The sequence below is a fragment of the Budorcas taxicolor genome, chromosome 11 (genome assembly GCF_023091745.1).
Source record: "Budorcas taxicolor isolate Tak-1 chromosome 11, Takin1.1, whole genome shotgun sequence".
NCBI lineage: Eukaryota > Metazoa > Chordata > Mammalia > Artiodactyla > Bovidae > Budorcas > Budorcas taxicolor.
In genome coordinates this window covers 70970947-71072861 of record NC_068920.1, presented here as the reverse complement: position 1 = coordinate 71072861, position 101915 = coordinate 70970947, and the positions used below count along the sequence as shown (strand labels likewise).

General features: G+C 48.7%; 5 protein-coding genes across 9 annotated transcripts; 3 read left to right on the top strand and 2 right to left on the bottom strand.

The window, feature by feature from the left end:
- The first annotated feature begins 26262 nt into the window (after positions 1–26262).
- Positions 26263–32281, top strand: NOTO (notochord homeobox). The gene is made up of 3 exons (XM_052649760.1): positions 26263–26680; positions 29894–30108; positions 32123–32281. Exons 1-3 carry the CDS (start codon positions 26263–26265, stop codon positions 32279–32281), a joined length of 792 nt encoding a protein of 263 aa, XP_052505720.1.
- A 2114-nt stretch (positions 32282–34395) lies between these two features.
- Positions 34396–46340, top strand: SMYD5 (SMYD family member 5). 4 transcript variants are annotated; one of them, XM_052648447.1, is made up of 13 exons: positions 34396–34496; positions 38400–38508; positions 39249–39388; positions 39837–39958; positions 40348–40417; positions 41014–41118; positions 41879–41941; positions 42135–42205; positions 42526–42632; positions 43015–43071; positions 43858–43952; positions 44609–44679; positions 44780–46340. In XM_052648447.1, exons 1-13 carry the CDS (start codon positions 34401–34403, stop codon positions 44925–44927), a joined length of 1254 nt encoding a protein of 417 aa, XP_052504407.1. In that variant the 5' UTR covers positions 34396–34400; the 3' UTR covers positions 44928–46340. The 4 variants fall into 4 exon arrangements, with proteins under 4 accessions (XP_052504407.1, XP_052504409.1, XP_052504408.1 ...); XM_052648449.1 differs by lacking the exon at positions 41014–41118; XM_052648448.1 differs by lacking the exon at positions 41879–41941.
- A 262-nt stretch (positions 46341–46602) lies between these two features.
- Positions 46603–50778, bottom strand: PRADC1 (protease associated domain containing 1). Its single transcript, XM_052648854.1, has 5 exons — positions 50625–50778; positions 48498–48598; positions 47819–47928; positions 47382–47549; positions 46603–47156 (listed from the first exon to the last, which is right to left on the bottom strand). Exons 1-5 carry the CDS (start codon positions 50689–50691, stop codon positions 47036–47038), a joined length of 567 nt encoding a protein of 188 aa, XP_052504814.1. The 5' UTR covers positions 50692–50778; the 3' UTR covers positions 46603–47035.
- Positions 50779–51766: 988 nt separating this feature from the next.
- CCT7 (chaperonin containing TCP1 subunit 7) lies at positions 51767–67848 on the top strand. Of its 2 annotated transcripts, none has more exons than XM_052647696.1 (12): positions 51767–51882; positions 57462–57615; positions 58247–58353; positions 59743–59868; positions 60628–60680; positions 61033–61204; positions 63269–63433; positions 64171–64359; positions 65086–65183; positions 65741–65873; positions 66369–66575; positions 67485–67848. In XM_052647696.1, exons 1-12 carry the CDS (start codon positions 51877–51879, stop codon positions 67704–67706), a joined length of 1632 nt encoding a protein of 543 aa, XP_052503656.1. In that variant the 5' UTR covers positions 51767–51876; the 3' UTR covers positions 67707–67848. The 2 variants fall into 2 exon arrangements, with proteins under 2 accessions (XP_052503656.1, XP_052503657.1); XM_052647697.1 differs by lacking the exon at positions 51767–51882 and adding an exon at positions 54613–54718.
- A 5372-nt stretch (positions 67849–73220) lies between these two features.
- Positions 73221–82271, bottom strand: FBXO41 (F-box protein 41). The gene is made up of 12 exons (XM_052649500.1): positions 81412–82271; positions 79789–80014; positions 79233–79306; positions 78616–78974; positions 77676–77917; positions 77324–77439; positions 77049–77201; positions 76776–76871; positions 75111–75229; positions 74797–74955; positions 73405–73520; positions 73221–73280 (listed from the first exon to the last, which is right to left on the bottom strand). The coding sequence occupies exons 1-12, from the start codon at positions 82269–82271 to the stop codon at positions 73221–73223; spliced, it is 2580 nt and encodes an 859-aa protein (XP_052505460.1).
- Positions 82272–101915: the final 19644 nt, after the last annotated feature.

Sequence of the window (101915 nt, the reverse complement as noted above, 5' to 3'; positions counted from 1 at the left end):
AGTCCGAATACTCTAAACCCGTGAAAATTAATGAACTATAGCTACATATAGAAAGTGAAGAGGAACTAAAAAGCCTCTTGATGAAAGTGAAAGAAGAGAGTGAAAAAGCTGGCTTAAAGCTCAACATTCAGAAAACGAAGATCATGGCATCTGGTCCCATCACTTTATGGGAAATAGATGGAGAAACAGTGGAAACAGTGGCAGACTTTATTTTTGGGGGCTCCAAAATCACTGCAGATAGTGATTGCAGCCATGAAATTAAAAGACGCTTACTCCTTGGAAGGAAAGTTATGACCAACCTAGATAGCATATTCAAAAGCAGAGACATTACTTTGCCGACTAAGGTCTGTCTAGTCAAGGCTATGGTTTTTTCTGTGGTCATGCATGGATGTGAGAGTTGGACTGTGAAGAAGGCTGAGCGCCGAAGAATTGATGCTTTTGAACTGTGGTGTTGGAGAAGACTCTTGAGAGTCCCTTGGACTGCAAGGAGATCCAACCAGTCCATTCTGAAGGAGATCAGCCTTAGGATTTCTTTGGAAGGAATGATCCTAAAGCTGAAACTCCAGTACTTTGGCCACCTCATGCGAAGAGTTGACTCATTGGAAAAGCCTTTGATGCTGGGAGGGATTGGAGGCAGGAGGAGAAGGGGACGACAGAGGATGAGATGGCTGGATGGCATCACGGACTCGATGGATGCGAGTCCGAGTGAACTCTGGGAGTTGGTGATGGACAGGGAGGCCTGGCGTGCTGCGATTCATGGGGTCGCAAAGAGTCGGACACGACTGAGTGACTGAACTGAACTGAACATATAGAAAACTCACATAGTGCTGAGTGAAAGAGGCAAGCTGAAAAATGACAAGTACAATGTGATACCACCTATATAAAGTTTAGAAGCATGCAAAACATTTCATGCTGTATCCTGCTTAAGGATAAATAACTATGGAAGAATTGTAAGAGCATGAATGGAAATGACAGCACCAGGTTAGAATAGTAATTGACATCAGTGAATGGAACTGGTGAGAAGTATAAGTATATATGTGTCCCTGTCCATGATACACTTTTTTTTAAAGATTTATTTATTTATTCATTTTATTTGTTGACCGTGGGGGGGTCTTTGTTGCTGCATGCGGGCTTTCTCTAGTTGCAGCCAGCAGAGGCTACTCTTCATGCTGGAGCCCAGGCTTCCCATTGCAGCGGCTTCTCTTGTTGCGGAGCACAGGCTGTAGGCTCACAGGCTTCAGTAGTTGCAGCCTGTGGCCTGCAGGCTCTAGGGTGTGGACTCAGTAGTCGGTTGCTCCACGGCATGTGGGATCTTCCTGAACCAGGAATCAAACTGGTGTCCCTTGCATTACAAGGCGGATTCTTAGCCAGTGGACCACCAGGGAAGCACTATAATGCACTTTTACTTAAAAAACAAAACAAGACAGAACTGAAGTAAACATAGCCAAAGTTGACAACGTTGGATGGTGAGTTCTTGGGTATGTATCATATCTTTATCTATTTCAAACACAGTGTTTGAAATACTTTATTATAATAAAAAAAAAAAAAACAGAAGATAACAGTTGCTCACCTAATAATAGACCCTTTGATAACCTCCTTCTTTCAGCAGCCCTGCATCCTCACTTGACCAGTTCTCCTCCATCTTTACTCTTATCCAGCCATGTTTTTCTTGCTGCTGCTAAGTCGCTTCAGTCGTGTCCGACTCTGTGCGACCCCATAGATGGCAGCCCACCAGGCTCCCCCGTCCCTAGGATTCTCCAGGCAAGAACACTGGAGTGGGTGGCCAGTTCCCTCTCCAATTCATGAAAGTGAAAAGTGAAAGTGAAGTCACTCAGTCATGTCTGACTCTTGGCGACCCCATGGACTGCAGCCCACCAGGCCCCTCCGTCCGTGGGATTTTCCAGGCAAGAGGACTGGAGTGGGGTGCCATCGCCTTCTCTGGTTTTTCTTATCAAACTAGAACCCAAATGCAGATGACTCCCAAATCTAGCTCAGACACCGTCTCTTACCCAACTTCTTGTCAGAGGTCTCCACAGTGATGTTTCTCAGACCCTAACCCTCAATATGGCTAGAAGTACCCCCAAAAGGACATGTTGAAAGAAGAGAGATACTCAGATATCTTGTGGAAACTTTTGAATGCTGATGATAAATAAAAAGATCTTGCAAGCTTTTTAACAGCAGAAGGGTTTTCTGCAAATAAAAGCCAACCTGACAGCAGGCTTTTCATCTGCACGTGAGATGCTAGGAAACAGCTGTCAGGAGTGAGGGGACTCCTGTCCACAGGGCACCGAAGAGAGAACTTTAAAACAGTTTTGAGTAAAAAGGAACAAGGGAAAAAAATTTACCATTTATGTAAATTAAGAACACATATACAAAACAGCCCTGCATATTTTTCATGGATCCATAAATAGTCAATGCAGATAACAAATATATGAGAGAAAATTTATTAGGGGAGCAGGAGAACTGGCAAGAGGATGAGGACAAAGAGGGAAAGCCAGGCGGAAAGAAGAGCAGTCTGGTGTGGACCTCTGATGGCGGTGGCCAAGAAGAGGCAGGAAACATTACCTCAATCCTCTGCTCCTGAGATCCAAAATGTGAAAACATCATTGAAAAAGAAAGTGAAGTTGCTCAGTCGTGTCCAACTCTGTGGGACCCCATGGACTGTAGTCTACCAGGCTCCTCGGTCCACGGACTTTTCCAGGCAAGAGTACTGGAGCGGGTTGCCCTTTCCTTCTCCAGGGGATCTTCCCAACCCAGGGATCGAACCCAGGTCTCCCACATGTCAGGTAGACGCTTTACCGTCTGAGCCACCAGGAATTCAGGCAATGGATTAAACAATGAGGGGTGTGGGGGTGTGTGTGCGCACGCTCAGCTGTATCTGACTCTTTGTGACCTCCTGGACTGTAGCCCGCCAGGCTCCTCTGTCCATGAGATTTTCCAGGCAAGAGTACTGGAGTGGGTTGCCATGCCTTCCTCCAACTCCCCTACATTCACAACGTGTGTGTGCGTGAGCCTCTGCTCCACCCTCGGAACTGTATCTGTATTCCTTGTGTTAGATTTTACTAAATCCAAACAAACTGGATGGACTGTATTTGGTGAAGCTAAACCATCAGTTACACTCATTCATCCATGGATTTATTCATGTAGCAAATATTTGTGGGCTGACCATTCTGTACCAGGCTCAGTTCTAGGCACCAAGGGAAAAATCAGTAAGCAAAGCAAATTTGAAAAATCTCTGCTCTTTAGGGGGCTTACATTATTGTTGAGAGACATAACAAAAATAAATAAATAAGGAAAATATATATTTATTAGGAAGTAATAAGCACTTATGGGTCCCCAGATGGGGCAGTGGTAAAGTGCCAGTGCAGGAGGTGCGAGAGAAGGGTTGATCCCTGGACCAGGAAGAGCCCCTGGAGTAGGAAGTGGCAGCCCACTCCAGTACTCTTGCCTGGAAAAGTCCATGAACAGAGGAGCCTGGTGGGCTTTGCATGGGGTTGCAAAGAGTCAGACACAAATGAGTGTCTGAGCAAACACACACACATAAGCACTATGGAGAAAAATTAAGCACTACAGGGAAATAAGGACCGTAGGACAAGGCCAAGAAAGTCAGGCCAGAGAAGGCCTCATTAAGAAGGTAACTTTGCAGCAAGGACCAAAAGAAGGTGAGGGATTGAGCCATGCGCACAGCTGCAGGACAAACAGGAGGAGGGAATAGCAAGTGCAAAGGCCCTGAGGTAGGAGTGTATTTGGTCAAGGGAAGGCCAGAAGGCCAGTGTGTCTGGAGCAGAGTGAGAAGGGGGACAGTAGTGGATGAGGCTAGAGAAATAAGAGGAGTGGAGGACCTTGTCAGTCCCCACCTGGGGTGACTCGGGGAGTCCATGGAGTTGACAGATTCTTTACTGCTAAGCTACCTGGGCTCTGCAAATTATGCAGCTGTCTGGCTTGCGATCAGATAGTGGCTGGGACTGGACCATTCAGGATAGCTTCATTCACAAATCTAGCATCTTGACTGGGAGGCTGGGACTCTCTCATTCTCTCTGCATGATTCGCTTGGGCTTCCTCACGTAGAAGCTGGATCCCAAGAGCGGGCACCCAAATGGCAAAGGGAAAACTTCAGAGTCCTGCCTCAGAGGTTACACAGTGTCACTTTCTTCATATTCTACTGACGAAAGCAAAGTCACAGGGCTAACCCAGATCCAGGAAGAGGGGATGAGGAAACGGCAAGGCCTCTGAGCAACAGAGCACGTGGGGAAGAAGCCTTCTTTGAACACATACCCTCCCATTCCATGTTTGCGGCCTCTAGGCCCACAGGGTGTGCCTGCAGCTTTTGCTGCTGCCTTCTCCCTACCTCTGCCACACCTCCCAGCCGAAGCCAGTTGAATTGGTTTGTCTCAAGTAGGGTAGGGGGTCTATTTCGTCCACTTAAACTTCGAGAATGACTAGAGGACTGGCCTTGGCCACAGAGGCTGTGAACTATGTCGATCGCTTAACCAAGTAAGGTGGTGAGGAAAGGGCAGGCCGAGCAAACAGGTGCAGTAAGCTGGAGACATGGCTCCACCCCCTTCCCCTGACAATAGGAATGAGGAGTGCAAAGCATGTATAAAGCCTTGTCATTCAGGGAATAGTCCCCAGACTAGCCCCACCATGTAGGAGTGCGTTGGAAGTGAAGAATCTAAGCACCCAGCCCAGACCCACTCTGAGGTGGATCTGCAGTTTAACTAGACTCCTGGGTGATGTGTACGCACACTAAGGTTTGAGAAGCTGGTTGACTAGAACAGAGTTTCTCACCTTGGCCCCGCAGTGGACTCACTCGGGAAAGTTTTACAAGTCTCAGTGCCCTGGGCGCACCCCAGGCCAACCAGATCAGCATCTCAGGGTGGGAGCCTGGCCTTAGAATACTTCGTTCCTCACTAGGCCCTTCCCCTGCTGAGTGAGGAAGCCAGGCTCCACACCCTTCCTGGCTTAGGACTCCTCACTGAGCGAGCCCCGCATGGCTCCCCTCGGGAGAGCTGGGAGCCGGGGCAGAGTTTCCAGGGGCGTCCAACCCTCCCTCTGCTCATCAGGAGCTTATAGACACTAGTTTTCCCAGAGCACTCTCTGGACCCTGGGGGAAGTGCTCCCACATCTCACGCCCACCCCTGCGTTTGAAGTCAGGACCCCAAGGGGCAGCTCTCCATGCAAGTGTGAACAGCAAACAAGTCAGTCTGAACACAAATAAGGCTACTTCCTAACAGGAATCTCAGTTCAGTGCTGAACAAACAGGCAGCCAGAGCGCCCGCCACCCCGACCCCTAGACCTCCAGCTGGTGGCAAGGCCCAGCCTCTGCTCCTGGCCTGGACATGAGGTTTCCCAGGACTCCAGTGCTCCTTTCCACCCAGTTCTCTCCCCAGTCCTGGACTCAGCCTCCCCGGCCTTAGTAGGCGATGGCAAAGGCTTGCTGTCAACCCCAGAAGCCCACTTGTGGAAGAGCCTTAAAACAGCTACAAGGGCACAAGGGAAGGTCTGGGCAGGTATGAGGGCCTGAGACAAGTCTGCCCTCTTTTCCCTGCCAAACACCCTTCACGTCTGCCTGTGACTCACACGCACACCACCACCACCAAAATGATGACCTCTGTTTCCCTTTCTTCTGAGCACAGAAACTGCTTTCTAGGTCTTTCTTTCATCTTCTCCCCCTCCAACTCCACCTGCTTACAAGACACTTGGAGAGGTCACACACATGATAACCCAACTCCTCTTGGGTTTTTCCATTTCATCAACACCCCTGAGTTTCTGGACCCTCGGACCAGGTTTGAACATGATGATGCAGAGACCGGCTCAGCCTGACTGGCAGTGACTTTTTTTTAAAAGACCCAATCCCTCTGTTCGCCCCTTCTAGTGGTGTTGAGTTCAGTCAGTTATGAGCAGTTGAAACAAGCTGGTCTTTTAAAGGCTTTACTCTGTCTCTCACACACACTCTTCTACTATAACATCATCCTGCAGTCACCCCCAAAGGGAAAAAAATACTCCTTCCCTTTGGAAGGGGCTTCCCTGGTGGCTCAGAGGTTAAAGCATCTGCCTGCAATGTGGGAGACCTGGGTTCGATCCCTGGGTCAGGAAGATCCCCTGGAGAAGGAAAAGGCAACCCACTCCAGTATTCTTGCCTAGAGAATCCCATGGACGGAGCTGCAGTCCATGGGGTCGCAAAGAGTTGGACACGACTGAACGAGTTCACTTTCCCTTTTGAAGGACTATGAAGCAGAGAGGAGAAATTAATTAATTCAATTAAATTCAATTTCAGGACTTCCCTCGTGGTCCAGACGTTAAGAATCTGCCTCCCAGTGCAGGGGACACAGGTTAGATCCCTGGTCTGGGAAGATTCCACATACTGTGGGGCATCTAAGCCCATGCGCCACAATTACTGAGTCCGCGCTCTGCAGCTACTGAAGCTCACAAGCCTAGAGCCTGCACTCCACGTCGGGAGAAACCACCGCAGTGAAGACTAGCCCCTGCTCATCACAGCTAGAGAAAGCCTGCACACAGCAACAAAGATCTAGCACGGCCATAAATAAAGTTAAAAAAAAATTAATTACAGCCATTCAAGTTGACACTTCATTGTGGAATTTAGAGTCAGATGGACCTGTGTTTGAATTCTTATAGTTCACTAACTAAAACAAATCTTAGCTCTTCAAGATCCAGTTTCCCCATCTGTAAAATGTAAATGACAGAAAAACCATAGAGATGAATAAGATACACACCTTACACAGGGCCTGCGGTATACATAGGGGTTTGGTAGAGGACCATCCCTCTTCCTTATTCCTTTCTTTAGAAGCTGGAGGGATAAAGGAGAAATAGAATTCAGTTCAGCAAATATGTGGTAGGCGTGGCTGGTGGGTAAAATGACAAAGAAGCTGCTGACCGGGTCTGGGTTGTCATGAGGGCATGGTGTACAGTGAGCTGGAAACTGAATCCTGGACCAAGTTTTGCCTTTTGCGCAAATCTCTCCCCAGTTAGCTGGCTGGACTCAGTGTCCTTCTTTTCAGTACAACAGAGGGCTTTGACTAGCTGGTTGTGAAGATCTCCACAGCTCAGTTGAGGTACTTTAGACCTCAGTTCTAAAGTACTCTCAGTGGGTAGAAAATACACCAGTTCCCTGAATGAGGGCTGTTTGCCCTGGTACTCACACTTCCCCTCTGCTCACTGTTTCTTCCCTCTGCCTTCGCCCATCCCTAAACCTGAGGAGTCCACATGGGTCCATACTAGCTAGCCCTTCTCTCTTCTCTCAAAGCACTTTCTTTCTGCATAATCTCCCCATCTTCTTGCCTTGGCAGGCTTTCCTCTCTTTGGAAGCATCCGCAGAAGAAAGCCTCCTCTGAGGAGACTTCCCAGATCTTTGAAGCTGTAACTAATCTCTGTCCTTCGTACTCACCTGGAACCTGCACTTTCAGTTTGCCAGTTGCATTACTTGGCTTGACAGTTGTATCACTTAGTGGTGGCTCTCCCCTACCATGAGACTGTGAGTTCCCAGTGGGAACAAACGGTAGTCCTCATTTCTTTGTAGCCCTCATAAACCCAGCACATAAAATAGGTCTCAAGCAAATAGATGTTTGTTGACTTCAGTCTAATTAAAGAGCGTAGAATTTCAGAGAAAGTCTTCAAAGCAGCATGCATAAGAAAAAGCTAGGAGACAGTAGGTAACTGCAAAGTGTGTTAGCAATGTGCGCCTCCTCTGTGTCGCTGTGCGTTCCTGGGAGAGAGGAACAAACAACTTGTTTGCTCTTGGCCTGTCAGGTGCAAAGGGGTGCAGGGGGGGCAGAGGAGCGGGGAAGCAGGTGGGGGGGGGAGCTGAGGCAGCTGGGCAGGAGGTGTGGGGCTTCCCCCGAGGTAGCCCTCAGGCTCTCTCCTCCTGCAGGCTGGGCTGGACTTGAGCCCTGATATGTGTGGGCCCTGCATCTCCGCTGCAATGACCTTCATATTCCCCAGTTAGCTCCTTTCTTCTGAGTGAAAAAGTCTCCCTTTGAAAAGATGAAAGAGAAGAAGAGATGGAGAAAGAATCTGCCATAGAGAAGGTGGGGAAAGAGAAAAGGGACAAAGATTTTCAAGGGTGCTGGAGGAAAGGGCAGCTAAGGGGCCTCCCAACATACCTGTTCCAACTTCCTCAGTCCCCAGTGGCCCTGGGGTCCTGACTAAGGCTCAGAATATTGGTGTGTACTGCGAGGCTTCTCCCCTCAATCCCGAGGAAGAAGCTAGTTCTCTACTGCGGTGGAGTGTTCTGCTGCTGCTGCTGCTAGCCACTCCAGTCGTGCTCAACTCTTTGCAACCCTATGGGCTGTAGCCCGCCAGGCTCCTCTGTCCATGGGATGCTCAGGCAAGAATACTGGAGTGGGTTGCCATGCCCTCCTCCAGGGGGATCTTCCCAATCCAGGTATTCAACCTGCCTCGCTTACATCTCCTACATCAGCAGACAGGTTCTTTGCCAAATAATGGACACTAGCATAACATTTGGTTAAATTTGAACAAACTCTGTACTTTAGTTAATAATATTGTATCACATGTTCATTTGCTATTTCTTTTACAGCGTAGTATTTCTTTATATTCTCAGAATTGGATTAGAAGTTTCAAGCTTCATTCCAAAAAGCTTTTTAAATCATTAAGATAAAATTTCTAGATTTTAGCAATAATACTAGTTGCCAAAATGCATGCAATTATATTAAATTTTTGAGTGAATATAAATTAGAAATCTAGCATTTTATTCATACTAAGTCAAACAAGTGGAATCAAAATGTTATACATTTTTAAGCTGGGCAAAAATTAGTGTTTTCTAAAGTATATATTATGTTATAATATATAATTATATATTAAACATGTTTTCTAAAATATATATATTATATTATACAGGAGGCAGTGATCAAGACCGTCCCCAAGAAAAAGAAATGTAAAAAGGCAAAATGGTTATCTAAGGAGGATTTATAAATAGCTGAGAAAATAAGAGACGCTAAAGGCAAGGAGAAAAGGAAAGATATACCCATTTGAACGCAGAGTTCCAAAAAATAGCAAGGAGAGATAAGAAAGCCTTCCTCAGTGACCAGAGCAAAAAAATAGAGGAAAACAATAGAATGGGAAAGACTAGAGATCTCTTCAAGAAAGTCAGAGATACCAAGGGAACATTTTATGCAAAGATGGGCACAATAAAGGACAGAAATGGTCTGGACCTAACAGAAGCAGAAGATAGTAAGGAAAGGCAGCAAGAATACACAGAACTATACAAAAAAGATCTTCATGACCCAGATAACCATGATGGTGTGATCACTCACCTAGAGCCAGACATCCTGGAGTGCAAAGTCAAGTGGGCCTTAGGAAGCATCACTATGAACAAAGTTAGTGGAGGTGATCGAATTCCAGCTGAGCTATTTCAAGTCCTAAAAGATGATGTTGTTAAAGTGCTGCACTCAGTATGCCAGCAAATTTGGAAAACTCAGCAGTGGCAACAGGACTGGAAAAGGTCAGTTTTCATTCCAATCCCAAAGAAAAGCAATGCCAAAGAATGTTCAAACTCCTGCACAATTCCAATCATCTCACATGCTAGCAAAGTAATGCCCCAAATTCTCCAAGTGAGTTTTCAATAATACGTGAACCAAGGACTTCCAGATGTTCAAGTTGGATTTAGCAAAGGCAGAGGAACCAGAGATCAAGTTGCCAACATCCGTCAGATCATCAAAAAAGCAAGAGTTCCAGAAAAACATCTACTTCTTTATTGACTACACCAAAGCCTTTGACTGTGTGGATCACAACAAATTATGGAAAATTCTTCAAGAGATGGGAATACCAGACTACCTTACCTGCCTCCTGAAAAATCTGTATGCAGGTCAAGAAGCAACAGTTAGAACCAGACATGGAACAACGGACTGGCTCCAAATTAGGAAAGGAGTACATCAAGGTTGTATATTGTCACCCTGTATATTTAACTTATATGCAGAGTACATCATGAGAAATGCTGGGCTGGATGAAGCACAAGCTAGAATCAAGATTGGCAGGAAAAATATCAATAACCTCAGATATGCAGATGACACCACCCTTATGACAGAAAGTGAAGAAGAACTAAAGAGCCTCTTGATGAAAGTGAAAGAAGAGAGTGAAAAAAATTGGCTTAAAGCTCAACATTCAGAAAACGAAGATCATGGCATCTGGTCCCATCACTTCATGGCAAATAGATGGGGAAACAGTGGAAACAGTGGCAGACTTTATTTTGGGGGGCTCCAAAATCACTGCAGATGGTGATTGCAGCCATGAAGTTAAAAGACACTTACTCCCTGGAAGGAAAGTTATGACCAACCTAGACAGCATATTAAAAAGCAGAGACATTACTTTGCCAACAAAGGTCCACCTAGTCAAGGCTATGGTTTTTCCAGTAATCACGTACAGATGTGAGAATTGGACTATAAAGAAAGCTGAGCACCGAAGAACTGATACTTTTGAACTGTGGTGTTGGAGAAGACTCTTGAGAGTACCTTGGACTGCAAAGAGGTCCAACCAGTCCATCATAAAGGAGATCAGTCCTGAGTGTTCATTGGAAGGACTGATGTTGAACCTGAAACCCCAATATTTTGGCCACCTAATGAGAAGAGCTAACTCATTTGAAAAGACCCTGATGCTGGGAAAGATTGAAGGCAGGAGGAGAAGGGGACAACAGAGGATGAGATGGTTGGATGGCATCACTGACTCAATGGACATGAGTTTGAGTAAAGTCCATGAGTTGATGATGGACAGGGAGTCCTGGCGTGCTGCAGTCTATGGGGTCGCAAAGAGTCGGACATGACTGAGCGACTGAACTGAACTGAACTGAAAACTCAACATTCAAAAAGCTAAGATCATGGCATCCAGTCTCATCACTTCATGCCAAATAGATGGGGAAACATTGGAAACAGTGACAGGCCTTATTTTCTTGGGCTCCAAAATCAACTTCAGATGGTTCCTGCAGCCATGAAATTAAAAGATGCTTGCTCCTTGGAAGAAAAGCTATGACAAACCTAGACAGCATATTAAAAAGCAGAGATGTTACTTTGCTGACAAAGGTCTGTCTAGTCAAAACCATGGTTTTTCCAATAGTCATGTATGGATATGAGAGTTGGGCCTTAAAGAAAGCTGAGCACCAGAGAATTGATACTTTTGACCTGTGATGTTGGAGAAGACTCTTGAGAGTCCCTTGGATTGCAAGGAGATCCAACCGGTCAATCCCAAAGGAAATCAGTCCTGACTATTCTTTGGAAGGACTGATGCTGAAGCTAAAGCTCCAATACTTCGGCCACCTGATGCGAAAAACTGACTCCTTGGTAAAGACCTTGATGCTGGGAAAGATTGAAAGCAAGAGGAGAAGGGGATGACAGAGGATGAGATGGTTGGATGGCATTATGGACTTGATGGACATGAGTTTGAATAAGCTCCAGGAGTTGGTGCTGGACAGGGAAGCCTGGTGTGCTGCAATCCATGGAGTCACAAAGAGTTGGACATGACTGAGCCACTGAACTGAACTGATATTATACACACTATTTATATATATATGTATATGAAAGTTTTTCTGCTATGCTTGATAAAGGCTTGAGAAAGAACAACAACAAAAAGGAGATGGAGAAATTGGAAAACATAAACTAAGTGAAATAGGAGCATTGAATATAAAATAGGAAAAGTGAAACAAACTAGATAAAAGTAGATCATCTTATAGTCCAGTTATTTTTAAACACGGCTGCTCATCAAAAACACATCTGCAGCTTTGGAGAAAGAAAGCAACATCTGAACGTTTGTATGTTTCAAAAAATTCTGAGAAAATTCTGATATCTATCTGAATTTTTAAAAGTGATTATTGGTTCTTCTCTTAAATGGTAGTTTTAGTGATATAGAATTCAATTATTTTCTATTGACCAATCAAGATAGAATGGTATCAAGTGAATAATAGTTACATAATCACAATAGTAGAAGACATTTATCAGTTTTCACAATCAATAGCCAGAGAAAAGATGAAAGATAATTACAATTGCAAGCTATAATGGAAACATGATTAGCCTAACAATATCAAATAATAACATACAATCTGGGGGGTTAAGTAGAGTGATGTGGTAAGTGGAAGTGCGTACATGTACATGTTTTCATCCAACTAGCCAGTTTATGTCTTACGGTTGGTGCATTTAATCCATTTACCTTTACAGTAATTATCAATATGTATGATCCTATTATCATTTTAATTGTTTTGGGTTTATTTTGTGTAGGTCTTTTCCTTCTCTTGTGTTTCCTGCCTGGAGAAGTTCCTTTAGCATTTGTTGTAAAGCTGGTTTGGTGGTGCTGAATTCTCTTAACTTTTGCTTGTCTGGAAAGCTTTTGATTTCTCTGTCAAATCTGAATGAGAGTCTTGCTGGGTAGAGTATTCTCAATTAAGTTCTTCCCTTTCATCACTTTAAACATATGCCATTTCCTTCTGGCTTGTAGAGTTTCTGTTGAGAAATGAACTGATAACCTTATAGGAGTTCCCTTGTATATTGTCATTTTTCCCTTGTTGTTTTTAATATTTTATCTTTGTCTTTAATTTTCATCAGTTTGATTACTATGTGTCTTGGTGTGTTCCTCCTTGGGTTTATCCTGCCTGGGACTCTGTACTTCCTGGACATGATTGACTATATCTTTCCCATGTTAGGGAAGTTTTCAGCTATTACCTCTTCAAATATTTTCTCAGGTCCTTTCTCTCTCTCTTCTCCTTCTGGGACCCCTACAATGCAAATGTTGGTGCATTTAATGTTGTCCTAGAGGTTTCTTAGGCTGTCTTCTTTTCGTTTCACTCTTTTTTTCTATTCTGCTCTGCGACAGTGATTTCCACCATTCTGTCCTCCAGGTCACTTATCTGTTCTTCTGCCTCAGTTATTCTGCTATCGATTCCTTCTAGTGCATTCTTCGTCTCTGCTTGTTTGTTCTTTAGTTCTGTAGGTCTTTGGTAAACATTCCTTGCATCTTCTCAATCTTTGCCTCCATTCTTTTTCTGAGACCCTGAATTATCTTCACTATCATTATTCTCAATCATTTTTCTGGAAGGTTGCCTATCTCCACCTCATTTAGTTGTTTTTCTGGGGTTTTATCTTGTCCGTTCATCTGGGACATAACTTTGTGCTTTTTCATGCTGATTAACTCTCTGTAATGTGGTTTTTGTTTTAGTCACTACAGGACTATGGTTTTTTTTTTTGCTTCTTCTGTCTATCCTGTGATGGAGGAGGCTAAGAGGCTTGCATAAGCCTCATAAGCCTCTTCTGTTAAAATTAGGAAGTTGATTGTGAAGGAGTAGGACCATAAAATTTAGGATGGAGACATGTATTGACAGATTCCAGTGAACCTGGGGACCTTGAGTGCCTAAGTTCTGTTGAACCTCTTTTTTCAGTGGCAATGACCCTTCCACCCCAGTAAGGAATCTTTCTTGTCTGTGGGGCCTGTAATGGCCTTCTCTGAAATAGTGGTCTTGATTTTTCTCAGGATCTACCTCCACTGCTCATAGGCTCAAGTCCAGACAGACTTTAAAGGGTGAAATACAAAGCATGATCCATGAGAAGGTGTGATAAACACCAAAATAATTGCATGACTTTGTCAATTTACATCAACAGAAACCTAGGGAAATGTATAGAGCTTGAGCGTTTCCAACCATTTGTTCAGTTGGTTGATTGAAATCTGGAAGTTAGAAGGTCAAAACTTCTTTGGTATACAGTAGAAGAAAATATTCAAAGGTTAAGGAAGATTGGAATGCTACAGTAGATTTATCGTATAAGACTTATTTACCTACCACCTAAAAACGTGCTCCAGAAAGTCCAGAAAACACTCCTTTCATCAAATCTGTGAAAAACACATTCACAGGAGAGCTCTGATATCTTTGAAGAGGTCTATGGTGGCTATTCTCTGTTGACCAAAAATGATGGAGGAATTTACAACATTCATCTGGTTCCCCAAATTCAGTGGAGATGATGGAATCTCACATTAGCAGGGACCAAGTAATGGTACTTTATTTCCAAAGACAAAGTAGGTATAGTCACTATAATGGACTCATGAAAAAATGTGGCCCTGGTGGGAGGGATGGAGGTCATGCATGGGCTTAGTAATGGATTCTCATTCACCAACACCAGTCTGGCTACAGCCACTGCTGGGTGCCCAACCTGCCGAGAGTAGAAGCCAACACTGAGTTCCCAGTTTGGAAATCAATCGGCCACCTGGTGGCAGGTTGTTTACATAGGAAGGAACAGGGCTTTGTTCTCACTGGAATATTCAGTAACTGATATGGATTTTCCCTTTCCTGCCCACAATGCTTCTGCCAAAACCACCATCTATGAGCATAAAGGATGCCTTACCCATATGGCATTCCACATAACATTACTTCTGGCCGAAGAATTTCTTTTATAGCAAATGAAGAGCAGCAATGGGCTCAGGCTCATGGAATCCACTAGTCTTGTCCTGTTCCCCATCAGTCTAAAGTAACTTGGCCTGAGTACAGTAGAATAGTTTTTTGAAGACTCAGTTATGGTGCCAGTTGGATGGCAACACCTTGAGGGCTTGGGCAATGCCCTTCAGGATGCAGGGTATGCTCTAAATGAGCAACTGACATATTGTGTTCTTTCTCCCAAAGCAAGGATTCATGGGTCAGGAAGCTGAACATAGAGATGAGATAACACACAGAACTTCTCTAGCAGAATTATTGCTTTCTGTCTCTGAAACTTTGGTCTCTGCTATTTAGAGTATTAGTTCCCCAAAGAGAAATATTTTCTCAGGAGACATAGAAGTGGTTCCATTGAACTGTAAATTGAGACTGGCCCTGGCTACTTCCGGCTTCTCTTGCCAGTGAATCAACAGGCAAAGAAGGTTATTGTATTGCCTGGGGTGGTTGTTCCTGACAATCAAGGGTGGGGGATGGGGAGTATCTTAAAATCCATAGCAAAACTTAAAACCCATAGCAAAACTACTACAAACTAATACAAGAAGGAGTGCTATTGGCACATACCAGCAACAAAGGTCACCCCATCAGGCAGGGAACACGAAATGGGGAGTGGAAGAGTATTTATAATTACCAGCTAAAACAAGACAACCTGTTGCAGGAATAAGGACAAAATTTTTCTTATTTCAATGTAAATACTTTTGTCTTTTAACCAAAATTTTCCTTCCCTTCCAATTCCTCTACTGTATAAATAAATTTTTAACATTAATTGTTACAGGATGTAATGGGTAGTGTGACTTAGCTAGAAGTGAACATCACCAAACTACGAAAACTATGAACCTGTCACTGCAGATGGTGATTGCAGCCATGAAATTAAAAGACGCTTACTCCTTGGAAGAAAAGTTATGACCAACCTAGATAGCATATTCAAAAGCAGAGACATTACTTTGCTGACTAAGGTCCACCTAGTCAAGGCTATGGTTTTTCCTGTGGTCATGTATGGATGTGAGAGTTGGACTGTGAAGAAGGCTGAGCGCCAAAGAATTGATGCTTTTGAACTGTGGTGTTGGAGAAGACTCTTGAGAGTCCCTTGGACTGCAAGGAGATCCAACCAATCCATTCTGGAGAAGATCAACCCTGGGATTTCTTTGGAAGAAATGATGCTAAAGCTGAAACTCCAGTACTTTGGCCACCTCATGCAAAGAGTTGACTCATTGGAAAAGACTCTGATGCTGGGAGGGATTGGGGGCAGGAGGAAAGGGGGATGACCGAGGATGAGATTGCTGGATGGCATCACGGACTTGATGGACGTGAGTCTGAGTGAACTCCGGGAGCTGGTGATGGACAGGGAGGCCTGGTGTGCTGCAATTTATGGGGTTGCAAAGAGTCGGACACAACTGAGCGACTGAACTGAACTGTAGACTTTATATCCTCTTTTGGCAGGGGAGAGTTAGAAATGAACCTTTTCCACATGGATACCCAATTGATATGACATATTTTCACTGTATAGAAATCGGTATATCATGTTAAGCAGAAACACAGTTTTGCTGTCATTTGCTTTCAACCTTTGAGTGAAGTGAAGTCACTCAGTCGTGTCCGACTCTTTGCGACCCCATGGACTGTAGCCTATCAGGCTCATCCGTCCATGGGATTTTCCAGGCAAGAGTGCTGGAGTGGATTGCCATTTCCTTCTCCAGGGGATCTTCCCGACCCAGGAATTGAACTCAGGTCTCCTGCATTGCAGGCAGATGCTTTACCATCTGAGCCACCAGGGAAGCTATTTGAAAGTTAAGTCTGGTGAAAACAAGTATTTATGGATGCCAAGTTGACAAAGGGTGGACAATGATGGCTTTGTACTTTGTCACCTTAGCTAAGCTGGAATCATACTTTCAAGAATTTCCTTTCCTCTATGGTTCTGAGGTAGGATTGGCCACAGGAGAAATTTCCATGAAAGGTAGAAGTGAAGTAGCTAAGTTTATACTTGGAAGGTCACTGTATGGTCAGGTGTTATTGCAGCTCAAGCATAGAGCTGTGGACCTGTTGGTTCACTTTACTGGTGTAAGGCAGGAGCTGAGTCTGCAGCTTTTAGGTCTCATTGGATCTCCTTCTTCAGCTTCTTCAACTCCTGGGCTAGGTACAATTTTAGCTCTGAGATGAAAGACACCAGATTCAGCTATCGATCTCTTACATCACGGAAGTTGGAGGCTTCAAGATAGTGAAAGAAGTTTCAGTTTCTTCTTGTGAGTTTCAGCTCTTCCTCGAAGGTTCCAGTGATTCTGTTCCTCTCCACTTCATGTCCACTTTCATTCCTCACTGCCTACCCTACCTACTTGAAGTCTCAGTACTAGATGCAGAAGCAATATCTGTCCATGAACTGTTTAACTAGTTCCCATAGTTATATAACGGAGAAGGCGATGGCACCCCACTCCAGTACTCTTGCCTGAAAAATCCCATGGACGGAGGAGCTGGTAGGCTGCAGTCCATGGGGTCTCCACATCACCCCTAGTGGATTAGATTTTCTAATCAAATCCTGTTGGCTCTGTGGGTTGTAAATATCCTCTCTCATTTTGTGATTTGTCTTTTTATCTTTGTTTATGGTGTCTTTTATTGTACAGAGTTCTACGTTTGAATGTTTTAAACATTTATTGTGTTTCTTGTATTTAAGGAATTACTTCTTATCCTGAGGTCATAAAACTATGCCTTTTTGAAAAAAAGAAATCTCCTTTTTTCTTTTTCTATATTTATAACAAAGGTCCATATCATCAAAGCTATGGTTTTTCCAGTAGTCATGTATGGATGTGAGAGTTGGACTATAAAGAAGACTGAGCACTGAAGAACAGATGCTTTTGAACTGTGGTGTTGGAGAAGACTCTTGAGAGTCCCTTGGACTGCAAGGAGATCAAACCAGTCAATCCTAAAAGAAATCAATCCTGAATATTCATTGGAAGGACTGATGTTGAAGCTGAAGCTCCAATACTCTGGCCACCTGATGCGAAAAACTGACTCATTAGAAAAGACCTTGATGCTGGGAAAGATTTAAAGCATGGGGAGAAGGGAACAACAGAGGATGAGATGGTTGGATGGCATCACCAACTCAACAGACATGAGTTTGAGCAAGCTCCAGGAGATGTTGTAGGGCAAGGAAACCTAGTATGCTGCCATCCATGGGGTTGCAAGGAGTAAGACATGACTGAGCGACTGAACAACAACAAAAATGATAAATAGACACTACAACATTGGATATACATGTCTTATTCTTGACTTTAATTAGGGCTGCTTCTGAAGTTTCATTTTTAAATATAATTCTTGCTGTAGGTTTTTAATGACCATCCTTTACCTTCAGTTCAGTAAAGTGTATAATTTTTAAATGAATGAGTGTTGAATTTTATAAATTTTTTTCCTGTGTCTATTAAGATCATTATATTTTTCTTCAATCTAGTTTTGTAGACTACTACTTTGATATCTACCTTTTCACTCTGAAGTTTACTAAAAATGTTATTTTTTAAATGATTGTAGAATGTTATTAAATATTCTTCTGCATCTATTTAAAGTATCACATTTTTTTCTTTATTTTGTAAATATGGTGTATACCTTAATAGATTTTATGATGTTTTCTTACACTCCCAGGACAAACCCTACTTAATCATGATTATTATTATATAAACTGCCAAATTTGATTTGCTAACATTTTATTTAACGATTCAGCACCTTAGGATCATAAGAATAATTGGTTTAAAATTTTTTGTCTCACAGTATATTATTTTCTGGTTTGGACATCAAGGTTATGCTAGCCTCAAAAGTGATTTGGGTAGCTTGCCCTTTTTTCAACTGTGAAACAGTATAAAACCAGGATTTCTTAAACTGTTGGGACTGGATTTGGGAGGTTGAAGGAAAAATGATTTGTAAAATTTTGATTACCAATTGAACAGTTAGTGGCATATTGTTTTCTATTTTTTCTAAAGTCAATTTTAAAAATTTACATATTTCTGGAAGATGTTCTGTTTTATATAATGTTTCAAATGTATTGACAATTCATGATAATCCCTAACAAAAAGATGATCTCTATTTCTAGCTTTGTTCTGCCATCATTTCCAATAATTCTTATTTTGTCTTTTCTCTTTTTACTCTTGATCAATTTTGATAGTGTTTTGTTTATTCTATTTTCTTTTTCAAAGAAGCATTTTGGATTTTATTGGTTTTCTCAACTGTACCATTGTTTTATATGCTGCTGCTGCTAAGTCCGACTCTGTGCAACCCCATAGACAGCAGCCCACAAGGCTCCCCAGTCCCTGGGATTCTCCAGGCAAGAACACTGGAGTGGGTTGCCATTTCCTTCTCCAATGCATGAAAGTGAAAAGTGAAAGTGAAGTAACTCAGTCGTGTCCGACTCTTAGTGACCCCATGGACTGCAGCCCACCAGGCTCCTCTGTCCGTGGGATTTTCCAGGCAAGAGTACTGGAGTGGGGTGCCATTGCCTTCTCTATCTGCCCACTATATGTTCTATGAATTGGCATTTAGATCTAAAGACTTAATCAAATTCATTTTTGACGTTTTTTTGACAAGAAAACTTCATACATAAAGTTGCATACCTTCACCAGTAGGCACATAACTTCTAGTTGTTTTTCTGATTGTGATGTTAGAGGCCACTGATGATTCTTGCCATTATGATTAATGCTAATTTCTGTCCCACCACTTTAGTTGTCTAAAAAAATTTTTTTTCTTGTAAATTCTTCAGACAGATTCTGGGAACAATATTTTCTCTCTTTCTCTTTTTAGCTCTTCACAAAAACATCTTAAGAAGTTAGGAAAGCTATCCTGGCCTTTTCTCCTGTTCTGGAATAAACACTCATCTCACTTAAACATAGGCCAAGAGTTCTGTCTTTTATGTTGCAATGTGACTGCTTCTCTATCTGGACTTTTTTCTGCTATCTTTTTTTGTATTTTCTGTTTAGCATTCTTTTTAAAATTTTTGTTTGACACCTTTCCTACCTTCTAGAGAACTGATAAAATTTTCCATATACATCCTGCCTCCCTTTTAAAAACCCTTTACTGGTTTGGAAGATATGCATTGCATTTCTATTCTTTTAGTCTTTACCCTTCAGTAGTTAATATACATTCTTAACTATTATTTTTGTCTACTAATATGTAAAATTAGCCAATATCTTATATTTTTCTCCTGAACAGGACAATGACATTAAGAGGCCCATTGCATAATGTGTTCAATCTTATTTTGCTATGTGAAGCTTTAGCTTTTTTAATTAAAAAAGATTCTTTTTAACAATAAACAGTTGCTAATTAATCATCTTCTATATTTTTCTTATAACTGTACCTCTTGGGTTTTTTTCCTTGCTAAACTACTCTTTAAATAGGTTTCTCAAGGAATGGCCTTTGGGTTGCAAACTTTCTTGGCCTTTGTGTGTCTGAAAATATTTTCATTTTTACCTCTCTCTTGAATGATAGTTTCAATGGATATAAATTTTATGTACACAGTTAATGTCTCTCAGTACTTTAAAGAGACTACCTCATTGGTTTTTCCCCCATTTCTTAAAAAATTGTGATATAAAATGTGCAAAGAATTACCATCTTAGCCAATTGTAAGTGTGCATTTAGTAGTATTAAGCACCTTTACATTGTTCTATAACCATCACAACCATCCATCCCCATAATTCTTTTCATCTTGTATACTGAAACTCTATACCCACTAAATAATAATTTCCTGTAGTCCCCTCCACCTAGTCCCTAGCAACCACCATTATATTTTCTGCCTTTATGATTTTGACTACTCTACCTTATGTAAGTGGAATCATACAGTATCTGTTTTATTGTGATAGGCTTACTACTTAGCACGAGGTCCTCAAGTTTCATCCATATTGCCGAATTTTCTTTCACTGAAGAGATATAGCCAAAATGGTGGAGTAGGAAGACCTGAGCTCACCTCCTGTCACCAGCACACGAAATTTACAACTACTTACAGAGCAACTATCTATGAGGACAACCTGAAGGCCAGCAGAAAAGATTTTTCTACAATAAAGATATAAAACCTGGAGAAGGAAATGGCAGCCCACTCCAGTACTCTTGCCTGGAGAATCCCATGGACAGAGGAGCCTGGCAGGCTACAGTCCGTGGGGTCGCAAGAGTCGGACACAACTTAGCGACTAAACCACCACTATCAAAGATCTAAAGAAGGACCCGCAAGACAGGTAGGAGGGGCAGAGACCTGGTATGGTCAAGACCCCCATCCCTGGATAGGAAATGCCAAAACAGGAGGCTAATCACAACAGTAGAGGTTCTTCCCAAGAAGTGAGGGGGCCCAACATTGAGGCCCCCAGGCTGGGGGTTCTGTACCAGAAGATGAGCCCCAGAACATCTGGCTTTGAAGCTTTGCATATGGGAGAGCCAGCAACAGTAGAAAACAGAGACACTGTTCTTAGAGGGCACACCAAAATATTATATAGTCTGAGATCCAACACAATGGCAATAATTTGCATGAGCATGGGTCAGACCTACTTTCTGATCCTGGGAAAACCTCCCAGAGAAGCAGGAAGCAACTGGTAGTCCCTTCTGCTGCTGCTGCTAAGTCGCTTCAGTCGTGTCCGACTCTGTGAGACCCTGGAGACGGCAACCACCAGGCTCCCCCGTCCCTGTGGTCCCTTAGGGGCAGCCATTTGGAGGAGATCGTTCTACCAGGACACTGGTGTTGCAAAGTACAATTTTGGAATCCCCCTCTAGTTTATAATGCTAGCAGCAGGTCAGAACCAGTTCCAAGACCCCCCAGGGCTGAGCAGCCATACATGCAAGGACCCAGCCCTACCTGAAAAAGGGCTCAGCACCAGCCTTCCCAGCCCCCACAGCCAGGCACCCCAGGACCTGGTTCCACCTACCAGTGGCCAGCAACCACTGCCCAAGGCAGGACCTGGCAGCCAATTGGTCTGCGGGCCAACCCCGCTTACAAGCATGCCCATGGTAGTCAGCCTCACCACAACAGAAAGGCCCATGAAGCCTGCTTAGGAGGCACCCTGACAGAGGGGAGTGTATTACTGAGCCCCACAGGATGTCACCTGCATAAGATCACTTCTCCAAGATCAGGAAATGTAACCAACCTACCTAACACATAGAAATAAACATGGAGAAGTAGGAAAATGAGGAGATAGAAGAATATGTTGCAAACAAAGAAGCCACACAAAACTCCAGAAGAAAAACTAAGTGAAGTCTACTTATCTCCAGATAAGCAATCTACCCAATAAAGAGTCCAAGGTACTGATCATAAAAGATGCTCAACAAACTGAGGAAAAGAGTAGATGAACCATGGGAAGTTTAATAAGGCATCAGAAATTTACAAAGAAGGATGAAAGAGATTTGAAGATAATTACTGAAGTGAAATTGTTACAGGTCATCAAGTTAAGAATTTTGAGTTGGGGGGAATAATTCTGGATTATCTGGATGGACCCAGTGTAATCACAAGGGTCCTTATAAGAAGAAAGCGAGGGCTTCCCTAGTAAAGAATCCACCCGCCAATGCAGGAGTCACAGGTTCCACGCTTGGTCCAGGAAGATCCTACATGCTGCCCCAAGTCCACATGCCACAGCTAAAGAGCCTGTGCTCTAGAGCCCACAAGCCGCAGCTACTGACGGCCACGTGCCCTGGAGCCCATGATCTGCAATGAGAGACGCCACCGCAGCTCGAGGGTAACCCCTGCTCCCCGCAACTAGAGACAAGCCCGCACAGCAATGAAGACCCACACAGCCACAAAAAACAGAACGAAAGCAAGAATGTCAGAAAAAGGGAGGGAGATTTAAAGAGGTTAGGCTCCTGCATTTGAAGGAGAAAGAGGCTAGCTAAGAACAAAGACATACTAGCAGCCTCTAGAAGCTTGAGAAAAGCAAGAGAACAGATTAAATAAGGAATGACTAGCAAGGAAACAGATTCTTCCCTTGGAGATTCCAGAGGCGAGACAACCCTGTCAACATCTTGAATTAGTCCTAAGAGATCCAGTTTTTACTTCTGACAACTAGAACTATAATATAATAAATCTGTGCTGCTTTATACCAAAAAAAAAAGAAGAAGGAATCGACAGTAGATTAGATGATACAGAGAAACACTGAATTAGAAAACAGAGTAATGGAAATCACCCAAATTGAACAGAAAAAAAATTTTAATGAGGACAGTTTAAGAGACTTCTGGAACAATATCAAACATGCTAATATTCACATTCCAGAGGCCCAGAAGGAAAAGAGAGAGAAGAGGGGAGGCACAAAGAACTTACTCAAAGAATTAATAAGTGAAAACTTCCCTAACCTGGGAAAAGAAGCACATGCAGGTTCAAAAATCACAGAGTCCCAAATAAGATGAACCCAAAGAAGTCCACACCAAGACATGCTGCAATTAAAATGGCAAAAATGAAGGATATTCTATTATATTTAGACATAAATATAATTAGCTATAAATATAAAGATATTTAAAAGCAGCAAGAGAAAAGCATTAGTTACATACACTTATGACTCACACAAAAAGAAAGAAATTCAAATATAACACTAAAGATAGTCATCAAATCAAAAAGGATGAGAGCAAAAGAAAAAGGAACAAAGAAGAACTACAAAACAACCAGAAAACAATTAAAATGGCAATAAGGGCATATCTATCAATAATCACAAAAGAATATCTTCATGGCTTCAGATAGGCAAAAAGGTTTCTCTTGAAGGACACAAAAGCAGATTGTGAAGCTTTATTACAATTAGTTATCTTGTTCATTAAAAGAAAATATTAAAAGAACGAGAAGGCAGGCCACAGAGTGGAAGAAGATATTAATATTTGCATCTATATATACTGTAATAAAAGGCTTAATCCCAAATATCTATCTCTATCCATAACTACTCTTACAAATTAATAAGGAAAAGATAGTAGCCCAGTGGAAAAATAAGGAAACCACTGGAACAGGGGCTTCACACAAAAGGGGATATCCAAATGGCTAATATCCAAAAGCTCAACCTAAAGAGTTTTCAGGGAAATAAACATAAATTAAAATACATTTTTCTGACCACACCAGAAGCCAACATGAAGACAGGCACTATCTTCATTCCGCTGGCTTTCATCGACATGGGGCTAGAGGTGACCTGGGCTCGGAAGTCTCCTGTCAAAGGACGACAGAGACCTGATTCTGCCCAGAGGCGCCCAAAGGTACTCCGGGAGCTTGTGCTGAAATGTGCTCAGGAGATGATTCCTGTCCCAGGGGAATGAAATGCTGCAGCAATGGGTGTGGTCATTCCTGCACAACTCCTGCCTTCCAAAAGGGTGGCTCTGGTGGCCACGGGAAAGTTGGACAGAAGGTTTATTGAGCATGCCTGGAGACCAGCCCCAGAAGATTTCTCACAAATCCATGAATTTGATGCTTGTCATAACTACAAGACTTTCACATCCATTCCCGACTCGTTTCTATACCTGGAATTGTAGCCCTGGAAGATGAAGATCTAAAATGATGGGATGACTGCTTTCTAAAGCACCTGTGTGGAAACTAAACTAAATTTGTAGCATTAAAAAAAAAAAAATTGGTCATATAGCTAGGGGATTTGAACCTAGGCAGTCTGTTAACCTTTCTTGCTCTATTTACTCATACGTAAACTAGGGATATTAATGTCTATATACTCATGAACATACAGTTTGAAGAGAAATAAGTCAAACAATAGAAAACAGATAACAATGTACTGAAATACAGTGAATTATGTTTGGAAAACCCAGATCTAGAGACACAGTGACCATACTTTTTATCTAAAAATCAGCACAGACTTAACAAAGTTTTCATACATCTTCTATTTTACAAGTTTTTTCTTGTTCTTTGTCAACTCCCCCTGATTCCAGGGTGCATGCTGTTATTGTAAATAGCTTCTCTCCTCCCCACAATAGCTACCATATAGCTAAAAACTCAATCTCATTCAACTCTTGTAAGAATCTCATTAGGTAAGTATTATTTTCTCACTTAAGAGATCATTCCCATTTTATATGAAAATGAGGCTTAGAGTGAATAGACCACTTATCTGAAGTTACAGTTCAGTGACAAAGTCGGGATTTGAGGCCAGGTTTGTCCAACTCCAAAATCCACATTTTCCATCATCTTGCTTCATGGTTCCCCAACCACCTAAGTTGCTATCATTGTAGGCCCCCAAAAAACAGTGTCTGTATCCCTCCTCATAAGGCCTGCTTTTGGTACTTTAGCACTGCAGTCTGGGTGGTCCTGGGGGTAGGGTCAACACAGACCCTACCTCGTGGAGGAAAAGCTCCTCAAAAAGAAACACATTGAGGGGGACTTCCCTGATGGTCCAGTGGCCAAGACTGGAGCTCGAATGCCGGAAACAGGAGTTCCATCCCTTGTCGGGGAACTAGACCCAGTGCAGCCAATTTTTTTTTTTAAAGAAAGAACCATGTTGACAAATGAAATAGTATATGTAAGATTTGAAAGTTATGGCGTCCAGAACTTTCCAACTCCCAGTGGATCTGACCTCACCGGAAGAGAGAGTCCTTCCCACCCAGGCCCTTCCCTGGCGCTCTCATTGCTACCCTCATTTCTGACCCTGCATTCTCTGCCACAGCACAGGAGACCTAGACCTGGGGTCAGATGGGACACCTGTTCTTCGTTTTTCCCACAATCTCATGTTGCAGACTGCCTGGGGTGGGGGCGGGCTGGGGGTGTTGTTCAGAAGGCAGAGCCAGTATTTGCTGAAGCGGGAAGTGGGGAGGGACAGGAACCCAGCAAGATTTCCTCCAGCCCTTACTTAGCAGAGCAGATAGGGCATATTGGTGTTCCAAAGAGCTAACACCTATGGACAATGCCACTGAACCACGCCTCGACCTGCTAGAGTGGTTTCGATGTTAGGCATTGATTTGAGGAGGCAGAATACGATGGGAGCCTGGAAGGCAGGAATTCCTCCCAGTGCCACAATCACTGCATAGTGCTCACTGGCCAATTCTAAATGATTTACGTGCATTAACTCTTGTGTGACTACACAGCAACTCCATGAGGTACCTACTATTAGTATCCATTTTACAGAGGAAGGCTTTGAAACAGTCTTACCCGAGGACATTGGTAAACACCAATTATCCAACTGTAAAAGGGAGATGCATATGCCTGCCTTACACCTTACATAAGGCAGGTTTTGTAGGACACCAGCTCCCATGCATTTGTAATAAATTCGTATTTATAACCCTTCCTTTTTTTTTGGATACTGGAAAGATTTTTCCAGTGGGGCTTAAGTAATGCGTGAGTGCAGAAAGTCCCTGGAAAGACACCGAAGAAATCGATAACTACAGCGGTGTCTCCAGGCAGGAAAAGGTGGGAATTTTACTTTTCAGTGTTTAAACAAAGTATTTCAATTATTATATATTTTTATTTTTTTATTTAAGGGCTTGCACAGTCATAGGTGAATGTGGCCAGGGCTTTCAAAGACAGTGAGCCGATGAGCCAAAACCTAAAGTTGCGGCACTACAGGGTGGCTCGCCTGGGGTCACCAGCAAGCTACAGTGAGTTTAGGGTCCTTTTCCCTACTGCACAGGATGGAGATATTTTTTACGAGGAAGGAGGAAGGGTGCTGAGGCGCCCGGGGCTTTGGAACGTCGCGGGGGTCCTGCCCGCGGGAGGTGGCGCCCACCTGGGCGATGGGAAGGAAAGGCCGGGCCAGCCCGGCCCCGCCCTGTCCAATTTAAGAGCCGCGGGAGACAGCTGTGACCGTTCCTGGCCGACAGGGCTCGCTCCCGTATTTAAAGCAGGTGTCCTCCCGCGCCTCCCGCGCTGCCCACAGCCCAGAGGCCCCAGCTCCCCTTCTTGGGCCCTTCCGAGCAAGGGCCGCGCCATGCCCAGCCCCGGGCCGCGGGACTGCCGGCCGCTCCCTCTTTCGGGCGCCCGGGTCCAGCCCCAGCGCTCCAGCCGCTCTCCAGGGCCCGCGTCCCCCGCCCTGCCGCCTGGCTCTGCAAATCCAGGCCCACCCCGCGCGCCCGGACGCCTCGCGTCCTCCTTTTCCGTTGAGGCCATCCTGGCCAGACCTGACCCCCGCGCGCCTACCACCTCCCCGCTGTCAGTCTCCGCTGGCGCCCACGGGGCCCTCTGGAACGTGCTCTCCAGGCCTCCCGCCCAGGCTCTGCCCGGGGCGTGCCCGCCGACGTGGCTGCCCGCCTGCCTGAGCGCGGGGCTGCACCAGCCGTGCCCCCAGCCCCCTGCGCTGCGGCCCTTCGCCTCCCACTTCTGCGGCCTCCAGGGTCTCAGCGTCACAGGTACGAGGGAGCGGACGGCCGCCACGGTGGGCACAGAATAGAGGAGAAGTCCCCAAGTTTGAGAGCCACGCGTGGTTGGAGTGGATGTCAAGTTTATGGCTCTTGACCCTGCAGGTGATACCGGGAGGAGAGAGGGCCCCAGACCGGGTGGGAGACTATCCGGCCCGCTGCTGAGGTGGGAAAAGGTGTGTGTCGCGGGGTGGGTGGGTACGTGTGCAGAGAGGAAGGTGAGGCAGGCCGAGAGCGGCTCGGACAACCAGGATTGGCGCAGGGCTGCAGGCACCCTGGCCCCTCCCTGGACTAGGGAGTGGGAGAGGCCCTTGCTCCCTGCCACACCTGCTTTACACAACGCTTGGTGGAGCAGGCTTTTCCCCAGCGTGGCCAGCTCAGCCGGAGAAGCAGCTGCTACCGGTACCCCTCAGCGAGAGGGAGGAGCCGTTGGGTGTTAGCCGACCGGGTTACAGCCTCCACTGCTCACCTCTGTGTGAGCTTGGCTTCTGCACTTCACTGCTCTAAGCCAGGTTCCTTCAGCTCTTAGAATGGTTCCCTGGGGCTCTGGGCCCTGGAGCACAGTCACTTAAATCCCCATGAGACTTTAGCCATTGGGGTAATTTTCTCCTCTAGTATTAACATCCACCTATATGAGCTTTTACCATTTTTGGCTATCTGGTTCATGCATCCCCATGGCTCCCATGAGGGAAACAAGAGCAAATTTAGTGCAAGCCTTATCAACCCAAACCAAGATCCTGGTAAGACAGTCTTTCTTGGGTTCCCCCCACCCTGTGTCTCCTCACCTCCCTTCAGCTGGGCATTCCTCCCACCCATGTGGGAGAGAAACCCTGGTCTCCCAAACACTATCCAAATTCTTTCTACATAATGAGAGCCACCTCTGGTGGCTCAGATGGCAAAGAATCTGCCTGCTATTGGGAGATGCCGGTTCGATCCCTGAATTGGGACAAATCCCCTGGAGAAGAGCATGGCAACACACTCCAGTATTCTTGCCTGGAGAATTCCATGGACAGAGGAGCCTGGTGGGTTACAGACCACAGGGTTGCAAAGAGTTGGACATGACTGAGCGATTAACACTTTCACTTTCATGAGAGCCACAGCCCTCACTCCAAGCCACCTTTTTCTAACGTCCCCACACACCTGAGGTCTGAATTATAACTTTCTACTCTGTATTACTGTTGTCTCATTTTCAAGTTAGTTTTTACATATACATATTGATTGATTGATTGATTTGGCTGTGCTAGGTCTTAGTTGAGGCATGTGGGATATTTTAGTTTCAGCATGGAATCTAGTTCCCTGACCAGAGACTGAAACCAGACCCTCTGCACTGGGAGCACCAAGTCTGAGCTACTGGACCACCAGGGAAATACCTCGCTGGTTTTTGCATGGGTATTACAGCCACACAATCAAACTTCAAAATGTTAACTATAAAGTTACAGTATGGAGAAGAGTTTACCGTTCCTTTCCCCTAGCCACCTGGTTCTCCCCACCCCACAGGCAGCCAGACACCAGTTTCTTTATTCTTCCAGTGCATTTTATACTATTTAATACTTGGACACACGTGTGTGTTAAACGCTTAGTTGTGTCTGACTCTTTGTGACCCCATGGACTGTAGCCCTCCAGGCTCCTCTGTCCATGGAATTCTCCAGGCAAGAATACTGGAGTGGGTTGCCATGTCCTTCTCCAATGGATCTTCCCTACCCAGGGATGGAACCTGGGTATCTGCATTGCAGGCAGATTCTTTACCGTCCGAGCTCACACACATGTATACTTGTGAAAATACATGCATATATATATATACACACACATGCATTCTTCTAACCACCCCCCCATACTAGACACACTGCTCTGCACCTTACTCCTTTTATTTGACCGTGTATCAGAGATTTTTCCTCATAAGTCCACACAGAGCTTCTGCATGCCACAGAACGGTCCATTGCAAGAATATACCATATTTTAAATCTCGGTCCATTGATGATTTCTTATATTTTGCTATTAATGCTTATGTAAGCCAGCTGGGCCCAGTGGCTGGGGTCTTAGGCAGCCAGACCTCACTCCCTTCACTGGGGCAGTTTTGTCTGCTAGCCCTGGAGCCCCTCCCCAAGGTTAGTGGGAGCTGAGGAGTCTTAGCACTGCATTGCCAGAACTCTGTCTGGAACACTTCCTCCAAGCTAGCCCAATGGCTTACCTCCTCACTCCTCTGGAGTTGTGAGTCAGGTACTGCCCCTGGCAGACCAATCTGCATCTCTGCTGGCCCACGGCTCTATGAATAGCACCCTTATGTGCGTTAGAAAAGGGCACCACCTAACTTCATGCAAACATAACACCTTGTCAGGGAGGAAGAACAGGCTTGCAAAGAGCAGGCAGAATTTCAGACTCCACTTACCCTCTCAGCTGGGTACCACTGTTCAGGATACAAGCTGTACATAGTGGCCTTATTCAAGTGTCACCTTAGTGAGGTGGCTACCCTTTCCAAAGATGTTCATACCTACCCACACACACACACTGTCCTTCCCTGCTTTATTCTTCTTATTAGTGCGAATCACTTTCTGACATACTCAATATTTTACTTATTTGCCTTTTTTTTTTTTTTTTTTTTTTTTTGCTGTTAGGGATTCTCTGTTTTGTCCTGGAACCATGCCTGAATCATAGTACACATTCAAAAATTTGAATGAACAGAAAAGATGAACCTTCACTCTTTGTTCAAAAGGGGGTCCCTTCTCTGCTCATCTCATAGGGTTTTCCTGAAGTAGCCAAGGAAAGGAGAGATGGAGGTTTGGCAGCTCCTCTTAGGGCCAGAGATTATGCCACTAACCTGACTAATGGAGGCCAAAGCAGTCTCACAACACTGTCCCTTCTTTTAAAAAAAAAAATTGTTTTTAAATTTTGTATTGGGGTATAGCCATTTAACAATGTTGTGATAGTTTCAGGTGAACAGTGAAAGGATTCAGCCACACATAAACATATATATCCCTTCTCCCCCAAACTCCCCTCCCATCCAGGCTGCCACATAACACTGAGCAGAGTTCCATGTCCTTCTTTTGCATTTATTTCTGCGCAGTCTCTTCCCACCCTGCCTTCTTGCTGTGTTGTTACCTGGCCAAGGGTAAGACAGAGCAGTGGAGCTGTGAGTTTGTTTCTCTCCTCCAAGACGACAGGGGAGGGGATTACGGCTAACCTTTCCTCCTGCTGATTGCTCTTCAGGCTTGGACCTGGTTCACTGCCTAGGCCTCTGGGATCCTCAAGACTGGGCCCAAGCTCAGGACCTTCAGGACACTGAGAGATCCCAAAAGAGGATTCGAACCATGTTTAACTTGGAGCAGCTGGAAGAATTGGAGAAAGTGTTTGCAAAGCAGCACAATATAGTGGGGAAGAAGAGAGCCCAGCTGGCAGCCCAGCTCAAGCTTACAGAGAACCAGGTGAGAGCAGGGACTCCTGCGGGGCCCGGGCTGCACCTAAGGACAGTTACTACTCTCTCAAAAAGCCCTGAGTTGGGGCTGCGAGGAATTTATGGGCCTCTTTCTCTGTGCCAGCCTGATAGGGGATACGGGCCCTAACCACTGGCACACTCCCTTCTCTATATGATGAGAAAAATAGTCCTATTTGAAATCACAATATGGAAACAACACGTGTTAATCTAGAACTTTATAATATAATGTTTCCATGCTAAATAAGGAGCTGACAGTGAAATTAAGTTGGTATTCAAGAGACTAAATATTAAAAATAATAAAACATTCTCTTGACCCCATATTCCCCTCTGGCTACTGAATTATAGCTGCTCTTTTCACAGGCAAATTTCTCAAGAACTGGCTATGTTCTCTCCATGTCCTCACCTCCCATCTACTCTTTAGTTCACTGCAGTGTGATTTCTTTCATTCTGCCATTTCACTGAACCTTCTCATCAAGGTCTCTAATGACCTCCATGTTGCCAAAGCCACCATATGCTTTCTTCCCTCCTCTTACCCCACCGCTCAGTACAATCAACCACTCCTTCTGTTTTGAAACCCACAGTTCTCTTGGCTTCCAGACACCACACTCTCTTGGTTTTTCTCCAGGCCCTCTAGTCCCTTCTTCTCGGTTCCCTTTGTAGGCAACTCTTCTCTTTGTGGCCTCAAATTTTCTTCCCTAGCTGATTTAATGTATCCCCATGGGTTTTAAATACCATTTGTAAGCCAGTGACTCCCTACTTTGTATCTTCCACCCACCCCTCTTTTCTGACTTGTGCGTCTAACTACCTTCCTGGGGCCTCCACTTGGGTGTCTTGTGGGTAGCCATTTCAAACTTAAGAAGTCAAAACCTCAATTCTTGATTCCCCTCTCCCCCACAAATCTCTCCCTTTCCCCACACATGGCATCACTGTCCACAGAGCTGCTCAAGAATCTAGTTCAGATACTTAGATCTGAGTATCTAAGATACTCAGTCATCTTAGATTCCTTTTTCTCTCCCAGTTCCAATTCACCAGCCAGCCTTTTCACCTCTACCTCCAAAATACAACTGGAATCACTTCATTTTTCTCCATTGCCACCCGTTTCAAATGGGACCGTTCTTTTCAAGATACAGGGAAGGGAGTGTGCAACCCCAACTATTGCTGGATCACTGCAACAGTCTCCCCAGCTGTCTCCTCAAATCTGCTTTTATCCATTCTTCACCCACTGCCAGATTTACAATGTACTTGACGTAAATAGGACTATGTCACATCCTACTAAAATACTCGAAAGTGACATTTCTAATCCATGGCCTTCACAGTTTTGGGAGATCTGGTGCCCACTGACCTCTTCCACTTTCTCTTCCTTTGCTTTCCCCTTTCTCAGATGTGTCTGCCATGCTTTCCTCCTTTCTGATCCTCAGACACTCCAAGCTTGAGTCCCTTGCCCTGGCTTGCTTTTCTCTGTCCCCATCAGGCAGGCCTCTCATCCCCTGAGCCTCAGCTTAAGTGCTGGTTCTTCAGGGAGGCTCAAACTCCTATTTGTACCCTCATTTGTGTTTAGATATTTGTTTCCATGTTTGTTTTCAGTCTCCCTCCACTAGACTGTGAGCTCCGTGAGGGCAGAGCTCATACTTCACTATTATCACCATCACCTGGGAAGGGCCAGCACTGCCTCAGATGTGGATGTTTAAAGTGAAGCCAGTACACAGATGCTCAGTCGTGTCCGACTCTTTGCAATCCCATGGACTGTAGCCCACCAGGCTCCTCCATTCATGGGATTTTTCCAGGCAAGAATCCTGGAGTGGGTTGCCATTTCCTTCTCCAGGCTTCAGATCAGGAGCTCAGTAAATACTTGGGTGAATGAGTGGTACTGGAATTAGAGGGAAGGGTGTGCTTCCCTTAGAATGAAGAGTAAATTTTCAGAGAGGAGTGGGCACTGTGGGAATGGGGGATGCAGTGGAAACTGTTAGTCACATTCGGATCTCTTCTCACTGCCTCAATTATAGGTGAGGGTCTGGTTCCAAAACCGAAGGGTCAAATATCAGAAGCAGAAAAAGCTGAAATTGCCAGCTGCATCTGCCATGGCTGCCTCCCCAGATGAGCCCTCCAGCAGCTCTGACACCAGCATCCAGAGAGAAGACGCCGAGTCAGGAGTGGACAGCTGAGGACTGCAACAAAGGCTCAGTCCAGGCTGGGCTAGTTCTTCCTGGAAGCACCCATCGGACCTCCTTGTTTCAATTCTTAATGAAGAGCTTGTCAGGTCAAAGGGCACCAGGAGAATCTGAACTGTAAAGCAGGAGCCCTCTTTTTCTGTATCGACCCCTGGGAACTGTAATAATGCAAATAGTCACAGGTACAGACTTTGGCCTTCAGCTATGTCCTTGGCCAAGTTACTGAATTTCTGAAGGTTCCCCCCCCCCCCCCCACCTGTAGAATGGGTATGTTGATAACTTTGACCTCCCAGGGCTGAGATGATGTCTGTAAAACACTTAACAGTGTGCCAGGCTCAGCACTAAGTGTGCAGTAACTACCAAGGCTTATAGGTCTCCTTCACCTGTGGCAGTATTACCTCAGCCCCGGCCTCTCCAGAAAGTAATCTTTGCCTGACCTGGCTGTAGAGGAGAGACGGCCTCCTTGAATCAGCTGCTGGGCATTGCAGACTCTTTCCCACTGGAAATGGTAAAATTGAGAGCAAATAAGGAAGGGTAGACCATTTAGCCCACTTTCTTTCACAGAATTTCCTGAAGGTTTTTAGTTTTGTCTGAACTGCTACCACTCATAGAAGGAACTCAGGCCCAGCTGCCCCCTTGGAGCAGACACGCTATCCTGAACACCATCTTTTTCCCTCTAGCTACTCGACTTGACCCCCTAGCCATCTTTATGTTGAGTAGAGAGATTTAACTGTGCCGTTGCCAAAACTGGCATTTTACCATAAACTCTGCTGTATTATTACTCCAACCCCTTCACAACCAGTTCTCATGGCTTCCATTCCTTCCCGGGAACCACTCCGTTTCTCTCCAATAAGTGTATGTTATAGCCTCCCCTTGTGAAGTCCGCCACCAACATTTCCAGAGCTAATTTCTCTAGCACTTCACATTTCCTGGCGGGCCTCTGTTGAGGGTATTCCCTTAGAATACAGGATGACTTCTGGGTGTTGCGATGAGCTGGTGGAAAGAGGTGTGCCCTGCCACCTGGTGGTGAGAGAGGGCACGGTCCACGCTGCTCTTCAGAGTTCTTGAGGGAGGGAGAAAAGGTAGGGAGCAGCGGTCCTTGGAAAACTATCTGTCCCTGAGGCAGTGGACCATCGTCTCGAGGATACCAGGCTGCAGCTGGAGGGAAGGGGGAGGCCACGGTCCAGCTTCAAGAGCCTTCTGTTCCTGTCTTCCAGGAAATCCTTCCTAAAGCTGGATCCAGTCAACTCTATTAAAGGAACACAGCGGCAGGTGTCTCTTCCAGGAAATGTTGGCTCCCGTTTTTAAAAAATCACCAGTCAGTTACCTATTCAGCAGTTACCCGGCTCTATCCAATCCCTATATGTCACCATGAGACCACAGCAGATGTAGACACAGGTCTTATGTCAAGTAGCACAAGATCAATGGGAGGAAGAGGGAACAAAATGAGAGACAGGGGTCAGGCCTGGCTGTGGGGACAGATGCTACAGGTCAGTCCTGAGCGAGAGACCACATCTCTCTCCCATAGTCGGGACAGTCTGCATACGCAGACTCACTTCTGTATACAACATCACGGTCCTTAGACCCTACAGCACGCCCCCAGGCTACAAGGTCCCTCTGCCCCTGAAGCGTCTGAGTAAGACACACTTTCAGCTTGATCTTTCATAGGACTGTCTGTCCCCTGCCAGAGTGCCTGGGGGAATAGGAAATCTTGCGCTGGACTTCGTAGGCTGGCTAAGAGTGGTAAGCTAGCTCTTCCCTTTAGGCTGAGTCCAAAGAGCGACTGACAAGACAGGCCACTGAGAAGCAGAGACAACAGACACAAACACGAATTCAGACACAGACACGCACATCAAAACGACACACACACACTCTTGGTACCGGTCACGAAGATAGAGGCAAAACTGCACAGATGTAAAAGCACAAAAGCAGGCCAGCTGCACCCAGTCAACTAACCACTCGACCTACACGCACATCGCTCAAAAACTCGTGCGCAAACCCGCGCGTTAACCCGCACAGCCTCACGGACACGCACGCTGGGGGCGGGGCCTTAGGGGCGGGGCCTCCCGGGTCGAGGCTGGGTCAAGGGTCAGAAGGCGGAGGTACGCCCAAGATGGCGGCCTCCATGTGCGACGTGTTCTCCTTCTGCGTGGGCGTGGCGGGCCCGGCCCGGGTCGCCGTGGAAGTCCGGTTCGTGAGCAGCGCCAAGGTGAGGCCGCGGCGAACCGTGCCGGGGTCCCCCACCCAGCCCGGCCTTGGAGACAGCCCCGCGGGACACCATGCCTGCAGCTTAGAGGCTCCTCTGCCGCTCGGACACTGCTGTCCGGCGCCGGCTCGCGGCCGGGGGTCTCCGTGTCGGTCCCCGGGTGCAGGCTCTCAGGGCCATCACGCGGTGGGCTGGGGCCCGCGGAGTCTTCGTGCGCGCCCCTTCCTCCCGTAGAACCGGGCCTTTCGAGCGCCAGGCTGGGGGATATTGCTGCTGGATCCTGGGAGCTGTTGGGCGGGATGTGCCGGGCAGCGGGAGCTGCGGTACTAAAAAGTGTGGGCCATCAAGGAACTTTGAGTGAGATTTGGGTGGGGGGGTTGTGGAGAGAGACCAGGACACATCACAAAGGGTCTTGGAGTGCTAAGGAATTTGGACTGAAGCCCGTCGTAACACTGAAGAGTTTAAATCAAGAGGACGACATTTTGTGTTTTACTATCGTGTTTTAAAGTTCAGTGTAGAAAAAAATCGAAAGTGCATGTAGGGAAAGGAAAAGTAAAACACTCAAACTTGTATTTGTGCAAATATGTGCATCTTAAAGTTATATTTTTAGGCTGCTTTCTGATGCAGCAGTATGTATTTCAGTATCAATAATCCTTTTAGGTATTAATTTTTAAGAGTTGAGTAATAGTCATTCATGGGAGGACCACTGTTCACTCAACAACTGTTCATTTATGGATCCTTATACTGTATCTTGTTTTCCATCCCTGAGGTGAAAGATGATGAAGCTCATTGTCTGTGCACACATCCTTTTCTTCTCACCGGCACTAAGTGTTTTCTTTCTTGGTTATCTTTATTAGTTGATAGGTGCAAAATGATACTGCTTTGTTCTCATTTGTATTTCTTTACTAGTGAGGTTGAATAATTTATCATTTGTAGTGGCAGTGTGTATTCTTGCTCCTTGCCCTGGATGTCAGCCTTCTAGTCATCTGGCTCCTGCTCTCAGCATCATGGTATTCACACAGGTCCCCAAACTAACCTTCCATTGTCCTCTTTCCACTCCAGAGGCATCTGGAGCATTCCCCTCTTAACGTGGTAAATTAGCTCCCCTGTGTCCTTGGGCTCCTCGCTGCCCACAACTCCATCTCCACCCTAAGGCCTGCAGTGCTCTCATTGGCTCACAGTTTGATGGTGTTTCAGTTCCATCTCTCCTAGCAAACAGAGATATTCACCTCTACTTTCACTTTGCTCACGTCTCTGAACCTCCTCCTTTTTTTTCAAACTTCTTCCCTCTTACATCAGTTCAGCCACTCTCCTTGCCCAGTTGTCCTGTTCTACCCTTCCATCAAAACCCCAGCTCTGGAAGAAGGAGCTGGCTTCGCTGTCTATCTATGCCCGCAGCTTATGTGCTGCTGCAGAAGAATCATGTACCCAGACTTGGTGCCAAGATGGCTTATCCTTTTTGCATATGTATTCATCAAGTGGGATTGGTTTGTGATTTTTCTTTTTCCTTTATGGTATCTTCCTCAGGTTACCACTTCAGAGTTATACTTGGCTTTCTGTTTGTTTTGTAAAATAGAGAAACTCCATTTTTTTCTCTCCGTATTGAATAGTTTAAATAGCATAAGAATTACTTATTTGGTTCGAGAGAGCTGATTTATGAAACCATATAGACTGGGGGCCTCACGTGGGGGTGGTTTTTGACCACTTTCTGTGTTGCCTCTATGGATATTGGCAAGAAAGATTTTCAAAATTTTGCCAATTGCTATGCCAGGGATATGACTGGTCAGAACAGAAACCTGATCAAATATGATAAATGTCAACCAAGATGTTGTACTAGTGCACATCAGGCAGGTGTTGGTGTTACTTGTTAGCCTGTCTTGGCTTCCTTCCTGTTGAATTCACTTTTGGCAATTGATATTTTTCTAGAAAATAATTTAATAAAGAATTTATTTACTAGAGTCTTAAATCTTTATTATACAAGCTTTAAAAAAAACAACAAGCTTACTTTTCAAATTGCAAATAACTTTGCATAGTTTGTACCCTTTACATTCAGGTTCAGATTAATTTCTCTCTGGGCTTCTTGGTAATATGAATTAGAGCTGTTTTTTTCTTGAAACACTTCATATGTTTTGGGGATGCGTAGTTTCATAGAGGAACAGCTCTGATTCTTCCCTTTGCATTGATTATTAAATATTTCCTCCATTTGGTCCTCCAGAAAGAGGGAGAAAGAGATTAGTGCTTATCCAGTATCAAGCTTGATGACTGTCAGAAGTAACGTGGGTCCCTGTTCCTAGTATCTTTGCGTCCCACAGAGGAAGGCCAGGTTTTCATTTTGCTAGTTTGGGGTCGCAGGGGTTACTCACTGTGGAGGTGGGCTTCTAGAAAGAACCAAACTGCATCCATGGCTTTGTCAACGGTTTTGTTCCAGCTGCCCTAGCGTGCTGTTGGAGCTCCCAGAGTTATTCACAGGGCTGAGATTTGTGGCTACACAGCCTGCTGCTCTGATTCGGGGAGGTGCCCCTGCCTAGCCGAAGCGCCAGTGTTCAAAGGAATCAGGGAGCTACCCAGGAGGCCACATGACAGGACATTTCACTGCTGGCTCAGTTATTTTCTTTCTCTCCCTTTTTGTTACAGTTCACTGGCACTACTGGGGCAGTTGGCAGGGGCACCAGTCTTCTAAGTGTAGAGTGGGCAAAAGTGCCCAGCTGGGCCAGTAACTGCCTGGGTTCTAAAACTGCCGCCTGAGTTCCTTTTTACATTTGAAGTGAAGTGAAGTCGCTCAGTTGTGTCCAACGCTTTGCGACCCCAAGGACTGTGGCCTACCACGCTCCTCTGTCCATGGGATTTTCCAGGCAAGAGTACTGGAGTGGGTTGCTATTTCCTTCTCCAGAAGATCTTCCTGACCCAGGCATCGAACCTGGGTCTCCCACCTTGTAAGCAGACGCTTTACCATCTGAGCCACCAGGGAAGCACATTTGAGAGAAGGCAATTCAACAGTTGTTTTCTCATCTTTCATCCCATACATGGTGTCTGCAGTGCTTTAGACCAGGACTTCTCATTAACGTGCGTGTGAATCACCTGGGCATCTTGTTAAAATGCAGGTTCTGATGTGGCGGGTCTGGAGTGGGGCCTGAGGTTGTGCGTTTCTAACGTCTCCCGGGTGAACCCCATGCTGCCAGTCCATCACCTCATTTTGAGTAGTGTGGCGCGCATGGGGTTCCTTCACCTGTGCTGTGTCATTACATCCTGGAAACTATCGGCAGATACTATTATAGTACTCGCTTTTCACATGGTAGACAGATGGAAAAAGGCAGTCTGCTCAACGCTTCACAGCTAGCTAGGCTTAGGACTGGTGCTAGGGTTAGTCATTCCTTTCAGTGCAACACCTGAGAGCTTGTTGGGCACCAGGTACTGTGCTAGGTACTGTGAGTACCGAGCTGACCAGGGAAGTAGGGCACATTCTCCCGCAAACTAGGCCTCCCCCTCCCACAGTGTAGGATTTCTCTGCAACCCCAAGGAGCAGCATCATGACCAGGATCCTGGAGGGGCACGTGGGGACTCAGAAGGCGGCCCTGTACCACGTGCTAGTACTGGAGGCTCCAGCCTGCTATGAACCTCTGGCCATGCTAAAAACACTGCTCTCTGTAGTCCAAAATGGTTAACGTGGCGGCTCTCTTCCCATCCCAGGCCCTGTGCCCTGGACGGGCTGGAAGATGTGCTGCTGAATATAGGGCAGAACTGCATTTCCGGAGGACGTGGTTATGAAGGGGGGCTGACGACGCTCCAGGACTGACCCTCCTGAGGCAGAGGCCTCTGCCAAGAGGGAAGCACGTGGAGGGAGGAGCCCTTGAAGCTCTGTCCTCTGCCTCTTCTTATGGCCATCCTATTCCTTCTCTGCCCTTTTAGGGAAAGGGGCTGTTTGCCACACAGTTGATCCGGAAAGGGGAGACCATATTCGTAGAACGGCCCCTGGTGGCTGCGCAGTTTCTCTGGAATGCACTTTATCGCTACCGAGGTGAGCTCATCTCGCCCACTCTGAAGGCTGCTGTGCCCAGCAGCCTTGGCGCCTGGAGGAGAGCACGGATGTCCCTGACAGTCTCTGGGACTCCCAGTGTCGGGAGGGAAGGCACATCTTCTCTTGGAGAACTGTGCCTGAGAACCATGCCCCTGTCTAATCTCAGGCCGTCTGGGGCTGTGAGCCTGTAGCAAAGAAGCTCTTCCAAAAGGTACCCTGGAGGAGGCCTGTCACTCAGGTGGACACAGTGCCATCCTGAAGGGCTCTGTGCCAAAGTGGAGCCCCCACCAAGAAGAGAGCACATACCCCTGGTCAAAAAAGGCTGCATTAGGTGTCAGAAACAAACAGCATGCTCTTAGCTTTGCCAGCCACTTGCTTTTTTCACCCTTTCCTTGGGCTAGAGAAAAATCTATGGGAGAAGGGTCTATCAGCTCCAGAATGTGGGGAAAGCCCAGTAGGGGGGAGGGGTGGGGAGCCCCATAGACTAAGTCCCGTGGAGAAGCAAGGAGAGTCTGCTAGGCGGGGTGGGGACTCCAGAGAGGGAAGAAGGTATCATCTGTCTTTGAGTGCATGTGAAATTGATTCATTCATTCCATTCTTTAACATCGTCATTTGTTTACTCACCCCTTAAAACGTCTGCTATGAGCCAGGTGCTGTCCTAGCCCTGCGGATATTGCTGAGAAAGGGCAAATGCAGCCCTTGCTCTTAGACACACTGTCGTGTCTGGCTCTCTCCCCCAGCCTGTGACCACTGTCTTCGGGCACTGGAGAAGGCAGAGGAAAACGCCCAGAGACTGACCGGGAACCCGGGCCAGGTTCTGCCTCACCCCGAGCTGTGCACTGTGCGCCAAGACCTGCACCAGAGCTGTCCCCATTGCCAGGTGAGCAGCCCTGGGGCCGAGCTGACGTCCTCTCTGGGGAGACGGGAGTGAGGACGGACCTGGTCATGGCCCTCAGGGCCCCCGGTGGAGGGGAGACACTGAAAAGGCTTGGTTACTATTCCAGTTTTGTCCACCCGGTTCCAGTCCCACTGTCCAGAAAACAGGCTTGTTGGGAGCTTGCCCTCTTCCTTGGAGCCTGGCAGGGCCCCTCCCTGTCCCTGAGAAGCAGTCTCTTCTTCCCATGGTTTTAAAGCCTGGGGCAGGTGCCCCTCTCACATGCCCCCAGAGCACTGAGTGCTTCCTCGTCTCATAATACCATAATGCCACTGACTGCTGCTCTGGGGCTGTTTGTGGGAGGAGTGAAGTTAGAGGAGGTGAGGCCACACAGGTGTCTGTGCCTCACCCCAGGCCAGATCCTCGGGTGCTGACCTCCACCTCCCCCCGACAGGTGACATACTGCAGTGCAGAATGTCGACTGGCCGCAGCTGAGCAATACCATCAGATCCTGTGCCCAGGCCCCTCCCAGGATGACCCCGCGCATCCTCTCAATAAGCTGCAGGAGGCCTGGAGGTAGGTAGCATTTCCTCTCTTCTCTCCTTTATCCTTCCCTCCTTGCCTGTCTTCACGGCGCTCAGCAGATGCAGCCATTTTTCTTAAGTTACCACTCCCTGGATTTTTCCTCCATTCTTAGGGCTAAACAGAGATCATTTCACCTATTCCCCCTGCCTTAAATCTGAGCTGCCAGCCCCACCATCCTCAGCATTTTACACACTCCCAGAAAGGGCCTCATTAAGCCCATAGAGATATAAAATCCTGCCCATGTCCTTGCCAGTAGCTTTCCCTCTTTGGTTATGAATGGGATTGGTAGGAAGGATTCTCTGTAGCAGTCAGACCAGGCTTTCCTGAATTCGGCTACTGGGAAGGGAATTTCTAGGCCAAACCTTTTTCTTTCTCCCCAGGAGTGTTCACTACCCGCCTGAGACTGCAAGCATCATGCTGATGGCCCGGATGGTGGCCACAGTGAAACAGGTGAGCCCACCTGATTTTCCGGAGGAAGCTGATTCTGGCCTCATTCAACCCTTGGCCTCAGTTTCCTTCTTACTTTTAGACTGGCTTTGATACAGAGTTCTTTCTGGGCCTCTCAAAGAAGAGCTGCTTGCCGTGTAAACCTTAGGAGTGGCTAACCATAAATCTGGCAGGGAGAGGGGGGCTTATCTTGCCTGTGATCTTTGAGATGACTTCCTGTGCAGCAGCAGTTCATGCATGCCATTTATAAGCATCACCTTTTCAGGATCGTATCTCTTTAGGTACAGCAAGAGAAGCTACTCCAACCCCTTATCTAATATTGTTGTTCCTCAGCCTCATTCTGTTTTCCCAAGTGTCGTGAATTGGCTAGCTTGGCAGCAGCTGGGGAGATAGCTGGATGTGGGCAGGGCTGGGGGGAAGAGTCTACCTAGAAGCTAATGTGTGATGGTGTTTCTCTGAGGGCTGAGGCTTTGGAATGACAGCCAACCTCCCACAAGGGCGGGAGTGACAGTAAAGAAGAGGGTGTCTGTGAGTCCATCTGTGCACATGCATGTGCGGCATGTATCAACCTGACCTTGAAGTATACTTGTTCACTACAGGCTAAGGATAAGGATCGTTGGATCAGGCTCTTCTCCCAGTTCTGTAATAAAACTGCTAATGAGGAGGAGGAAATTGTCCATAAACTCCTAGGGGACAAATTCAAGGTTGGTCTCCCCCCATGACCCTCCCACCCCTGCTAGTAGCCTGGGCTGTCTATGGCTACCTGGAGGAAGCTTCACACTTGCTCCCTTCCCAGTCACAGGAAGAAGTTTGTGCCTGGGTCCAAAAATCTATTCAGAGACTTGTATTTCTGCTGCTGTTTAACTTCATAACCTAATGTGGACTTAAAATTGCAAAGTGGGGTGATGACCAAGGATGGAGGGGCTGGGTGCCCTGATATGGGAGGCAGGACCCCATGATCAGATAGCAGTGGGCAAATCAAGTGTAATGAAAAATGGAGGGTTGGCGGGGTCTGCAGGTTAGGAAGTGGGGTGAAACAGACTTCTAGTTGTCCATGTACTGAGCACTCGCTTCAGATCAAAGAGTTACACATTCTCCCCAAGGAGAGCAGACTTCTGTGCAGGAGCAGCCTGAAGGTAGAGGCAGGTGTAAAAGGGCTTTTGGGGCAGGTCTTCCTGCACTGAATCTGGGGAAAGGAGGGGAGCGTCAAGCTGCTCTGGAGGGTGGTGCTGGTATCAGTGCTAGAAAATAGGAATTTGGGGTTTGCTACCCTGGGTTGGAAAAGGCCAGCAGACTGCCAAGGCTCTTTGGAGATCAGGACTCCATGGCTTTCCTTTGCCCCCAGGGAAAGCTCAGTCTTTAGAGCTCCCCCTTTTCCTGCCCTTACATGGTCTTCTGGGCCCTGCCTGGGTGCTAAGGGGAAACCCCAGGGCTGCAGGCCTCTCCCTGCTTTCCCTAACCCAGGGTCAGCTGGAGCTACTGCGGAGACTCTTCACAGAGGCGCTTTATGAAGAAGCACTCAGCCAGGTGAGTGCAGGAAGGCAGGACCAGTCACTCCAGCCCTCTGGGAGCAACCAGGGCAGCATCTCCGCCTGGAACAGCTAAGCGAGTCTTACGGAGTTGGGGTGGGACTGACTCACAACCAGCTTCCTCAACAGAGTTGTATCAGGAAGAAGAGCAAGTGGCTGCCCACTGAGTGCCCTTCTCCTTTCTCCCACAGTGGTTCACTCCGGATGGATTCCGGTCTCTCTTTGCTCTTGTTGGGACCAATGGCCAAGGAATTGGGACCAGGTTAGGAGAGAATGTTCCAGAGCTCTTGGACTTGTCCCTCAGGGCTGGGGTGGGAGATTGAGAAAAGTAGCCCAGCTCCTTTCAAGACTAGGGTGGGGCAGGGTGCGACTCTGGCCAGAATGCTGGACTAAACTCAGGGGCGAGGGTCAGACAGACCGAGTCTTTCTTGGGAACACTTAGTCTGTTGGGAAAGGACACACCTACCCAACCCACCCCCACCCCCTCTCTGGAGAAAGAAATGGACTTAACTTGCTTGGAGGTGGAGAGCACTGTGAGCTGGGTCTTTCTCCTCTCCAACCATGGCTGCCTGGGACCCCCAGCTCCCTGAGCCAGTGGGTCCATGCCTGTGATGCTCTGGAGCTGAAGCCTCAGGACCGTGAGCAGCTGGATGCCTTCATTGACCAGCTGTACAAGGACATCGAGGCAGGTTGGTGAGATGGAGCCTTGGCCTCACCCGACTTCGGAAGCCCCCATCAGTCAGTTGGTGGACACAGTCTTCCCCCAGGGAGCTCTGAGTTCAAGGTTGGGGAAGGTAATCCCTGTGTGACGCTTCATGCCTGTCTTCAGGGCATACATGAGAAATGGCCCTGCGGTCCATGCAGAGGCCTCATGCAGGGGGTGGGGGAGTGCCGGATTATACGTTGGTATCATGTATAGGAAAGCAAGCTTGTGCCTCAGAGAAGCATTGTCAGGTAAATGGTAGTGACTGGGTGGCAAGACAGTGGAGCCATGCCTGTCCTTATAAGCCTGGTTTCCTTTTCCTACCTATGATATGGACGTAATACCATCTGCATTCTACTGTCTTACAGCAACCGGCGAGTTTCTTAACTGTGAAGGATCTGGCCTCTTTGTGCTGCAGAGCTGCTGTGAGTCCCGGCATTGAGAAGGCGCAGCCTCATGCTGCAGTTCACCTCTGTTGGTCCCTTCTGGTAGAGTTGAGTCTGGGAGTGGGATTAGGGCTGAGCTTGAGGATTTCCGCTTAGTCTCCCATATCATTTTTTCATTCATTTATTGGACTGCTCGTGCTTTCCAGTGGGCTAAGCCCGGTGCTAAGGCAGGGCACAGAGCTCTGATTCTTCCAGAGGGAACCCTGGGTCTTGCCCCACCACTGCCCTGAGTCCTGAGTGTCCTAAGAACCCAGGAGGAGCTCAGGCTGGAAGGCAGTCTCATCAGCGCCTGATGGAGGGAAGAGCCAGTTCGGACTGTTTTTCCAGATCCCGGCCTCCTACCCTCTGCTCTCCTCACCACAAACCTTTCCTCCCAGGCTCTGGGGACACTACCTTTCCCAAACTAGGCTCCCAGCTGTTACCGCTCAGACAGGCCTGAGTTAAGTTTCAGGCACGGGCATCCCTTTCACAGCCCTGTCCCTCCTTTTGTGAGACGCTGGGAACAGCTGAGGCTCGAGGGGACCAGTGAGGAGAAGAGCAGGGCCAGGCATGGCAGGTGGGGCAGGGCAGTGATGGGGGAGCCCATCTGGACGTGTGCTCTTCAGGAAAGAGCGCTGGACAGGGAGACGGGACACCGGGGCCCAGGACCTGCGCAGCCCTAGCAGGGATCAGAGAGCAAGGAAAGCCGGGGCCCAGGGCTCTGCACAGTTAAGGCTGTTATTTTTCTTAGTCAACAATCCTCATTACCTGCCTCTCATGACCCAGGCAACCACAGCTGTGTCCCCAATGCGGAGACCTCCTTCCCAGAAAACAACTTCCTTTTGCATGTCACCGCCCTGGAGGATATTAAGCCAGGAGAGGTGAGGGGGCAAGTAGCTGTGGGGGTGGGTGGGCAGGAGGCCTGGCCAGTTCTCTCCAGGAATCAGGAGCAGCAGTGGCTCCAGCCCCAGGTTCAGGCTGTTGGGTTGAATCCCCTCATGCTGCAGGACCTTAGTCTTGCCTGTGAGTGTGCTCTGACCCCACCTCACTTCAAAAAACAACTCCAGAAAGCCTTAGCATTGTTTGAAAGAGCACCGTGTGGCGGAGTTCTTGTCTCCAGCTACTTTTTGATCAAGGAATCTGCAGCTTCTAAGCAAACAAGAAATGGCCCTTTGTGGCTTGGACTATGGGTTGCTAATGTGGTTTGGGGTCCTGACTGTTAGAGCGGTACACAGAGCCTGCTTGAAACTTCTTTCAGGGCAAGTAGCTTCACGGCAAGATAACCTCTGCCCCAGCCACAGACAGACCTTGGCCATGGCCTGAGGCCCAACCATAGCCCCCAGTTCAGACTGTCAAAGCCTCACAGTCCCCTCCCTGCTCTGAGCACAAGGGGATGGATTGGGGTGGCCTGCCCTTTCGCTGAAGGGCAGCTCAGGCTCCTGGGGACGAGGCACTGGTTGGACACGGGGCAGAGGTTGGGGAGGCCCACATCCCACCTGTTAGAAGACCATCAGCCCGCCTCTCTCGTGCCCCTTAGGAAATCTGCATCAGCTACTTAGACTGCTGCCAGCGGGAGCGCAGCCGCCACAGCCGCCACAAGATCCTCAGGTGCCAGCGGGGGCTGCGGTGGGCAGCGGGGCTCTGGGGTCCTCCATTCCAGTGGCTGCCTGACTGTGCCCTCACCATCACGCCCCCTCGCCCTCTGCAGGGAGAACTATCTGTTCGTCTGTTCCTGCCCTAAATGTCTGGCAGAGGCCGATGAGCCCAACATGACCTCTGAGGAGGAGGAGGAGGAAGAGGAGGAGGAAGGAGAGCCGGAAGATGCCGAGCTGGGGGATGAGATGACTGATGTGTGATGCCACCCTGCTCAGAAGTGCTGGGCCTTTCCCCAGAGCAGAGGCCTGGAAGGAACAGCCCACTCCTGCCGCCCGCCTCCCCCCATTTCAGCACTCTTTCTGCCGGAGAGTGAGACAGGCTGGACCCTAGGCCCTCTCCCCGCGCCGGACCTCACGCCTCGACACTGCTGCTGCGCGGCTCAGGCTCTGCGCTGTCGCTGAGCTGCTCAGAACTGGCTTCCCCCTAAGGTTTGGATGCAAGTGGCTGGAACCAAGGCCAGGGCCTAACAGTGTTCTTCCCCATGGCCCCACTTACTCATCCGCTTGAGGCTTCAGCCCTCTCAACTCAGTATGCGGGGAGGGGGGCAGTAACAAAGTGGCAACCTGAGAACAGCCTGACTCCACTGAAGGAGAGAGGGGCCAAGATGCCCTTTCCGACTTCCCTACCTCCCACTGTTGCAGCCTGACCACTGGCACAGCCTGGAGAGGCAGGAGTGGGGAACTGGGCCCCACTGCACCTTCTCTGAGGTGCTCTGTGGGGAACCCTGAACCATGGGGATTACCCCCCTCTCCCCACCTCACCCACTGTTTAGACATCAGAGGAGTAGAGATTAGCCCCTCCCCCAGAATCTCTGTGCTTGTGCCTTGCCTCTAGGCCCTGGTACAGTGGCCAGCCTCACAGGGTCTGGAAGAGGTCTCTGCCTCCCTTGGGAGGGGTAGGGGGGGGACCACCACCCCTCCTCTTACCCTCCTCCATTTAGGACTCTAGCAGCATGGCTGAGACCTAGGGGGTGAAAGGTCTCAGCTCCCTAACTGAGGATGTTCTAGAGTCTTCTAGAACTTTCATCACTGAGGGGCTCTCCTAGTCTGAATCTCCATCTTTAGGATCCCCACAGAGGAACACAAGTCTGCCAGAAACCTAGAAGAGCTGGGCTGGATACTCGATTAGCCCTGACTGTCCTCCTCCCCAGATTAGCACCACCCCTTGCTCTTGGGTTGGAAGCTGTGGAAATTGTAACCTGTCACCCGCAATTCTTTTCTGCCCACCTTCCCTGAGGGGCCTGCCGGATGCCCCTGCTGAGGGATCCCAGGGAGGCCAGGTGCCGCCCCACGGGCCCTTTCCTGGATTGTGATCAGGTGGAATCTGCCCGACTAGCCTATTGGGTTCTTAATTCTTCAGAGCAGCCAGCACCCCCTCCTCCCCACCTGCCCACTGTTCTCAATAAAACATGAATGGTGACAGGCCTTTACAGGAATGCTTTGTGGAGGATGGCTTGACAAGCAGGCAACAGTCACGTGGATAGTGCCAAAATGCATAGGACAGAGCAGGTGACAGCAGGAGATGGGAGCTCCAGCTCCCCAGTTTGGATCCATCCCTTGTCTCGTCTATATCTGCTGTGCAAATGTTTCTCAGGTCTAAGAGCAGGGCTCCTCTGAAGTCCAGTGTGGATCCCCAGGACCAGGCTACAGAATGAGGAGGCTTTTCCTCAGGGGCTGAACCACCGCTTCCTGAGTTCTTGAGCAGGAGGCTGTCGGGATCCAGGATTAGCAGTCTGAGCACTGGTCCTAAAGGGCCCCGGGCAAGCCTTGTACCTTCTCTGGGCCTCAGTTTCCTCCCTTCAGAACAAGAGCGTGGGACCAAGTGAGTGTTTGAAGCCCCCCACCCCACCCCTGTGTGCTTTACTCTAGGACACAGTTGCAACCCTGATGAGAGGCTTTATTGCTAATAAGTCACTGAGGGTTTATTAAGTCCTCAAACACCAGCTCCTTACACCATTCCAGCAATTGCTGTGAAAGACTCTGGGTGGGGAGGCTGGAGCCAGGTGGGATGTGACAGGTCTCAGATGGCTCTCAAACCACCTGCTGTTGGCCCCTTTGGTTTCAGACCCAAGCCCACCAGCCCCAGCGCCTGGCTCTTGGCTCTTCCCATAGCATGAGACACCTTAGGGGCCCAGGGGAGGAAAGGCCAGTGGTGTGGCTTCCTTTAGCTGAGCCAAAGCCCAAGCCCTTTTCCTCTACCTGGCTCCACCAGTTCCCAAATACTATCCCCAAATCCTGAACAGCAGAATTCCTGGATTTTCCCTTCTCAGCCCAGAGTTGCTTATGGCTGGAATGTGGGACCAACTCTTCTACCAGAAGGTCCAGGGCGGTTGCAGCAGCTCAAAGGTGGGGATGCTGGTGACATTGACTGGGATGGAAATGATGGCCCAAGGCAGCCCATGCTGTTCCAGGGAGCGGCGGATCATGTAGCTGGGAGGGCATGGAGAGAGGTGGTGATGGCCACTTTCCCGGCACCCCATCATGCCCCACTGTCCCCACGACTCTGGGAGTTCCAGAGCCTGAGGACTTTTTTGGCCCTCCAACCAGGGCACCCCAAGATGAGGCTTGTGGGTAGGGACTAGTCATTGCCCTTGACCTCCCCGAGTTGTGGCGCCCAGTTTGGTGCTAATACAGCCAGAGACAAGGACCCCTCACCCATCTCGGCCAAGCAGGAAGAGGGCGGGGATGTCAGCTGTGCGCTGGGTACTGTCCTGAATCATCTCCACGTAGAAGCTGTCATTGTCAACCGCGTTGTCAGAGATGATCACTGCCCGCCCGCCGTGCTCCTGCACCACCCGGGTCTTGGAGAGGAAGGAGCAGCCCCTGGAAGAGGTGATGATGAGACCAAAGAAAAGGCAGGGTCCTAGCTATTCCCTCCCCAGACCACCACCCTGGGAGGGCGCAAGAAGGATCAACCATGAGGATTATTTTTTTATAGAGGCTCACAAGTAAATGGCCAAAGGCTTGGATAATTTTAAGACATTTCTAAAAGACTCTTTAAAAGACGAATTATTTAAAAACAGTTATTTCAAAGTATCACCACCAACGCTGATCTCAGACTCCCCTGGTGCCTGTGCCTGTCCACGCCTTACCCCCTCTCCACCAGTGCGATCTGGTCCTGGATGAAGAAACCGTTGCTGAGTTCCCCGCAGGCCTCTGAAGGTTCCGCAGGGACAAGGTGAATCTGCTCATACCTTGTGTGCTGAAAGATAATTAAACAGGTGAAAGTGTGGGGAGGGGTTAGGACTGAGCTGATCATCCCATTATATCAGCTCCTCACAAAATGTGAAGGAAATACGTGATTTCTGTGTGCTGGACACTTGAGCACTTTTACTCAATTCTCACAATTGTCTGGTTGTCCTATCCCACCCTCCCTTTCTCTTTCTTTTTTTTTTTTTGTCAAATCCTTATTTTATTTTTTTTTCCACCCTCCCTTTCACAGACACAGGGAAGTTGCTATGGACCCAGACTCACGTATTAATAGTTCAGCGGTGGAGCTAGCAGAGCCTTTGGCTTTTTTATTTTTTAAACTATTTCATGTCCCTAAGAAGACAGTTTTTCCCTCTGTGATGCCCAGGTCTGTATTATACCCAGAGGAACCACCGGAAGCCCTTCCTTCCTGGCTCTATAGCCCCTGGAAGACAGAGCAGGATTCTGCCCCCTTCTCTGTCCCAGCACTCAGGTATTGATTGAATTGATGAAGGTCACCTCAACTTAGTAGGGGGAAATGTGGAGACAGCATCAGATATGAGGGGGCCTTCCTCAACTTACAAAGATACCGCCAAAGTCCTTGGCAGGTGTGGCTGTGAAGATGTAGCGTATGTCCCCAGGACTCAGCACTTGAAAGTACAAATAATCATGGATGCGTAAGCCTGAAAGGTAAAACGTACAGGTGAGAAGCCTCCGGGGGAAAAGCTGGTTCAGGTTCAGATCATGGACTCCATGCCTTCGACAGGCTGGCTATGGTCTGGGCCCAGAGACCCAGCTTCAACGAATTGTATCCTCGCAGTAGTTAGGATAGATGGTCTCTGCCCTGGGGAGGATAGAGCTGATGCAGACAGAGTTAGTGACCCCAGAAGTTTACAGCTGCTGCTGCTTACAGAGGTGAGCCAGGGAGACTGAGAGTTCCAGTGTGACCTCTCAGAGGGTTAATTCATCTTTGCTCTGAAGCAGACTTGAGAGTTTCAAGGTGGTAGATGTCGTAGCTGTTGTAAAAAAAAAAAAATCTGGTTCCACTGCCATTCCCCCCTCGTCCAGTCACTACCATTTCTCATCCTAGCTGATGCAGCTTTCTAACTGGTCTATCTTAGCCTCCATTCTTGCTCTCTAAGCTCCATTCCCCTAACAACTGCCAGGAATTTCCTTAAAATGTCTTAAAGCATATATGATCATGTCACCAATGCCAGAGCTTCAATACCCTTCAAGGACTTCCTTTTGCACTTAAAACCTAAACTCTAGTCTGCAAGGCCCTGCTTGATCTGGCCATTGGCAGCTACTCCAACCTCATCTCGTTCCTTCCTGTGTTCTAACTACACTGGCTTCCAGTTTCTTCACATCTCCAAGTCTTCTCGCAAGTTCCCTCACCATACCGCACCTCTACCTCTTTACAGGGCTCACTCCTATTCATCCATCAGATCAGTTTCTCAGAGAAACCTGCCCTGTGACTGCCCTCCTTTTATGCCCATTTAAAAATGTACTTTGTCTCCAATGACACTTTTAACATAATTTGGAATTATCTTTGTTGTCTCTCTCCTGCACTAGAACAAGGACTTAAGTATGTAATTTCATTCCATACTGTATCCACCTTAACCAACATAGTGGCTAGACTGTAAGCGGTGCTCTAAAAGGTTGCATGGATGAACAACTATTTCTGGCAAGGAATTGCCAGAACAACTAGATTTTTCTGGGATGTGGATCTCTTTAGTACCAAAGTGTAATGTTTTACCTGAACTTAAGTGGATGGTTTCCTTAGCCCAGAGAGATTGAGTAATGTGAAAGGGTGGAAACTTCTGCCACAAGTTGCTACTGTGTGTCAGGGCTGGGATCAACTGTGGCTTTAGCTGTCCTTTTCTACATCCTAATCAGCCACCAGGTAGAGGTCCACTGGTTTGGTACTGGGCTATACATATAGCCTTTTGTCCTGGGAGTGGAGGCTTCCTGTCAAACAGAGATACACTCCCAGGAGGCCCTCCTGGATTAGCACTAAAATTCCCCTCCTCCCTACACATCTTTGCCTAGCCTTTGCATCCGCTGATCCGTGTAAATTAAGTGTAGATATACACATGTGCTCACGTATGTATATGGGTGTATGTTTACGTTCTCATGTAGGTGCAAACAGGTTTGGTGTGTGCGTATGTGCTAAGTGCGTGTAAGCCCACGAATAGCAACGTGTGGTCCCATTTATGTATGTGAGTGCTCACATATTTCCAGCTTGTATTCCTGTGAGTGAGTGTGAAAGTCACTCAGTCGTGTCCGACTCTTTGCGACCCCATGGATGATATAGTCCATGGAATTCTCCAGGCCAGAATACTGGAGTGGGTAGCCTTTCCATTCTCCAGGGTCCCCTTTATGTATGTGAGTGCTCACATATTTCCAGCTTGTAGTACCCCTAGGTGTTTCTTGTTCTTCGCCCCCCTCAGCCACCTAAGTCGGCGCTAGTGGGGGTAGGGGGAGCCTTCTTTCGACGTGGGTAGCTGGGGACTCACAGCCCAGCCTCAGGCCGCTCCCGGTTAATGTCCCTGGGGACCACTATCCACCCACTCCAGGTGCCGGTGTCTGGACCTGCCTTGCTCCGAATTCGCGGGGTCCCCAAGGTGACCCGTGGCCCCCGGCCCAGGACGCGCTCAAGCTGGTCCGCCAGCCCCGCCCTGAAGCGTAGCCCCGCCCGTTGCTGCTCACCGTGGGCCGCGACGCACGCGGGGAGCCAGAGCACGAGACACCACCAGCCCGCGGCGCCGGGGACCATCTCCAGGGCCCGGCCGGGCGCCGCGCTTCTTCCAGCCACCCCGCCGCGCGTAGCTAGCCGGACTTCGGCCTGACAGCTGCTCTGGCCTCCCGCCCCCGGACCCGCTCACGCCGTCTGTTGGCTGACCGGAATGAGGCCTAGGACTGATTGGCTCTGAGGCCTGCTTATGTAGCCACATTTTCCGCCCCTACGCCCTAGCCCACTTCCTATTGGTCGAGAGAAGTGAGGCCGAGAGCTGATTGGTCTAAACTGTTAACTGCAACTGTCGGCCCCCTCCCCAGCATTTCTCTTTTTGGGTTAGACTCTGCAGGACCTTTCAGGCAAAGGGCGGGCCCCGGAGGCCGCAGGAACTGAGAATGGGAGACCCGCAGGACTCGCCTCAGCCCCGAGAGTCTTGGCTAGTCAGCTCGTGCGTTCTCGGCCGAATCCTCACCGCGGCAGCTTCGCAAGACAACGATTTATCTTCTACCTGTGATTTCCTTTTTCCCATCCTCTTGGGAAGGCATTCGTCTAGTGCCCAGGTCTCCGGCGACCCCTGCTCTGCTCATCCTCTGCCTAGTTCCACTGGCGTTTGTGCGCTCGTAGTCAGTAGGCTCTGGGGATGTGGCCTGATGTACCCGACACTCGAGGAAGCTCTGACAGTGCCAAACCAGAAAACGAGCATTCGGGCCAGGTGCCCACGTGTGATTTTGGACACCTAACCTCTCAGCCTCAGTTCCCTCATCTGTAAAGTGGGCGTGATCGTGGTACTACCAAAACGATAGTGTTTAACAACGAGCTCCCTCACGTCAAATGCTTAGTAAAAGCCTGTCTCTCAGCAGTCAATAAATATATGCGTTTATTGCATCCCTTGGTCTTGGGAGATAGGGGGAATGGAATTAGTGGCTGACGCGGCCGAGCAAGGATTCTACATGCTCAAAAATAATGGCACCAAGGAAAACCGGCGAACCTTCCCTTACCAACGATTCTCTCAGCTCTCAACCGAGGCCCAGCCTCTGACCCTTCTAGCCACGCCGACTCTGTGGTAGCGAACTATAGAGAGGCGGAAGTGGCCCACCCCTTCCTCTCCCGGTCCAACGGCTTTGTGAAGCTTCTGGGGATTTCTCTGGCGCGGAGCATTGTGGGGTTGCTGGGCGTCCCGGGCGCGGAGAAGAGGAGTAGCCGGCCACTGGATAAGCTTACAAGATGATGGTGAGTCGCAGCTCAGTCATCCGGCCCCATCCGCTGCCATCTGGTCGGTAGCTGGCGCCGCCTGGCCTAGGCCAGTCTCATAGAACCTTCTCCTGCTTATTTACTCGGTTCTCGCCCCGACCCTCTGTCTGTGAGGGACCCCGGCCCGCTACCGCCTGGTGGGCCCGGGCCCGGAGCAGCTGCCCTCAGCGAGGGTTTTGTGGGCCTCAAGAGGAGGCTCCGGTCGGGCCGGCTGGGGACTACAAATCCCAGGGTACTTCGGGGCCTTGAATCTGCGTCGGTCACCCGGTTTTCGGAGCCCCCCATAATCATGACCTGGGTCAAATGACTGCAGGTTGAGCGTGCATACGCGGTCCAGGGCCAGACTTGGAAGCTCTGGCTGTCTTGAAAAATGTGGATGTGAAGGAGGGTGCTTCCTAGAACCGGCAGAGGCAGCATGGGGACGGAGCCCAAGGTCTCAGCTTTGGTCTCTCATTGCCCCGCTCCCTGCCCCCTTGCTGCTGTATGATTGAAAACAGATCCCTCCGCTCGTACTCCGCTCTTCATCCCTTCATTCATTAAGTAAACGCATTTCGTTGTTCAGTCGCTCAGTCTTGTCTGACTCTTTGCGACCCCATGGACTGCAGCACACCAGGCTTCCCTGTCCATCACCAACTCCCGGACTTGCTCAAACTCATGTCCGCCGAGTCGGTGATGCCATCCAACCATCTCATCCTCTGTCGTCCCCTTCTCCTGCCCTTAATCTTTGCCAGCATCAGGTGGCCAAAATATTGGAGCTTCCGCTCCAGCATCAGTCCATCAATGAATATTTAGGACTGATTTCCTTTAGGATTGACTAGTTTGATTTCCTTGCAGTCCAAGGGACTCTCAAGAGTCTTCTCCAGCACCACAGTTCGAAAACATCAATTCTCCAGCACTCAGCCGTCGTTATGGTCCAGCTCTCAGATCTGTACATGATTACTGGAAAAACCATAGCTTTGACTAAACAGACCTTTGTCGGCAGAGTGATGTCTCTGCTTTTTAATATGCTGTCTAGATCCTTCCAGGGAACAAGGGTCCTTTAATTTCATGGTTGCAGCCACTATCCGCAGTGATTTTGGAGCCCAAGAGAATAAAGTCTGTCACTGTTTCCATTTTTTCCCCATCTATTTGCCATAAAGTGATGGGACTGGATGCCATGATCTTTGTTGTTTGAATGTTAAGTTTTAAGCCAGCTTTTTCACTCTCCTCTTTCACCTTCATCAGGAGGCTTTCTAGTTGCTTTCTGCCATTAGGGTGGTGTCATCGCATATCTGAGGTTATTGCTATTTCTCCCAGCAATCTTGATTCCAGCTTGAGCTTCAGCCAGGCATTTTGCACAATGTACTCTAAATATAAGTTTAATAAGCAGGGTGACAGTATACAGCCGTGACACACTCCTTTCCCAGTTTGAATTAGTCCACTGTTTCGTGTCTGATTGTAACTGTTGCTTCTTGATCTCATACAGGTTTCTCAGGAGGCAGTTAAGGATGGTCTAGTATACTCATCTCTTTAACATTTTTCCACAATTTGTTGTGATCCACACAGTCAGAGGCTTTAGCATAGTCAGTGAATCGGAAGTAGATGTTTTTCTGGAATTCCCTTGCTTGTTCTGTGATCCAGCAGATGTTGGCAATTTGATCTCTGGTTCCTCTGCCTTTTCAAAATCCAACTTGTACATTTGGAAGTTCTTGGTTCACGTACTGTTGAAGCCTAGCTTGAAGGATTTGGAGCATTATTACCTTGCTAGCATGTGAAACGAGCACTGCTGGATGGTAGTTTGAACTTTTAGTACCTACTGAATGTACTAGGCCCCTAGTACAGCTTCTGAGGTGCAATTTCTCAACCAGGAGAATGGGCAGGGCAGTGGGGATGATGTATTAGAGGTGAGAAGACCCAGCCTCTGACCCTATCTGCCCTTCCAGATGTGGCATTAGATGGCTTTTCTAGTTGGCCACCTAATTCTGGGTCTCATTTTCTTTAGGGAAGCAGGTGAATCGTGGAGGCTGTCTGTAGCTCTCCCCTCCCCCCTTCTGTGGCATCCCTTTCTCCAACTCGGAGCTACAGGTACCTTCCATGGGCCCCAAACAACCTCAGTGGTGTCCCCTGAGTTGCTGTTGAACAGGGCCAGCTCTCAAGTGTTTGAGGTAAAACCCTGACCTGTGGTCCCTGTGCACTTGGCAGGTCGCTTGTCTGTTTTTATCTGTCCAGCTCAGTTCTCTGTTCTTTTCCTGCTTCCTCAACTTCTGCCTGACCTAGTCATAGTCAGACTGACAGCTGTCAGGTGTGCAGTCTACCAAATGCCCTGAGAATGCTGCTTGTGCCTGAGAGAGTAGGAACCTGGCGTTACTCTGTGTACCCTCTCTCCCTTTCATACATCCAGTACTGCCTTTTTCAGCCGGTCTTCACTGTTACCTATTCCCTGAGGTCACCTTCATCTCATGCAGTGGCAGCATAGTAGAACACTTGAGAGTAAGGGCTCTGGAGCCGCACCGAATGCCTATGTTTGTGATTAACTGTGCCACTTAATGGACGTGTGACTTTGAGTGTGGTTTTATATTTCCCGCCCCCAAAGTTCTTCTGACTTGTGATAAAACCCTTCACCAAGAAGCCCCAGCCCACCACCTTGGCTTTTTCCTGAACTGACCCCTGCTCTGTTTCCTTGCTTATTGCCTTTTTATAGCTCTCCTTTTTGTGTGTGAAACTTAAGTCACCAAGAACTCTTCTTGCTGTTGTTGTTTGGTACCTGGTGTTGAATTGGTACCTGGTATTGAATTGGTACCTGATACTCTGGAAGCCTTTTGTGATTGAAAAAGAGGTAAGAGGGTTCCTCAAAAAGCTCAGTCCTGTGACTTGGGTACAACCACACAGAAGGTATTGATATGTCCTTGCCTTTGTGTTCAGCACTGCATGCCTTAGCATATGAACACCTATGGTTTTATAGAGCATCAAGCTAAATAATGCTTATTAGAAGTCTTTAAGGAGAACGAAGACCATTAAGCTGAAATTAGCAAGCCTCTCATGGTAGGTACCCTTGGCAGATTATTGGATTCTGCTGTTGTTTCTTCACTTGAGTAAAAATGCAGTTGGAAAGTAACTTAGGACATGAGCTGGGCTTGCCCTTGAAGGCCTGACAGAAGAGGCACCATCCTGGTTGACCTAGCTTGGCTCAGTCCAGCCCTGCTGCCTTTTCCTCCCCAAAGGACCTCTGGACCCAGCCTGCCTTTCTGTAGGGCCTATACAGCATAGGAACTTGGGACAATGTGGTCAGCTGCTTCCAAGCCCTTCCTGCTTGTAGTGTCACCATACTGCTGATGCTTTTCCAAAGATAAGAACCAATTGCCGCCGTACTTCATGATGTGTATAAAGCACTTTCAAGTGTATTTGGCCCTTGAATAACTCCGGGAGTTAGGGGACCAGACTCTGCTAAGCCAAAGTTTGCATATGATTTAGTTGGCCCCCCATATCTTGATTTCTCTGTATCTGAGGATTCAACCAACCTCAGGCGGTGGTGTACTGTAGTATTTACTGCTGAAAAAAAAATTCAGGCATAAGTGGACCCACACAGTTCAAACCATGCTGTTCAAGGTTCAACTGATAATGTAATTGGAATTTTCGGCACCAAAAGCTTCTGTATACTGCTTTATATGTGGCCAAAACTAGGCACTCTATACATTGAAATTAGTGCCTTTACACATTACCTTTATGAAGCTTGTATTTTAAGATGGATGGCAATATAAACATTATGCTTGAGAAAGAGCAGAGAGAGTTCTGGGATCCCCTGTTCCCAGTGCCCATGTTAACTACTGTCGAGAAGAATGGCAGCTGCTAACTGAGAAGAATGGCAGCTCTGAGGAACTGCTGGCCTAGTGGGAAGGAAGTGGCTTTGGTAGAACGTGGCAGTGTGGCTCTTGTAGGTGGGGTATAATTTGGAGTTAGAGATGAGAAAAATAAACATTGGATAAGTTAGACTTGGTGGGGTGAATGACTCTGTTGAAGGGACTAGGAAGAGATTAAGACTCAAGTTGGTTTTTGATTGATAATGTAAATCTCTGTTGGGGCAGGGTTGGACCAGAGATGACTTGAGGCTGCCCTGAAGAATGATTTAGCAGAACTGGGAGAAGGGGTCTTTGGGGAACCCATTTTTCTTGCAAGGGACCTAAAGGAATTCTGAGAGTACAGAGAAGCCATTAAGTAATGTATGATACGTTTGTTGGGAAAAGTTGAAACAAAATAAAATGCCCAAGTTTCAAAATATTCTTTACTACCACTCTCTTACTTATTTGAGTTTGTTGTGCATCTTTCTAGCCTGTTTTTATGCAGTTGCTCATTATATCTTGCCTCTTATAGTTATTTTTTTGTTTTTTTTACCCCAGTGTAAATTAGACTATGCCATTACTCTGCTAAAAGCTTTTCCAGGGCATCCCTTCTTTGTAGGAATAAAATCTGTAAACTCCTTACCATAGTCTGCAGATGAGTAGTGATTTAATTCCTGTCTGCTTCTTCAACCTCATTCCAGTCTTTTGCTTACTCACTACCCTCCAGCTACACTGGCCAAAGAAGTCAGATTTTTAAAGACATTGTTCGGTTAATGTGGAGTCAGCCTCATGGGTTGTTTGACTTTCTAGTTAGTGAATTCCTGGCTCTTTTTGTTGGACTGAGACAGCCTGATGCTTTTCTATGTCTTCTCCACTCGAACACTTGAAATATCCCCTAGGGTAGACATGGGCAGTGACTGTCAAACTTTATATTTGCAATCCACAGTAAGAAATAAATTTCAAAGCATAGGATTGCAGAGGGTCAGATACAACTTTGGGACTAAATAACAACATAGCCTAATTGCACACACATAACTAACACAACAAAAGTTTTGAAACAGTGTTTACACTTATCTGTTTTACATACGTAAAATCAGTCATAAGAGAATAGTGACTGTTCTGGGACCAATGCAAAGAGAGAAAAACCTGTTTAGTGTATCTGGTTGGAGATTAGTCACACGAAAGCTTCGTGGAACCAGCATGAGAGATGGAAACACTGCTGTACAAATGAGAGTTGTCATTTTGTGAGGCAGGACAAACGTGCCATTTGTTTATCTGCCTGGCCATTTCCCTACGCTGCAGCTACCATCATTGGTAAAACCGCCTGCTTGGGCATCTCTGGGTCAACATCTGAAGCTCTTGGCATCTCACTCTGCATCAGTGCCCCATCTCCTTCTCTGCGATTAAGCTCTCATGGGGTTGAACGGGTGTTTGCTGGAGTGAGCACTGAGTGTGGCCCGCTTCCTGCTTATGCGGTGGCCTAACTCCTCAACCTGAGAAACAGGGTCAGAAGCTGAAAGGGCTATGCTTTTTCAACTGGGCACTGAGGAATACATTATTTGTTCTTTTTGACTAAATCAGTGCTTCTCAAACCATTTTCTGGTATATCTGCAGAGCATGCTATCTCGGGGGGTAGAGGCTGTTTAAGGAATAGATATAGTGGATGGACATTGGGGAAATGTGGTTTAAAGGGGCCTCCAGATTTTTTTTTTTTTTTTTAGTGAATTGCTCTTTCTTCTCTAGCCCACACCAGTTATCCTGTTGAAAGAGGGGACTGATAGCTCCCAAGGCATCCCCCAGCTTGTAAGTAACATCAGTGCCTGCCAGGTGATTGCTGAGGCTGTCAGAACTACCCTGGGTCCCCGTGGCATGGACAAGCTCATTGTGGATGGCCGAGGTAAGTGCAGAGTTTCTCAGACCAGTGTGCAGAAGAGGAGGCTCCTCTAAAGTGTTTGGGGCCGGCAGAGGTTGGCAACAGAAATTCCTCTGCTTTTAAGATCGCTGAAGGATTGCTCACTGTGAAGCTACTTCTTTTCATATGTTGTCCTGAATGCTGAACCTCTTGGGAATATATGGGAGAAGCCAGGTTCAGGAATCTTGCCTTGTAGAGAGATTTGGCCTAAAACATGAAATAGAACCTTCCAAAGTTGCCTGTGGTCACTCCTGTTGTATCATGTGGCTGAGACAAATTCCGCATTATGTTTTAGTGTATTAATTTACAAGTGAAATACCAGGGTATCAACTGTTAAGAATATCTAAATGATTATCCATTCTTATTTTTTAAAATATTTTCTACATCCAGTAGAGGTTTGCTGTTCAGGGAAAATGAAGAGCTCATGGTTTTTAGAAATGTGTGATTTTAGGTGGCCCTTTGTGCCCAGAGCTAAATCTGTAAAAAGATCAGTTTATTCCCACCACAAGACCCTCTGTCCTGTCCCAGTAAAGTGTATATGGGCTCCAAGTCCAGCTAGAAGTCAGAATTTAAGAAAAGATCTTTACATTTTTACTTTGTGTTTGTCCCTTTAAAGGCAAAGCAACAATTTCTAATGATGGGGCCACAATTCTGAAACTCCTTGATGTTGTCCATCCTGCAGCGAAGACTTTAGTGGACATTGCAAAATCCCAAGATGCTGAGGTAGGAATATCAAGTCTATGCTTTTCAGTGGAGATTGAAATACATGCCTGTTTGTTCCTTTGCTCTTCTTTCTTGAAGCATTTTGATTTTATATCTAAAACCATAATTTCACAAATACAGGTTTGTAAAACTATGTAGATGGAATTAATAGCCCTTTAAAATTCCTTCTGTTGCACTGTGTGTGGCTCAGACCTCAGGACTAGGCCTGTGTGCTGTCATTCATATGAGTTGCTCAGTAAATAAGTTAACCTCTCATCCGTTGGTTGCCTTATAAAATGGAGCTGGAGATTGTTTCCTGTTCACTTTTTTCTTTCTTAAAAAAAAAATTTATAGTGGTAAAACACACATTACATAAAATTTGCCATTTTATGTTCCTGTCAGTGACATTAACTTGTCTTTGCCTTTTTAAAAATCATTTCTAACACTGGAGTCTTATTGAGAGAGACAAGTTTGCATTTCAGAGTGTTACAGATAACGTCCCAAAGTTATATTAAAAGGTCTATTAGGACCCTGTAGCCTGGAAAACAGTATGGCAATTTTCAACAAAGGAATACCTTTCTGTATTGGAATAGGAATTCTGTATTCTGAATAGGAATTTGGCAGCTTAAACCCTTTGCCACAGTAACTTTTTTTCCTCCCTAAAATCTCTTACATTCCACAGAAACATAAGTGAGTTAAAAGTAAATTTCCTCTATATCAGAGGTTAACCAGTTTTCTAAAAAACTCTTTTTTCTCAAAGAAAAGGGGAAGCAAAGGGAAAAAAAGCTCTTATTCTTTTTCTCCTTTATTAAAAATAAAGTTTAGATCCCATTATAGAAAATTGCCATTAAGAAAAACAAGCTCATAATCTGCTTATTCCAAATAGTGTTTAAAATACAAAAGACTTTGATCCTTAGAGGTTTGTTTTGTGAACTACTGTAGAATTTGTTCCCATTTATCTCATACCTTTTGCTACCATTATTTGTTATTTGTGACATATTCAGTTCAGTTCAGTCGCTCATGTCCATCGAGTCGGTGATGCCATCCAGCCATCTCATCCTCTGTCATCCCCTTCTCCTCCTGTCCCGAATCCCTCCCAGCATCATATATATTAGCATTATAATATTATAAGCATGTATATTGTGTTACTGATCATAGTACCTTTGTCCATAGTAAGTTCTTGGTTAATTTGTGTGTATGATTTCATATTCTGGGAAAATTTGTCCAGATCAGCTCTCTTTGGAGAATGGGCCTGGCTGTGGAATTAATTTTGTGGCCCAGGACCATTTGATGGGATGAATATCTACCCAGCAACACCCCAGTTTAAATGGATAGGTTGCCTAGAAAACGGAGTTTGGGAGTTTTGTTCCTGAACGTGAGTGATGTGAGCTCCCTGTCATCCTGTTCCAGGTCGGTGACGGCACCACCTCAGTGACCCTGCTGGCTGCAGAATTTCTGAAACAGGTGAAACCCTACGTGGAGGAAGGATTGCACCCGCAGATCATCATCCGCGCTTTCCGCACTGCCACGCAGTTGGTATGGGAGTGCTAGTGAAGCTGGGCCGTTTGGGCACCTTTTTGTTTCTCTTAGGATATGGTCTGTATTGGGTTGTGGAGGGTCTGGGGACAGTATTCCTTGAGTATTTTCTGAATTCTACTCCATAGAAATCTCAGTTCTACCATTCAATAGCTATTGACTAGGTATATTACTTAGTCTGTTTACGCTTCCAGTTTCCTGACAGACCATGATGTAGACGTACCACAGGCTGTCAGTAAGTGAGAGCTGTTTTGTTTTTATCGAGTACTTCATAGCACATCTTGAGACCTTGCTTTTATTGACCTTTGACTCTCATTCTTTAGCTTGGGGCAAGTCAGTTCCTCTTCACCTTACTTTCTTTACTGTCTCTGTTTTGGGATGGTGACATTAAAATGAAATCATATGTGAGAAGTATGTACGAAAGTATATCTTTTGAAGAAGATGGCTTTGGAACGATACAATGTTTAACATACGAATATGTGTATCATATATTACATAACGTAGTTAATATATAAAGTACTGGAAGTTGTCACCAGTGCTGTTCTGTGCCTGCTCTACAGTTCTAACTTTGGGCATTTTTCTAAACTAGAGCTTTATATTTTTCTGGGCAGCTATAAGACTTAGAAATGGTATTTTGACTGTCGAGTAGAAATACTTAAGATTTGGGAGTAAAGATTAGGGACTAGCAAGACAGATTGGGATCCACTTTTCCAGTTTGTTTTTAACGTGAGAGACTCACCCAGTTTCTGTTCTTGGCAGGCAGTTAACAAGATCAGAGAGATTGCAGTGACTGTGAAGAAGGAAGATAAAGTGTAAGTTTGCAGTGAACTTTGTCAGAACCTTGACTTCCCATGGCCAGATTGGATGCAGAAGCGTGCTGGAATACCCTGCATGGACTGGGGCTGATTGGCTCTTGCTAAACCCCTTGCTGTACCCCAGTCCGTGTAGTACAAGAGTGGCTGTAGACTGCAGTTGAAAAGCTGTCACTCATGAAGTCTTTGACTGCAATTACCATCTGTCACTGGTAATCTGCCCTAAAGATTCAGAAGACAAAGGGTTGAGGGCTGAATTTAGAGGCTAGAATAGAAACCATCTCCACATTGCAATTGAGTCCGATAAGAGGGGCTTTCAAGGCCTGATGCAGGTCCCACCCTTGTGTCCCAGGGAGCAGAGGAAGCTGCTTGAGAAATGTGCCATGACTGCTCTGAGCTCCAAGCTGATCTCCCAGCAGAAAGCCTTCTTCGCTAAGATGGTGGTGGACGCGGTGATGATGCTTGATGATTTGCTGCAGCTTAAAATGATTGGAATCAAGAAGGTGCAAGGTGGAGCCCTAGAGGTGAGCCTGCCGAGGCCTCCCTAGGAGGCTCTTGCTTTCACATCAACCCTGTAGGCAGCTTGGCTTAGGAGGACAGCACACATTAGAGGAATAGAGAGAGTGCACTTGGGCTGAAAGCCAGACTGAAGCTGTGTTCCTCATACTGTGGCTATAAGCTGTCTCCTGTAGGTGCATTTTGTAACCTCCACAGACTTGTATTACTTGTCAGCAGAATCGAAGGGTGAACTGGCTGATTTTCAGAATCTCAGTGTTAATGTCTGAGGGGACAGGGCTAGCTCTGATAAATTATCTGAAACCTTCTCAATAAATATAAGTACTTTTCAGTACATTCTTCTCCAAGTGGTACAAGCAGGCTCTCCCTTCTTTTATTCATTTACCTTGAACAGATAATACAGAAGTCAAGCTGTATAGAAAGTCCTAAAGGAAAACAGAAATGTCTCCTACACCATCCCTGCCCCAGAAACCACTCTTAACTGTGTGTATTCTTCCAGACTGTGCATCTACAAGTATAAATGTAAATATTGTTTTCTGAAACGAATGCTCACCTGTAATGCATAGTGTCCTGCAACTGGCTTTTGTTTATTTAACAACATATTTTTTCACTTATTTAAATTAAAATAGTGGCTAGTGTCTACTGTATATGCACAACACAATTGCATTTTCATTCTGTTCGTCTCCTCCTCTTCTTCCTGTCATGGCACATGAGAGTGGGATGAGATTCCCTTTATATAATGAAGCTGTAAAGAATCTGAAAGTCATCTGAGCCGTTCCCATGCCTTTGGCCCCCAGATGGTCGTGTTTCAGCCCATTCTCTACGTCATGGCTTGCTGACATTGTCTTTACACACTGCTTTGATCTCAGTGTTCCATCTTCTGTTCCAGAAACCCTTGAGATTAAATTGGCATTCACTAAACTAGGGATCAGAACTGTAATTTTAACTGGTGAGAAAGCCAGGGGCTGCAAGCCACACATACGTTCAGTCTGTCTCTTTTACTAGTCCTTTGTCCTGGTAATGCAATTGTTATTTTGTCGACATATAGTTGATTTACAATGTTGTATTAATTCTCCTGTTCAGCAAAGTGATTGTTAATACATACCTAATTCTTTTTCATATTCCTTTCAATTATGATTTATCACTGAATATTGAAGAGTAGGACTTTGTTTACCCATTCTGTCTAATAGTTTGCATGGTAACCCCAAACTCAACCCATTTCTCCTCCAACCCCCGACCTCCATGGCAACCACAAGTCTGTTCACTTTGTGAGTGTTTCTGTTTCATAGAGAGGTTCATTTGTGTTGTATTTTAGATTCTACATGTAAATGATATCATAGGCTATTTGTCTTTTTCTTTCTGACTTCACTTCCTGAATATACCCTTCTTTATGGAGTGGGAAATGACTAGGTCATTTAATAAGAGATCTGAGATTGAGCCTGCCTTCTCATAGTATTAAAGTCACTCCCAAGTGCCGTGTGTTTTCTCTCATGCCCTTCTGTTAAATCTACCACGCAGCAAGCTCTGTTTTGGAATGAGTGGTGTAGTAGTTCATATTTTGAGGGATTAAGATGAGAGAAGCCACAATGATAACTTCAGAACTGTGGGAAATTTCTGACTGTTATGACCTTTTATTTTCATTTCCTAAAGAGAGGAAGCATCTAGGCTACAGCACACAGGTGTTTGTGCGCTCACGTGCAGTACAGGTAGGGAGGGATATGTGTACGTATGTGCAGTGAAGACTGGGAGGTGTCGAGTTGGAAGGACAGTGCATCCCTTGGCACGTGTGCTTTGGAGGGTCAGTCCTAAAGGACAGCCCAGACAGGCCTTTCCCATGTTTAGTATCTGCAAGCTAAGTGGTTTTCCTTATCCTGAAGGGACAACCAAAATATGTTTTCATATTTTTCCTAGCATTTAGGACGATGGAAAAACTTCATTACAGTAGTGGAATAAAAACATAATTAACCCTTTCAGGTTCACAGAAATGGACATGCGTTAGTCCAGCACACCACTAACTTGATTTTATTTCATGCCAGTACTGAACTGTTGAACCATCTGATTTTTTTAAACAGGAGTCCCAGCTTGTCGCTGGCGTCGCATTCAAGAAGACTTTCTCTTATGCTGGGTTTGAAATGCAACCCAAAAAGTACCATAATCCAATGATTGCCCTTTTAAATGTTGAGCTTGAGCTGAAAGCTGAGAAAGATAATGCCGAAATCAGAGTCCACACAGTTGAGGTAGGTCCTCCCGCTGGCAGCGGCATGAAAATGGGCAGCATTCTGGGCCAAAGCCTTGGGCCTTGGTGGTCATTTCGGGCTTAGCTTTGTTTCTCAGGTACCTTGTGGGCTCCTTTCCCCTCCCATGCCCCTAAGTATTGATGTCTGAATACTGGGCCCACGCTTCTCACTCGGCTCTCTCTGACCTGGACCTAAGGAGGTTTGGATAGGGCAAACCTGCTGAAACATTATCCTTTGGCCCTGGGGAAGGGGCTTGCAGGAGCCTTTCAGCTATAAAATGAGCCCTGTATTTTGATTCCTCTTATTTGGGCAGATGTGAGCTCTGCCCTTCTAGACTGTGTCCCATGCTGCTGGGACCAGTGTGCTCCTAACATTGGTATCAGCAAGGCTATCTCTTTGGATGTAGCATGGTCACCCAGCCATAAGCAGCTGTTCTTGGAAAATCCATCCCCAGCACAGAATGGCCTTTGAAGGAAAGGTCTTGTCACTGGGGACTCCATGGGTGCAGTGCCTCAGAGGAGCTAGAACTTAGCTGGCCAGACTGCCCCATACCTTAGCAAATACCAGCTCTGGAGTGGCTCCCAGTGCTCAGATTCCTTGCTGCTTTTGTGTTTGAAAGTTGTAGATGGTTCCTAAGTTACCTTAATAGGGTCCTTGTTTATTTGAACTGAGGGGAGTCTCTTCTGTTTACCCTCTGTTAATTCGCAAATAAATCAATATTTTCTGGGTCTCTTCAGGATTATCAGGCAATTGTTGATGCTGAGTGGAACATTCTTTATGACAAGTTAGAGAAGATCCATCACTCCGGAGCCAAAGTCGTCTTGTCGAAACTCCCCATCGGGGATGTGGCCACCCAGTACTTTGCTGACAGGGACATGTTCTGTGCTGGCCGAGTGCCAGAGGAGGATCTGAAGAGGACAATGATGGTAACCAAAATTTCTCAGGCTGCTTTTAGGTCTTTCTGGCCCCAGAGGGGTTTTCACTTACCCCTAGTGTACTGGAGTGGTATATGAATCTGGGCTTGTCTTCTTAACTCTTTTTGTCATAAAACACTTCAGTTCTAGTGTGTGCATACTTACTATATAAGAGTTAATCTAACCAAACAAGTCAGGAAAGCTGATTTGTGAGGGAACCTAGCAGCAGTGCTGTGATTAGCTGGCTGAGCTCCAGTCTTGATGCTGCAGGCTGGGTTTCCTCTCTTTTTTTTTTTCGCATCTTGCGCCTGTGGAATCTTAGTTCCCCGACCAGGGATGGAACCTGCACCCTCGCATTGGAAGCATGGAGTCTCAACCACTGAACTGCTAAGGAAGGCCCTCCTCCCTTTCTTCTTAAGCATCTTGCCAAGGTGCTTTAAGTTTTAAAGCACTGATCATGACTTCAGTCACTGCACTCAGCACCCTAGTTTAGGGAAGAGAGTATTGGGTAAAGCTTTCTAACTGGGCTTGTTTGCCCTTCATGTGTCTTCATTCTGTTTTGTTTTCTCCTTTTCCAGAGGGAGCCTTGAGGTCAAGGGTGAGAGTGGCTCATCCCGTGTATCTGGGGCACTGTGGCAGTCTAACATGGCAATTGGCTTTAAAACTAGGCAGCAGGATGCTTGCTTCCCGCCTCATGTGATCTGTCACTGCCGGATGATTTTGTCTTGTGTTCCTCAGGCTTGTGGAGGCTCTATCCAGACCAGTGTGAATGCGCTGTCATCAGATGTTCTGGGCTGCTGCCAGGTCTTTGAAGAGACGCAGATTGGAGGCGAGAGGTAAGTGGTAGGCCTGGGCTCCCTGTTTGCTTAGCTCATGAGACTTGCCTGATGGCCTTCTGCCGTCTTTGGTTTGTGGTGTATATATAACAGGCCTCCCAGGTGGCACTGGAGGTACAGAGCCTGCCTGCCAGTGCAGGAAATGAAAAGCGAGTTCGGTCCTTGGGTGGGGAGGATGCCCTGGAGGAAGAAATGGCAACCCACTCCAGTATTCTTGTGTGGAGAATCCCATGGACAGAGGAGCCTGGCAGGTTACAGTAGCGTGTGCTATTGTCTTCTGAGACTTTAATCTCTTGGGGTGTATAGTGCTCAGTTACATAAAGTGTTTCAGGAAGAAAGAAGGTCAAATCAGGTCTACAGTCTGACTCCACAGTCTTTTATGCCCCTGTGGTACAGCCCTAGACCTTCCCAAGAACACGCCTTTAAGGGCAGGCTTAGAGAACTTTAGTGAGGGACAGAAGAGCAGCTGCTGAGTGTTGGGAGGACTTGGTGAGGTCAGAACACTGTGGGTTGGCAGCAGGAAAGAGTTCACAGATACAATTTGATCCTGGGTGTAGGTACAATTTCTTCACTGGCTGCCCTAAGGCCAAGACATGCACTATCATCCTCCGTGGTGGTGCAGAGCAATTTATGGAGGAGACGGAGCGGTCCCTGCACGATGCCATCATGATTGTCAGGAGGGCCATCAAGGTACTAGACCGGGGGCTTCCAGCCTGCACAGCCTACTCTGCCTCTTGAGCTGATGCAACCCTGGATTTGTGTGGTAATCCCTTTCCTGTATAACCTGTCCTTCCATGTGGGGCATGTGGGCCCTGATTGTCTCATGGATCATAAAGAAACATCCTCAGTCTCTCAAAATAAGTCATGTTACGTTAAAAGCTAAGACTTGTTCTTGTGAGCACCTGTGGAGCTGATGGAGTCAGCCATCCCAGGGATTGTGCCAGTGCCCTCAAGGTGTAGATGACCTAGAAGAGGGTCAGAAACCATATGGTTCACCAGATTGCAGTTGGGATGTGCTAGGCGTGGTCCATGTCCTGGCTTCCTGTGGCTTGGGCTGGGGGAGGGAGTGAGGAGCCAGCCCTCCTTCTAGGCTAGGGGTCCTGTTGACTGAGTGGTCCAATTTGGCCATGGCTGGAGCTTAGAGAGAGAGCTCCTTGAATTTAGAGGTGAGTCTGGTCTTTGCAGAATGATTCGGTGGTGGCTGGTGGTGGCGCCATCGAGATGGAGCTCTCCAAGTACCTGCGAGATTACTCAAGAACCATTCCAGGAAAACAGCAGCTACTGATTGGGGCCTATGCCAAGGCCCTGGAAATTATCCCACGCCAGCTCTGTGACAATGCTGGCTTTGATGCCACAAACATCCTCAACAAGCTACGGGCTCGGCATGCCCAGGTGGGTTACTCCTTTCCTTTGAGTCCAGGGACTGGGTGGACGGGGCTAGATTCTTTGAGTGTGCTGTGCTTACTCAGGCTCTGTGTGGTCAGCCCAGGTGATGGTGCTGGAACCAAACCCAGTACCAACTGACTGCCTCCTCTGAGGTCAAAAGGAAAGCCATGGTGTCGGGACTGGTTGTTCCAGGGTTTCTTCAGTGCTTCTTGCAAGAGTCTGGTCACTCCTTTTGGTGCACTGAGGGAATGAAGAAACACGGTAGCCTCCTGCCTGGAAGCGTGTACTACCCCTGTGTGTACATGGTTCCTCATGGGTTCCTCCAGCACTTCAGGGCCCTGCTGATAGTCCAGCCGTGGCTGTGCTACTCCATGTAGAGCACATCTCTTGAGAATTTCCTTTGTTCGTCTGCTGTTCAGCCAGCACTCGTTTAGAGATGTTTGCTAAATGCCGTGTGTTGGATGCTCGGCGTGATGACGGCAGCGCTCAGTGAGCGGCCTTGCTTCTGACTTGTGGCAGAACTTGAAGCAAGTCAGTTTCCTTATCTGTAAAATGGGGGCTCCTGGAAGCGGTGTGATGATAAAAGGAGATCAAGGATCGGAAAGTCATCCTCTTGAGAAGCGTGGTTTGGCGTACAGTCCTCGGATGACCTGAGGGTGAGAATGGGGCCTTCCTAAGACCCAGCAGCTTGCCTGGGATAGGCCCTGGTCCGTACTTCTCAGGTTTGGAGGGGTGGTGGAGGGCAGGGAAGGGAGGAGGCTTCCAGGCTCCCGTTGGAATGCCGTCTTCCTTAGGGAGATGCCAGCGGGTTCAGAGAGCCTGAGGATGCCTCACAATCTCAGTCATTCAGAGGATGTGCAGGAAGAAATTTGAGAGCAGTTCCATATCATTTTCCCTCTTGTTCTGCTTTTTCAGGGGGGCATGTGGTATGGGGTGGACATCAACACTGAGGACATTGCTGACAACTTTGAGGCCTTTGTGTGGGAGCCAGCAATGGTACGGATCAATGCCCTGACTGCGGCCTCCGAGGCTGCGTGCCTCATCGTGTCTGTCGATGAAACCATCAAGAACCCTCGCTCAACAGTGGATGCATCCCCAGCTGCTGGCCGGGGCCGGGGTCGTGGCCGCCTTCATTGAGAGGTTCCCCAGCCCTCACACGAGTGGCCGGCAGGGTGTGCTTACTCTGTCTCGGTCAGATATTACATACAAGGAACGGGTAGTATTTGGCCCACTCTGTTCTCACTGGAGGTTATTTAAATAAAACTTGAAAAACTTAGAATCCATTTTGCACATTATTTGGGTGCAGGAATTTTACTCATAAGTGACTGTGCCTCAGAATTGTAGCTTTATGTGTACTCACGCAGCAGGTAGAAAAGAGAACTCGGTCAGGGGAGGCACTCCACTTGAGCGGCTGCTGTCTGGAAGTTTTGCTTTAACTGCTTTCTCAGTCTTAGAAGCAGCTGGAAGATATGGAGTTGCTTCCTTTTTTTCCCCTTTTTTTCTGACATCATCTTATTTAGCCCTGACCTTGCCCGGCACTGCTCCTAGGGTTTCTCTGGGTTTCTGTTAAATGCATTACATTATATCTTGTCTAACCCTTTTACTTCCATATTCTTTTGACTTGGTCCCTTAATCTTTTCTTATTTAAGATCTTGAGGTTGAAGACTCTTGAAGCAATGTTTCTAAAGTTGTCTTAGACTTCTTAGAAGGGCGTCCATTGAGGAGGTGGCTGAAGGAGCCACCTGGTCTTAATTCAGGTACTAATGGTCCTGGGGGAGGGGGGGGGGTCCCTTCTGCTTTCTTCTAACCAGTGAAAGTTGAAAATGGCCGGCACAGATAAAATCAGCATTCTGACTGCCTCCTCCTCTGTGCTAGTCCTGCTCCCTGAATCTGGGAAGTGATTTTTTTTTTTTTAAATCTGAATTTCAACCACTTGGAGTTTGATGAACTCAAAAGTAGAATGAGGTGGTGGTAGGTCCACATATTGGAGTTTGGCATCCCTCCTAACTTGATCTTTTAAGTAAATTTTTTCCAGTTGTTCTACCTGTATGATGATAATAGCTGGCTCAGAGTTGTGGAGATGTTTGCAGCTACTTGTTTGATGTTAGAGCCACACAGTTTTAAGCCTAAGCCACCTGTTTTCTGATTTTCATTTAAAGACCTGAGAAATCAAATCAGTAGGGGCAACCCCATTTTGTAAAATGGAATGTTGAGCCAGACCATGATGGGAAACGACCTCCATCAGTCCAAAGTCGGATTGGCTGGCCGGAGCCCTCTCTGGTGCCCAAGCCAGTGAGGCGATGGGCAGGTGCGTGCTGTTTCACTGGGCTTGCCCTTAAAGATGGCTTCTGGCTGAGAGTCAGAAATGACCCCTCAAGGCTCTTTACCTGCAGACACTGAAAGCTCTGGCGGGGGCAGTAACCTGCATGGTCTTCCTCCAGTGATGTCTACCATCCTGAGACAGGTCTTCATAATACTTCAGTTTGCCTCATTGATGCCATTCAGATCATCCACCTCCTTGCTAACTCAGTGCATTTCAGCTACAGGAAGGTTTGGTGGCAAATGTGGCCACCTACCATTTACTTTCCTGAGGCAGATATTCCAGTTTCACCATCTTTTATTGGATACAAAGCCACAAATTCAGATGCCCATTGGAGTCCTTTTAAATGCATACGCTCGGGTACATTCAGCAAAGGGCATCTATGGGCGATGTGGAGCAAAGTGCTGGGATGGTGGTGCCTGGGTGGGGCAGAAAAGTGGGGCCAGGGGAGGCCCCCTGGGGGCTGGAGGTACAGGCACCACTTCAGAAACAAAACCAAAACTTGCTGTCCACCCCTCTGCCTCATGTGTTTAGGGTGAGGAAAGCTCCCCTCTCAGCTCAGGCCCACTGCACCTGGCTGTTCAGGGAAGGCATGGCGTGGGGGCCAGCTGTGGAGGTCCCCGCCAGCAGGGTTACGCGAGCCAGGCCTACTGGCACCAGCCACAAGGCAAGCCTGACCCTGAGCGCTAGGCCCTTGCCAGGGCAGAGCTGAGGCCTGGGCCCCTGCCAGCAGTGGCAGGCGAGGGTTGGACTTGCAGCGGGGAAGCCTGCCTGATTGTCAGGGCAGTCTTGGGACTGGCCAGGGTCCCAAGGGGTTGGGGTCAGACTAGGAGCTGGTTGCCTTAGTTGGCCCTGGTATTCTGATCTTCATCCAATCCTAACTAAACCTTATCCTCAGGCAAGGCTGCAGATGAACACGCTTGTCCAGGAATAAATATATACACACACACACGTTACACAGCAGTATATACAGAAACGGGACCTGGGAAAAGGCTGGGTGAGAGAGCACAGCCACCAGTAGGGAGAAGTGCCAGGCCCCTGGGGAAGGGAAGTTCCATCCTCAGGGACTGATGGGTTGGGACAGATCCTAAAGCGTGAGTTAACTCCTCCAGGTGCTGGGCCCTGTACCCAGTCCCCAGCTTGTTTTCACCCCAAGCCCACCAGGAATTGGGTCTTTGGCACCAGTAGTCACTCTGGAAAGATCTTCGGCTTAGCACCCAAGAGGGACCAGGCGTGGGCGGCTCCCCACCCACAGCCCAGAGGACCAGAGCCCAGGGCAGGGGCCATGCAGAACCCAGAGACAAAGCATGGAGTCAAGCCTTGCAGCAGCAGGACTTGGGAAGGAGGCTGCCTTCCCTCCCCCATCCCCACCCCAGCAATTCTTGAAGGACTGGCTCAGACTCCACTCTGCCCTGTTCCCGAGGTGGTCTCCTGGCCTGTAAAAGCCATGGCTCTGGGCGGCCCACTTTGTCTCCCTCAGGGACCCAGATACATCATCTCCTTTGTTCTCCGCCAGTGCTGTGGGGAGGCAGCCTGAATAAAGCACGATGTCCTCCGAACAAACACCCAAGTCTCCCAGGCGCTGGGCTGGCAGGAGGTGGTAAGGACACCAAGTGGCCATCACCCAAGGGGCCTCCACACCGGCTGGGTCCCCAGGAGCAGGGCCTGCCTCGGTTTGCTCGCCCAGATAGCCCTCTGTTGTGCATCTCATCAGATGTGAGATATGTAAGATGCTCCGTGTTGGGTGAGTGAGAGATGAGGTGCCCCCACTCAGGGCTCACCCCTCTGAGGAGGGGCACAACTACCATCAAGCTGGTAAGGACCTGTGGAAGCCTGCACACCCAGCAGTTCTCTGGGCAGACACCCAGGCTGGGGCACACAAGCCTGTCAGTCCCAGGTGTGCAGTGGGACACGCTGTGACCCACCTAGGCAGGGGCTTGGACCCATGCACTATGCATCCCCCACGCTCAGCTGGAAAACAAAGGATGGGGGACTTGGTGGGTTTCTGGAAACAGCCCAACTCACGGAGAGGAAAACCCCACCAACAGGTGAGGGGCGTCCTGTTCACCCGGCTGCCCCCTGTGCTGGTGATACTCAGCGCTGCTGGTCAGAAGGGACTTCACCACCACCAGGCCTTTCAGCACCACCTTTCTCTCACTCGAGCTTGCTGCCCGTGCACCCTCACCTTTCCCAGAACTGATGGCAGGCATTCCACCGGGCATCTTCCCAAGGAGATTGCCCAAAGCCTTGTATTCAGGGATGGAGGCTTCCTGGGACAGAAAAAGCCCCTCAGTAGGACAGGCTCCGGCCAAGCAAGGCATCCCTTTGTGCTTTGTCCAGGAGACACAGGGAGGGCAACACCTCCGGTCCTAGGGTCGCAGGGAGCAGGGGCTGTGGTGGGTGCAGCTGGTAAAGCAGAACAGACACACCCAGGGCAGCCAGGCCAAGTGGACCTCCAGCTCCCTTCCGGTCCCAGAACAGAGGAAAGTTGTGCTTCTCCTTCATGACTCCTGGGGACAGAACTGGGAGGTCAGAGCCAACAGAACCAGTTGCTCTGGGGTGGGGATGCCACACAGCCAAGGCTTCGTGCAGAACTAGATGGAGATACCGACATGCCACCCTTGGTATTTGGAGTCTTCAAAGGGTAGGGCCAGAACAAGTCACAGGAAGAAAACAACAAAAAGAGCAAGACACAGCTGTGTGGGGAGCCAGGAGAGCTGGATACACTTCTGAGCCTGTGAGGGTCCCAGCTCTGGAGGCCTTTTGCAGGGAAACCCAGGGTGGGTCTTGATGTCCTGATGCCAGGTTGCGGCAGAAAAGTTGGATTCCCGGAAAGGACTGGGAAACTAGAGGAGCCTGGCCCCAGCCAGAACCTAATGTTTAGGGCTGAGAGCCCATCTTATAGCAAGAGAGAAGGAAACCCTAAGATGGATCCAGACTGTTTGAAAGAACTTTCCAAACGGAGGTTGGCAGGACCCACGGCCTTTGTGCCACTGTGGGAGGGCTAAGAGGAGGAACTTGGAGACCTGAGTCTTTACAGCCATAGTGCCAGGACCTGACCCTTTGGGAACCATGCAAGGGTCAGTGAGAGCCTCCATTTGTACTCTAAGCCAGTGATCCTGGTTCAGGCCCCAGCACTGCCCCAGGCAGAACACCCCCCAACATAGTCCCCAGCCCATGGACCAGTGGAGACTGAAGCGGGGGGACAAGTCTGATGTTGGGGCTCCTTCTGGGCTTCAAAGGTGTGGCTCCCCACCAAGGCCACATCTTCCAGCAAGGTAGCCGGACAAGGAAGCAAACTAAACCACCCCGCTTCCGGCCTCCTCCAGGCCCCAGCAGAGGGCAGCCAAGTGATTCCCTCTCACATGACCTTGGGGACCCAAAGGCCATCAGATTCCTGTCCAAGCACCCAGATTAGAAGTATACTCCTTGAGGACAGGAACCGCTTCTCACTGCTGACAGCATTTCCCAGAGCTATGACCCGGCCCCTCCAGAAGCTCGGGATTGGTGAAAGTATAGAAACATGCGCCTCATAGCTCTTGAATTTAGTTCTGGTGTGTCATGGGATATGTGGTGGCTGGGAGGAGTCTTGTCTTTTCTACAGCAGTAAAAACTCGAAGTTTTCTCACCCTAGCAATATCCACCCTTGGGAGGCGTGGCCTGGATGTCTCGGGGAGAAGTTCTGAATAGATGTCTTGCCCTTCCAAGCCGACCCCACTACCTCACTGAACCCCCTACTTCCCACTTTCAGCTGACCACATCCCCAAGACCGCTAGGGTTATCCCTGGAGAATATGGACCCAGAGCCCTGGCAGGCTGCCTGAAGGGGATGCCCCGCAGAAGGCTGGGACTGAGCAGGGGGAAGAGAAGAGCCTCTGGGCCAAGTCTGAGCTGTCTGTTGGAGCAACCCCTCTGGTCTGGGGCCTGACAGAGGCTCCCGACCAGGAGGCTGGGCCTCACAAAGGGGAGGCCGGCCCCAACAGCCTGAGCAGCCAAGGAGCCACCGGTGGTTACTGCAGATCCTCAGAGCGATGACACCAAGTGCTGGTGGAGACTCAGCTCTTCGCTGGCTGTGCCTAGAGGGCTGCTCCGGATGGGGTGGGGTGGAGGTGGGGGACAGCTGTCCAAGCCCCTGCCCTGGAGAGGCAGTGCTTAGGGTCAGGCCTGCGTCCCACTGTCCCAGCAGGAGGACAGGAGACTGACAACCCCTCTCCCAGAAACCAGGGATAACACCAAGCCTCCAAAAGTCTAGTCCAGATCAGGATCCCTCTGGAGGTCCAAAGAGCGCGGCTGGCGTGGGGCTGGCAGGGGCCCTGCCGCCCCCAACCCGGGTTAGCAGCCTTCCACCTTAATGTGCAGGATCTTAGAGAAGCCGGGCCTCCGCCGTAGGGCCTGTGGACCAAACCTGAGTTAGTTCCCCTTGGGGCAGACAGGCGGAGCCCTCCCTTCAAACACCCAGGTCACCAGTCCCAGCCGCGGGGTGCCCTGGGGGTCTTGATCAGAGCCAGCTGCTCACCTGGAGCTTTGTTATCATGTCCTCAAACAGCTTCTGGGCCTCAGGACTGCTAGGCTCTTTGAAATAATCGGCAATCCCAATCTGAACCACAATGGACTTGAGGTTCCGGCAGATGCCTAGGAAAAGGTAAGTGAGGTGGGGCCCATGCCTGACCTGGGCAAGAGACCTGTCTTCTCTCCTCTTATCAATTAATGAAATCAGAACATGCTGAGAGGCAGCTGTGTGCTAGGCACTGGGAGCAGACCCATGCTGCCCCCGGCTCCCCTGGGCAAGGAGAGAAGAGCGTGAGGTCCTAGAGCACAGGCTGTGGTGGACTTTGGGAGGACGAGTGGATGATAGCCAGCTGTGCAGGGGTTCCAGCAACTTCACTGGCAGAGGGGACCGTTGTGCTATGGTCTGGGTATGTGGAGATGAATTACAGGAACAGAGAAGCTGAGGTGCAGCTGCTGAGTCTTGGCCAGCCAGAGCACTGGAGGAGTGGAGGCAGGGGGCAGATTAGCTGGGAGCAGAGGGCTTAAGGGACTGGATGTTGCCATGAAGTCAGGGCAGGAGAAGCAAGAAGGTCAGGAGGCTGAGAGGATCTAGAAGTTAAGATTTTAGAGGCCAAGCAGTTAGTTCTGATGGTCAGCCCAGGGCAGGGCCATGAGATTGAAGGGGAGGGAAGAAGAAGATCCTGGCAATGATAAGAAAGTCAAGGAACCTGCAGTGCTCAGGATATGGGGTCCTGCCAGGGGCCAAATGGTCCCCGATGAGGGACTCACTTGGGTGTGTGCAGCTCAAGCTGGGCACCTGCATCCTTAATGAAGGTGGAGGAATCACAGGGAGGGAATGGGGGCTGGAGGGAGGTAGGGGCCAGCAGAGGCGTGCTGAAGGCTTCACCCTGAGAATTGTCCTGGGGGGCTAACACACATTATCTCATTAACCTTCCTGCCCATTCAGCTTAGAATTCCACTTAAAAGATGGGGATACAGACTCAAGAGAAGTACAGTGACCTGCCCAAAGTCACATAGCTAATAAGCAGTAAAGACAGAATGGACACATAGGTCAGTAAGCTCCAGAACCCATGTGTTCAGCCCTTGCCCTTGGCTGGAGGTTCACGTGGGGGTAGATGGTAGATGATACTGAACAGCCCATGTCTCCAGCATGGAAAGAGCACAAGGCAACACATGTCCATTTGGCTGAACTAAACCATTCGGGTCAGATGCTGGCAGGCCTTCAATGCCACCCTGGCCTCAGAAGGCACTGGTGGCAAAGCCAGGGCTAGAACCCTGGTCAGCTTTACCCGTGTTGGCGTTTGCTGACCAGGAGCAAGAGGGAGTTGGCTACGCTACCTGCTGACAAGACGTGGTAAGAGTTGACAGTGGCACCCCACCCCCGTTCCCCATCACTCACTATTGAAATGCAGCAGGGCCTTGGGGGTTACGGGGGTGGCTGTGAGCACCAGCATCTCCAGGCCCTTCAGGCCTTCCCGGCAGACCTCAGCCGCCACCTCCTGGGTGATCTCCGACACATGGTCCAACTCCAGCACCTGCAGCCGCATGCAGTTTCTCGCTAGGAAGAAGGAAGGAGAGGGGAGGGCCTGCTGACAAACACCCAGGTTACTTCCTGCCGCCACCCACGCCATTGCCCGAGCCCCGCTAGGATTTCAGTGATGCACCCACGCCTGCTTCCCATCACCCCCATGCCAGTCCCACGGAGAGACTCACCGAGTGATGCCAGGCCCTGCACCCCACAGCCGGCACCCCCGACCCCCAGAGCCCGGAGGTGGGGCCAACAGCGACCGATCATCTGTAGGCAGCGGTTACTGAAACGCATGGGCTGCTGGCTGGAGAATGGGGTGGAGGGAGGGTTGTCAGGGAGCCCCTGGCTGCATGCTATCCTAAGCCCGCTCCTCGGTCAGGACCCGCCCCACAAGGCGAGGGCCACACCAACCACCCAACTGTTCAAGTCAGAAACCTGGGATCTTCCCTGACTCCTCCTCCTTCACTTCCTGCCAAGACCTGCAGATTCCGATTCCTCAACAACTCTTCAATCCACAGCTCAGACCACAATCAACATTCAACAGATTATGCAACTAGTCTCCCTGCCAGTTCATCCAGTGGCTGCTGAGAGCCACTCACTCCCACATTTTCTCAGTCATTCAACAAAATGCTTCTCAAGTCCTGCCATGACTAAGAACAACAGAGCTGGGCCAGAATTCACCTGCAGTATGGGAGACCTGGGTTCGATCTGTGGGTTGGGAAGACCCCCTGGAGAAGGGAACGGCTACCCACTGCAGTATTCTGGCCTGGAGAATTCCATGGACTGTATAGTCAGTCCATGGGGTCGCAAAGAGTCGGACATGACTGAGCGACTTTCACTCGCTCACTAGGGATATAGTGGTGACATATAGACATGGACCCTGCCTCCAAGAGGCACGCAGTGTAGGGGAAGACAGAGAACATTACCGGTCTGATGTAATCCCATTTGTTAAGATCTATAGTCCCCCAGTGGCTTCCCAGTGCTTTCCTGATAAAATGCAAAAACCTGAATCTCTTAGGCAAGACCTGACCTTGGCCCAGCCTTCCTTTCCACACTTACTGCTCGTTGGGCCCTGCCCACCACTCACAGCAAACCTGCTACTTCCCTGAACACTTCATCACTTAACAACCCCCAGCTGCTGCCACGCACTCAGTACCAGGGGCACAGAAATGGACATTCACAGCCTCTGCCCCAAGAAACATGAGTCTGGTGTAAACTGAAACATTGAGAAATTATTGTAAAATTGACTAGATAGGGGCTAGGACCAGGCGCAAGAGGAATGGAGACAGGGGATCATTGACAAATCCTGAGTGTTAGTGATGGGATACTGGGGACCCATGAAGTGGTGTCATGAAGACAGAGTCTTGCAGGGCACGAGCAGGGAGTGAAAAAGCCTGGTAGTTTGAGAATTCCAAGTAGAGCAATGAATGATCTCATACTCTGGATTCTCTGAAAACCAGCTCTTTTGTGTATTATACACTGACCTCCCTAACTGCCTTTCACGTGTCAAACAAAGCTGGCTATCTCAGGCCAGCGTTTCTGAACACTCTGTGGGCTCTGCAGCCTTTAGGCACACATCTCAGCTGAGCCAGCTACAGGCTTAATAAGATCCACAGATCCTTGATACCACTTTTACTCTGCAGTTGAGAAACTAAGGCATGACCGGGTAGCCCAAAGTTACACTGCCCGCAAGCCAGGCCATGATCCCGCGTCTGATTCTGAAGCTTAAAGACAGATTGATGAATGTGAATCTCTCACCCCAAACAGCACATGGAAGGGGCCCACATCTGCTGGGTCCTCACCCCCACTCCGGGCCCAGCCCTGCCCATCCCCACCGCGGCCTCGCTCACCAGGGGTGAAGTGGCGCCACCTGGAGGGAGACGATCTCTCTGCAGCCTGCGCCCAGGGCCCAGATGACCTCATGGCCCACTGGGTCTGTGGCGCTTCTGTTGAAAAGACAAAAGCTGGGGCCACCCACTCTGGAGGCCTCTGCTCCTTTCCTTTGGGTCACAGAGCTCTTGGGTCCTTCTGCCCCAGAGCCCTGGGGGGAGGGGGAAGGTATGCGTATGCAGAGCTCAGGGATCCCTCTGGCCAATCCCTCGCCTCCAGCAATGGAGACCCACCTGTAGGTGACGGCCTGCAGGGCGCGGCAGTAGCAGCTAGCCAGCCACAGCGAACGGTCAGTGAGGATGTTGGGGCAGTGGGAGATGCGCAGGATCAACAGGTTTCCCCCCGCTGCCTTCAGCAGAGACTCCAGGCCTGCCTCCAAGCAGCCCCTGGGGACAGCCAAGAAGTCAGGGCACTGTCTGCAGCCAGATCCTCCTCTGGGAAGCACCCTGACATCACTCTGGGTCCGCAGCCCAGGAGCGGTCCCCCCACCCCCACCGCATGGCCTCACCGGGTACTCCGGGCATACTCCTCTTTGCTCTCCTTCTTGCCCCGCTGCCGAGGCTTCAGGTTCTGCAGTGTCAGCGAATGGGCCTGGGTGCACCACTGAGCCAGCATTGCCAGGAACTGCAGGGAGAGAGGAGTTATCTGGGCATAATGGGATGTGAGTCTGGTTGGCAGGACGTGGACCAGCCCCAGGATGGGAGGCCTCAGGAGAACATGTCGGGGAGCCAGGTTAAAGCTGGGGTGTGGTAAGGGTTACAAGGACCAGCCAGACCTTGCAGGGCTAGACTCTGCCAGGGAAAAGATAGGGCCACAGCAAGGGTGACTGGGAGAGCAGGACGGCAGAGAGGGACAGGCACCTTGGAACAGACGCGGGCGTTCTCAAGCAGCACCCGGGTCCAGACGGCAGGGTGGCGGGCCACGAAGCGCCAGTCCCGGCAGACCTCGGCGGCATGTAGCAGAGTGCGCGTGTCCAGGTAGGTGAAGATGCAGAACAGGGCAGCTCGCATCTTGAGGATCTCTGGGCTGATGACCTCATTTGAGCGGGAGGGGCTTCCCCTCTCAGCTCGCCGACCCCGCCCACTGCCTCCCTCCGGGCGGGCTGCACAATACCACAGGGTCAGAGGTCAGTGGGGGGGCATATAGGTGGGGAGCTGGGGTAGGGCAGGAACTGCAGGAGGAATGGGCATGACAGAACCATGCTGGGGGACCAGAAACTGGGGAGGAGGGACAAGGGGCCTCTGCTTCCCCCTCTTTTGCATTATCCCCCTCCCTAATTTTGCAAATTAGAAAAAGGTGGCCCTTCCTCAAGTGAACTTTCTTTTTAAGGTCTTATATCATGACACGGTCCAAAGTCATCCCCTAGAGGAGGCAACTGAGTCAAGATTGGAGGAGGGAAAGGGTTTGGATAGAAGCAGTGCATCTGTGAACAGAAGGCAGGTGAGGTTGCCCAGAGCAGTCACCAGGCACAGCCGTGCACCCTGACCTGAGCTTTCTGCCCCCGGACCCAACCACAGACGCATGTGGCCTTGTATGGATATGGGAGAGGGCTTGCCCCACTGGCCCCCGGCTTCACTTTGAACTCCCAACTCCTCTCCTATGAATGTCACGTGAATGGATCCCCGTGTCCCAGCAGCTCCTGCCCTAAGCCTGCAGGGCCCTGTACATGTGGGAAGTCTGGGGCAAGGGGAGAGGCAGTGCAGGAGCCCAGGAGATTTACTGCCTCAGCCTTGTGTCCCCTGAGAGCGGTCAGCACCACGGAAAACCCGGTCTCTCAGTACCCACCCCCTCAGGACTCACCAGAGAGCCGGCAGCTGCTCACCGGCCCAGCCATAGCAGGCCCAGGGCGGGGGACATCCAAGGGGCCCTCAGCCTCTGACTCGGTGGTTCTGGAGCCCACGTCGGAGACGTCACCTTCCTCCCCTTCCGTGCTGTGTCGACGGGGTCTGCGCTGCCAGTTCTGGATGGCCTGGCGCCGCAGTCCAGAGCTGCGAGGGGGCTGGCCCCGCTCCGAGCCGCCGTTGGCAGCCTGGACCCGCGTGCCTAAGCCCCCGGGGCCGCTGTCCTCGGGGGCCCCCTCTTCTGGCCGGGGCAGCTCCAGACTGTCACTGTCATAACAACCTGAGCTCTGAGATGCAGCTGGGATGCGACTGGAGGCCCTGGGGTGGGGGGTGGACCAGACGGTGAGGAGCAAGGGGTCCTAGGCCTGCCCAAACTCTCCATACCACCTACCACTGGCCAAGGGCAATCCACCCACCCTACTGTCCAAGAGTCCTCTCTGAGTGTGGAAAGGCAGACAGAGGTGACCCAAGGAGGATGGGGGAGGAGGAGAAGCCAAGCCCCAGAAGGGCCAGCAGAGCAGTGGATCTTTCTAGGGGAGAGTGGGCTGTGCGGGACGGGCCAGGCCCATGGCTTACCCTGTGCTGGGAGAGGAGCCATGCCGGGACACTGCATACGTGCTAGGCATGGCTGGGCCCGCGTGGTGTTCTCGCTGTGGGCCCCCAGAGAGGGAAGGAAAGGCAGGAGGCAGAGGGGGCCAGAGGATGAGAAGGAGTGGGAGAAACAGGGTACAAGATGGAGATAAGAGATGGGGGAGAAGAGAGAGAAAAACATAAACAGTTGGGAGAGATGGACAAGTAGACAGACAGACAGCCCAGAGAAGCAGGCTCACCAGCCCCCTCCCTGTACCCACCACACACCCCAGACCCCGGCTTGTGGCTCCTGGGCTCTCATTTGCAGAGATGGGCAGAGGGGAGCCCCTGCCTGAGGCCTGGGGCTGCTGGATGGTATCTCACTACAGCCTCAGGGAGGGGCTCCCCTATTCCTGGACCCCTGCTTCAGGACTGCAGCCTGCTCATGGGGAAGAGCCAAAGAAGGAAGCACAGAGTATCAGAGGGAGATTCAGGCATGTGTGAGGCGAGGTGGTAGGGGTCAGCTGGGCAGGCAAAGGAGGGAAGGCAGGTGGGCACTCACCGTCCTGCCTGGGGCCCGGGTACTGGGCCCAGCACCAGCTCCCCCACCTCCGCGGCCCAGGCTGGCACTGGGCGTGCTGCCACAGCTGCTGCTGATGACCTGCAGCTGCCGCTCGGCCCGGTCGGCCCGCTCGAGGAGCTCCTCGATGAACTGCTGCAGCCTCAGCTTGGCGCTGGCCTCCCGCGCCGCCGTCTCCTTCAGGAACTGGTCGATCTGCACCACCTCCCTGGGCCCAGAGCAGTCTCTTACCCGAGTGCCCTGGCCTGGCTGCCCACCCACCTGCTGGAGGAAACCCTGAGCAGTAGGGAAAGACAAGGGCACAGCTGGCCACAGTGTCTGCTCTTGGTCACATGGGTACACGCAGAGCACACCCAGGAACACTGCCCACACAACAGCGCATACAGAAATGCAAGCATACACCCCTAGTCATACGTTCACACCCCACCAACCCAGACCCAAGCACACAAGCAGACACCCCTGCTCCCCACAGAAGTACTCACAGGCATGTTCAGTCACACACAGCCACCTCCTCCCTCCAGAAGCCCACACATAGCCCAGTAGCCAGCTCCACACACTCATGTACACATATTCATATAACGTTCATCCACAGGCACGCACAGGCTGAGGCACAGTCCTACCAACACATTCAAACACACACACACACACATTTTCAGAAACGCTCTCAGATGCAGAAAAGCACACTTATGGTTGCACCAACCTCCAGGAGTTGCACACACAGCATACTTAAGAGAGTCATGTGAGTATTTACTCTCACATGCATTCATAGTCATTCATGCATCCATTCAACATGTATGGGCACCTTCTAGGTGCCAGGCACCGTTCTAGGTGTTGGGGCTACAGCAGTGAACAAAGCAGAAAAAAAATCCCTGCCCCCATGGGGCTTATCACGATAGGGACAAATAACATCTACGTTTGAAGACCAGAGGAATGAGGAGAAGCCCAGCAAAGGCTGAGAGGAAGCCAATAGAGAGAGATGGAAATTCCAGGAGCGTATCTTTAGAAGCCAAGTTAAAAGATTTGTTTCAAGGATCAGCTGTGTCAAATGGCTGCCAAGGGGCCAAATAAGAGGATGAGTTGGCCTTCGTAACATGAAGGTCACTGATGACATGGAGGATAAAGATGTTGGTGGATGCCTGATCAGAGTGGGTTCAAGAGAGAAAGTGGGGAAAGAAATCGAAGACAAGTAGAAACAATAATTTCAAGTTTTTCTCTGAGGAGGAGAGAAAAGAATGACACAATAGATAGGAAAAAACCTGAGAAGGGAAAGGAGAGAATTGAGCCTTGTCTTTGGTTGGCAGAAGAGAAGAGTCTGATGTCACAATCAGGAAACAGCCTTGTCAAGGAGCAAAGAGATGGCCGAGAAAGACATTCACACACATGAACGCGGTCACAACTGTCATGGTCTCAGAGTCCTAAACGCACACCTTCATGCCACTCATGGCCCCACGCGCACCACCATTACATGCCAGTGGCCACAGTGCCCGCGTAATTCGGCCGCACACACAGCCACACTCACGATGGTGGCGGGAACACAGTGATGCCATCACCGACTCTGGCACGTTCGCGGACACACCCACCCACGGGGCCCCGTGGGCCACTCACTGCTGCTTGCGGCTCAGCTCCTGTTCTTTGTGCACCAGGTCCTGCTTGAGCGAGGCCAGCAGCTCCACACTCACGTCCACCTGGCGCGAGAGCTCGGAGGCGCGCTCCTCCAGCTCCTCCTTCTCACGGCCCAGCCGCGCGCTCTCCTGCCGCGCAGTCTCCAGCTCCGCCGCCTTTCGCTCCAGCTCGGCCTGCAGCCGGCCCACCTGGCCTGCGATCTTCTGCTCCACCTCCTCGCTCAGCCGCTCCAGCCGTCGGTCCACCTCCAGCTTCTCCAGCGCCCGGATCTTGAGGCGGGCCAGGCCCTCTTCGTAAGCCACGTCGGCGGGCGAGGGAGACGCGGGCGAGGCGGACGCGGGCCCGGGGCCGGGCCCGGGCGGCGGCGTCGAGCACGCCGAGGAGGCCACGGACTTGCGGGCGAACAGCTCCCCCAGCGGGATCTCGATCTCGCGGAGCGCGTAGCGCGCGGCGGGCACGAGGCCCGGCTCCGCCAGCTCCTCGCAAGGCAGGCCGGCCGGCACCAGGTCGCCGGGAAAGTGGGCGAGGGGCGCGTGGTGGTGGTGGTGGTGCAGCAGGTGTGGCGCGGCGGACGACTGCCCGACTGCCTGCTCCTTGCCCTGAAAGGACGTGCTCTCGAAGACCTCGCGCCGGGCGCCCGGCACGGCCAGCAGGGCGGCGGGCTCGGGCGCCAGCGGGAAGGCCGCCGCGGCGCCGTCGCAGATGCTGTTGGTCTTGGAGAGAATGTAGAGCGTCTCGTACGTGTGGCTGTACTCCAGGTGCGCGCGCAGCGACGACAGGCTCCGGAAGCGCTTGTGCTCCCCGCAGCGCGGGCAGCGGTAGGGCAGGTCCAGCGAGGCCATGGCCCCGCTGCCCCCGTGGCGCCCGGGCTCCACCGCGGCCGCCCTGGAGGTCAGCCGGGCGCGCTCATGGGGGGACGCGGGCGAGCCCCCCTGAGGGGTCAGGCAGGCTCAGGGCGCTGGCAGCCAGGGGCAAGGAGGCTAGAAGAGAGGGGAGCAAGCCTTAGGAGGGTGGTATCCCTCCCCATCTCCAACCTGTATCCGCCACCCTTGACGAAACTGACTTCCCCAGAAAACACGTGCTCACAAGAGAGGGGCAAGGAGACCAATGGCCAGACCTCCCAGAGGAGACTGGCCTGCTCCAGTACCTGCGTGAGGGCTGTGCATGTATGAGAGTGAGAAAGAATGAGAATTCTCTAAGGGGGAGGGGGGAAGGCATTAGTTTTATTTATAATAGTAACAACCTGGACATAACCGAAGTGCCCATCACTAGTAGAATGGATAAATCGTGTTATATTCATAATGGGATGTTACCCAGCAATAAGAAGGAACGGTTGGTACATGGAACATGGATGAAGCCATTTAATATCATGCTGCATGACAGAAGCCAGACTAGAGTGCATACTGTTGGATTCCATACACATGGAGAACAGACTAAACTGATGAGGACAGAAGTCAGAACAGAGGTTACCTCTGGGACTCATATGGACTAGAAAGGGGCAGGAGGTAACTTTATGTGATGCTGAAAATGTTCTTTATCTTGATATGAGTGGTGGCTATACAGGTATAAAGTTATACAGTGTATGCACACGTACATTTAAGGTTAGTGTACTGTATGTACCAGCTGTATGTATATCTCAAAAAAAAAATGCTTATTTCCATGTCTTGCAACCACACTCATCAAACCAGCGGGACTACTGGTACCATGCTGCAGTGACCAAGATGCCACCTCGCTTAATGATACTGATGTGTACATGTCACTCTTTCTGTGCCTGCTTCTGTCCCACTGTCTCTCATCCCTGCTCTGCCCTTTGCTCCAAGGGCCATGATATTTGTCTTCTCCAGGTTCCTTCTGGCACAAGTCACCGCCCTTCCTGGCACCCCACTCCTGGCCACCCTCAGCTCCTGCTGTCCGTCCTGCCTCGTCTCTCGCTTCTGGTCACCCTTCCCCTTCCTCGTGGGCTTTCTACCCTGTAACTGGCCTTCAATCTCCTCGGCTGTCACTGTGCCCTTCCAAGTCACAGGCCATCTGCTAATCAGACAATGTAGTTGTCGTCAAGCGTCTTCACCTACTTGGTCTCTTGGGTGATACCACTGACTGCTCCATGTTGGCAGGCTGCCGTGCAGCTGCCCTGTTTGGGCTCTCTAACCTTTTCTTCTTGCTGTGTTCCTAACCATCCTGTCTTCTGATGGGAGGCGTGCCTTCACGCCCCTTTTGCCTCTATCTGGTTCACTCCCACAGTCTGGCTAACTCATATCTTTAAGCCTTTACTTTCAGCTCCAACTCTCCATCCTGACCTACTCTTAAGTTCCATTTGCCTTCTGGCTTTAGACCTGGGTGTATGAATGGATGCCTGTTCTCTATGCCAGCCCAGCTCCCAGTCCTCCTGACAACAGCACCCTGCCTTGACATTGGGGAACCATCCTTTCTTCCCCACTTTCTCAGTCCATGTGGTCTGAGTGGGAGCTGATGGTTCCCCCAGGGGTCAGAATGTGATTTAGGCCTGGCCAATCAGAGTCCTGAGATGGGCACAGATCACCTAACTTGAGTCAATGAGTCATTTCTCCAGGACTTCTCTGGCATTACTGGGGAAAGCATCCTCTTTGGGCTCAGGTTTCTAAGCGCAGGGGCGGGCCAGGCTGTGAGGGCCATCTTTGTCTCCTTTGGGAGGAACCACCTGGGAATTAAGCCAATACAGAGAGGTAGAACTGAGACGGAGAAAGAGCGATTCCTCACACAGTTTGAGGTCCTGGTCTGTTCAGTTAGGTGAGCCAGTTAATTCCCTTTTCTGCTTTAGCCAGTCTGTACCAGGAAAAAGTCCAAACTCAGAAATTAGCTTCAGAAGTCAAATTTTTTTGAAAGAAGGAATTGGCTGAACTAAACAGGATAGTGCCACTTCCCCTGTCTGCTACACAGCAGCAAAGCAGCTGACTAAACTCTCCCACTGCCTCTAGAGGTGAGCTAGAACTTTAGGGGACCTGTAGAAAAATGTCCAACAAGAGATACTTTGGCTGAAAGGGGCTCATCTGAAAGCAGAAAGGAAGAAAATGCTGCTTTGCCCAGAGAGGCCCTTTCTGCCTGAGGCCAGTAATTCAATAGGGCTGAGAGTCAGATAATTAAGAGCCAGTTCTCTGCTGCTAGCTAAAGTCAGCTCAAGCAAAGACAGACAGGCTGGAAACACAGAGGGAGACACACCTGGAGCCTGACAGGCTCTTGACTCCTCAGGCCCTCTTGAACTCCTCCCAGCTCAACAGAGGCCACCACAGCTTCCATTACAAGCAGGCTTCCAGTGGGTTGCAGCTTGAGGGAGAAGGGGCAGAGAGCTCTGCCTCTCACCACAGACTAGGAGTTGCATTGCCCTGCGGCAGAGCCCTACGAGAGCCACAGAACCATGGGCTCCTGGGACAAGCAGAGCACCAAGATCTGTTGCTAAGAGACAACTCCTCCTCCTCCCCCAACACCATCACCAGGGACTTGATTCAAGAGTTATAACTTTCAATGAGGTCTCTGGTTTGGTTAATAGCTCTGGGGATGGCTGAATGCAGACTGACTGAGAGCTTTCTAATGATTAAAGGGATTGTATTGCCAGGAAACCCCCACAAACCTGGAAAACAAAGGCCAGGAATTACTCAACCCCTGAAGTGTTCCCGCCCCCAAATTTGTACCAATGGGAGGTGACCCCTCAAAGCCCCTTGTGCATGTGGCCACAAAGCATGAAGGATAACGGAGGCTCTCAAGACAGCAGAAGCAGAGCAGCTGCTAGGTGGGCCAGGGCACCTTGTCCACACTGACTGGTCAAGCTTGTGGTCCGGGCTATGGACCTGTGATCCTGGAGTGTTCTCCCTCCCCTCCCCTCTTCAGCTGGAAAGGTTTTGCTATTTCAGCTATCCGACTTTTCCTCCATTGTTGTAGTTTGGCTGTAAATTGAAAGACCAGGAAGGACTAGCTCAACACCATAAGAGACAAGACTTGCATTGGGGCTGGAAGTAGTAAGTGAGGGAGAACTGGGAGCCTTTCCTTTCGGAGATGGGACAAGCGTGTTTTAAGTGTTGCGAGGGCTAACTGCATTATGATAAAACAGAAAATTTTTATATGAGAAGGGGGATCTGCTTAGATCTTGGACAGAGGTGGAAGGGAATGGACATTTGTTGGTTTTGCTGCTCAACTCCAGTCCCCCTTGGTAGGTGCACACCCCAGTTTTCCCTTGGAGAACCATTCCCTCCTCTCTGAGTCAATGTTGTTTGGCTGACCTCCATGAGCTTTGCCAGGGGAGCTCATATGACCTTGGCCTTTTCATCAGTCACAGCTGTCACTTAGTCTTGGGGAAGTTTCCTAGGCCAGGCCAAGACAGCCCTTCCAGGATCTGTGCAAAACTGGCAGGATGTGAGGCTGGAGCTGCTGGTGGCCCTTTCTGCCCTCTCTTTGGGAAGGGTGAAGAAAAAGACTCTTTATGACTCCCCTGAGCCACAGAGCCAGATGTGCCGAAAACTTTAACCCAGGACTTGTCAATTGCATGAGGCAGCAAATTTTTTTTGTAGATTAAACAATTTGAATTGGTTGCCAGGAATGAGGCTCTAGAATAACACAATGACCCACAGTGTCAAAAGACTAACCTTGGACTTCCCCTGACACACTCCCCAGCATCCTTGTTTCCCTCAACAGTGCCACCCACAGCCCTGGCCATCTCAATTTTGCTCCCTGCTAATCATCAAGACTGGCTGATTTTTCCTTTGAATGCTCTCAACACAACTGTTCTCTGCTTCATGCTCCCCCTACCCCTGGAAGTCCCCCAGGTCCAGTCTTGGGTCTCACAGCTCTCTAGCATCCTATATAAGGTACCACCAGATGCCTCTGATATGAGATAACGCCTGTTGATGATCCTTCAGTGGTGCCCATCGTCTGTCAGCTGCAGCCAAATTCCACAGCTTCATGCTTTGGCTTCGATGTAGCCTTGCCAGTTTGAAAAATGGCCTGGCTATTTCACTTGCATTTTTTTGGATTACTAATGGCTGGGCATTTTTTTCAGAATTTATCAGTCATTTATATCTCTTTGGTAACTTGACTATGTACTACTTTGCTCATTTTTGTACTGAAGGTTCATCTTTGCTTATTGATTTGCAAAAGCTTTTTATAATATTGATCTTTTGTCATTTATATACTGCAAATATTTTTCTCATGTGTTGACTGGCTTTTACTTTTGTTTATAATCTTTACTGACATGCTAAAGCTTTAAAGTTTGCATGAGTAAAATCTTTAGGATTTCTCATTTACTTGACATTCTTAGGAAGTCCATCCCTACCCAAGGATTATATAAACAGTTATATTATGGTTTCCTTTAGTAATTTATGGTCTCCCTTTTTTTTTCAGTCACTCAGTCATGTCCTACTCTTTGCAACCCCATGGACTGTAGCCTGCCACGCTCCTCTGTCCATGGAATTCTCCAGGCAAGAATCTTTTGTGGATAGCCATTCCCTTCTGCAGGGGATCTTCCTGACCCACGAATCAAAGCCTCGTCTCCTGCATTGCAGGCAGATTCTTTACCATCTGAGCCACCAGGGAAGCCCCTGGTCTTTTTTTGAAGTCCAGAATGTTTTTAAAATTAAGGGCTTTAAACAAACAACCATAATACTATAAATACAATGACTGGTAGCATTCAAATACTTCAGGATCTGTGGTTTCCTTTCATACAAAGGAGTTTTCATCCATCTAGAAAATTTTGATATGCATAGTGAGACAGAGATTAAAAAACTTTTTGTTATGGACATTTTCACACATATCCCAAAATAAAGAGAATATGATGATAACTCTTATGTACTCATCATCTAGCTTCAGAAATTATCAGCTGATGGCCAGTTTTGTTCATCTGTACACTGTTCTCTGACTTCACACCTCTTCCATCTCCACTGGATAATTTTGAGCAAATCCAAGTTATTGTATTATTTCATCTAAAAGTACCTTAGTATGTATAAGACAACTTAAAACTTCTTTTAAAAACTAAATATTAGTCACTTATTATCACAATATTATTGTCTTTTTATGTCTATGAAAACTCAGAAAAGTAGCCTTGAGAGGTAATCCAAAAGATGGTTCTCTGAAAAGACCAACAAAGTAATTATTCCTCTGGCAAATCTATTCACAGACAAAAGGAAGGGAAACAAGTGCTATAGCAAAAAGAAGGGTATAAACACTGGCACAGAGAAGATTTTTTTAAATTACTGAAGTGCTATCAGGTACAACTCCTGGCCCAAATTTATGAAAATCTGGATTAACTGAATACTTTTCTAGGAAAATATAAATGATCAAAAGTGACTCAGGAAGAAATTTTTAAAACCTGACTAGACTAATGGTTATAAGTAAAACTGCAGAAGTTGGCAAAGTGATCAGGGATATATTATAAGGAGAATGTGGTTCACACACACAACTGTTCAGGAACAGGGTTATTCTTCATGCACGTTCAGTCCAGTGTCTGAGCACCTGTGTTTGCCTGTCTGTCCCAGCTAAGTGCTGGTCCTTCCTGTGGGGGAATCTGGCCTACACAGCACCTTGCTAGCCAGGCTTCTTGAAGATCAGGGGTAATCCTGGGGGCACAGGCCTGAGGGTGGAGGTGCAAGCTAGAGGAAGAACGGGGTCTCTGGAATCCATGGTCTTCACCTGAGGCCCGCCCAACCCCACAGTTTCCCTCCATCTCCTGGAGCTGAGAAATGACTAAAAATCATTCTTAGGAATATTTCTGCCTAGATTTTACCTACCTCCTCTGCATAAACATGAAGCTTTGCCTAAACATGAAGCTTTGCCTGAACACAAGCAAGATGTTGGAGGGAGGAGAGGAGAGAAGAGCAAAACAGAAATGTGGTCCATTCAAATTCCATCACAGTTCTATACTGTGGTCACCTGGACAGAACTGTCAGAGATTTTCCTTTGTATTCTAGTCTCCCCAAACCAGCAACCTCTGCAGACCTAAGACCTGCCTCCTTTTTCAGCCTGGCCCCGTCTCTTCACCATCCTCAGGACCTGTTATCTCCTTCCCCCATCTCAAATGTCTATCTCAAGTCTACTTTTAAGTCCAGCCCAAGGTTCTCTTTGAGTAGAAGACTCAATCTAATCTAATCTGGTATTAGCTGTTTGTTTTTTTTTAATGGCTTTCCAGTGTGTGCGTTTCATCTCCTCAAATAAGACCAACCATCTCAAAATGTGTCTTCTTTGGCTCTTGCCCACTGTCACACTTTCACACGTTGACTCTGCCAGAAACACTGATAATCTTGCCTTTTCATGGCTTCCACTACCGCGTGGTCACTGAGAGTTCCTGCAGTGAAAACTATTATTTTTATCTGCTTAGCAAGTCTTCTTCATCTTCTATTAATAGCAACATCTCATCTTCTTTTGGGTGAGCTTCCCCTTCCTACTCCAAGGTGGAGTTCTGACGGGGCTGCCAATCCCAGTAGGCTGGTCCCAGACCTGACCAATCATAGTACCTGATCTTGGACATGGTGGTCCCTCAGGCTGAGCCAGCCAAACTCTTCTCTGGGAATTTATATGAAAGACTAAAGAGATCTCCTTTAGTCTTATATGAAAGACTAAAGTCTCTCTGGGATCACATGCTAAGGATGATGAAGCTGTCTATGGCCCTGTGCAACTTCTACCCATCACAAGCAGAAAACTCATGTATGGTGGGGAAAAAAATGTGGCAACACTCAGAGGGAAGTCGAGTCCAGAGTTAGAGTCCTCACCCATTTTTGAGAATCTGTGTACAGTTATGCCCAAGACCCACTCATCCCTCTTTTTTCCAGCTATATGCATTAGTACATATCCTTTTTTGCTTAAAATAATTTGGGTTGGGTTTGATTTCTGTCACTTGCAATCAAAAGTCTTAACTAATACTCGTATAAATCTTTATTTCTAACCTAGAATTCTCTCCTAAACACCATTCCAACATGAATTCATTCAACATTCATTTACTGAGTACCTACCATGAACCACACCAGGTGCTATGCTGGGGATGTTGAGGACCCACAAACCTACAAGATCCAATCCTTGCCTTCAAGCAGCCTGTAATCTGGGACAGACTAAGGCATTGGATGGTGCAGTCATGAGATAAAGGCTATGTAGGAGATGGGCACAGAAGTAGAAGTTCCTCTACACTAAGCTTGAGGAGTTTGGGGGTTGGGGAACCCCTGGGAGGAAAATGTAAGCTCCGCAAGAGTAGAGACATTATCTTTCTCGATCACTGCTATTTTCCCAGCAGTGAACAACAGTGCCCACTAAGTGCTCAGGAAATGTTCATGGAATAAAGAGAAGGCGTGCATGCATGCTCTGTAGCCTCCTGGTCTCTCTTCTGTCTGTGGGATTTTCCAGGCAAGAATACTGCAGTGGGTTGCCATTTCCTCCTCCAGGGGATCCTCCTGACCAGGGACTGAACCTGTGTCTCCAGCATCTCCTCCATTGGCAGGCAGATTCTTTACCACTGAGCCAGCTGGGAAGCCCAAGGGGAAGGCAAAGGCTTAACTAGATGTAGTTGAGAGAATGGCCTACAGAGGGCCAGGGTCAGGAAGAAGGTTCTAGGCACACAACACAGAAACTGTTAGCCAAGGCAGGAGGAGTGTAGATTGTGAGAAGGCTGGATCTGGGAGCAATTTAGAAAGCTTGGCGACAGAGTGACTGTAGTGAGTATGAAAGGCGGGAGTCAAGGGTCAGGCTCAGGTTTGGGGTTTGAGGATCTATGTCGATGGGGATGAGGTTCAGTAAAGAGGGCAAATGAGTGCGGGCCGGTTTGCGGGGAGAGAGTGAGTTTGGTTATAGATTCCATGACTTTGAGGTTCCAGTGGGCCTTAGAAACATTTGATACATAGTTTTCAATATGGAGCTGAAAATATAGTTTTGGCAATTTAAGCTTAAAAACAAAAGTGGATGAACAGGACCAGGGAGAGGGTCAGAGAGAGGAGAGCAAAGAGGAAAAGGTGGATCCTCAGAGAGGCAGAGGAGGCGGAAGAGCCAAGAAGTTCCTAAGAACCAACAGCAACAATGGGAATTCTGGCAGGAAACCTTAGCGGGGAGAGGATGTCATGGATGGAAGGATTATAGAAGACTGTAAACAACGGGAGTTGACAACTCAGGTCAGAGCAGAGGTGGGAAAGGTCCACTGGTGACTTCAGAGAGGGCCACTCTGATGAGCCTGGCTGCTGTGGGTTAAGGAGGGGATGAGGTGAGGATGTGAGTAGACAGTGAGTGGATACAGAAAGCCCAGCTGTGAAGGGGAGGAGGCTGCATGGGAAAATGACAGACTGTACTGAAGACGAAAAACACCTGAACATATTTAAATGCTTCTTAGAGATAACCTAATTTTAATCTATACCATCACTTCCGCTGGCCTGGAGTTATACATGCCTCAGACCTGTAATTTATAGCAATTCTTTCTTTTTTTTTTAACTGCTTCTAGAAGCAGCAGAAAGCAGAGAGGATGAAATGGATGATATTTTAGTGTAGGCAGCTGAGTGCTTAATATGGCTAATAGTGAACTCATACCACAGTACTCACACTGAAACCTGCTTCTTCCTCCTGCTTCCCATCCTGACCAACATGCTCACTGTCTACTCAGCACCTGTGTGCAACCCCAATGCATCCCTGAATTCTCAAGAGTCCCCCTCAGATCTCGTCAGTGACTGATTTTTGTCATTACTATCTTCTAAATATTTGCCTCTATTTGTTGCTCTTCCTTTAGCCAAGGCCCCAGATCTCCTATCCCCCTCTATCTGGACGCTGATACCATTTCTAACTGGAGTCTCTAACTCCTCCAGCTTTGAATTCTCATGGTTTCTCAAGAAGAGAGGCAGTCATGTCATTCTTCTTCTAGTAAAGACATGTCTAAAGGCAGGCCATCTTCTGAGAGGTAAAGGCTACCCTGCCTTGCCTGCCCTCAAAGCTGGCTGGAATCTGACCACCAGTCAGCTTGTCAGCCCCAGCTTATGCTTAGTGAGCCCTGTGGGGCTTAGCTTCACTGAGAAGTGCCATGTGATGTTACATGCTTGCGTCTTGGTTCATGCTGGTCCCTCTTTCCGGGACTCCCTCCACTAACTGGTGAATTCTGCAGGCCCAGCTCAGATGCTACTCTTTCCATGAAGCCTTCTACCCCCTCCTCCAGCTCAAGTCACATTATAACATGAATCACTCCTCACCATAGCTCTTCGCACAGGTATGAACACATGGTACATCGCATACTGGATGGTCATGGACTTGTTCGCACAGCTGATCCTATTCTTCACATAGATTTGGAGGGCAGGGGCAATACAACTGACTCATCCTCACACCTTCCACAAACAGAACAGACATCAGTATATTCTTAGAGGAATCACAATGAATAATGGAGGATGAACAGATTGATTTACATAACCAAAGTGATTTCCACCACTCATCATCATGGAATGGGTGAATTTGGTTACAATTTAAATCAACCCAAGAATCCCCTTGAGTAACATATTCTTCCCTGGCTCTGCAAGTCACCGCTGGGAGGTCAGACCTTGATGTGTCTTGTCGACACCATTGCTCTAGCAGAGTTCCAAGGTTTAGGACTTGTCTGCTTCATTCTATTTTATCCACCCAACAAAAAGATGTCATACAAGGCCCATGCCAGGCACTGAGGATACAAAGATGACTAAGACAGCAATGCTGTCAAAGTGCTTGCAGTCTAACAATCAAAACAGTGAACATTCACCTACTAATTATTCTGGTGAGATAACATGGTTTTCATTTAGTGCTCAAGACAGCGCTGCCAAGTACATAAGTATCATCATTTTAGGATGAGGAAATTGAGGCTCAGAGCATCCAGATCATGTGTCCAAGACTAGTAAGTGACTGTTACAAACCGCTGCTTTGGTGGCACCCAGTGAGCCATGCCTCCCAGTATCCTTGCCCTTACGTGGTCCTCTCCCACACTGACTCAGAGCTTGGCTATGTGACTTTGGCTGATGGGACATTAATCAAGCCTGATGCAAGCAAGGTTTGATAAGCAGTTGCTCAGAGTTTATCCTCTTGGAATAACTTCCCCTGGGGACCCAGCTGTCATGTAGAAAACTTGGGCTTGACCTGGGTGATTAGATGCCGTGTGTAGAGAGGCACTGTAGGATGAAAGGCCACCTTTCCAGCCAGTCTCTGAACTGTATGCACCTGAGAAGAGCTAAGTGAACCCATAGTCACAGCCAGCCCACAGACCATCATAAATAATAAATCAGTATTATTTTTAAGCCGCTGTATGCTGGGGAGGTTTGTTATACACCAGAGAATAACTGAAACAGTGACAAGCTAGGATTTGAACCCTGCACTATCTGACTGACTTCAAAACCACACTCTTAAATTTCAACACTGTGTTCCTTCTGGTTGGGAGTGGCATGTCATACCAATACTATAATATTTATAGGTTGGCCCATGGTAGCACTCAATATGTTTATTGTTGAATGAATGAATGAAGGGTGTGGTGAGCCAGCAGAGAGATAGGAAAGTCCACGGACTTCAAAGGCAAGATGGCAGTGACCTTTCCACAGCCATGTTCCTCTTTCCCACTACAATTATTCCAAGAACAAATATCCCCTAAATCTAGAAATAAGTATGTGGACGTCACCAAACTCCCTCTGTCTGTCTCTTTCTCTGTTAAATTCAAATCAGGTAAAATTGAGAATTTCAAAGAGTTTGGTTTTGATGGTCATTCCCTTTTGCCCCCAACTCTCCACCAAGCCCCTGGCATCTTTTCCCTCCTATGTTGCCTTCTAGGCCCAAAAGCTCTTTCTCCCACTTTCCATATAAAATCCACATGCAGGAAAGCAGAGTGGTGGAAATGACAGAAATGAGGAAGGAAGACTTGAATATTAGTAGACGGCATTATAGGCCAAAGACATGATGCTCCAAGCTCGGTGCTTCCAGGAGCCGTATGCCAGCAGGTGGAGGAGGGGGAGGATGGGGAGGCAACTGGAGGTGTCCCTGTGGCTGGAGAATAAAGGACTGCCCCCTGAGTCCCCCAAGAAGGCAGAGGCTCTGGCTGTCTCCACCTGGGGCTGTGGCCCAACATCTCCCCTCCCAGAGTAGTTCCTGTCACCTGGAAAAGACCCACGGGGTCACTGCATCCAGTCCTCTGCTTCTTGGTAGCTCTGACACTGCCTTTTCCATTCTAAGCTCCCCCTCACTCTCAGGCTCCTGCAAGCATGCACACACCTCCCAAGGTCACACACACATGGCTCCAGCACCGGGATCCCACACCCAGAAAACCACCTGGGCCCCTCACTGCAGACTCAACTAAGGAGAGAGCAGGCCCCACTCCTATGCACAGGCAGAGGGTGGCAAGCGCTTACAGGCACCGTGGCACACACTGACATGCAAAGCAATGCAGTGGGGCACACATATCCAGATCACTGTGGGCACAGTCACCGGCAGAAGCACTAGGATGTGAGGAAACATGCGTGCACACGCATGCACACCTCTAAACCATCACACGTGCACACAAACCCTCCCACCCTCAGACACCCGCACAGGTGCCCAGCCAGGCCTCAACACCAAGCCCCTCCCCCACCCCTTTGCAGAAGTAGGTGGAAAGGGCTGGGGTTTGAGGGCGCTCTTTCTCCTCCCTCCCTCGGGTCCCCGCTCTCCAAGGTCCAGAGTCCCAGTGGGGTTTGAAGCCCGCCCCGCCCCCCAACCTGGCTTGAGGAACGAATGGCGAGAGGGGGGATGGGAAGCCTGGTCTCGAATCGTTCTGATTTTAAGTCCTTATATTAACCCCTTCTTTGCCTATGGCCTGCTCCAATCCCCCGCGGTCGGGGAGCCTCCCGGGCCTCCAGAGGGCTGTGGGGGAGAAGCAAGGGGAGGAGGCAGCGGCTGGGGTCCTCCCTGCCTTCTCTCCAGGAGCGGTCCCGCAGCGCACCCGCGACTCGCCCTTACCTCCTCCACCCCGCGACGAGGCCAGGCCCCGCGGCCCTCAGCTGGGGGTGCAGAGGCAGCCCCCGCGTGCCCGGGCCAGATGCAGGGCCGCCTCGGGGCCTCGGATCTCGCTCCCCTCCGCAGCCTCGGGTGGCCGCCGCGGCTGGCGCCCCCGCCTCCCTATCGGGGCGGGGGCGGCCAAGCCTCCCAGCCAGTCGCAGCGGGAGGGGCACACAAACAGGGTGGGGGAAGGATGGAGGAGGGAGGAGGGGGCGCGCGGCCGGAGGAAAGGAAAGGAAGGGGTAGGGAGGCGGCGAGGAGGTGGGGCAGAGCCGGCCCCTCCTCCGGGGCGGGCTCTCCTGCGAGCTGGGGAGCGGCAGATGCCGCCAGAAGCGGCTGCGCCGGGACCCCACGTTTTCCGCTGAAGGTGGCTTCGGTGGGGGCGGGGTCCGGGCGCCGCCCTGGGGGTGCCCGGGCCTCTCCGGCCGAGCCCCCCTTGGCTCCCTGTCCTCCTCGCTCGCGGCACCGCCCAGTGCACTCCCCCTGCCCCAGGCACCTCCGGTTGTGAATTCTGCTGCCCACCTTTAATCCGAACCTCTCCGCCCTAACCCTACCAGTCCGGTTTGGGCCTGCTGCCCCCCGGGGCAAACCCTGGGGTGCGGAATTCTGTGGGTCGGGAAGAGGGCCGGCGCGCTGCGCTACTGAGATCTGCGCCGCCGGCCCTCCGCAGCCGCCTGGGATGCGCGCCTGGGGTGTGCACTCAGCGACCTCGGGGTCACAGCCTTCGAGGAGACTGCCTGGGCCCCATCCCCTCTGGGCATCCCCAGCGACCCAGAGGAACTAGGAGAGTCTTTGGCCAGACTCCACCAGGTCCCGGGACCCAATCTTGCCCTTGAGGGTGCCGTCTAGGAGCACATGTCCCCGTCACAAATCCTATTCGGGACCTGGAGGGGACAGGAGAGCCCTGGTTCCTTCCCACCCACTCCCATCTCAAACTTGGTTAGGGGAGAAGCCTGGCTCTATGGAACTTGAGCACCTAGAGGGCCCACCCTTGACTTGAGGCCCATCCAGCTGATAAAGCAGGAACAATCTGGCTGTCCAAGCTTGGAGGAAGTTTATAGGACTGCAGTGGGTAAAATCGGATAGGGTGTTTGGGCTAATAAGCCCAGGGATGAGATGAACTGAGCTTTGGATGAGAAAAAGAAGGCATTTCAGACTAGGGGTAGTGCTTGCACAAAGGCAAAGAAACTGTCTTGGGCAAAGTTGAGGGCCAAGACCATGAGCGGTCTTCTCACAGCAGCAGAACAGAAATCCAGCATAGTCCCAGGATTCTCCAGTAAATGAGGCTGATGGGGACTCTCCTTGACCCCATCCTTTTCCTGCTAAGGCAGGGTCACTGGGCATTTAGTATTTGGAAGGATAGTTTGTGGGCTTCCCTGATGGCTCAGCGGCAAAGAATCTGTTGGCAATGCAGTAGATGCAGGTTCAATCCCTGGGTGAGGAAGGTCCGCTAGAGAAGGAAATGACAACCCATTCCAGTATTCTTATATACTGGAATACAGGAAACCCATTCTTGCTGCTGCTGCTGCTAAGTCGCTTCAGTCGTGTCCGAATCTGTGCGATCCCATAGACAGCAGCCCACCAGGCTCCCCCGTCCCTGGGATTCTCCAGGCAAGAACACTGGAGTGGGTTGCCATTTCCTTCTCCAATGCATGAAAGTGAAAAGTGAAAGGGAGGTCGCTCAGTCGTGCCCGACTCTTAGCGACCCCATGGACTGCAGCCTACCAAGCTCCTCCATCCATGGGATTTTCCAGGCAAGAGTACTGGAGTGGGTTGCCATTGCCTTCTCCGAACCCATTCTTATATAATCTGAATACTGGAAACCCATTCAAATTTCCAATATTCTGGGAAATCCCATGGACAGAGGAGCCTGGCAGGCTATAGTCCATGGGGTCACAAAGAGTTGGACACCACTGAAGCAACTAAACAGCAACAGGATAATTTGTGGAGCTGTCGGGTAGCTTCTGAAGAAAGCCAAATTTAGTAAGGACCCAGGCCAGTCAGTTCAAACTCCCCTCCTCCCCCACATCTTCTTTTCCTTCCACAAGCTCCTGAATTTCTTTCCTTGAGAAAATCTTCTTAGATTGAGCAAATAAGAAATCGCTTCTCTTAAGACTTGTTATAACAGCTATTAAGCAAATGCTGCATACCCAGTCACTTGTCGTGTCTGACTCTTTGTGACCCTAAGGACTGTGGCCTGCCAGGCACCTATGTCCATGGGATTCTACAAGCAAGAATACTGGAGTGGGTTGCCATGTCCTCCTCCAGGGAATCTTCCCAACCCAAGGATTTAATGTAAGTCTCCTGCATTTCCTGCTTTGCAGGTGGGTTCTTTACCACTGAGCTACCAGGGAAGCCCACCCAAATGCTGGGCATTTCACATCATTTTTGTATATATTACTCAAATGTCAGACCTACTGAGTAGGTATTATTATTATACCCACTTTACAGATTGGGAAGCTAAGAGTTCAGAGCTCAAAAAAGGGAACAGTCAGGATCTGAACTCAAGTCATTAAATTCTAAGGTCTGTGCTTGAATATAGTGCCCCCCTGACACCCCTTGGCTGTATTAAGCCCACTGAACCTTCTGCTGCCAAAATGAAGATTCTCTAAATTCACCTGCTTTTGTAGGCTGCCAAAAATATTCATATGTTTTTTGTTCTAGTGATGTTTGTTCTCACTCTGTGCTTCCTCTGAATCTGTAAAACCAATTTAGGGCATGCGTGTGTACATACATGTGTTTTTGTGAATGCATGTATATATGCATATGCACACAGGTGTCTGTCTGTGCAGATGCACATGTATGCATGTGTGTGAGTGCATGAATGTGTGAATGTACGCCTGTGTACATGGGGGGTGTTTGTACATATGAAGGTATGTGAGTAAATGCACATGTGTGTGTAAGCAGGCATACATGTACTAAGTGTGTATTCAGGTGTGCATGTACACACATGTGCATAAGTATATGTGCATGTGTGCCCAGGCTACATTTTATGGACAACAGTTCCTGCTTGGTTGTTATGGGAACCACAGTTCTAAAAATGTTAAACTGAATCCCACTCCATGTGGGCCAGAAAAACCAAAAGGGAGAGAGCGAGCTGAATAACAGACACATCTGGGGACCCAAAGCTGAGGCAGAGCATCATGGGCTTGGGAAGAACTGGACGGGCACAAACCAGCCAGAAGTATGCCCTACTCATGGAGCCCCTGGGCTTGGCTCAGGGCCTCAGTCTCGCTTCTTCCCATCTCCCTCCTGACCCTTTCCCAGTTTCATGCTCTCCAACCACCTGCCTTCCTTCCTCGGCCCCTTCTCTTTTCCTCTTCTCCCTTTAGGCCTTTAGGCCTTTTTGTTTTGGGCCAATCAATCAGCACAATAATTGGGCACTTAAGGTGTACCAGGCAGAAGGCCTAGTGATACAGTGGCCACACATGTGGATCAGACAAGGTCTCTGGCCTTGAAGAAGCTTAGTAGTTGGAGGATTTGGTGGGAGGATTCATGTGGCTGGAGGAGAGAGGACAGAGCGAAGGGAGAGATGACAGAAGAGGATGGACAATAAGTTTGGATCAGATACGGAGGGCTTTAACTGCAGTGTATTTTTTGTAGGAAGCTGGAAGCTGTGGTCAGTTTGGAATAAAACACTATTACATCAGTAGTGGTGTGCAGTGTGAAATGGAAGGAGAGAGAATGGAGGCAGAGGGACCACAGGAAGCGGTCTGGTATAGTACAAGCTTGTTTCAAACAAGGCCAGAGGTTAGGGTGAAGAGGGAGGAAATAGCACTCTCAGTTGCTTTGTCAAACTCTCCCCCATGTCCCACATCATCAAGATTCTTATTACTCTTCCCTGTCTTTCCAAGATGAGAGCCAGGATTTAAGTGAGGCTTTGTTACTGATGTGTATGTGTGTCAAATTCTTCAGGTGCACTGGAAAGGAAAAAAATTGGTAACCACAGGCCCAACATATGGTAGGCACTCAGTAATACTTGTAAAACAAATGTATATATGGAAATGGGCTGGTCTTGGCCCTGGAAAGCCCAGATTCAAGGTCCACTTCAGTCTCTCATCATCTGTGTGCTCTTAGGAAAATCCCCAAACTTCTGGGACCTCAATTTCCTACTCTGTACAATGAGGGATCAGTCAGGATGTTCTTGTAAGATCCTTCCAATTATTATGTGATTGTCGTAGCCAAGGTGTTTGTATATGTGGAGGGGGTGGCATGGACTCAGGTGTTGGCAATAGGCACGGAGAGGATAAATGGGGGAAATATTTTAATAGAGGAATCTGTATTTTCTGGCTTCAGTTTTCAGCAATATTGTGGAATACACCCAAGTCCCTCCTGCTAAAGAATGCAGGGACTGATTCACAAGACATAACAGACATCTGAAATGCTCAACTGACCTTGCAAGAAAGGGAAGAAAATCTACTTGGACCAGAACGAGGGAGCTGAGACCAACAGATGAGAGAACAAGATGTGCTGTGGAGGTGTGGAGAAGGAAGACCTTCCCGTATTGCTTGTCTGTCCTGACCTGGGCCCTGGGTGGAGAAGGGGAGTTGCCTCTGAGAAGCTGTAACTACCTGAGTTAGAGTTTGAACTCACAACACCTGCATAATATAAGAACCCCAAGCCAAGAAATTAACATAAAGATTTGCCTTCATCAGTTGATATTCCTGGAATGCCCTGCAGAAGCAAGCACAAAACTGCTCAGGAGAAACATACCCTCTACCCAGGCTACAGAATATTACTGACCAGGTAAATCCCCACTTAAGATGATCTCACAAGCTAAAAATGACAGTACATAAAAGGAAGCAATGTACCATGAATTAGAGTGTGTAAGACCCTTTTGAACTTCAGTAAGATCCAGGAAGTCTGAGTTGACAGCCTGGATGTGGGGGAGAGAGGGGTAAAAAATGAATCCCACAGAACTGTAGTTATTTAGGTGATTTTGAGAACCAAACAAATGGTGGTCTCCATTAGCATAAACTGGGTATACAAAAGAATGATTTGGTTTTAGACAGACTGTATTTGAAATGGTGGTGAGTATCCCCATATAACACCCCCATATGGAGACGTTCATTATTCAGAGTCATGGGCTTCAGCTGGAGTAGAGATGAGGGCTGGCTGGCTTAGATGTCATCTGTGTAGCAGTGATAGCTGAAAGCCTAGGAATTAAGGTGCTCTCCAAGGAGAGTGTTGAAATGGGGAATCAGGGTCTCAGAACTAAGTCTGGGAAAACACCCACCTTTTTGAGGACTCAAGTAAGGAAAATGAGTTATTTGTCCCTGATTATGTTTGGGTCCTGGTTTGGGACAATTTTCTGAGTGTTTCACTTAATTCTTTCCATCTCTGGCCTATTATTCTTTTCCCTCAAAATCCCTAGGGGAAATTCCAGTAAATGGAGCAGTTTCTCTTGGGAATAAATAGGAGGGCCTTCTTAGCTGGGAGTTCTAGAACCCAGGCTGGGCCCTGGTACGAGCACCACTACTAAGTCACTTCTTTGGGGTACAATTTCCTTATCAGTGACTTTGAGCCTAGGTGGGTGTGAGGACAAGGAGGGACACAATGGAGCTGACAGTACGTGATGGAGTGCTGCTGAAGGGGACAGGGGAGGGGTGGTCAGACACCACTCGCCTTCTGCCCTTCTTACTTGTTCAGGTTGTGTAGTTTGAAACCAGTTGCTTGAAATCGGGGTCTTTATGCTGTTTCTTACCCTACTCTGCATGGGAAGTATAGTCAGGTGGTCTGTGCCTATAAAGTGAAAGGTGTGGTCCCTTAAATAGTAAGATAATGAGAGTCGTCGTCATCTTATGTCTCCAGGGATCTACCACTTCCCTGTTACAGTGCCTGAGGCTCCACCATTTGAGACTCACTACAGGGCTAAAGATTGCTCTCTATAGGCTACTCTATTAAAGTGCTGACTCTCCTAGAACTGTTAGTTGCTCAGTTATGTCCAACTCTGTCGAACCCGCCAGGCTCCTCTGTCCATGGGATTCTCCAGGCAAGAATACTGGAGTGGGTAGCCATTTCCTCCTCCAGGGGATCTTCCTAACCCAGGGTTTGAACCTGGGTCTCCTGTATTGCAGGCAGATTCTTGACTGTCTAAGCCAGGGAAACCCCTCCTAGAGGAGGGAGCAGTGAATCCTTTACCACAGACTGGTTTATTAGATACAAGGTACCCAACCACATGAAAGCACTTAGCACTTTGGGAGAAAAATGGGTAGAATTCAGTGACTTGATAATTTTGTCTCTTGTCAACCAGAGTGTGGGGGGTGGAGGGTGAGCACATCTGAGTTAGTGAAGGAATGAAGTGGCCAAAGGATCAAAAGCTGGGTTGATCTGGCATCTTAGGGCTGTAGGACTGTCTTAATTCAGGAGTAGCTCAGCTCAGAAAAGAATGAAGTCCTCAGACAGGCTCTATCCTTTCCGTAGCAGAGAGGAGCTATCAGGGAGGAGAGATGGGGTGCGCAGCAGGCTTTTAATACTCCAGCAGCTACCCAAGATGGCCAGGAAAAGTAAAACCTTTTGGGTTGGGAATTTAGGGAGAAAGCGAGGGCCAAGATTCACCCACTACCCACCTTCCCCATCACAGGATCATACTTTCCTCACCCTCCACCTAGCTCCACTCCCCGCTTCTGCCCTCCTCTCTCCCCCACCAAAGCCACAGATGTTCACCTGGAAGGAGAGTTAGGGAAAAGGAGCTGTGGTCATTGCATGACTAGGTGGTAAATGGACTGCTATGGGAAAAGCAACCAATGTGACTGTGAGCCTCTGACAAACATCCTCTCCTTACTGGGCTTGGCTCTTCTCATCAGTGGTCTAGCTGAATGCTGAGTCCCTTCTGGCCCTGACAGCATGTCATTCTTATACAGATGCAAACACACTGGCTGTTATAACCAATACTCTGGGCGTTCACAAGCAGCACTGAAATACTGCAGTCTTTTGCTGCTGTTGCTACTGCCTGGAGCTCCCTCTAGCTGCCAAATCTATTTCACCTCTTGCTAAGATGCCTTTCTAAACAGTGATTTTAAGCTGAGGTGCCGCCATACTGGAGCTGGGAAAAAAGCATTGGCTTTGGAACCAGACAGATCTGAGTTTGACCCTGTCTGAGTTACCCAGAAAGTTACATACTTTGCTTCCTTATGCTGCACTCAAGATTGCAAAGATTAAGGAGGATAATATACGCACAATGTTTAATGCCTAAGCCTCTCAACGACTCTCAAGTTCCAGAAACACCTTGAACCCTTAGGTCAGCTGTGATTAAATCCATTCGTTAATGCAGTACACATTTATTGAATGCCTATCACATGCCATTGTGCCTGATCGTAGGTGTGTAATGACTCCATGAGCATGACATCTCCTTTCTTTCCTGGCACACATCTTCATGGGGTGGGGGATGGTCAGGAGCTTGGATGGCAGATTCAGTAAGCTTTTAGCACAATAATTTTAATTGCAAAAATAAACAGTTCTGTCAACTGCTTGAGAGTAGCGTCTGCTTTACAAAAATTAACAACAAAAAGGAAATAACCCCAAAGCAAAAC

Excerpts from the sequence above, each read along its gene's own strand:
- NOTO (XM_052649760.1), top strand. The coding sequence starts at position 26,263 with ATGCCCAGCCCCGGGCCGCGGGACTGCCGGCCGCTCCCTCTTTCGGGC. Across the intron at positions 26,681-29,893 it reads CCAGGGTCTCAGCGTCACAG|GCTTGGACCTGGTTCACTGC; the intron begins GTACGAGGGAGC and ends ATTGCTCTTCAG. Across the intron at positions 30,109-32,122 it reads TCAAGCTTACAGAGAACCAG|GTGAGGGTCTGGTTCCAAAA; the intron begins GTGAGAGCAGGG and ends CCTCAATTATAG.
- SMYD5 (XM_052648447.1), top strand. The coding sequence starts at position 34,401 with ATGGCGGCCTCCATGTGCGACGTGTTCTCCTTCTGCGTGGGCGTGGCG. Across the intron at positions 34,497-38,399 it reads GGTTCGTGAGCAGCGCCAAG|GGAAAGGGGCTGTTTGCCAC; the intron begins GTGAGGCCGCGG and ends CTGCCCTTTTAG. Across the intron at positions 44,680-44,779 it reads AGCCGCCACAAGATCCTCAG|GGAGAACTATCTGTTCGTCT; the intron begins GTGCCAGCGGGG and ends CGCCCTCTGCAG.
- PRADC1 (XM_052648854.1), bottom strand. The coding sequence starts at position 50,691 with ATGGTCCCCGGCGCCGCGGGCTGGTGGTGTCTCGTGCTCTGGCTCCCC. Across the intron at positions 47,550-47,818 it reads ATCGCACTGGTGGAGAGGGG|GGGCTGCTCCTTCCTCTCCA; the intron begins GTAAGGCGTGGA and ends CACCTCTTCCAG. Across the intron at positions 47,157-47,381 it reads TTCCTGCTTGGCCGAGATGG|CTACATGATCCGCCGCTCCC; the intron begins GTGAGGGGTCCT and ends ATGCCCTCCCAG.
- CCT7 (XM_052647696.1), top strand. Across the intron at positions 63,434-64,170 it reads TCAGAGTCCACACAGTTGAG|GATTATCAGGCAATTGTTGA; the intron begins GTAGGTCCTCCC and ends GGGTCTCTTCAG. Across the intron at positions 64,360-65,085 it reads ATCTGAAGAGGACAATGATG|GCTTGTGGAGGCTCTATCCA; the intron begins GTAACCAAAATT and ends TGTGTTCCTCAG.
- FBXO41 (XM_052649500.1), bottom strand. The coding sequence starts at position 82,271 with ATGGCCTCGCTGGACCTGCCCTACCGCTGCCCGCGCTGCGGGGAGCAC. Across the intron at positions 77,918-78,615 it reads GAGCAGCTGCCGGCTCTCTG|CCCGCCCGGAGGGAGGCAGT; the intron begins GTGAGTCCTGAG and ends GGTATTGTGCAG. Across the intron at positions 73,521-74,796 it reads GGCCCTGCTGCATTTCAATA|GCATCTGCCGGAACCTCAAG; the intron begins GTGAGTGATGGG and ends ACCTTTTCCTAG.